Here is a 144,179-nt window from a genome sequence, read left to right as displayed (position 1 = left end):
TGGTCCATTCAGCTATGAGGCACATGTCATGGTCTGTTCTGTATGTTATGCTCTCTTTTTGTGGCTAATAAAAATAATTTTGACAAAAAAAAAAAATAATAATTTCACATGGAGAAACTCATTTGCCTACACCGATCTTGTGGAGGTGTTCCTCTCTCCTTACATCTCCACATATACTCCTGTCTTCGAAGTTTAGGTGGATACTTAAACATGTACAAGTGTGGGCATTTCTAAACTCCGACTCGACCCTTTCCCACCCTGGAAAAGGTCACCTTTGCACCTGGTTGAAGTATCTCCCCTTCCAGGGTGGGAATATATAACCCCTATATTGGGTGGGGTTGTAGAGAAGGGGCTTTCTCCATGGGGAAAAATGCTTTCGCTTCAGAGAAAAAATAATGTGCATTCGCACAGGTTATTACTCCTGTTTGCATCTCTCTGCTATGGGGAACTCCACTGGGAGGAAATAGAAGCTAGCTGAAAAAGTAATGAGACCTTCCCCCGGCTACTCCTGAAACCATGTTACTGATAGATACTTCTAATGGCAGATTCCTCACCTTAGAATATCCCCCCCGGTGCCAGACAGGTTCTGGAGATTGTTTCAGCAATGCGACGGACTGGAGCAGCATACAAGCGCCATCCCTGCATGATGATATCGGTTCGTTTAGTTTCACACCTTCATAGATGGAACAGGAGCTTTGCTCCTACTTTTCACAGTCTTTCGTCAACTCAAAATATCTTTTAAACAGTATGCTAATGAGCAAGATCCCCACTGAAAAGGACAAGATTCAAACCTTGCTGTAACTGCAGGAAGTACATGTCTTTCATGGACTCGCACGAGGTGTGTCTTTGTTTCCTGGGCCTGACTCAAAGTTATATGACAAATGCACTCAAAGGTGATTCAAGACCTAAAGGCGAAGCTGTACATTGCCGAACATAAGTAGTCACAGCCTTCACACAGGTCGGCTTCCACTCCAAGATGTGGGCCTGTTCCTGAGCATGGGGCTCTTCTAGTGACCACTGCACTTCATGCTTTAAATCTTTGAGTAAGTCGAAGCATAAGAAAGTTGGTCTTGATTCCACTCCACCACTCATATTCCAAAGAAATGTTGTGAGGACAAGAATATTTGAGCCACACTCCCTCGAGGTCACCAGCCACAGAACTGATTCCTCAACTGTTCCCAAGATGACCTCCTTGTGCCATCATCAACCCCTCAGCAAAATCAAAGCCTTCAAAAAGGTCAAGCAGCAAATCTTTAGTGTGCTTCTAGTTCCATTTGGTGTACCTTCAGGTATCATGGAACCTCAACGGCCACCTGTTGGATTGCCACCAGTGGACCCTCCGCAGATGTTATCTGTCCATGCTAGGCCCATTACCTGGCCCGTTCCCACTCTGGCACAGACTTCCACTTTGTCCACAAGTTTCACACCTGTCCCCATAGCACCGACGCTGATACTGACTCCACAGGTACTGATTGATGACCGATTCCCAACATCCATGTTGGATTCTGAGCCGACAATGGCCTTATCGTGACCAATGTTACTCTGGAAAATCACAAAAGTGCAACACTTGTAATGCAGCCTAACTAGCCCGGTGCCTCTACTGCAATGCAGCCATCAATGGAGGGTCCATTTTCCTTTTGGTTCTGACTCTGATCCTGTGCCAGAACAGAGTGCACCCCAGGATACTCACGATTATGGTGAGGGGAATAGCTTTCTTCCCGTTGTATACTGATGATGCCTTGTACCTTGATATAGAAAATAAGTGTGCTTGATACCTTCCCTTCAACAGAGCTTGACTCACCACCTGGGCCATCAACAGAAGAAAGTGCCTCATTCACAGTAGCAGTTCAGAGGCCAGCTGGGGTACTGTAGTAAACGTTTGCTCCTCGTAACATGGTCACCTGTGGTCAATAGACCTTTCTTTGTGTTTCCACCTCCCACAATACCTGTGTGCATTCTACATTCCTCTTGAGTGTTCTATTCTTGTCAGTTGATGGTCTGGTCAGCTGGTGAGGTGATGTGCTCTGCTGTGTCTTAATAAACCTATCTTGTAACTTAACTAGAAGTATCTTGTGATTAATTTACAACAGGTACTAGAGTTACAGCTGCTCTCCACTGAGACTAGGAGATGTCTTAATAGAGAATTCACTGAGCAGACCGGCAACATTGGAGCCCTTGCTTTCATTTGATGACTTAATCACGGATGCCTTGATGGCTTGGGGGTCGAAACCATGTTCTTCCCCACCTGTTAATCTGTTAGTGGTAAACTGATATAGGCCTACTCCTGTTGATCCATATTATCACACCAAGAACTCTACTCCAGAATGTTTCATTGTATAGGCTTCAACCAGTAATGTGAATATTAATCCCCAGGAAGGAGAATACAAAATGATTGATGCTTTTGACAAGCAAATATTGTCTTCTGTCAGCCTGGCACTGCTATCCATAAACGTCTGTCTGTTGGGTTGATATAACCATGCCCTATGGGACATGGCCAGCAAGACCTTGCCAGTGTTCCTGTTCGCCGGACCTGTTCTAGGCAACCACCGCTGTGGCAACTGTCAGGCCTGCCCCAATGCTATTACAGGAGATATTATTGACACCCCAGAACGTCAAATTAAATTATCCAACATGACGAATTGCCGTACTTCCAACATTGTATATCTGATTATGTGTCCATGTCGGATGATCTATGTTGGAGAAACGGGGCGAGAATGCAGAATCAGGATAGGGGAACATAAGTCGAACATCCGAAATGGAAAATTGTCAGCCCCCCTGGTCCAACATTGGCGGAACCTGAACCACTCTGTACAGGACCTTAAGTGGTCGATTCTAGAGAGAATCATGACCCCTCCGGGAAAAGACCCCACTCAGATTCGTAAAAAAAGAGAGGTTTTTTGGATCTACCTTTTGAATGCAGTGAACAAAGGACTCAACGAGCACTGCCCTTGGGAGAACGCTATTATCTAATTCTCCTTCAGTAGACCTCTTGAAACAACCTCTTCGGCCCAATCTGTCGGACCCTATCTCCAGAATGTCAATTCTTTAATAGATTCTTTTTTGTTTTCTTTATTCCTTATCCCCCCCGGTTCTTTTTTTAAAAAATATCCTTTGTTTATTTATTTTACTCATTTTTTCTATTTGGTTTTCCTTGAATTAGTTGTTTCTATGAGGTACTTCTAGACCGTTCTAAGATGGCCGCCGTGTTCGTTTTCCTCATTGTCCCTTTTCTATATCTAGCTTGTTCGCCACCTACCCCATCCTCCATCTGTGATTGGCTACCTGACTATTTACATCGACATAAAAGAAGGTGCCCTCTCCTTTGACATTTCCTTCCCCGGGAGCCGCCTATTCACTGTGCCTCCGTAGAGATCTGTGCCTCGAGCCCGTGTGGTCGTCTCCCAGTCGAGTGTAATTGGGTAAGTGTTCCTCTTTAGATGGAGACCTCTTCAGCCATACTTGCCTGCTGATAGGGAACTTAATATCGGTTTCCTTACATCATTCTAGGTGCTTCCATTCCCATCTCTCATCCACCCAAATTTTGTATCAGTTTACTTGGCCGAGGGACGCTTGGTACGCTCATCCAGTATCCCGTAATAGGATAACCTTCCCTCTTTACTCCTGGACGACTAAAATGACGGGTAGGTTACATTTCACATTTCCTTCCCTTTCATCTAGTTTTGCTAGCAACCAGTGTAGAAAAGTTTCTTTTGAGTCCTTCCTTTAACCCTTGCCTCCATAATTTTTTAGATTCTGAATCGCTTGAGGTTCCCTCCAGCCATTAGATACCCGCTATCTTTTTGACGATTTACCGTCACCGTTGGCTGCTGTTTAAAACTCTTGATTGCTAGTGCGTGGCTGAGTCCTCGACAAGGAAAACTACTGACCTTTAGGTATTGGTTGGTCTTCTCCTCCCCAAGGGGCATTGACGCTCTTTACCTTCCCTTTTCTTATTATCGCCTCTTGCCTCCTTGAGGGGATATAAGGTTGTCATTCTCGTTTAGATATGTGACTTGTCCTGGTTGGTGCATATTCTTTCCTATCACGATGCTTTTGCTAACTTTCCTACTTGGAGCACATTCAACTTTCTCTGTTTCGTCATTCTCGGGTCATTCTGATCCTTATTGATAAGAAGGGATATAGGACTATACCCCTCATGATCTACATCTTACTCACCCTTTATGTTTTGTTGGCTGAACACACATCTATTTTCTGTTTATTTAGATAGCTATTCTTCATTTCTTTATTCATTGAATACATGTTGAAACATTTGTATATATTGTTTACCTTTTCTCATTTTTAAAAAACTTATATTTTTAAATTAATGTTTGTTACCCATGCTGCACCTTATTCCAATTTTCCTATTTCATTTCTTGTAAATCTATAATTTTTTGCTTCGACCTGTGGCAAACCGCTTTGATGATTCCATATCCACCGGATTTAGATTATATTAATTATGCCAGGTTCAACCTCTGATTGAACTTTAATCAGATCTATAAATTGTATTCCTCATTCAATGCTGTAGCTTCTATCATGTTTACATTTGTAGCTACACAATTGTGTTTAGAATTTATGTTACTCTGAACTGTCTCATTTTTTGTCTATTGTTTACATATTTTGTTTGTTTATAGGTGTGCCTGTCCCACCATCTCTGCTCTCCTTCGCCCTGATGAAGGTGCAGCCCCCGTTGGGGCTTGTTCACCGAAACGCGCGTTGGCATTCTGTTACTGCACTCCCGGCTACCATAAACGTGCTCATTGGTGCCTTTTAGCCGCATGGACTGTTCTAAGTCCATTCCTTAAATCTCAGTTGTTAAACGACCATTTCAACCTGTTATGTGTTTTTACGAATATGTATTAATGTTACATGTCGTTTGATGTTGCTGTCGGATATGTGATAGTATGAATGATTGTCCGTTTGAAGGAGCATTTGTGGGACTGTTTAGTAATTCGTTACATTGAAATTGTATTTGTTGGATATTTTGTTTGATTACTTCCTCTGATTTATTCTGTCTAATTTTTTACTATCTTTATAAAACAAATGATTTTCATATCTACACAAACACTAATGATGAAATAAAATAAAAAAGACTTTTCTTTAAAAATACTCAAATTATTTTAGACTCTGTCTGTTTGTCTCTATTCCATTCTATCTTGGTTCGGTGTGCCTATTGGTTGTGGTCCCTTAGTATCTGGACCCTGATTTAGGGCCTTATTTTGATCAACCCGTGGCAGGTACTCTTTCCTTTCTTTTCTTTGTTACCAGTGTTCCTGGAAGACCTTAGAGCCTATTTGGCTCAACCATTTTATCAGGGCACAAGAAAATATGTCATCCTCACTGTCATAGATACCGCTCATTGCAATGGTATGGTATTAGGTACTAGTGTTGTGCTCCCCAGATGAGGTGAACTGGATTTTTTGGTGATGTATAGGCATCGCGGATGGATATACCCTTTGATGAGTCTCATCTCTTTAGAGAGAAGGCAGTCTCCAAATTAGAAAGGATGTAGGATAGTGAAGCCATAGTGCTTCCCTTGGGGCTGTTCCCCGTCAGATCTGCAAATTTGAAGGGCTACTCCAGACAGTGGCCTATAGGCAGTAACAGCCTTCCCAGCCAGTGATGCAGTAGGCAGCCAAGTCCTTCTGGGGCAGGGCATGCAGCACCGACAGACATAGCACTGTCCAGCAGGGGCACCCATCCTCCAATTCATCTTCCCCTGCTACGATGGCCAATAAACCAATTTAGTTCATGCTCAGTGGCTCATGCCTGACCGATCAGGGCAGGATTGGCAATCCTGATTTTCATTTGCTCCCCATTCATTATCCCTTCCTCATCAAAATGAATTTCAGGGGAGCATCTGTCCAGCCTGCTGCTGGAGATACATATCTTACTTCCCAAAGGTGTGACAGAACAGGTACCATATTCAGAAAAAGGTGTGTTGTTTTCATGGTACTTCCTCATGGCGAAAAAAATGGAGGGCCTCAGGCCTATCCCGGACCTTTGACCCCTGAACACCTTCCTCCAAAAGGATACATTGAAAATGCTCACATTGACTCACATTCTATCAACTCTGGGCATGGGAAAGTGGATGATGTCATTGGACTTGCACAGTGCATATTTTCACATACCATTCCTTGGACTTGCACAGTGCATATTTTCACATACCATTCCTGCAGTCTCACAGGCATCTGCAATTAAAGGTGGGCCAGGAACACTTCCAATTTGCTGTGCTTCCCTTTTGGTTCGCCTCCACCCCTTCAGTATTCACTTAAGTGATGGAAGCAATCGCTGACAGTTTCAGAGGCTACAAGTTCCTGTATTTCCATATCTTGATGATTAGTTGCTGAATGCAGGCTCTCAGCAGCCAGTTGTAGACCACCTTCAGATGATATCATTGGGGTTTTCCATAAGTGACCCAGAGTCCAACCTAATTCCCACACAGAGTTTTCCATTCATTGCACTGATTATGTATACAGTGAAGTAAAAACATTTTTCTCCTCCACAGAGAGTCCAGGACATTTGGGCTGTGATCCCTATATATCAGACTCAATCTTGGATCCTTATGAGGGTGGTTCAGAGTCTTCTGCTTTTAGCCTTATGTATCCTCCTTGTTACCTATGGCAAATGGCACATGCAGGCTATGCAACCAAACCAGAAATTCCAGTGGGCCCAGTATCAAGGCCACTTTTCCAATACCATCCAGGTCCTGTGGGAGGCAGCGTGTTAGAAATGGTGGACTCTAGTTGGCAGAGGTAGGTATCTTTGTCCAAGTAGGGACCCTTCTTCCTAGTCAGGGCAAGGGGGCTGCACTCCTAAAATAACCTCTGCTCACCCCCTTGGTAGCTTGGCACGAGCAGTCAGGCTTATCTCAGAGGCAATGTGTAAGACATTTGCACATAATCAACAGTAATACAGTGAAAACACTACACCAGTTTAGAAAAATATCCAAATATTTTTATATATCCAAAACAAGACTAAAAGGACAAAAATCCAACATACAATATTTTAAAAATATGCACTTTGCAAGAATACTTTAGTATTCAGTTCCTTGAAGTCAGTAGCTCTGTCCTGTGCTACCGTGGTGCTGTAAGCTACAGAATCCAACAGTTCTGTCTAACCGTGTCAGTCAGGGGTGTAGACAGACTCATAAACAGTACCTTTTGTGTTGGGGCCGACACGTTGGTGCGGGCCGGTCGTGGCAACTGTCGCGGTTCCGGTGCAAAATGTAGTGATGCAGCGTGCGGTACCCACAAGTCGCGGTGCAGGCAGTGGCTCACGGATTATCATCCAGCGGCGTCGGTACGACCAGGGCTGCGGTGGGGGCAAAGGCGGTGCTCGTTGCGGTGCTAACAGATCACGGGGCAGACTACAGAGCCGGTTGCGGGGAGCTGGCTTTGGTCAGCCTGGACTGCGGTGTGGGACAGGGCGGTGCATCATGAGACTTACGAGCGGTGCCCCCAATCCATGATGCGGTCACAGAAGTCGTGGTCAGCATGCAGCGACGGCCTCGTTGAGACCAAGATGGCAAAGTGAAGTGAGGCCGTGCTGAGTGCGATGCCCACAGGTCATGGTGCAAACAGTGGCTCGTTGGCGGTCGTCATCGTTGGTAAGACCAGGGTTGCGGTGCGAGATGCTGACAGTGCCCTCTGCGGTGCCAGAAGAACACAGAGCCAGCGACTGAGTCAGTTGCTTTCCCTCCTCTGTGGCAACTGAAATCACGGTTCCAGAGGTAGTACCCAGAGTTCGGTGAAGTGTTTGCGATCCCTGAGACTTCAGAACAGGAGGCAAGTTCTACTGCAAGCACTTGGAGATACTCAGAACACGTAAAGAAAGCGCACTCCAGTCCTTTCACTGCCCAAAGCTGAAGCAACAGCTGCAGGCCAAATCAGCAAAGCAGCAACACAGCAAAGGGGCAGTACTCTTCCTGGCAGTTCTTCCAGCTCTTCTTCTTGGCAGCTTCCTTGATTCCAGCGAGTTCTCTGAAGTCTTTTATCTCCATGAGACTTCCAACAGGAGGCAAGCTCTACTTCAAGCCCTTGAAGAAAACTCTTAACAGTAGGATTATGAAAGTACAGTCCAGTCCTTTCTCTGCCGAAGACAGAAGCAGTAAGCAGCAGGCCAACACAGCAGAGAACGCAGCAAAGAGGGAGTTCCTCCTGACAGCTTTTCTAGCCTATCTTCCTGGCAGGTTCCTTAGATAAGCAGTAATCTAAAGTTCTGGGGTCTGGGCCCCAATACTTATACTCAAAATTCCTTTGGTCTCTCAGGCAGAGAAGCTCTTTGTCCAGCCAAAACCAGTTCTGTCATCTCTGGTGCAGCTTTCTTGCAGGAGCTGGAGACAGCATTCTCCAAGGCAGACAGGGTTTATTCAGGTGCAAGGGAAATCTCCTCCCACCACTCTGAATGCAGACAAGGCCTATTCAGGTGCTAGTGAAAACTCCTCCCCCTGCTCTGGATGCAGCCCAGGTCACTTCAGCACAGCCCTGACTCATTCAAGAAAGACAGGACACACATCAACCTCCCCCAGTGGCCATATGAGATAATGCACATCCCCAGCCCCTGTCATTCCAAAGCCAGACAGTCAATATACAAACAAGCAGAGAAACACAGGATGGCTAAGCAAGAAATTACCCACTTTCTAAAAGTGGTATTTGCAAACACACATTATAAAAATCATCTTCACTAAAAGATGCATTTTTATATTTGAAGTTCAGGCTTACTAGACTCCAACTTTCTATTTTGTCCCAATGGGAAGTTATCTTTATAAGATGTTATAAGTAAACTCCCATTCTGTTCTATGGGACAGCTAGCCTTTCCATTGTGAAAAACGAAATACACTGTAATTCACTACCAGGACATGTCACACACAAAGTACACGTTCTACCTTTTACATACACTGCACCCTGCCCATTGGGGTACCATGGGCCTACCCTAGGGGTGTCTCACATGTAAGAAAAGGGAAGGTTAGGGCCTGGCAAGTGGGTGCACTTGCCAGGTCAGCATGGCAGCAACAAACTGCACACAGACAATGTAGTGGCGTGTCTGAGTCTAGAGGCTGCTCATGTAGGTGGCACAATCAGTGCTGCAGGCCCACTAGCAGCATTCGATTTACAGGCCCTGGGCACTCACAGTGCACTGTACTAGGGACTTACAAGTAAATCAAATATGCCAATCATGAAATCACCAATCCAAAACATAATTTACCTGGAGAGCATGTGCACTTTAGCACTGAATAGCAGTGGTAAAGTGCCCAGAGTCCTCAAACCAACGAAAACAGGGTCAAAAACAGGAGGCCAAAAAGCAAAAAGTCTGGGGGTAAACCCGCTGAAAAAGCTAAGTCTAACACAGCTCAAGATCTGAAGCGATGGCTGACCTATCACAATTTGTCCTGCAACAGGCCCCTCTCTCTTCCACCCAGAGCTGACAGTGGTGGCAGATGCATACCTACTGGCTTTGTCTTTCTGGAGGTAACTCGAGTAGCAGAACATCTTTCTGCTTTCCATCCACCTAGTAGGGTCCCTGAATGGAGGAGCAGATGAATTGAGCAGATTACAACTAGCAGACCACAAGTGGCATCTGCATCCTAAAGTAGTGCAGGGTATATATGGCCAGGAGAGAGAGCCCCAGCTCAATCTATTCGCCACTGTTGAGAATGTGTAGGTTGAGTGAAGCATGAGAGCACTGGTTGGGAAATGCCTCTGAGATGGATTGGGACAAGAGGCTCCTGTGTGCATTCCCACCTATACCTCTATCTCTATTACAGCTACTTAGCCTCCACATCTTTTTTTAAGGCACTATAATTACTATAATTACACTTCAAGTGCAAAGAGGAGTGTGTTTGTTGCTACCTCTTTCTTGAAGTAAATGGGTAGTAAATTGGGTGTGGTAAAATTGCGCCCAATTTTATTATCTCTTGTTGGTAAAATCTCCCACGGGCTGGCAAAATCAGATTATTACAAGTATATATATATATATATATTTTTTTTTTTAAATTCTTTTTATTTGCATTTTTAAACAATAAATAACAACTCAACTCACTGCTGTGAACACAGGTCATATTATCTACGATACAGCCCCCCACCAGCCCACAGCAAATTATAGGGTCAGCATTTTCCACTTCAGTATGCAGGTACAGCATTCGCCAGATCTAATCGCCGCAGCTTTGTCACCACCCATGCACCATCCAAATCCCCGATATACACCCACATGTCTCAACGTCTACCCACATCCCAGCTGCGTCCCGCATGTTCCCACAAGGAGCATTACATCACAGCGCCTGGAGCGTAGTTTGTGCCAGCCAGTGTATAAAAGGCTCCCATATGTCTTTCGGCCGTGAACGCACCGGCATGAGCTCCCAGTACAAAGCGAGCTGTGTTTGACAATATGCTGCACTTTTTACCCAGTGCCTTATACTAGGCGACGTAGCCACCCCCCAATGCATTGCAACTTGTCGCTTGGCCTGCAAAATTTGCATCGCAGGTAGCTTCCGGTGCCTGGGTTTGATCATATGTAGAATGCCTAGTAGTGCCACTGGCGGTGCACAAGGGATCAGCAGGCCAGTTATTGTGCATATGAGCTCTATCACCCTTGTCCAGAAGGACGCCAGTGTGGGACAGTCCCACGCCATATGCAAGAATGTAGCCCCGCGAGCTCCGCAGCGCCAGCAGGCATCTGTCTCTCTCAAGCCCATGCGGTGCAGCCGGCTAGGGGTGCGATACATCATATGGATATATTTGAAATGGATCAGGCGAAGCCTGTAGTTGGGGGATAGGATCTCAAGGAGCCCACAACACAGATCCCAGTGTGCATCAGAGATTTCGGCACCCAGTTCCGCGGCCCACCTGCCACGCGCCGCCGGGGTCACCACGGGATTGCTGTTCTGCAGACTCCGGTAAAGTCGGGATATGAGCTTGCGTCCCGATTCCACCGTCAGCACATTCTCCAGGGCAGGGAAATCCGGTGGCGGTGCCGGAAATGTAGGAAAGAGCTTTTTGCATGTGTGGCGGAGCTGGTAATAAAGGAGCGTGTCAAGCATCGTTGGGGCGTCCTCCCCGCATAACTGTTCCCGTGTGAGGAAGGTATCCCCCGGGAACAGATCCCCCCCTGTGTGAAGTCCCCGTGCCGCAGCCCGTTCCCCAGTTCGCATGTGTTGCAACGGGGGCCACATCGGATTCCCCTGTAGAAGCATCGATCCGGTGTATAGAAGGTCCAGCCCGGCCCTACGCTTCAGTCCATCCCAGGCCCACCGAATTGTATGCACTGGGTCGATTTCGGTGCATCTATGCTTGTGGGGTGCATAGACAGCCACGGCGAGCGGCAGTGGTGCCGCCCTATCCGTCTCAATCGCCACATGTGGCTGAAACGGCGTGGGGTGCACCCAGTAGTGCAGAAACTGTGCCTGTGCACAGTATGCATAGAGCGAGAAGTCCGGTGCCGCCAGGCCCCCCTGTCGTTGCGGGAGAGTGAGGGTCTCCCAGGACACCCTCGGTTGTTTTCCCCCCCACGCCAGTTCCACCATCAGCGAGCGCACTTGGCGCAAAAAGCTAGCACCCAGGGGCATCGGTATGTTGACAAATAAATATAAGAGCTTAGGTAAGATGACCATTTTGGCCACAGCAATTCTTCCCGCCAACGAAAGGGGAAGATGCTTCCAGCGGCCGACCCTCTCTTCCACCCAGCGCAACACCCGTCCATAATTTTCGGACCATAATTGCTGCATATCAGCGCTTATCCATATTCCCAGGTAGCTAACCGGACCGTCTGCCCACTTCAGCGGGCAGTCCGGGGTAAAGCGTGAGGTCCCGGCCGTCAGAGGCAGGATGACCGACTTTTCCCAATTTATGGTTACTCCCGACAGCCGGCCATACTCCAGCAGTTCATTTGTCATGGGGGAAAGATTTTACTGCGGGTCTATCATGTATAGAGTGATATCGTCCGCGTACATTGATACAGTTAGTGCCCTGGACGAAAAACCAATGCCTCTGTTTGCATGATGTTGTCTAATGCGGGCCGCCAAGGGCTCTGTGGCGATCGCAAACAGCAGGGGCGATAGCGGGCAGCCTTGCCTCGTACCTCTCCCAATGGCAAAGGGCTCAGAAATAAGCCCGTTTACTCTAACCCGAGCAGTGATGTCAGTGTACAGTAATTTAATATGGTTAATGAAAGCCTCACTTACACCCATACGCTGCAGCAAGGGGAACAAGAACCCCCACTCCAGGGAATCAAACGCTTTTGTGGCGTCCAGCAGCACCGCCACCGCCTTAACATGTGGGGCCAAATAGTGTAGTACTCCAAAGAGTGTTCGAAGATTATGAGAGGTCGAGCGGCCCGGCACAAAGCCCGATTGATCCGGGCGTATCATAAGCGGCAGCACCGGCTGTAGCCGCGTTGCGAGCATTTTTGCAAAGATCTTCGCATCAGTATTGATCAAAGACAGCGGTCTATAGGAATCGCAGTGCTTGGCGTCCTTTTCAGGTTTCAAGAGGGCAATAATTACAGCCTCCCTCATCGATGCTGGGAGCATGCCCCCCTCAACCGCCTCGGTATAGACTGCCAACAGTCTGGGGGCCAGGAGATCAGCATACTCCTTATAGAACTGTGTCGGTAGACCACCGGGCCCTGGCGCCTTCCCGGCCGGCCTATTGCTTCTCTAACATCCTCGACCGTGAAGGGGCGATCAAAATACCCTTTTTGGTACGCATTGAACCAAATTAACTGTATCGTATCCAAGTAACCAGCCAACTCCTCTATCGGAGGCACTCCCCGGGCACGGTACAGGTCTCTGTAAAAATTTCGAAAGGTGTCTAGGATCTCTGGAGGAGTATGCACCTGTCCACCTCCTTGTGTCTCCACTGAGGATATAAAGGGGGAAGGTCTTTGTGATCGCAGCAGGAGGGCGAGTGTTTTACCCGGGCGGTCTCCCTCCCCATACCTGCGGGCAACCGCGTGTTTAGTCAAAAATTTAACTTCCCTATCTGCTTCAGCCTGGTACTCCGTAAGTTTGGCTCGTGTCTCCGCCAATGTTGCCGCCGATAGATCCGAGCAATACCGCACCTCCAGATCATGTATGTTGTCTTCCAGCCGCTTTAGTCCACCCCGGATTGCCTTCAGGACTGCGGCCTGCCCCGCGATGCAATGACCCCTCACCACCACCTTAAATGCGTCCCACAGGATGCCCACCGATTGCACAGAACCTGTGTTCTGCTCAAAATATTCAGTTATGTGTTGGTATATTTCTTCCCTAAAGACCTGGTCCGTCAGGGCCTGTGCCGGTAATCGCCACGCGAAGGGCGTTATATATGGTTTTGGGACGTGCAACGTCAGCTCAACCGGGGAGTGGTCAGAAAGGGTACGCGCCCTGTGAGTAACTGCGGACACCCATGCATGTATGTGTGGGGTCAAGAGCCAAAAATCCAATCTGGACCAGGCCCCCCTGTGTGGGGTGAAACAGGTGCCCTCCCTGATCTCTGGATGTAACGCTCACCACGAGTCCAGTAGATGATAATCCGCCATGAGGCCCCGGATGAGATCTGACGCATGTGGGTGATGTATGCGATCAGCCCCTACCCTGTCTAACTCCTGCGAGAGCACTACATTAAAGTCCCCGCCCCATATACATGCCCCCCCACCTAGTGACTGTGCCTTGTGCCAGACATGCCGAAAGAAATCAGGGTCGACCATACGTGTTAATTAGTGTGATCTGCATGTGAAATAACTGCCCCATCGATATTACGTAGCGCCCATCAGTATCGGCATACACCTTGAAGGTGCGCCAGGGCAGGCCCCTTCGAATCAGAATTGCCACTCCCCTGGAGTAGCTGGAGCAACCTGAGGTGTGGATTTCTCCCCATCTTGTGTTCCTAAGTTTCTCCCCAGCAGTCTGTGTCAGGTGTGTCTCCTGTAGGAAACAGATGTCGATCTGGTGCCGCGCCAAATGTGCATGGGTCAGTCGTATTTTGCGATGATCATTTAGACCTCTAATATTCCAGGTAAGACAACGCAGCACAGTCATGTATGCGTATATGGGTGTGTCATACGCAGCCGTGTGATCATCCGTTGTATCCCGCTCTGGGCCTGCATGCAAACCTCCCGTACATCATGGACAGCAATCAATAACAACATGGCATCAGCCAGCGCCAGGGCTGCACCAGTAGACAGTGGTACAGTAAAATAGTGCAGTGGAAAAGAACTACCCAACAAGAACCAAACCCCCCCGCCACCCACTCCAACCCCCCAATCAGGTTGAGATTCATGTGCCCCCCACCACCCATCCCAAAAACAACAGTCTTGTAGTAGCATCCCGGGAATTATCCCTACGAGGGCATGGGGTCACCGGCATACTCCCCTATCGAGAAGCGATAGGGTGGCCGAACAAGTCCGCCTTATATGTACTCAGTCTGTCTGCTTACAGCGGGGCTAGCCCAGTTGCTCTCCCCCTTTATATCTCTGCCAAAGTTCAGAAACGGCCTCTGCAACAAGTCCGACTATCTCCCCACCTTTCCCCTGCACCGCCCCCGCCCCCAGCAGGCCTCAGGATCCCCCAAGGCATCAGCAAGTGGTATACTTAGCGCTCACGCTGACCGGTGCCCTGGCGCACCAGCGGTCGGGGAAACCAGCACAACTTTGTCCTCACTACTCAATGTCACTTAGCTGGCCCATCGGTGGAGTCTCCTGTCCTTCTCGCCGTCCCCGCTGCGACCTCTCCGCCTGTCTCGCGAACTTGAGCGCCTCCGCAGCCACCGCGAAGATCATTGGCTTCCCTTGATGGTGTATCCGCAACTTGGCAGGGTATAGCATGGCATATTTAGTCCCCACTTTCTGGAATATCTTTTTAGCCGGTATGAATTCGCGTCGCGCAGCCTGCACAGCTTGCGTGAAATCGGGAAATAAGGATATGTCCATGTTTTGAAATTTGAGCTCACCTCTTTCACGTGCCAGCCGCAATATTGTGTCTCTGTCTCGATAGTTTAGGACTCGGGCAAGGATCGGGCGCGGAGGCGCCCCCGGCACCGGGCGCGGCCCCATTGTACGGTGCGCCCGTTCGATCAGGAACATGGCCGACAGGGCCTCACCAAATAGGTCGCGGAACATGCCCTCAACAAAGTTCTCCATATTGCCAGTGTTCGTGGATTCCGCAATACCAATAATTCGTACGTTGTTCCTTCGGGAGCGGGCCTCCAAATCTTCATTGCGCCCCCGTATCACCTCCAGGACCTTATCCATGCGGAGCAGTTTCTCCTGGGTGTCCCCATGGCCCTCCTCGCATTCGGCAATTCGTGTTTCCATCGCCTCCAGCCTCTCCTCATGTTTATCAACCTTATGCGAAATTCCGTCCAGTCGCTGGGCCATGGAGTCCAGTTTGCCGTCAATCTCCTTGAGACAGCCCTTCAGGTCGCGAAACATACTCTTCACATCCTCGTCCTGCGTCGGTTCCAGTTGCATTTCAGGGACCACCGTCTGCGACACCGGGCCAGCGCCCGCACTCTGGGCCAACTGTCGCTCGAACTGGAGCTTCCGCTGCTTGGCATCTGTTTTCCCCATGGTGCAGGTATGTACTTCACTGTAGGAGGGGGAGGATCCCACAGAATCGCCACAGGCCCCCCGGGTCTCTGCCAAAGCCACGGGTAGCGAAGGCCTACAACCTCTCTGTCTCGTGGCCGTGTACCGTGGTGTGCGTCATGCCGATAATAAGGCCAGGCAATCTTCCAGCGCCCCCCGTTCGCGGGCCTGCGGCGGTCTCCACAGGAAAGCGCCCAACAGCCGTTCCGCAGTCGGGCTAGGCCACCCGGGTCTTGCACTCCTGCAGTCACCACATCCGGGCCAGGCCCAATCGGGCCACTCCGCGCAGGTCGCGGATCTTCGGCGCCCACCAGCTAGGCGCCCCTTACAGGTACGAGGTATGCGGGTCGCTCTCCCAGGGTGTCGCAGTCAGCAGCCTCGCCGACAGGAAAGCCGGGGAAGCAATCGGCGCCGAGCCGGCATCCGCAGCACCACAGGCACACAGGTCGCGCTGTCGTTATGCAGGCCGTCCCATGTCATCCGGGATCACCCTCCGGTCACTGAGGGCAGCGAGGGCAGGAGAGGCATCCCTCAGCTTTCAAACGCGGCGTCCCCACCGCGCGCGCCCGTCCGCGGCCTGCGACCGGGGACTCGCGTAGCAGCAGACGCCGTCAGGGGCGGCGCAGTCCGGCAGCAGGATCGAGACGGAGTCGCCGCTCCGGATAGCCGTAACCGATCTCGGTCAGAAAGGCATCATTCGATTGCTCTTCGGCCAGGCAGCTCCCGCCGCAGCTTAGCGGCGCAAATTATAAGGCATACTCCGGATGGGCTGACGGATTCGGCGTTCGGCCGGCAGAGCCCCGTTACACGGCGGCCATCTTGCAGCTCGGCTCGGCCACGCCCCCATGATTACAAGTATATTTGAGGCATTCTGAAAAGGATTTTGTCATGTTTGATTTGTCTGTGTGCAATTGTTCTGGCCAGTAAAACTAATCTATAAAAGTGTGTTGGAAATGGCCCTTTCTGCAGAGTCACCCCCAAAAATGTTACCTTCCTCCTCCCGTTTTTGCTGAATTAACTTTTGCTGGCTTTAAGACTCTGGGTACCTTACCATTGCTAACCAGTGCTAACGTGCATGGGCTCTCTGCTTAACACATTGTAACATTGGCTTATCCACAATTGACATACTTAATGTACTTCTAAGTCACTAGTAAAGTGCACTACATGAGCCCAGGTCCTAACATTAAATGCTACTAGTGGCCCTTTAAACATGCCTCAGGCCTCCCAATGCAGAGCCTGTCTGTGCAGTTCTAAACCGTAATGTCAACCTAGCAATGTAATTCTCTTGCCAGGCCCAACCGTTCCTTTTTAATATATGCCACTCCTAGGATAGGCCCTGGACAGCCCAATGCCAGAGTGCAGTGTGTTTAAAAAGTAGGACATGCACTTTTAAGTTTTACATGTTCTAGAAGTAAAAACCTCTGAAATTCATTTTTCACAACTGCAAGGCCTATCTCTACCTTAGGTTAAAATTGGGATGATGTTATTTCATCTTAAAAGTGTAATTTCTAATTGGGATGAGGTGGAACCCCCAAGTCTGGTGTCTCTGGAATCACAATTTAAAATCCCAACTTATGGTAAAGCTAGATTTTATATTGTCATTCTGAAAATGACACTTTTAAAAAGTTTTCATGTTCTTACTATAGCCATTTGGTGCCTTCTGCCTGTCTCTGAATACATGTCTGGGGTGGGTGACAGCGGGGCTTTGTGCATTCCCCCTAGACAGCCACACACAATGGGAGCTTAGGTGTGAGCGGGCAGAGCTGAGCACTGCCTCACTTACACTTGAATAGGCTATGTCATGTTGCCACACAAAGGGCTGCTGTAGTGAGTCTGGAACCAGGGCAGGAAAGGCAGGGACTTGTGTCCTTCCAAGCATGTCTTTGAAATCTCCCCCTGTTCAAAGGTCCAACTGGGTATAAGTACTGGACCTCTGACACCACCAACTCAGAACACATTTGGAACTGAGGACATTCTAACATGAAGATGGACAGCTGTGCTGCTGGTGGGACTGCAACTCTGCTGGACTGCTTTGCTGTGCCGGCCGGCTGCCCTCTTGCCTGGGAAAGAGAAAGACTGGTCCTGCACCTCTAGTTTCCAGAACCTAAGTATCTCCACGGTCTTGTTAGCTTGCCTTTTGTTCCAAAGTCTCAGGTATATCTAAAACGTCTCACCAACCTACAAGCAGCACCTGGACTTTTCTTGCTGCAAGTCTTGCTCTGCCAAGTGGTGCCAATCCAGTCCGGGAACCTTAGAAGTGAGTACAAAGTGCTGCATCTGCATGAACCCAAACATCACCGTCATCGCGCTAATTGGAGCCTACGCATCACTGCTGTTGCGGGAACCCGATCAATGCATCTCACTTAGAACCGCTGCATCACCTCTGGAACTGCTGCTTCAGAATCCACGTATCTCTGCAGCTGCATGGAGAAGATCGACGCATCGCCTCTACAGAGTGGAGAAACCCGGCGCATTACATTCAGAACTGCTGCTCCTCAGAACCGGAGCATTGCTCATGGAACAGACACATCATCACCATTGATTGGAGAAATTTGGAGCATCACCACAACTGCATGGGGATCACAGAGGCATCACTCAGCTGTACCCCACATTTCACTGTTTGCGACCAGGATCAAGGTACTCTTACTCAGCAAACCCTGCATGGACCTGAACTCTTGACTTTGTCCCGGTCCAGCATGACCAATTAACTCTTTATGCACTTACTGCTTCCAAGAGCTATTTTGCATTTAGTCTCTAAAAATTCATATCTTGACTTCTACTGATTGGATTTTTGTCTTTTTGGTCTCATTTTATTTATAAATGTATTCTCTATTATTCTAAACTGGCATGGAGTCTTGTTGTGGTGTTTTTACTTTGTTACTGTTTGATGTGTTGCACAAATACTTTACGCATTGCGGCTTAAGTTAAGCCTGCCTGCTCTGTGCCAAGCTACCAGAGGGTGAGCACATGATATTTTTGGGTGTTTTGTGACTTACCCTGACTAGGATTGAGGTTCCTGCTTGGACAGGGTGCATACCTCTGACAACCAGAAATCACATTTCTAGCATTGGTGATCAGTGGCGAGGATAGGACTTGGGTTTTTGCATAGCCATACAGGGACTTGGTGTACACTACTGTTCCACATCTAAAAGACCATTACTAGTTTTTCTCTTTTTTCTCTAATTTGGTCGTTTTTCTAAATGTGACACCTACTTCATCTCCATACACCTGGGACTCTTGTTTTTGCACCAGTGATACCTCGCCAGAATTTCATGGATCTCAACTGCCTGGCGTACTACATCATGAGGGAGCTGAAGGATTTCTGCAGAGATAGGCGGCTGTCTGGGAAGAGGAGGTCCACTGAGCGGGACCTGCAGAAAGCCCTGTATGCTTATAAGGAAGCATGCTGGATAAAGTAAGAAGAGGACCAGGAGGGTGATGCCTCTGGGGAGGACTCTGAGGAGGAGGACTCCTTTGCAACTCTAGGACTATAGAATGCACAGCCCTAGTTATCCCTGGACTCACCACCAGAGGCCCAAGAGGGCTGTGGCCATGAGAAAGAGGAAGAGAAGAAGATAAACGACCTGGCAAAGGCTTCAGAGGAGAGCAGGGAGCCCACAGAGAGAACATCCCTTGCTGGATCCAATGCAGGAAGTGGTGTCTCCTCCCAAACCCTGTCTTCTGAGGATTTAAAGGACAGACAGGCTGAGAGGGACCTGATTCTGCAGCTGGCCCAACTGGCTGCAGAGGAGAGAAGAGCTGAGGCTGAAAAAGCCTTAGCGGCGGAGAGGAGGGTTGAGGCTGAGAGAACCTTGTCCAGAGAAAAACATGCCATGGGAGCAGCTGAGTCTGCAAGAAACTTAGAAGGGAAACAGATCTTCCTGGCTCATAAACTGAATCTGAGGGAGCTGGACTTAAAGCCAAACATCTGGTAGAGTCTAGAAGGAATGGTGGCAGAAAATACAGTATCCTGTGGTGGAGCAAGGAGCCACACAACCATAAACTTGATGTCTGACTTCAAGGAGGGTTATGACATAGCCATGTGGTTTGTGGCATATGAGATTACTCTAGGGGTGCACAGGATACCTGAGGAGGATTGGGGAGCTAGCATAAGGAGGCGTATGCCTAATGATGGTAGGTGTGAGAAAGTGCCTCTTTTGACATGGTTATCCCTCCACTTTTTTGCCTTGAAATTGATGTGCTTTCGATTGAAGTGCACAGGGTCCCTGCAAACCAGGTTCCCTATGCCAGTGCTTCTCCCCTACAAATATATCCACAATCTGTACATCTTCTCCCTGTGAGCCCCTAGTAAATGGTACGCTGGGTCCCGAGGGCCTGGAAGCTGAAGTGGGTCCCCTAGGGCCCCCTCACTTGTAGCTTGCATGCCCTAGAGAGGTGAAAACCGAGAAATTCAACATGGCACCCTGCCTGGGTACCATGCCAGCCAGCACTGAAGATATACGTAAGTCACTCCTCTAGCAGGCCTAACAGCCCCAAGGCAGGGTGCACTATACCACAGGTGAAGGAATATCTGCATGAGTAGATATGCTCCTACAATACTTAATTCCATTCTTAAATATTGTAAGTGCCAGGAAAGCCATAGAGAGTACATAGGCTAGAAACTCAACAACTTGAGTTCCCCAGCGACATGATGGCTTCAATTAAACCAGGAGTGTTTGGCACCAAACAACTCCTTTTAATAAATCCATACTGATGTCCGTGTGAGATTTATTAAACCTTGTACTCAGATGGCACCTCAGAGTGGCCCCCTGAGGGCCTACAAACCCTAGTGTGGTCACTGACTGGCTTTAGACATCCTGCCACACACAGGCATGTTTCTGGACCACTGGGTCGAGAGCCCCCACTCTGCGGGACCAGAAACAATGCACATTCTGGGCAGAGGTGTCACACCTCCCCCAGGATGTGCATAGTGCTCGAATGGGAAGCTTCCAAGGCATGCCGCCTTTGTATTGCGGACCCCAGCCTCTGCTGCTACCAGCAGAAGGCAACCCCGAGCTTACATCCCCACTTTGGGCAGGAAAACTGTTGAGAAGATTTAGAAAGACTAGGAGATGTGCCCACCTTTGCCAACTCTACCCCTTAGGTGGAGGAGGCGAAGCTAAGCACACTTTTCAGTCCCCTTCATCGTAAGATGAGGGTACTCTTCAAATCAAGGCTACGACTATGCCCCCTCCCACAGGAAGGTGGCATAATATATAATGTAGACATGCCAGGTGAGCTGCCCATTGGCCATACCCATCACTCCCTCAAAATGCCCCCTAAATCTAGTATTTAGGAGGTTCCCTCAGACCCTGAAGCCAGCTCCTGCAGAACTAAAAAGAATGACATAGAAGACGCCATGCGGTGAAGCCTGAAGATGATGACTGACTTGGCCCCAGCCTTACCGGTCTGTCTCCCGCTTCCAAGAAACCTGCGGAATAAGACGATGCTTGTCTTGCAGCCAGTGACTTCCAGAACCTAAGGAAGACTGCCTGCTCCTTTGAAAAAGACCAGAACTACCATGGACTGCAGACCTGTCCTCAGGAAACCTCTACAAAGGACTCTAGTACCCTCCGGAACCACCAAGTCCTGACCACTCTGCACCCGATGCCTACGGCCCATGTCCAGGTGGCCCACCGATAAGGAAAGGTTCCACAACAATCCTGACCCACAAGTCCATAGTTAGCTGACCCCTCCTGGACTCCACAACAGCGCCTACAGCTTGAATCCAGAGGCTGCCCTGATCGTTACCGGCTCTAGTAAGAAGAAGCCGATGTGTAAAGGCACCTCTGACCCAAAGCCCTTGGGCCTTGGTGAGCTAAATCAATGATGCCCATAAGACCCCCTACATCTCTACCTATCTCAGCTGTCATAGGTCTGCCTCCTGAAATGTCTGGTGCGATGACTGCAGCCTGTTTGTCTGAGGCAAGTTCTCCATTGAAAAGCATTGGGCGCCCAACGCTGAATTTGCACCCTGCCGCCTGTATGTCTTGTGCTGCTTCGTGCATTGAGCCCTGCATACTTCTGGGGGAATTTCTGTACTCTGGGCAAGGTCTAACCATCTAGTGGTATACCATATACAGAGCCATTCTCCTACATTCATGGCAGCTGTGGAATACATGACTCAACATTTGTTGTATGACTTGAATGATAATTGATTTCACAAGAGGAAATCCGAAATTGTCTTTAGTTAGAATATTTTTATCGATTTTCAATTTTTTCCAAATGTATTAAACTATTGTTAGGGCCTTGGCGAAGTCCCCACTGCTTAGAAAATTAAAAAGTCTGTAAAGTAGTTAGACATTAGTAGTCCTATTTGCATTTTTTTGTAAGTCTTTAATAAGACCCCAACAATTTTTAAAACCATAACTGATACCCCTGGGTCCTCCCAGGAGATCAACCTGGGCCCCTATGCACACCTGAGAGTGACCCAACTCAAAGAACTGTACAAAGAACGGAAATTTACCGCGAGACCTAAAGCCACAAAAGCTCATCTCCAGCAGTTGCTGGCATAAAATGACAAGGTCATGGCAATTAAAACTTCACCCCAGTGGGGAAGAAGATGATGATTCCCACATAGTGGAGGAGGAGGAGGAGGACTCTGACACCATCACTACCCCTTCAGGCAGTAGCACCACTGGGAGCAACCCCACCAGTATCTCAGATGAGGTTGAAACTGAAGATCCAGATCTTCAGAAACTGGCCAAGAGGATAGCTCTAGTAGATAAATTCCTGGCCATAGAAAAAGAAAGAGCTAAAATGGGCCTCGGACCCATCTCCGGTTGCAGCAAAATAAAAAATATGGAGGTAGACTTTGTTGACTCCACAATCCCAAATCACTAAGGGGTTCATCACATTTGAGAGAGCCTGCGTTGGTAAACAGCTCCACAGAAAGCTGTGGAGTGCTATCTTGTAGGAAATGCTCTCAGGAAACTGCAAGAATAGACTCCTGACTTTTAATGAAAAAGATTCTACATCCTATGACCACATGAAGGGTGCCCTGATTGTGGGCTTTGAATTCAGCGCTGAGGAGTATAGGATCAGATTCAGGGAGGCTAAAAGAAATCAAAGCCAGACCTGGGTAGATTTTGTAGATTTCTCAGTGAAAACATGAGGAGGTTGGTTAGATGGCAACATTGAACATGATTTTGAAGGGTTGTGTAATTTGATAATGAAGGAGCACCTTTTAAGTAATTGTTACCAAGGGAAACTACATCACTACCTGTTGGACCTAGGTCTACTTTCTCCTCAAGAAATGGGGAAGAAGGCAGACCACTGGGTCAAGACAAGGGTGACCAACACTACCACTACCACCGCCACAACAAAGAGACCAAAAAGTCCCGCACTCCCCGGGAAAGAGGCTAACCTTAAGAATAACAAAGATTCTTCTTCAGACCCCCAAAAACCTGTACAGGAGGGTGGTCCCAGAATCTCCTCACAAGAAAAGGGTGGGTACCAGGGTAAGAAATGGGATGCCTAAAAGGCTTAGTGTCATGATTGTAGGGTTCTTAAACGCCAAACTAAAGACTCAAACTGTAAAAATGAACAAAATGGCTCTAGCCAACCTGCAGTAAAGGCAGTTGCTAATGTCCAGATAGGATCCCAAGGTTGGCCTGACCATGTCAGTGACCTCACTGAGGCAACTCTTGTCTTTGAGGGAGGGGTAGATTTAACCTGTGCTGCCTGGTCCACTAATTTCAGAAAATACACACAGCACCCCATGATTAATGGAGCTAGACTAGATGCCTTTAGAGATACTGGGGCTAGTTTCACCATGGTGACCTAGAAGCTGGTTCACTCAGATCAGTACCTGATTGGAAGGACCTGTCCAGTCACCGATGCTGGCAGTGTCACCACAGTCCATCCCTTGGCTATTGTATCTTTGGACTGGGGGGAAGTTGTTGGAAAGAAGGAAGTGGCCATGTCTCCAACCACCCCTGTAGCTTGTCTGCTTAGAAATGACCTGGAGACTTCCCCTTGATCTGAAGTCAAACTTAGAGCGCATGTCACCATGCTAGGACTCTCAAAATGGGGTGTTGTAACAACCAGAGCAGAGTTCAAAGTGAAAAAGAGGTGCTGGATCCTGAATGAGTAAACCAGCCTTCCAAGAGAAAGGGCAAGAAGACTGAGAGAATTGCTTCTAAACAGATCCCAAGTCAGAACCCCTCTTCCCAGGGAAAGGATTTTTTATCCTCAGAGGGAACAGAGTCTAAAGGTGTTGGGCCTTTCCAGGCAGATCTCTTGGGAATAGGGGTACCCTCTAGGATGGCTCTTTGCCAGGGACAAGAAACCTGTCCCACTCTTGAGAACCTGGGACAGGAAGCTGCTGCACAGGAAAGGGGTGATATCAGTGGCAAGCAATACAAAACAGTAGGTAGAGGGTCTAAGGGAAAAACGTTTTAAAGACCTGCGTAGATAGATTCGCCACAAACAACAATATATCAAACCAAGAATCTGCGGGTCTGCCGAGCTTAGAACAGCTCTAAAGCACAAACAGTACAAACATACGGCTCATACTTAGACATGGGAGGAGTACTTTTCAGAGGACGGAATCCCATCACCCACCGAGGTGGCATGCTTTATCATCTGGGATCTCCTCTTTGTTGCAATCCTTAGTGCAACCAAGTGCGACAACCCCCTCAATGTGAGGGAGGAGCTCAGGGATGTTTTAATTATCAATTGATCGGATCTCCTAAAATCCACTTGATGCAAAACGTAGAGAGTATTTCGGGTGATGTTTGCAAGGCAAAGGATAGTGATGGGAAAAGTGATCTTAAAATTGGCTACAAAGAGAGAAAATAATGTATTAGTTAACTCTTGGTGTCAAGGTTAAAAAACAGTGCAAGTGCAGTTTTAGGAAATATTGGCTGCACTAGTCCGAAAAGCAGTCTACATGTTTCAGCCAAAGTGGTCAATATCTGACCGTGGCCTTCCTCAGGACCTCGATAGTAATTGCTACTGCAAAAAAGTGATAAATGTGACAGTGATGTGGTTGGAATAAGTACAACCTACAAAAACCTTTAGTCTTGTTTGGGAAGACCGCACAAGAGTGTTGATGTCACCTGTGGAAGAAGAAACACAGTGACTTACAAATATGAACATTGGAAACAATTGTTAATAAAGCTTGTACTGTGTGTTGTGCTCCATGGCTGGGTCACTGCCCAGCGTGTAGTGCCTTATCATGTACCAAATACTTCATTGAGTATATTATAAGTTGTCAAGAAATTGTATGCCTACCCATAGGTGTATGGGCGAACACCTCACCTGGCAACAGCTCAGGACGTGAAGCACCCCTCTGTTGAAAAGGAAAACTAAAATTACAGATACCGCGAGCATTCTGTAAGCTAGTCAGCCTTAAAATTCAAGTAAATTCTATTGTATCATATATAACTATATCATGGGTTAAAATCAAACTATGTAAGGTATGAACAATATTATCATGGAGCACATGTTCGGGAGGGTAATCTTTGTTCATAGCGTTTTTAAAGAATACTAGAACAGGTGCTGTTCTTAAAAGCGATAACATGGCTTGCTGATTGGTATTTAGAGTATTTTAAAACTCCAAAAGTCATGAGTCACAAATCCCACTTGTCAGTTGATACAAGGCCGACGTATATAAAAGGGACCACTAAGATCCTGACTGTCTATAATCGACAATCCACACCCAGACATTCAGGAGACATCACATGGTAACTGCACGGAGTTACAAGGCAATGATGTTAGGCGTGCTCGGCAGACCCGCGGATTCTTGGTTTGATATGTTGTTGTTTGTGGGGAATCTATCCGCGCAGGTCTTTAAAAAAAATTCCCCTTTTACCCTGTACCTACTGTTTTGTATTGTTTGTTCTTGAGCAGCTATGGCTAAGGGTATTTTACCTACTACACCTCTAACTTACCAAGGTGTGTATTTAGCTCTATTGGTCAATTCTGTATTTATCATGACGGAACTAACAGATTTGGCATTTGATGATGCCACGTTTCAGGCCATTCTAACCACTCCCAGCATTATCAACACAGTGCAAGGTGCAGCTACCACTAGTGGAGATGACTGGACAACATTACTAGGTCTAAAAAAAATCACACTCACGCACATTGATCCATGGGGCGATAATGACTGAGTACCTCTGAGGAAATTGTGCCCCTACAGGCTTGATAGTCACAAACACACCAAGGCTTTTTCTCCAAGATAAAGCATTTCTTAAAGACTAGTCGCTCATTGCGTGGTGATGCACGCGCAATTGGCTTATTTTAATCATTAGCACGGCCAAGCGCGTGGTGGACACAATTGTAATTGAAATCCAGACATTGGAGGGACAGATCTAAAACAGAATATCTGCAAATATATACAAATATTTAGAGGAGTCTAATAAATCGAACAAAGCATTTAAAGACACGATCCTTGACAACCAAGATCGAGAAATTCAAAAAGGACCTGGCACGTTTTTCTCTGGAAAAGGTGTATCCGTACACCAGTGACACTTTTGTAGCACCTGAATTCAACAGAAAAGGCAAACGCTATGGCTCAAACTACTCCTCTTCTGGTACAGATTACTGGTCAAGTGACTCGGATTCTTCTAATCAAAGTGGACAACAGTACAGAGGTCGGGCCGGAATAACAAATCATGGTGGAGGAATGGTCCACAAGGCCCCCCATCAAGCACAATTGTGGCATTCTGCACCATGGGCCTTTCCCAACACACCCTTTCAACCAGAAATGCTGCCTTATCATCCACAACCTCAATTTTTTACAAACCAGTCTTTTTTAGGATCTGTCAGCGGACGTTCCAGAGAAAGGAGAAGAGGACAGCAGACACAGGTGCACTGGAGCCCCCCCCTTCACTGCGGAACACACGCAGCAAGAAGGAAGGCCCACAACAAGCAGGGACCAGCACCAACACAACAACTTAGGGGTATATTCACAAGAACGTGTGATAACTACCGCAAGGGTAGCGTAACGCAACTTTCAATAACGCAGCCTATCGCGGGAAAATAACCCTGTGACAACGTGGAATTCACAACAAGGCGGTAGCATGCGATAGTCTGCCGAAACTGCGGACAATGTCTGTCATAAAACCACTTTAAGAGAGATAAAAACACAAACCACAACACCAAAAAACCTGCGATGGGCCAAAGCGCGATGAGGAAATCAGCGATAAGCAGCGCCAGGCCTGCAACACACACCTGGCAGGTGGGAAAAATCTCTATAAAAGCAGAAAAAACACCCACATACAAACAAACTGACATACACCCAAGCACCATGGAGGCAGCCGGAGCAGGCGCAGAGGATGAATGCAACCCCACAAGCACCCCGGGCGACCAGCCTGGGACCTCGGGGACAGGGAAGGGCAAGGACAAGAAGACGAGGAAGATGAAGTTCAGTCCGCAGGCGAACAGGATCATAGTCACGGAGGTGATAGAACACCATCAACAACTCTTCGTCAGCTCCAACGTGTCACTGGGCACCAAAACTGCAATATGGCGGGACATCGTCGTCAAGGTGAATGCCTTTGGAGAGCACAAGAGGACAATGGACGAGGTCAAGAGGCGATGGAATGACATCAAGCGGAAGACCAAGGAGAAACTCTCCACCAACCAGGACTGGAGGTGAGGGCCCAGCGCCCCAGCTCGAGCTGGATGACATGGAGGAGCTGGTGTCGACAGTCATCAGTGAGAAGACTGTGGCCGGAGTCGGGTGAATGACCACCAGGAACTGGGGGGACGGGTGGAGATGGGCACAATGGCACACATGCACAATCAAGCAGAGCACAGTGCACACCCACAATGACTCTGGGTCATCGCCCAGATCTACAGACTGTCCCAATGTACAATGCCATGCTGTCTGAATGTCAACCTGTGCCATGCACCAACACACTTGTGGACACATTGTAATACAGCATCTCCCCTTCACATCGCAGGGGCACCGTCAATACCTCCTGCAGAGCAGTCCAGCCACTCTTCACAGATGACAAGGAGGACAACGCCAGCATCGACGCCCAAACCATCCAAGACATCATTGATCTCATCCGCCACTCACCTCCAGGCTCAGGGCAGCCCAGCTACATCAATGAGACCCCACCCACCACCCAAGCCACCCAGCAGGAGGCACCCACAGCCTCGGCACCCTCCCAAGACCTCCAGGAACAACACATGGCCTTCCAACACCGTGTACTGGAGTGCCAGATGGAGACGGCTGAGCAGGTGCGGGTGGGCATCGGCATCATGGCTGCCAAACTGGACGCCATCCTTGGGTGTCTATGTCCACCCCATGGTCTCCAACGAGCCCTGACTGACATCGCTGGAGTCATGAAGCAGAGAGAAGAACACCTGTCCTCTCAGATTGGCTCCAGCGATGCCAGCCGTGAGCTTGCACACATACTGAGGCTCATGGAGGACATGGTGTGGATGGAGGCGGAAAGGATGGCAGCCACCGCTGCACATCATCGAAATGTAGCTGGGATCTATCATGCCCAACAGACCTCCACCATGGCATTGCCGCCACAAGGGGTGGTGCTGATTAATGCTGCTGTGCCCACACCATCCACATCCCCGCCCCCTGGTGTGTCAGTGCCTCCCAGTGCGGCAGCCGGATCCACTCAGGACCCTGATGTGTCAGTGGCACACAGTGAGGCAGCCGGATCCACTCAGGCCCCTGATGTGTCAGTGGCACACAGTGCGGCAGCAAGTTCTGCAACACCCACAGGTGGGGCAGGGCACACACCTGGGGACAAGGACGTGGATGGGATTGTGGTCAGAAGGACCAGGCACTAGCATTCATCACTGCCACCTGGCCTGCGTCTGCTTGGTCCCGCACATGGTCTCATGACCTTCCACTGACCCACGATACACTCCGATGCACTCACCTTGGACAGCGACATGGACTGCCACTTCCGGATTGATGCCCACGGTGACCAGGCTGCGGACTGTACCCTTCCCTTCAGCAGGACTTGTCATCCCCGGATAGACTCTGGCTGGCCCTCCACGGGCCCATATTGTGTAGTTTGCTGGCCATTGCCCTGAACCGCTCCAGCTGCATAACTGCACTGGATGTGCAATAAACATCCATTGACGCACTGCTGTGTCATGTCTATCATCAGTCATGTATGCATGTGTGGATGAATATAGGGACAGTGATTTCCCTTGCCTCAATGATGCGCATCCTGTGGGATGCCAGTCAGAGGGTGCTACATTGCATTTTGTGTACCGGGTCCCGTTGATACTACAACTGGGACACACGCATCACTCACTTCCTTGTCCGGACATGGACTGAACCACTCCCAGAGCCGACGTGTCATTGTGGCAAGCCCTGCGCTGGTCCAGTGTACGGCAGGCTAGACCACTACGCTTACGCTCCGAGGGGGGGCCCTCATTGCTACCTGTCGCTGGTGGTGTGCATGTCACTGGTCTAGTTGTCAGCATGTCACAGCCACTCCCTGAGGAAAAGTTTGCACGTACACCACACCCATCCGGCACAGGCGTCACAGGCCATGTGACTAGGGGTGGGCGGAATTTGCGAAAATGACTTTCGCAAATTATTGCGAAAATGTTAAAAATATCCGCAAACACGCAGAAATATCGCAAAGATGCGGAAGTTTTTTTCCCGCCCTTTCGCGGTATTTCCTGCGTGGTCGCGGCTCGCCAACTTACCCATGCGGTTGCTCGCGGGCGCGGCCATCTTGTTTTCACTCTTCTCGCCGTGCATGATCGCGAGAAGAAAGACGTGATCGCGCATACAATGACATTACTGCGGGCGCGAACTGTCGCGAGACAGCGCAAATGGCTACCAACAATCCAACATCTTGTGGAGAATGCGACCGGATCAGGAAAACTTGTCGGCGAACGCGGGGATTCAGGTAAGGCGCACGCGCGAGAATGTATTATTTTACAGCGCGAGCAAGAAACAAATTATCGCTAAGCTGCGGAATGCGGAAATTTTGACATTTTCGCGCTCTCCGCAGAACGCGAAAATGTCAAATTATCGCAATTTCCGCGAGCGGAACGGAAATTTAGCCCAGGCCTACATGTGACTACCCCAACATAAGGGGCCGACAACGTCACATTCTCCTCTGCCCGTGGTTACTGGATGACGGATGCCACGGTTCCCAATCATAATGGGCACAAGAGTTTTATTGCGCACAGGGTTAGTGGGATCCCAGGCATGCGTACGGTACAGTCCGACCACCACGTTGTGGCGCTGACTGAGATTGCACAGGGTTAGTAGCAACGCAGGTCTGCATACGGCATGGGCTGACCACCACTTGGCGCTGACTGGGGTTGCACAGGGTTAATCGCACCCGGCGCATTGCAGCAGGCACAGGCACCCCGCCACGGGACGGAAACTTTGGGTGCACTGAGTCAGTGGCACCTTAAGCTACTGAGCGGGTGGGCACCCTGCAATGATGCCCCGTCCTGGCGGTCTAGGCAACTCAGGTTTTGTGTGCCCTGCTTGACCGCAGTGTAGGCCAGAGCCAGCGGGCAGCGCGGGCCTACCACCACGTGGCCTCGCTTCCGGGTCACAGACTTAGTGGCACCCATTGGGCTGATTGGGTGTGCAAAAGACACCCAATTGATGTACGTAAGGCAGAACAAAGCAAAACTGAGCGGGTGTGCAGCCTAAGATGTCGCCGGGTGCACTGGTATGTCCTCAGCCATGGAGTATTCAAGACCCAGCAACACACGTGAGACCTGCTGGCCTGCGGAGCATGGCTGCATGGTGTGGAGGGTGCCATGTCCACGTGCCCTGGGCTTGTGGCTTGCAGCTGCACGTGTTGAGACATCCAGTCTACATGCCGGTGGCGGAAGGTGAGCAGTAAGGCCAGGGTGTGCATGGGCGGGCAATGATCAGTGGGCGGTGGGTGCCTTTGTGATGCCTCTGCCTGGGTGTGCATGGACAGGCAGGCGCTGTTGTCTTGTGCGAGTGTGTGTACTGTGCCAGGCATGTATCTGGACTCTGTTTCAGATGACGGCTCTGACTCAGATGTGTGACCTAATGGACTGCACTACATGCCGGCAAGTGGTTGGAAACACATCGGTGGCATCAGCTGAGCTGTGTGGCCTGGGTACGCAGGGGTGGCTCTCTCTCTTCTTCTCTCCCTCTCTCTCCCCCTCTCGACTTCTCTCTCTCTCTCCATCTCTTCTTCTCTCTCGCCCCTATCTTCTTCTCTCTCTCTCGCCCCCTCTTCTTCTCTCTCCCCCTCTCTTCTTCTCTCTCTCTCTCTCTCTCACCCTCTCTTCTTTCCTCTCTCTCACCCCTCTCTTCTTCTCTCTTTCTCCCCCTCTCTTCTTCTCTCTCTCCCCCTCTCTTCTTCTCTCTCTGTCTCTCACCCCCTCCCTTCTTCTCTCTCTCGCTCTCCCCCTCTCTTCTTCTCTCTCTCTCGCCCCCTCTGCTTCTCTCGCTCTCCCCCTCTCTTCTTCTCTCTCTCTCCCCCTCTCTTCTTCTCTCTCACTCTCTCCCCTCTCTTCTTCTCTCTCTTTCTCTCCCCCCTCTTCGTCTCTCTCTCTCTCCCCCTCTCTCTTCTTCTCTCTCTCTCTCCCCCTCTCTTCTTCTCTCTCTCTCTCCCCCTCTCTTCTTCTCTCTCTCTCTCTCCCCCTCTCTTCTTCTCTCTCTCTCACCCCTCTTCTTCTCTCTCTCTCCCCCTCTCTTCTTCTCTCTCTCTCCCCCTCTCTTCTTCTCTCTCTCTCTCCCCCTCTCTTCTTCTCTCTCTCTCTCCCCCTCTCTTCTTCTCTCTCTTTCTCTCCCCCTCTTCTTCTCCCTCTCTCTCTCCCCTCTCTCTTCTTCTCTCTCTCTCTCCCCCTCTCTTCTTCTCTCTCTCTCTTTCCCCCTCTCCTCTTTTCTCTCTCTCTCTCCCTCTCTCTCTCCCCCTCTCTTCTTCTTTCTCTCTCTCCCCTCTCTTCTTCTCTTTCTCCCCCCTCACTTCTTCTCTCTCCCTCTCCCCCTCTCTTCCTCTCTCTCTCTCTCCCTTCTTCTCTCTCTCTCTCCCTCTCCCCCTCTTCTTATCTCGCTCTCCCCCTCTCTTCTTCTCTCTCTCTCTCTCTCTCTCTCTCTCTCCCCCTCTATTCTTCTCTCTCTTACTCTCTCCCCCTCTCTTCTCTTCTCTCTCTCTCTCTCTCTCTCCCTCTCTTCTTCTCTCTCTGCCCCTCTCTTCTTGTTTCTCTCTCTCCCCCTCTCTTCTTCTCTCTCTCTCCCCCCTCTCTTCTTCTCTCTCTCTCCCCCTCTCTTCTTCTTTCTCTCTCCCTCCCTTCTTCTCTCTCTCTCTCTCCCCCTCTTCTTCTCTCTCTGTCCCCCTTTCTTCTTCTCTCTGTCTCTCTCCCCTCTCTCCTTCTCTCGCTCTCTCTCTCTCTCCTTCACTCTCTCTCTGTCCTTTGATGTGGCAGGACACACCTTCTCATCATGTTTTTTGTCTTGCAGTCTGTGACCTACGGAATGTCTCGCGGGGAGCCGCCATGTGTCTTCATTTCATTTTGGTGTTCATTTTAATAAAGAAAATGAATGTGTGATGCTCATTTCTGTGTCGATACATGCATTTCAACTGTTGTGATTGTGCAACATCATGCAGAATAATGTGTACATGTTTTTGTGTAGCTGATGTGGCATGTCTTTGTTGGGGGGGTGCCAGGGAGAGGTGGTCCGGGGGGTGGTGTCGGTGGGTGTTGTGGCCCTCTTGGGTGTTCGGGCCGCACGATGTGTGGCTCCATGGCATCTGTTGCACTTCCGATGTGGCCCTGGTCTGGTCTCTCATTTGTGGTGCTGGCTGCCGTCCGACTGAACACCAGGTCAGAGCAGGTGTAGATTTCCTGGTGCTAATGCACTTTATCACCGGTTTTGTGTTCTTATCGCCGATGTGTCTGGTCGTTGCGAATGTTGAGGTGTGGTGTTGTTGCGGGTTTTGGCACGGGAACGCCTACTCTGCATCTCATTAGCGATAGTTGCAGGGATCCTCTGTGGCGATGATTTTTGTGGCTGCTATCGCAGGTGAACTGGTGCTGTGGGCTGTTAGCACCAGTTTGTGAATGGGGAGGTACATTTATCACAATTTGGCTGCGATAAAGTGCTGTTAATTCGGCGATAGCTCCTTGTGAATATGGCCCTTAGTTGTTAATCTGAGTGACCGCACACTCACTGTGGATGAACAAGCAGTATTGGACACGGGACTAGGATTCGTCCCTACATACAGTGGTGACCCTTTTCAGATTCAGTGTGAGCTGGCCCAGTTTTTTAGGAAATCCGGGTCGATTTCTTATTTAAAGATAAAGAAAAAGATAACCTCATCACTGACACCGAACCTACGAACAGTGGTCTGAAAACACGATCCACTTTTAATCCTCCATCACATCTTATACCAGACCAGGTACTAACCTTCGAAAAGGCAGTGACCAAAGATGTCTCTACATTATGCGTCACTAAGAACCGCTATTTCCACAATCTGCCATCTAACGAGAGAAAGGCTCTGTAAACTCTAGCTAACGATGCCTCCATAACATTCAAGCCAGCTGACAAAGGAGGTGCCATAGTCATCATGGGCACCTCCGCATATCGAACTGAGTGTTTGGGACAGCTGACCGATAGATGATTCTATCACCCACTCAAGATAGATCCAACACCAAGGATAACTAAAGAAATTTCTGACCTTTTGGAAGAAGCCAAAACTGAAGGGTGGATCACCCCCCAAAAGGCAAGCTTTCTTACTACTACACATACGGCCATGCTGTATTTTTATGTATTACCAAAAATACATAAATCTCAAAGACCGCCTCCAGGTCGGCCGGTTATTTCAGGCATAGGTTCCTTATTGGAACGTTTGTCAACTTTTGTGGATCACTTTTTATGACCCATGGTGAAGAAGATGTCAACCTATCTCCAAGACACCAAAGACATCTTGAGGATACTACCGGATACAGAGTTCGACGTCGGGACTGACTTTTTAGTCTCTTTCGACGTTGAGTCTCTGTACACATGTATTCCCCAGGATGACACTCTGGATGCAATACGGTTGCTTCTGGACCAGAGAGTTCTGGACACAATAATACCTGTACACTTCATAATGGAGTGTGCGGGGATAGCTATGAAAGAGAACTTTTTCAAATTCGAGGAAACCATTTATCTTCAGATGTCAGGAACATCCCTGAGCATCATTTTTGCGCCCAGCCTAGCTAACCTCTACGTCCATCCCTTTGATCAAGAGCATGTACTCACCAACAATCCTTTCAATTAACAGATTGTTGTGTGGAAAATATACATTGATGATATCTTTGTCCTTTGGAGAGGAGATGCCACTGCCATTCTTGAATTTCATACTTGGCTGAACTCCTGAAACAACTTTCTCAAATTCACAGTCGAATACTGTAAAGAGAGCTTGCCTTTTCCCAACCTTCGCATCTTTCCATCAGCCACAGGATGGAGAGTGAACTATACAAGAAACCTATGACTAGGAATTCATTACTGGCATTTAATAGCTACCATCCCAAGTGGCTTTGCGACAATTTGCCATATGGGCAATTCCTTCGCATCCGAAGGAATTGCTCCGTGAAGGAGAAATATAATGTCACGGCAACTACATGATAGGTGTGATCCAAAAAACCTTATTCGGTGCTCTTACAAGCGGGCTTCCAATAACAATCGAGAGGCCCTGCTGGAACCATTAGCACTGAAACCACCCATGACGAGACTTACGTGTGTCAACACCTTCAGCACATTGTCCAATGGAATACAGAAGAGTGTGCGAAAACATTGGTGTATCCTCAATGTAGGAAATTAAGAAATACCCTTGCCATTGTTTTCATTCAAAAGAAGCTCAAATCTGCGTGATAACTTAGTCCTCACCAGACCTAAAGTGAAGTCACCTAATAAACATGAGACGTTATGAAACATGCCAGCGGTCCAAGGACATTATCCCTGCGGCTCGTGTGCGGCCTGTCCACAAACCGAAAACACAACTACAATAGACATAGGCACCGAGAGACCATGGATACAGAAGACGCAAACAAACTGTAACAGCGACAGGGTCATTTATTTAATAACATGTCCCTGCCAGCTCCGCTATGTTGGAATGACCACCCGCTAGGTGAAACTACGGATACACGAACACAAGAGAACCATCCGGTGCAATAAACAAGCTACCAGACTCACCAACCACTTTCTAACCATGAAACACAAAGCAGAAGAATTAAAATGGGCGGTTTTTGAACAACCTTTTGTCCCCCCACATGTCACAGACAATACAAAATGTTTGTTCTTGAAAGAACAGAGATGGGATTTCAAATTGAAGAGTGACACCCAGGGCCTTAATGGTAACATTACGTGGACCCTGTTATAGCCCCACGTGACTGTCTCCTGCTGTAGATCTTTTTCTGGTTGCCTCATGAAAATCAATGAGCCTCTCGCAATTTGCAACCCCATTGGGAATGACAGGCCTGCCCAGGTATGGTGGCCTGCTGGGCTCAGCAGACCACCACGTCTGGGACTGCTTTTAAATAAAGCAGTTTTTTTTTAATACAGCCCGTTTTCTTTAAAGGAAAACAGGATGCATTTAAAAAAGAATATTTGAAACCTTTTGTCCCTGGAACCACTGCCTGCCCTTAAAAAATATTTCCCCCTGCATTTACAAAGGGGAAGGGGTCCCTTGGGGCCCCTTCCCTTTTGCAAAAGCATTACCACCGTCTTGAAGAGGGTGGTAATTTGCAAAGTGTTTTGCACCCGCGATTGCGGACGCAAAACAGTCTTAAAAAGGGTTGCACTTGCTATTAGGAAGGGAACGCCCCTTCCTAATAGCGAGTCACAAAACCCTATTTTGCAAGTCGCAAAAAAATGAAACTCGCAAAATAAGGTTTGTACATTCCCTATGCTGTTTTTGCATGCACAAACGGGTTCGCAACATCAGGTCGTAGATTAGGCCCATAGTGGACTATGTGCTTGGCCTTCATTCCAGGATGGCTTAATAGATTGAGAAAGCAAGCCAAAACATTTTCTATGTCCTGTGCCGGCCTAGTGTTGTTTACTCTATGTTAGCTCTCTACTTTGAGCACGTTACTATACAAACGTATTTTGCTTTGTGCCACACTGTTCTTTCACAAAGAACCTGCTGCTGTTTTCACATTCTGTTATTTCCTGGGATTTAGTGTGCACACTGTGGACAAGGTCAAATAACAATGCCCCTTGTTATTCTGTTCTGGTTAGCACCTAGACAAAACACACAAATGCAGCTGTTGTTTGGTAGGTATGTATGAATAGGTAACATCACACTTGGAGAGGGATCTTTCTAAGGAAGAGAATGTGACAGCACCTGAAATGTAGACATTTCATCTGAGTATGCTAAGGTACAGGATCTGCTGCCAAAACCCAGAGATCTTCTGATATAGAAGCATGTTTTCTTCTGGAGAAGGGGAGGGAGGTTAGGTTACTCTGTTTTATACAATGACAACTCCTTTCATGATTTATGGACTACTTACTATGCTGACTGTATTCGTGGTAGGCATTTTCTTACTTATTGTGGCACATATACTGCATAATAGAGCACAATAGTTCAAATAAACATTCTAAACTTTTCTTGTGTCTCTGTCAGAACTTACTGTGGACTAGTATGAGTGTAAGTGAGACAGGGTATGTCCCACAACTAATCACTGGTGCCTCTGTGCGTGAGTAGGAGGGCAAGTGAGACACAATAGCTAGTCAGACTGAGGCTCATGGGTACTCAGGTGGTGGGATGACTCAGTCCTTGCCTACTAAGGTTCTTTGATCCCAAGCATAGTTATGTGACTCTGCAGAATCCCTGCAGCAAACCTTCAGGCCAGCCAAGAGCTTCAAAAGCAGTGACATGGCCAAAAGGCTTCCACAGTATAATTGAATCCAGGGCAGAAGGTATGGGTATTGGAGCCTGTGGCCCTTAGTCTCCTCTAAGATAAGTGGAGGGGGGCCTACCATGTCCTTCAAAGAAAAGGGGAGGTCACCTATCATGTGGACCTTGGTAGTTGCAAACATCTCAAAAGGCTTATACATGTCAACCGCCTGATGCCCTATTATGACAGGGCATGATGTGGCCATGCACATGGTTACAGATGAGGGGCAGGAAACTGAGAGTGAACCTCTCCCTAATCTCATCTCCAGACACCCCAAAGATGGGTCTCTTGAAGGAGTGGTCTTATCAGACACCCTCATTGACCAACAGCATGCTGACTGCATGCAAGTCCTACATCAGTATACTGAGCTTTTCTCTCGGACCCCTGGTCATACTAGCTGGTGTACCCATGATGTAGACACTGCTGACAGCCTACCTGTCAAAACAAAATTTACAGGCAGTCAGGCATGTCAGGGAGAGCATCCAAGCTGAAGTAAGCATGATGCTGGGATTGGGTGTCATCATCCCCTCAGTGAGACCCTGGGCCAGCCCAATTGTCTTAGTCAACAGATCTTCCTGCCTGGGTACCATGCCAGGCAGCACTCCCTGAAGATATAGGTACGTCACCCCTCTAGCAGGCCTTACAGTCCTAAGGCAGGGTGCACTATACCACAGACGAGGGCATATCTGCATGAGTAGATATTCCCCAAAATACTTAAGTACATTCTTAAATATTGTAAGTGCCATGGAAGCCATAGAGAGTACATGGGCTGGAAACTCGGCAACCCGAGTTCCCCAGTACCATGATGGCTTCACTGGAACCAGGAGTGTTTGGTACCAATCAACTCCTTTTAATAAATCCACACTCATGCCAGTGTGAGATTTATTAAACAATGTACTCAGAGGGCACTTCAGAGGGGCCCCCTAAAAACCTTTCGAACCTGGTGTGGTCACTGACTGGCTTTAGGCATCCTGCCACACACAAACATGTTTCTGGACCCCTGGGTCAAGAGCCTCCGCTCTCTGGGACCAGAAACAATGCAAATCCTGGACAGAGGTGTCACACCTCCTCCCCCAGGATGGGCACAGTGCTCAAAGTGGAAGTTTCAAAGGCCTGTTGCCTTTGTAATGAGATCCCCAGCCTCTGCTGCTAGCAGCAGATGACAGCCACTTGTATACACCATCACTTTGGGCAGGAAAACTGGCAGGAAAACTTAGAAAGACTAGGAGATGTGCCCACCATTGCCAACTCCACCCCTCAGGTGGAGTAGGCTAAGCTAAGCACACTTTTCAGTCCTCTCCATCTTTAAGATGAGGGGACTCTTCCAATCATGGCTAGGACTATGCCCCCTCTCACAGGAGGGTGGCATAATAGAGAGTGTAGACACCCAGGTGACGTGGCCATTGGCCCTGCCTGTCACTCCCTTAAAACACTCCCTAAATCTAGTATTTAGGGGGCTCCCTCAGACCCTGAAACAAGTTCCTGCTTACCTAGGAAGAAGGACGAAGAATACTCTGTACAGTGAAGCCTGATGATGATGATGACTGATTTGTCCCCAGCCCTACCAGCCTGTCTTCAGCTTTCAAGAAACCTGCAGAAAAGACGGCACTTGTCCGGCAGCCAGCGACTTCCTGCACCTGAAGAAGACTGCCTGATCCTTTGCAAAAGACCAGAACAACCATGGACAGCGGACCTGTTGCCAAGAAACCTCTGCAAAGGACTCTGGAGCCGTCCGGAACTGTGAGCCCTGACCATTTTGCACCATACGCCTATGACCCATGTCCAGGTGGCCCCCGATCCAGAACAGGTTCCCCAGCAATCCTGATCTCAAGTCCAGCATTGGCTAATCCATCCTGGACTCCACGATGACTCCTACAGCCTGTATCAAGTGGCTGCCCATGACAGCGACCGGCTTTGGGAAGAAGAATCTGACGTCTAAAGGCATCCCTGCATCAGAAGACTCTGGGCCTCAGTGAGCTGAATAAACAGTGCCCCTATGAACCCCTATATCTCTACTTACCTCTGCTGTTGTTGGTTTCCCTCCTGCAACCTCCAGTGCCACGCTTGGAGCCTGTTTGCCTTAAGCAAGCTCGCCCCTGAAAAGCATTGGGGGCCCAACACTGAATTTGCACCCGGCCACCCCTCTGCCGCTGGTGGGGTATGTTTGGTGCTGCTTTGTGGCCCCCGTCCTTGCTCTAACCTCCAAAGCTTGGCCCCTGCAACCAATTAACCTACCTGAAGGCAGTATGGCTTTGAGCACCCCCAGTCTCCACTAAAACGCAATGGGCTGAACTTAAATTTTGACCTCTGCACCCGGCTGGCCCTGTGCCGCTGGTGTGGTACTCACCTGATCCTTGCCCTTTGCTGACCTTTGGTCCAGAAGACTCAAACTGTAAGTTGCGTACATATCTGTACAATTACATTATTGTTTTACTCAATGGGATAACATTGAACTGTTCAGAAATTGCACTGTGTCTACTTTTGAAACTGAAAGGAATTTTTAGTTAAAAACATACTTACTTTATTGCGAAGATCTTGGTCTTAAAATAAAACACAAACAGAGCTTGCTTTTATAAAATTGGTGTGGATCTACTGTTTAGGTTGTGTGTAAGTTATTGGTCATGTTTGTGCAATAAATGTCTTACACTTTTCTTTGCTAGGCCAAAGGCTGCTCGACCACTCTACCACTAATAGAGCATCTTGGGTTTGCAGTGAGCCCTGTACACTTTTGGGGGAATCTCTGGACTCTGGACGAGGTATAACTAACAAGTGGCATACCATATACAGAGACAGCTTCCTACAGTAGGGAAGCCATAATAGCCCCAGAAAAGAGGCACAGGCTGTGGTAGCTCACCATGAAGGAGACCTTTGTCAAGCGATATTGATTCAACCCGGAAGAGTGCAGGTTGGGATTCAGCAGCGGTCATAAATTGTCTCACCAGTCCTTGAGGGATTTGGTGGGGTACTTCTGCAAGGAATTGGATGGTTGGGTGAAGGGTAGGCAGGTAGGCAGGTAGGACTTTTCAGGGGCTAAACAATTTGATTGCTAGAGAGCACATGTTCAGCCATTGTTTTCCTGAGCTACGCCAACACCTGTTGGACTCCATGCACTGCCATAGGGACAGAGGGCTGGGGATACAAGACTCTTGCATGAGAAACATCAAGTGTGTCTCCATTGAGGGGTTAGTGGTACTCCCCTGGAAGTCCTGGCTTGCCAGGCACATGTTCAGCCTAAGAGTACAGAACCTAGGTTGAAGGACAGGTTCAGGATACACCCCTGAACTGGTGAGAGGTGGAGTGGAAAAAAGGGTGCAAGGCACCTGGGGCTACTGCTCCCCTGGATGGCCTGGGGCCTTGCTCAACATTTTGTCCTACTCCTCCCCTTTTTGCTGACTTCATTTTTGCTGGCTTTAGGACGGCTAACCAGTGCTAAAGTGCATGTGATCTCGGCTTAAAACAAAGTAACACTGGCTTATCCACAATTTGCATATGTTATTTACTTATAAGTCCCTTGGAAAGTGCACTGCATGTACTCAGGGCCTGTAAATGAAATGCTATTAGTGGGCCTACAGCACTAATTATGCCACCCACTTCAGTAGCCCTTCAAACACGTCTCAGGCCTCCCATTGCAGTGCCTGTGTATGCAGTTCTAAACTGCAATGTCGGTCTGGAAAGCTAACCCTCTCGCCAGGCCCAAACCTTCCTTTTGAATCAATATAAGTCACAAGATAGGCCCTGGACAGTCCAAGAGTGGGGTGCAGTGTGTGTAAAAAGGAGGACATGTACTTTTAAATTTTACATGTCCTAGAAATGAAAAACTCTTAAATTTCTTTTTCACTACTGCAAGGCCTATCACTTCCATAGGTCAACATTGAGATTAGCTTATTACGTCTTATAAGTGTGATTTCCTATTTTGGTAGAGGTAGGACACACAAGTTCACAATTTAAATACCAACTCACGGTGAAGTTAGATTTTAAATTGTAATTCTTTTTAGAAAGTTGGCATTTTCTAACTTTAGCCATTTTATGCCTTCTGCCTGTCTTTGAATACACACCTGGGGTGGGTGAAAGCTAAGCTTTGTGTATTCCCCCTGGACAACCACACACAATTGTAGAGTAGGTGTAAATTTTAGCCAGCTTGATGGTGGGATGGAGCTGAGCACTGCTTCACTTACACCTGAATAGGCTGTGTCCTGTCTCCACACAAAGGGCTGCATACCCCCCTGTAGTGACTCTGGAGCCAGGGCAGGAATGGCAGGGACTTGTGCACTTCAACGGCATCTCTTTGAAGTCTCCCCCACTTCAAAGGCCCAAATGGTTATAAGTACTGAACTTCTGACAACATCAACTCAGAACACTTCTGGAACGGAGGACATTCTAACATGCTTTTAAAGGGATTGCCACTCTGCTGGACTGCTTTGTTGTGCTGGGTTGCTGCCTGCTGCCCTCTTGCCTGAGAGTGAGACGGACTAGACCTGCATCTCTACTTCCCAGGAACAAATGATCTCCAAGGGCTTGTTGACTTGCCTCCTGTTCTAAAGACTAAGGGATATCAAAGACTTTTGGCCAACCTACAAACTCCACCCGAACCTTGCTTGTGGCAAGTCTTGCTCTGCCAAGTGGTGTTAACCCAGTCCTGGGACCTTGGAAGTGCTGCATCTGCCAGAATCCATGATCAAACACCTTTGCGCCAATCAGAACTGACGCATCACTGCAGGAACCAGATCAATGCATCACACTTGGAACCACCGCATCGCCTCCAGAACTGCTGCTTTGGAATCTGCACATATCCGCCACTGCATGGTGAAGATCGATGCATCGCATCTATAGTGTGGAAAAACTCATTCGGAGCCTCTGCATCTCAGGACTGGCGCATCACTTACAGAACTGACACATCACCGTCATTGCGTGGAGAAATCTGGCGCATCAACAAAATTGCTTTGGGATCACCGACTCATTGCTCGGCTGCGCCTCGCATCTCATTGTTTGCAACCAGGATCAAGGTACTTTCGCTCAGCGGGCCCTCCGTGGGTCATGTATCCAGCCCACGCTCCATCACGATCAGCCTGAACTCTTGACTTTGTCGCAGTCCATTGTGACCAATTGACTCTTTATGCGCATACTGATTCTATGCGCTATTTTTTATATTTAATCATTAAAAATCCCTGACATTTTGGTTGCGTTCTATTTATAAAATTGTTTACTTATTTTTCTAAACTGGTGTGGAGTCTTTTTGTGGTGTTTTCACTGTGTTATTTTATGATATGTTGCACAAATTCTTTAGACACTGCCTCTTAAGTTAAGCCTGACTGCTCTTTGTCAAGCTACCAAGGGGGAGAGCAATGGATAATTTAAGGTGTGTTGTAACTTACCCTGACTAGGATTGTGGTTCCTGCTTGGACAGGGTTCAAACCTCCACCAACCAGAAACCCAACTGCTAACAAAGTGCATGCACAGAAAGGCTGGGGCAACAAAAAAATGCATCACCAAACAGGAAACCTTTCATCAAAGAGTGCCAAAACGACATTGGGGAGTACTTTCTGTTTTGGATTGATTTGTATGTAGCAACTTGCTCCATCTGTTACTTCTGGACTATATTTTCAAAACAAAGTTCTAGTCGCATCCATTTTGCATAATTTCATTCCACTTTAATGTGGGAGAAGAATTTACCCTCCATCTCTCTTCCTATTTGCACTCCAGACCATGGCTCTTGCACATATAAGAAAGTACAAACTCAGCGAGTTTGAATTGCATATTTTCACAGAAGTGTGACAGAAGAAACCCAGCTGTTGAACTGCACAAACCTGGTGCTAATACTCGAGGGAAAATCTGGAAGCAGAAAACAGCTAGCAGTAATACAGACTCCACACACCAATGAACTGTGAAAGTCTGCAGGAAATGCCTCCAGGATTTGAAGTGTTGTGACGCGCTTACAAAAAAACACAGAGAGCCTGGAAACTGGACAAAGACTACCCCCCAGAACTCGAACTCACTCTTTGGGGTGATCAAGGACCATCCATTATCATCAAGCAGTTAGGGCATTGAATATGGAACAGAAGCTGGAGAAGTACAGGACCCTGGTAAGTTTTATAGTCATATAACCTACATCTAAATTAAAAGAATACAAATATGAGGTTAGGATAAAGCAATAATCACATGGCATTAAAAGAGTGGCAACATTTTATAATTGTTATAAAAAACCTTTCCTTGCATAATATTACATACTTTATCTTGCAAAGAAATATTTCAATATATAATTTTATAATTGCATTCACTATTAACATCACAAGGGGGACAGTAATGAAGGAGGCTCAACAAGCTATGCTCCATCAGCAGCAGCAGCAAGATCTCACAAAGCATGATCAAGAAACCAGCGCTGATTCCCAGATCACACCCACTAATTAAATTACAGAGAACTGCCTCTGTTGTCCCATCTTTAACAATACTTCAGGCAGCAGTTACATCAACTACTCTACCTCCAACTACCAGGCCTGGCTGTGGTTCAGTGACTACTGCAGACACTACAACTTTAGTTACTGTAGTGAGGGAAGGGAGTAGTCGAGCACAACCATCAATACCTGAATACAAAGTTTCAACAAGAGCAACTACTTAACCATCTCCCTTGTTGGCAACACCACAAATATCTATACCTCTGCCATACATTGTTGAAGTAGCAGAAGAAGAAGAAAAGGTAATGTACCTTAGACAAGAACAGGGGGCTGATGTAGAAAATGGAGTCCTGCGTCAGAGAATCCACTACACCCAGTGCTGCCTCAGGGCATTCTGTCTAAATACCAGTAGTATTGTTATGCAGACTCCAGAAAATATTGCAGAAGGGAGGCAGTGATGGAATCGATCAATGTAGCTCTACAGTCACAGCCAAGAGACTGTATAAATGCTGTTAAAAACTGGAATCAAATTTGCAACAAGTCGCAGAACCCATAGGGAATCTGGTGAGAGTTTAACAAGATGTCTGGTGAGATGTCTAACAAGATGTCTCTTGTTAGACATCATATACAGCTAACAGATATAGAGTCTGTGCAAAGACAGTGTCAGGCCAATCTTCAAGAGCATAGGGCAAGTAGGAGGTTCACCCTTTCCTTGATATAAGCAGTCCAAGATTTGACCACCATGTTTTAGAAAAGACAAATATTCTTATCAATAGCTGGCTCAGCACGTTACTTTCAGCAAAGATTTTTATTAAGACTACAATTTAGCCGACCTCTCAGTCTATGAAGCCCTCATTCCCTTCCACTTACAAGTAATTCTACCTCATATCAGCAAGTGTCTCCAGTATACCCAAGAAGGATGTCTGTACATACTGTTCAACTTGGTCACCCTACTGCTCCCTTGTTAAAAAAAGTACACTACAGATGGTCACTGCCTTATATATATATATATATATATATTCACTGACAAAACCATAGGTTTCATGCACGTTATAGTTAGGAATTGGCATTCAAAAAACCTTAGAAATTCACTGAAAAAAACATAGGTTTCATGCACGTTATAGTTAGGAATTGACATTTAAAAAACCTTAGAAATTCACTGAAAAAACCATAGGTTGCAGGGGCGTTATAGTTAGCTGGACATTTCCCTCGTACAAAACCCTAGAAATTCCCCCGTTAAAGTTAGTTCAGCTAACTATAACTCGCGCCCCGCAATGCACTGCTGATGACGGCACATATTACATCACTCATGACATGGTCAGTGACATCACTGATGACATCTCAAATGACATCACTGATAACGTCATGGTTTTTTCAGTGAATTTGCAAGGTTTTTTAAATGCTAATTCCTAACTATATCGTGTGTGAAACCTATGGTTTTTTCAGTGAATTTGCAAGGTTTTTTAAATGCTAATTCCTAACTATAACGTGTGTGAAACCTATGTTTTTTTTAGTGAATTTGCAATGTTTTTTAATGCTAATTTATCATTCTTTTATTATATTTTTTATTTATTTATTTTACAATATGGTACCTATGTATATAATTATATATTTACTGTATCCTGCAATATGGAATGGCTCAGCTTTTTTTTTAAATTTTAGATATAGTTGAACAGCATAGTTAATATCTTCTATAAATCTCTAAACATTTTTTTTTTAAAGGGTTTTTACTGTGCGCGCACCGTTCGCGTACACGTACGGTGCGCGCACGTGGCTTGCATGCGTACGTGCTCCGTGTGCGCATGTGTACGTGTTTTACGTGCGCATGCGTACTTCGTTCATCATGCGTACGCGCGTGCACCGTACGCACATGCGCGCGTGTTCTTTTTGCGTGTGCGCACGCTCTCCGTACGCGCATGCTCCGTATGCGCATGCGCGCATGCTCCGAATGCGCGCGTGCGTCGTACGCGCATGCTCCGTACGCACATGCACGCATCTTACGTACGCGCATGCTTACTTGGACCGTGCACGCACCGTAAGCGTACGGTGCGCGCGCGGTAAGTCATGTGATCAAGAAACAACACTTTTCATTGGTTTATAGTAGTTTCAGTTCCAGAAACTTCCAACACCACACCCACTCCCCTCATTATTTCTTCTGATTCCCTGGGAGAAGGAGCTGAACTGTTTTTGTGATACAATGGCAGAGCAGCAGTCATCTTCTGGGAGTGATCAGGGGACTCTTGTGAGACAGAGACAGAGGAAACAGAAAGATTCTTTTATCTGGCAATATTTCACATTTCCAGAGGGGCAGAAGAAGGTGAATGCTCCCAAAGTCACCTGCACTCTTTGTGGTCGTGTCTTATCAAGAGGAGATCCTAAAAAGAAGTACTCTTTTAGTATCTTCACTATGATCAGGCACGTTAGGGATGTACATCCTGTGGCTTATGCTCGAGCTACTAGAGAAGACCCTCCTGCAGCTCAGCCGAGCACATCCGCAGCAGCTCAGCCGAGTACATCATCGGCAGCTCAGCCGAGCACTTTATCTGCGGTGGCAGCTGCACCTTCTTCAGCTCCTCTTGACATACACCCTCTGTTTGAGAGGGTGCATATTAGGTGCAATACGTGTAATGCTCTTCTAGCTTTGTCGGAGACCAGCATTCCCCTAATAGACATCAAGATACAGCAGCACACGTGCGACACCCTATAATTTTTGCCATTCTTTCCTTCCTCTGTCCCTCAATTAACACAACGGCTCTTTTTAGAGCCACCTAACATCTAAACACTTTTTTTTAAATCATTTTATTTTTTTCCCCGACGTGCGCATACTATGCATGCATGGTACGCGCACCTCTCGATTTTTTTAAATAAAATTAAGTTTTTTTCACCCCTCATGGTCCTTCAGGGACCTCCTGTCAAAAGGTAGGGGGTCAGGAACTCTGTACCTTGCTCCCTTTTCACATTCTCCACGTTTATTTTTAAATGGAAACACACATTTCTTTTTTTTGCATATTTTAACCCGTTCTAAATGATTTCTACCCCCAACATGACTTTTGCCTGCTAGTATAGCATTAGATCATGTAACACTTGTGTGTGCAGAGACGTCAGAAGTTCATCACGTAATGTTTCTAATCCAAAGAGCAAGAGTACATTTCACAGATGAAGGGAACAGAGTCTTCTTTTTGATCTTTAGACTCTGCATCGATACTTACTTATAGGTACCAAAAAACACTCAATTAACACAATGGCTCTTTTTAGAGCCAACCAACATCCAAACACTTAAACTTTTTTAATATTTTTTTTTTTTAACGATTTTTTTTGTCGCATCTCTATGCTTCCCCTGCACAGGTGTACAAACTGCAGCCATGCGCAGGCTCCCTTGCACCATGGTACAAGGATGCCTGCGTGGTGGGGAGATTGTTCTTGTGCAGGAAGGGACACCTTCCTGCACAAAAACAATCACAAGAGGCTTTTTCCTCTCTCAATGTGTGCTGTAGAATGGAGGACACACTAAAAGAGGAAAAAACGAGGAGAAATAAAAACATTTCTCCTCGTTGTGCCTCGCAACACCACCTCTAGGGTGGCGTAGCATTCACACGCATCTCCAGAGTTACGATTTCTCGGAAACCAGGAGATGTGTCTAGTTCTTTGTGTGTTGCGTGGGAACACCCACAACAACACCCATGGAACGCCCCTTCAACACACAGTGCTGCGTGTGAAGTGGCTGTATTTATGTGGAGAGGAAAAGTGGCTTTTCCTCTCCTTGTAAATATGAAGGAGCTCCCTGCACCACCACTACGTTATGAAAAGTGACGTAGTGGTGGCGCAGAGGCCTTGTTAATCTGCTCCAGAGATGTTAAGGAAATTAAGGGTAAGACAGACAAAGGGAGAGAGACAGAAACAGAGACAGAGAGCAAGGAACTGAGAAGGAGTAAGGCAGTTAGAATGACTGAGACACATGGAGACAGGGAGAGATACATGGTTGAAAAAGTAGTGATGGAGGCAGTAAACCTAGGGGAGTAGTATAGAAGGAGTAAGGGAGTTACGAAAGAGCAGTAAAGGAAGAAGACAGAGAAAAGGGGAATGAGAAAAGCACAGTGAGGAGAACTGAAGAAAAGGGAGCATGAAAGTGAAGGGGTGAGAAATACAGATATTTCAAACTTACCTGACCAACAAAATAACTTAATTATAAATAAATGTTTTTTTTTTAATTGCTAGAAAAAAGGATTACATTTCCTACATTTTCTTTCTCGATCTGAAAAAAAAGAAAAAAAGTATTAATATTTAAGAATACATTTTAGAATACAGTACACATATTTTCATATTTAACAAAGTAATATTTTGCCCTTTTTTTGCTGTTTTCAGAATATATTGAATTTCACTGCAAATTGTGAAATCAATTGCATTCATCACTTAACAGCGGGCAAAAAAATTAACAATCTGAAAGATTGTTTAAAAAAAGCCCTGAATCTCTTCTCAGTAAAACATACCTTGATAGAAATGTAACATATATATGAAAAATATCATCTAAGAACAATAACTATTTGCAATAAATAACATCTGTAAATCTTGTTGCTTAAGCTCATACACCAAAATAATATCTGTCAAAGAAGTCCACAATAGAAATTTTTACCTTTCCATGAGGCCAAATGGTAATTTTAAAATTCTTTTTTGTTGAAATATCCAATGTTAATCCTATAAAATCGAAATAATGGTTTCTTCCAATACTGCAATTTGTATCTAAAATTTTGGTTTTAGAAAAATTAAGTAGGAATTTGGTAAATCTGCAGGCAAACGTTGCTTGAAAATCAATTTAGAATCATTACACAGTGTCCAGCCTCTTTCACATTTTAGATAAACTGTGTAATGACCAGAAGTTATAGAAGGTCCATCATGGAAAATTATTGCAACTGCAACAAAAGTTTTTCATGATATTGATAATTGATGTCCTGTAAACTTCTTTATTAAAGTGTCCAATTTTGATCCATCAGCTCTACAACGTTGCATCATTAAAATTACATACTGTCCATATTTCTTTAAAAATAACGTTGATAACATGTCTGATTTACATTGAGAACATTCCATGTTGTGATTTGCATCTTTAACTAATTTACTAAAAGTCACTGATTTACTCTCTGGTAATGTTAAATATATGAACGTTTCAGAATCAACATTAGAGCTGCATGTGTCCAAACAGTTTTCACAACTATGTTCCCATTTATATGAGAGACCAAACATATTTTCTATTTCTACCCCTTCATCTTCCAGTACCATAAGCATATACATTAAGAATTCCTGTGCATCTTGCTGGACATTTTGAGTAAACTGTGTACATCCTGAAAATACATCTAAAAGATTTCTAACATCAGAAGCACTTTCTATTTTAGTTTTATCATTACTCAGCTTCTCATAAAGAAAACTCAGCAGAGAACAGAATCTTTTTTCATGATTTAGTATTATCTGCTCTTGCAAACTTTCAAGATAAAATACAACATTCAGCACTACATTAGCGTTGCATTTGACACCAGAGCTATTTTCAAAATGACAACCAACAACCTCTTCAACATTGTCCTTTTTCTTTTTGCTTGGAATCCCATCACTCTCCTTTTGTTTTCTCTTCTGTACATCCTCATTACAGATATTCTCAATTCTCCTTTTCTGACAAACAACACGTTTTTCAAACACAGGATACTGACCTAAATGAGGAGCACAGCTTCTTCTTAATCTATTATATTCCTTTATATCATTTGCATCAGCACTAACTTTTGACTCATCAAAGTCTATCATGAATAAACCAGATATTTTTTTCACGCGTGACAAAGCAACATATGCCATACCTTCTTTAAACACAGTAGATCCAATGTTTACAAAAGCACTATCTACAGTTAATCCTTGTGATTTGTGAATAGTTACAGCATATGCTAGAGAAAACAGAAACTGCTTCCTACGTACATATAAGTCTTTAACAAGCAAGAAACGAACTGAACAACGACTAATGTCTTTAAACTCTTCAATCTGATCAAATTTTATTTTTAAAAATTCAATTCCAACTTTTTTCTGGTAATTACCAAAACCCACAACTTTACCCATAGCTCCATTCACTAAACCTTTTTCTACATCCAAATTAAGTCTTAAAATTACTCGACAGTTCATACATACATAAAGATTCTTTTCTAAACCAGCTGTTTTCGAGATGTTTTTCTCTAGAGAATCCAATTTAGTTGTCAATTTTCTTGTCAATATAATAGTTATTCCTTCATGTTGTATTTGATCCACAGCTTCCAGTTTTACAATCTCTTCATTTTCCAATTTCAAAAGTTCTTGATTGAATATAGAGCATTCATGTGGTGTTGGCAATAAGCAGATTACAGTATTTGTTCCAGCAATTTTCTTGTATATTTTCTCTGGAACTATTTGTTCTGTTGGAAACAAATTACATAGCAATCGACTCTGTAAAGCTTTTCTGCCATGTTCTGTGAGTAGTCCAATTCTGATATCTTTGAGAATACATGCATAATCATCATCATTTGCTTGCCGCATATTGGTAATGAGTTCTTTGTACTCAAAGTATGTCCAAATATTCACATTACCTATACTTCCTAATGACTTTTTCGTGTCTTCATGTGTAAGAGTATGAAATACTGGTTGTCCTTTAACTGGAGTGAGCTGCAGTAGATCCCCAAAAACTATAACATGTTTTCCTCCAAATAGCACGTCATAGTTTGTCTTTAGAATTTGCTGCATTCTTAAATGCACAAAGGCAAGCATTAAGTTTGATACCATGCTTACCTCATCAATAATGAGAAGTTTCATTTTTTTCAATACTCTTGAAACTTCAAAACATGCTTCTCCTGTTAGCTTGTGGTATTGTATTTTGTTCTCATGCTTTACTGGTAACATTAGCAAACAATGAAGGGTAATTCCTTTTATGTTATATGCTGCTAACCCAGTTGGAGCAGTAACAACACAAGACAAAGTTGAATCAGTTTTTTTCTGTAGGTAGCTTCTAATTACTTTAATCAAGAAACTTTTTCCAGTTCCAGCTTGTCCACTCACATACATTCTGATTGGTTCAAATGCTGTGCATGAGCACTCTTTATTTTCATGTAGTAATCCATGATCAATTAGTTGTGTGACTTCCTCATAAATTTGTTGTTGTTCATCATTCAGTTGCTGTTCCAAATTTGGTAAGTTTATTAAATCTTCCTGAGCTTGATTCATAGCTGTTTCCACTTCAGTCATGGCTATTGCAGCTTCATTTTCTACGATTGGTTGTCCTAGGGGATCTTGACTGAGCGTCCCAGAGCTTTGACTGTCTTGAGAACTGTCTCTAGCTACTTCAGCAGCAATTGTTGCTTCTTGTTCAATTTCTTCATTTAACATTTGTACATAAGTTGTGAAAGTACTGCATTCAATGGTATCTTTGCATGCATTAAAGGAATCTTCATAGCTTTGAAATTGTCCAAGTAATTCATCCTCTGAGCGCCATGGTTTAAACAACTGTAAAAGTGCGAAGTGGTAAAATTCCTTCTTGTCAGTAGTGTCGCAACTCAGCTTCCTGTGATTAATCAAACTTCCTTTTGTTTGTTTTACCAAACATCCTTCTTCACCAATGACTTTATATTTTCCATTGTTGATGTCTTCTGTGGCATTCCGTTTATAAATGTAGTTCTGCAGCACTTCATAGAGACACATGTTCTCAAGATGATGACTTCTCTTTGGGTAAGATGTGTCCAACATGTTTGTTCTTAAAATGTCTGTACTTTCAGGTTCGTACTGTGCTAAATATTCAATTTCTGGAATAGATTTCAGTATCCGATTTCGCATTCCTGCAAGGCCTAAACTTACCCAAATTATTCTTCTGGATTTGGAGTACAGACTTGCAGATGATAACCTATCTGAGCATTCGTAAGAGCCAATTTCTCGATGCGATAACATCTTTAAACTGAAACTGTATAGCTTTTTACTGACAGTCTTCTCGTGAGAAATCTCTTCCCACATTTCTTTCAATTCCGTTTTCTCAGATTTTGTGATGTAAGATGTGACATACCGAGCAACAGCATTAGAATTGTCAACTACATACTGAATATCCATGTTAGCATTACACATGGGTAAAATGACTGGGTTGTAGTCATTTATATATTTTGACTCTTCTTTTCTTCTTAGGTTGTAGGTATTCTTAGGTGATTTTCTTGTAATAGTATGTCGCACAGCTGACATAAAACTGTTTACTCTTCCTTTTGAAAGAACAGGTCGTGGAAATCCAAATCGACATTTTGTGTAGAATTTATCTTTACTCTTGTACTTTCGTCGGCAGTATTTTCCACACCGATGACTTTGGAAACGTAAAACTTGCTCTTTTAAGTTTTTTTCTTCTGTGCTTTTAGGTATAGCACATGTTGCATATTCTTCAATGAAAGATTAAACTTCATCATCAGAATCTGTTCCAAATTTTGGGGCATCCTTGATCCACAACAGCATATGAATATGAGGAGCACCTCTTGCTTGGTACTCTTTTCTCCAAGAGAAATCCACAACTTCTCCAAGAGGTGGATTTTTTTTATTGCAGATGAAGGACATTATAGCCTCAAATCTATAATTGAAATATCTGCAAACATTAACTGGATCCAATGAGCACTATTCTCCTGCTGTCTTGTATTGGATGTTTTCAATATTTGAATTTGCCTCTCGAAGAAAATCCAGTAAATCATCCCAAGCGTACTCTGCACAGCTTAGGGTAAGGAACCATGTAGGAGTTCCTAAATTCCGTAACATACATTTCAATTCTCCATGGCATCGGTACCAATATTCATTAGTCCCACGCTGACAAGCCATTAGATTAATCAATTGAGATTCCAAATGATCATCTCGCTGTTGCACTTTGTTCATAAAATCCTCTGCAGACACATTATGTAGATGTACTCCAGTTTTCAAAATGTGATTTACTGCATAAGATAGTGCTGATAAGTCACTTTCAAATAAAAGATAGAACAAATAAGGAATACTTTGACGAAATCTTGGATCTTCTGCATATAATCTTGTAGTCCGATACTCAGAAGCAGGAATCTGTACTGGACGTTCATCATATCGTCCACCTTTTCCTGTAGGAAACAGCTGGGGAAAACAACGAGCTTCCAAGCTCTTCTCCCATACACTCACGGGAGTTCCTTTTGCTTTTTTCATCTGAAAGAGATCAATAGTGTTTCCCATAACTTCTTTAGAATGAAGAGGATGTATGCTGAAATGTTCATAAATTTCTTCTTCTTTTGACTTATCCACTTTTTCAATTTGCCCAGTTGGTATTCCTGTGTCTGCTAGTAAATCTTCTTCATCTTCTTCCATATAAACTGTTTCATACCATTTATTATTTCTTTTCAAATATAAATTTGCTCTTTGTACTTTTCGTACATCTACCAGCTCCTGCCAAATTTTCATATTCTTCGTAGGTACACCATTAACCAGAAAAACAAATCTAATGGCAAATAGACAACTCTTCCTTTTAAACCTCTTTGTAAATCTGTAGGAGGTAATTTGCCTGTTTTGGGCTCCATAAGAACTATAGTCTGAAACGGATGGACACATTGAATGAGTATAGACTCATACGTATTTAAATCACTAAGTTCTGCAAGAATATCAACCAATTCTAAATTATTATGTACAGCCCTAGCAGGCATTTTATTTTCTTCTAACTTGTTATAACAGTATTTACAAATACGGTGATCTTCACCCAAATCAAAACAATTTTCCAGAAATAAATATGTAGCAAAATCCATCCACTTAGAATTATTTTCTTTTTCACTTTTTTTATCGAGATCAACATTCCTTGTTTGATTTTTGTAATGGCTTCTCCGGCAACAAATACAAGTAATATTTGGTCTTTCATTAGAGATGATAGTACATTTTGTCATTTGATCTTCAAATGTTTTACTAACAGTGAGTTCTACATTCTCTTCCACATTTTCTTCAATAACTGTGTCATTTCCTGCACTTTCTTGCTCTGGACCAAAGTAACAAAACTCAATATCCTCACAAACCTTCTTCACATCTGTTACAGATCCACGGAACAAAGCACTATTCAACTCATGTAACTTTAGTGCTGGACTTTTAGCAAAATACAATCTTCTCACAAACTTTCTCATTTCAGTATGATGAACAGCCAGCATCCTAAAATGGTGAAAAACACTTTGACAAACTTTCCTAGAAAGACAAGCCAGAGAATGTCCTTGCAAACCAGTATTCTCTCTCACTCTGCATGGATCTAGTCTTTGAAGCACCTTAATCTTCTGTTTAACACTTTTTTTACTATATTCTCATAGAAAGTCACGACATTTATCAATAGATTCCTGTCGTACAGTACAAATACTACTACAATTCCAAGTGTACACTGGGGCTTTAGGACGTCTCCCCATAACCTCATCAGCTAACACTTCTTCCTCATTTCTTGGAACCATTTTCTCCTCTTCCATTACACAAACATCCTTAACTTCATAAGCTCGACCACTGGTGTCAACTGCATGCGGCAAACTATTACTTTGAAGATAACTCTCTTCATTAAAAAATGGTTCAGTACTTGAACTATGCTTCCATTCTCCTAAGAACACTTTACAAAAGTTTTTTTTTCACTTCTCTTTTTCTTTTGCTTTTTGACTTCATTACATTCACTAATTTATCTAATGTACGGATCCTGTTCAAAATTAAAATGAATAGTTTTCTTTTCAATTCCAAAGCCTTTGCAACAATTGATTCAATATGTTTTTTTTTCTTAAAAAATTTGGCTTTCTTCCTCTATTTTTTCACATCCTTAACAAATTGAACATCACTCTTCTCTCAAACATTTTTCTACGAATGTTTTTAAAATCTATTTTTCTTTTTAATTCATTCTTTCTTACTTCTGTTTGTACATTAGCATTTAGTATATTCTGTCGATTCTCTTGTTGTTTTCTACTTGAAACACTATTTCCAGTGGATATATTTTTTACATTTTTTCTTGGCTTGAGGATATTTTAAAAAAAAATCCTTAGTCTGCTTACCAGAAGGCTTTTTCTTTTTTCCAACATGAGGTTCTTCAACTATTTTGTTTTGTCCAGTTGTCTTCAAATATACATGTTGTTGCTGTTCTTTTCTCTTTCTTGATTTTATAGGCATCTTTAATTTATTTCAATCTTGTTCAGCAATACCTGAAAGAAACTAAAAATAAAAAAATACCTTTATGTAATTTATATATATTACTATATTTGTTATGACCTTTTCAAAACATATCATATGAGCTATCCCTTTCCTACGACTGCAAGTCTTACACAATGAAATCTACACAAATTAAATCTCTGACAACAATTCCTGTGTGCACACAGACTCATGGTGTGATTCTAGGCAGAAAACGATTTTTCATTGGCAATTTCAAAGCACATTTACCGCTGTGGTTTTGCAAGTGATAATTACTGTAAGAGCCTGACACATTTTCCTTATAGTTTAGAGAGGTAGAAAACAGCACATGTCCTAACAGCTACTTGAGAGCATGAGCATGTGGAACCTGAGTGAGTGATTAGACTAGAGCAAAGGAAATGAGCCTTGGTGACATTGAATGTGTTAGCGTTACACACTACTATCTGAAATACCATACAGTGCTGAATACTTAGCATGGGAGTGCAGGAGAAGCAACTGCCTGTGTGCTAAGAGCGTGCTTCTGGAGACTCTATATTGTCAGGTGCAAGAGAGATCTGCATGGACGCTTGCAGAACTGCATGAAAACTGCACAGATGTATGTAAGAGTACATGTGGGGTAAGGGTTAATTGCAGTTTTGAACATGTAGGATCTACCTCACCCATGGCAGGACTGGAAGGAAAATCTACCCTGTTGTTTTCAAATGTGTTAGCATTTGCCTCTCATTTGTGAGATAGTGATTTCTGCTGAATGCAAACCATCACAGTTCAAGAAAACAAGCTGCCCCTTTCCTACGAATGCAAGTCTTACAGAACCAGACCAACACAAATTAAATCTCTGACAACAAATTCCTGTGTGCACACAGACTCATGGTGTGATTCTAGGCAGAAAAGTTTTTTTCATTGGCAATTTGAAAACACTTTTACCACTGTGGTTTTGCAAGTGATAAATACTGTAAGAGCCTGACACATTTTCCTTATAGTTTATAGAGGCAGAAAATAGCACATGTCCTAACAGCTACTTGAGACCATGAGCATGTGGAACCTGAGTGAGTGATTAGACTAGAGCAAAGGAAATGAGCCTTGGTGATGTTGAATGTGTCAGCGTTACACACTACTATCTAAAATACCACACAGCGCTGAATACTTTGCATGGGAGTGCAGGAGAAGCAACTGTCTGTGTGCTAAGAGCGTGCTTCTGGAGACTGTGTATTGTCAGGTGCAAGAGAGATCTGCATGGACGCTTGCAGAACTGCATGAAGACTGCACAGATGTATGCAAGAGCACATGTGGGGTAAGGGTTAATTTCAGTTTTGAACATGTAGGATCTACCTCACCCATGGCAGCAGTGGAAGGAAAATCTACCCTGTTGTTTTCAAATGTGTTAGCATTTGCCTCTCATTTGTGAGATAGTGATTTCTGCTGAATACAAACCATCACAGTTCAAGAAAACAAGCTGCCCCTTTCCTACGAATGCAAGTCTTACAGAACCTGACCAACACTAATTAAATCTCTGACAACAAATTCCTGTGTGCACACAGACTCATGGTGTGATTCTAGGCAGACAACGATTTTTCATTGGCAATTTCAAAGCACATTTACCGCTGGGGTTTTGCATGTGATAATTACTGTAAGAGCCTGACACATTTTCCTTATAGTTTAGAGAGACAGAAAAGAGCACGTGGAACCTGAGTGAGTGATTAGACTAGAGCAAAGGAAATGAGCCTTGGTGACATTGAATGTGTTAGCGTTACACGCTACTATCTAAAATACCACACAGTGCTGAATACTTTGCATGGGAGTGCAGGAGAAGCAACTGTCTGTGTGCTAAGAGCGTGCTTCTGGAGACTGTGTATTGTCAGGCGCAAGAGAGATCTGCATGGAGGCTTGCAGAACTGCATGAAGACTGCACAGATGTATGTAAGAGTACATGTGGGGTAAGGGTTAATTGCAGTTTTGAACATGTGGGATCTACCTCACCCATGGCAGGACTGGAAGGAAAATCTACCCTGTTGTTTTCAAATGTGTTAGCATTTTCCTCTCATTTGTGAGATAGTGATTTCTGCTGAATGCAAACCATCACAGTTCAAGAAAACAAGCTGCCCCTTTCCTACGAATGCAAGTCTTACAGAACCTGACCAACACTAATTAAATCTCTGACAACAAATTCCTGTGTGCACACAGACTCATGGTGTGATTCTAGGCAGAAAACGATTTTTCATTGGCAATTTCAAAGCACATTTACCGCTGGGGTTTTGCAAGTGATAATTACTGTAAGAGCCGGACACATTTTCCTTATAGTTTAGAGAGGTAGAAAACAGCACATGTCCTAACAGCTACTTGAGAGCATGAGCATGTGGAACCTGAGTGAGTGATTAGACTAGAGCAAAGGAAATGAGCCTTGGTGACATTGAATGTGTTAGCGTTACACACTACTATCTAAAATACCACACAGTGCTGAATACTTTGCATGGGGGTGCAGGAGAAGCAACTGTCTGTGTGCTAAGAGCGTGCTTCTGGAGACTGTGATTTGTCAGGTGCAAGAGAGATCTGCATGGAGGCTTGCAGAACTGCATGAAGACTGCACAGATGTATGTAAGAGTACATGTGGGGTAAGGGTTAATTGCAGTTTTGAACATGTAGGATCTACCTCACCCATGGCAGGAGTGGAAGGAAAATCTACCCTGTTGTTTTCAAATGTGTTAGCATTTGCCTCTCTTTTGTGAGATATTGATTTGTGCTGAATGCTAACCATCACACTTCAACAAAACAAGCTGCCCCTTTCCTACGAATGCAAGTCTTAGAGAACCAGACCACCACAAATTAAATCTCTGACAACAATTCCTTTGTGCACACAGACTCATGGTGTGATTCTAGGCAGAAAACAATATTCCTGGCTGTTACCAGTACACCTTTGCTTATGGTGAAGACATACTCCATAATATCTGACAAGTTCAAGGCAGTTAAATATCTTCCAAAACATAAAATGTAAAACACAACTTTAAAACAAGAATCTCATTTACATAATTTTTATCAATATGCACCACATACATCCCCTCCCAAATTCATAACTCACCTTTAAAAGTAGTTAGTTGAGAAAGAAATGTGGCACTCACACAGCAGATTATAAGAGCCAGAATCTCTGAACTGTACACCTCTCAGCAGAACCAGTAAATGGCAATGTTTCCCTCTCTTTTTTCACACATATACATGTTAACTTCAAATCACAGTGCTTCCCACATTTTTTCAAATGGAAACACACATTTCTATTGGTTGCAAATTTCAACCCTTTCCAAATGATCCCTACCCCCAACATGACTTCTGCCTTCCTCCATAGCAACAGGTCATGGGACACTGGTGTGAGCAGAGAGGTCAGAAGTTCAGCACACAATGTTTCTAATCCAAAGAGCAAGAGTGCTTGACTTTTCAAACCTAACAGCAAATCTAAAGTAATGTTCTGTGGGTACACATTTTTCTGAACCAATACAAAACATGCTTTTAAAAATTTAAACTTACAGCCTAGTTTTTAGTGTAGAATGGTGTGAAACAGCCAATGAGTTCTTTTTATTATAAAAAAAGTATGTAAGCCTCCATTTTACAACTATCTTTCTTTTCATATTGCCATTCTACTGAAAGACACCTTCTGAGTGCATCCAGATCTCCTTGAAAGATGTTCACAGTGTGGATTGTAGGTCATGGCTATGTCTTCTGGAGTGAAAAGTATGCAGAAAAAAGAGGTATTTTCAAAGACCTTGCTTTACCAAATGTAGACATTAAATGGATTGGTCAGAGAGGGTTAAAGTGGCACCAATTAATGCCTTTGGTGAAATCCTTTGTACATCTTCCACAGCCTGACCTTATAATTGTGCACTGTGGTGGAAATGACCTAGGCACTTTAACTTGGGTAGGTCTGGAAATGCTTGTTAAGGACACCTTTGTGCAATTGATGTCACTTTTTCCACAAACTACCTTTGTATATTCTAATATATGCCAAAGGCAAAAGTGGAACTGGTCCAACCAATATTGTCCGCAGATTGACAAAGCAAGAAAGCACGTCAATAAGTCTGTTTCTGCTTTCCTCAGAGACTATGGTATGGGTTCTATATACCACAACAACTTGCGTTACAACATGCAAGGCATTTATAGAGGAGACTGTGTTCATTTCACAGATGAAGGCAACAGAGTCTTCCTCTTGAACTTTAGACTCTGCATTGGTACTTACTTGTAGGTAACAAAAAACACTCAATAAACACAACGGCTCTTTTTAGAGCCAACCAACATCTAAACACTTAAACTTGATATTTTAATCTATTTTTTATGGGTTTTTTTGCCACCGTGCGCGCACCCCGCGATATTTTTTACATTTTTTTTTTTTTAGACCTCAGAGGTCTTTCATGGTCCCCATGAGAAGGCCTAGGGGGTCAGGGACTCTCTACCCTGCCCCCTTTTCATGTTCTCCACTTGTGTTTTTAGCTCTCTTCTACCTCTAAAACTCAAAATGGCGGCTGGGGGTGCACGCACCATGCGCGCACCCTGCGATTTTTAAAAAAAAAATTAAAATGTTTTTTTTCACCCTTCGGGGTCCTTCAGGGACCCCCTGACAAAGGCTCGGGGGTCAGGAACTCTCTACCCTGCCCCCTTTTCACATTCTCCACCTTTCTTTTTCCCTGTCACACACACAACACACAAAATGGCGTCCGACACTTCCTGATTTCGACCGATTCGAATGTTGGCTGTCATGAATCCACCAATCAGAATTACGCTCGCGCACGTTAGGGTGCGCGCACCGTGTGCGTACAGTGCGCGTACGGTGCGTGCCTATAGATATGTATGTGCTTTTAAATGCAATTTTCTCAGGAACTACTGAACAGATTGACACCATATATGCAAAAGGCACATGCCTTACCTGAGGACTGCCTCTTTGCCAAATTTCAAGTAATTCTGTTCAGCCGTTCGGACTGTACCTTCGACTAATAAAGGTCCTATGGGAAAATGCATGGGGAAAACGCGTTTTGGGACCCCCCTTTTTTCTCGGCCCCCGCTTGACGAATCCCCCCGAGACTGTCAGGGTAGGAGCTGAGCGGAGCGCCCCATTAGTTTTGAAAATTTCACGAGGATTCGTCAACCGGCGCCAAAGTTATTCAAAATAGAATTTTGAGATTTCCTATGGAAACACGGTCCTAACTATAACTATCTACTGGCGACCGCCAGTAGATAATATATATATATATATATATATATATATATATATATATATATATATATATATATATATATATATATATATATATATATATTGTCGCTTCTTGGTTGCCCTGCATGAGGAAGCACTCTGAAACTGTTCGTAGGTCAAAAACCCATTTATTGGTACAGGGGTGGCAAAGATATCGAACGCTTGAACAGTTCAGCCCAATCCAAAAGCCTGACGCATTTCGAAGTATAAAGAAACTTCTTCCTCAGAGGCGAGGACCTGCTGAAAGTATACGCCCCGTGAACCAGCTCGTTAAATTGCTGAATGGTCCGCCCTAAATGGGCCACTCCCCTCGATCAAAGCAAGGATGCTGGGTCATGAATATTTCCAGACACCCGGCCCAGATTGGCCGCTTGTCACACTGGGAGTGAGGAATGCTGGGCCTTGTGGTTCTCGGATTCCCGCATGATGAACTGCCGCAATTTTCAGCCCGTTGATGGGCCTCGATGTCTGTATCACTCCTTAAATCCAGCACAGTCTCCCCAAAAGAGGTCAGATAGTTATCCATCCTCCTGGCCCCCGATGATGATACTTCGAAACGCGTCAGGCTTTTGGACTGGCTGAACTGTTCAAGCGTTCGATATCTTTGCCACCCCTGTACCAATAAATGGGTTTTTGTCCTACGAACAGTTTCAGAGTGCTTCCTCATGCAGGGCAACCAAGAAGCGACAATTTAGTGACGGCGGGTCCAGCCGTCGGGAATGTACCACCCCATTATCGGGGGCCAGGAGGACGGATAACTATCTGACCTCTTTTGGGGAGACAGTGCTGGATTTAAGGAGTGATACAGACATCGAGGCCCATCAACGGGCTGAAAATTGCGGCAGTTCATCATGCGGGAATCCGAGAACCACAAGGCCCAGCATTCCTCACTCCCAGTGTGACAAGCGGCCAATCTGGGCCGGGTGTCTGGAAATATTCATGACCCAGCATCCTTGCTTGGATCAAGGGGAGTGGCCCATTCAGGGCGGACCATTCAGCAATTTAACGAGCTGGTTCACGGGGCGTATACTTTCAGCAGGTCCTCGCCTCTGAGGAAGAAGTTTCTTTATACTTCGAAACGCTTCAGGCTTTTGGACTGGGCTGAACTGTTCAAGCGTTCGATATCTTTGCCACCCCTGTACCCATAAATGGGGTTTTGACCTACGAACAGTTTCAGAGTGCTTCCTCATGCAGGGCAACCAAGAAGCGACAATTTAGTGACGGCGGGTCCAGCCGTCGGGGATGCACCACCCCATTATCGGGGGCCAGGAGGACGGATAACTATCTGACCTCTTTTGGGGAGACTGTGCTGGATTTAAGGAGTGATACAGACGTCGAGGCCCATCAACGGGCTGAAAATTGCGGCAGTTCATCATGCAGGAATCCGAGAACCACAAGGCCCAGCATTCCTCACTCCCAGTGTGACAAACGGCCAATCTGGGCCGGGTGTCTGGAAATATTCATGACCCAGCATCCTTGCTTGGATCGAGGGGAGTGGCCCATTCAGGGCGGACCATTCAGCAATTTAACGAGCTGGTTCACGGGGCGTATACTTTCAGCAGGTCCTCGCCTCTGAGGAAGAAGTTTCTTTATACTTCGAAACGCGTCAGGCTTTTGGACTGGGCTGAACTGTTCAAGCATTCGATATCTTTGCCACCCCTGTACCAATAAATGGGTTTTTGACCTACGAACAGTTTCAGAGTGCTTCCTCATGCAGGGCAACCAAGAAGCGACAATTTAGTGACGGCGGGTCCAGCCGTCGGGAATGCACCACCCCATTATCGGGGGCCAGGAGGACGGATAACTATCTGACCTCTTTTGGGGAGACTGTGCTGGATTTAAGGAGTGATACAGACATCGAGGCCCATCAACGGGCTGAAAATTGCGGCAGTTCATCATGCGGGAATCCGAGAACCACAAGGCCCAGCATTCCTCACTCCCAGTGTGACAAGCGGCCAATCTGGGCCGGGTGTCTGGAAATATTCATGACCCAGCATCCTTGCTTGGATCGAGGGGAGTGGCCCATTCAGGGCGGACCATTCAGCAATTTAACGAGCTGGTTCACGGGGCGTATACTTTCAGCAGGTCCTCGCCTCTGAGGAAGAAGTTTCTTTATACTTCGAAACGCGTCAGGCTTTTGGACTGGGCTGAACTGCTCAAGCGTTCGATATCTTTGCCACCCCTGTACCAATAAATGGGTTTTTGACCTACGAACAGTTTCAGAGTGCTTCCTCATGCAGGGCAACCAAGAAGCGACAATATATATATATATATATATATATATATATATATATATATATATCTTACTCAAAGATGAAGTACACGGCACACCTCTTGATGATTTTAGAATTATTTATTCAGTTCGTGACTGTCTCCTACGCGTTTCGAACCGTAGTTCCTGATCACGGTAGAGTGTTATTCTAGTCCTTTTTTAATTTCCACTTATATACACTGTGATTCTAACTAGTGCATTATGGGTTGGGTAGTTTGTACACACATATGTTTTTTTACCTTTTTACATTTTTCAACAAACTTTATTGTTCGTTGCGCTACTCATTCTTCTATCTACATGGCGAGTTTGAGCACCAGAAAACACAGTAATTTGGATGAGGTTTTGTCACATGACCTCCATGTGCTGATGGGGCAAGGTCGCTAGCAGTAGCGGACGTGCCGTTATTGGTGATTTAACCAATTTGTTTTGTGCAATTGCACATGGGGTAGATTTAAACTGAGTGTTCGCAGGGTTCAAAGAACATGATGCATATAATCATCAAATACGCTAAGAAAGACGTAGATGAATTACAACAAAAAATATCAGAACTTGAAACCCAAATCACAGCATCAAATGAAAATAGTGAGACAATCAAAAAACTACGAGCTGACATGGATCGCAATCTTGACAAACATGAAGAAGAAGTACAGGAGAGGAAACAACGTAAGTTCCGCAGAGATGAAGACGACTATGAATTTGGAACCATCTTCACATTTGCGAGAAAATTCGAAATTTATAAACAACAATGGGATACACAACCTAATGTAGACACTGGTGCTGGCTACACAACAAGTGGCTCTGAATCAGATCCAGGCGAAGGAGAACAAAGACAGACAGGCCTACGCAAATTCTTTTTTAGAGGAGATGAAACTGCTCTATCAAGAACAACAGACACCCAGAGACAAAACAAGAGGACGAGGATCAGGGAGAACCAGGGCAAGGGGAAGGGGATTCTCTCACTCAAGAGACCAAGGAAAACAAGAAGAAGCAAGCGGCCCAAGCGGAAGATACAATCTAAGGAACCGCGCGGTAGTGAGGAAATAAAATGCAAGAATCATGCAATCCCAAATCTGGTTATCAATCTATCCAGATATACCTTATCTGAATCGGAAACAACACTTCTCAATAAAGGTTTATCATTCTGCCCAGAGAAACATCAGGACCCCCTGGAAACCAAAATAGACATATATAAATATGTAAGGAAATTAAAACTAAAAAAATACTTTGCCAGGCACTCGCCCAAAGCGAACTTAGATCAAATCCGAATGCCTGATCCTGCAAATCCAGAAATCTACAGTATCTCTGATGCACCACATCTGCGACTAGCCTACGAATTAGCAAATGAGACTGATGCTTCTGAACTTACAGACACCCAAATCTTGGGGGAAATGGGGCTACAATTGAACAAACGCATGCCAACCACATTTAAGAAAAAATCCAAATTTTGCCCAGCGCTGCATCCAGGGAACAAAATCGACATTTTTTATGATCTGATATTGGGAGAAATAGATACTATTCAAAACGTCAACTCAAAGAAAAAACGGGAAAACCTAACCAAAAAAGAACGAGAGGCCATACAATCTTTGAAGAACAACAATGAAATCGAAATCAAACCGGCCGATAAGGGCGGAAACATCGTAGTGCTTGACAAACAGCACTACATAGAAGAAGCACTTCGCCAACTAAATGAAACAAAAAACTACAAAATTCTGGTAAAGGACCCAATAGCTTTACTAATATCAGATCTACAAAGAAAACTAAATATGTGGCAAGAGAAAGGCCTGCTGACTGAAAACGAAAAAGGATTTTTAATGGTTGAATACCCAATCATGCCAACCATCTATTTCCTCCCAAAGGTGCACAAAACACTTAACAAACCACCAGGTCGTCCAATCATCTCAAGCTGTGGAAGCCTGTACGAAAACATATCAACATATGTAGACTTCTATTTAGCACCCCTTGTAACAACTCTGAGTTCCTATATAAAGGACACTGGGGACTTTCTGCGAATACTCATGAACACTGAATGGCAACCAACCTACCTACTGGTAACCATCGACGTGGTGTCACTTTACACCTCAATTGATCATCAAAAGGGCCTTAATGCGATCCAATATTTCCTAAAACAGAGGCCTATGAATGAATTAGAGCATTCCAAGATGCTGATTGAAATGATCACCTTGTGCCTGTACAATAATGTTTTTTTATTTAACAAAAAAATCTATGCCCAGTGCTGCGGTACCGCCATGGGAGTTTCTTTCTCTCCAAGCTATGCGAATCTCATGATGGGATGGTGGGAGAAGAACATAGCTTGGAGAGAGGAAAACGACCATCACATGTCAAACGTAGCCCTTTGGCTACGATTTATTGACGATCTATTCATTTTGTGGAAAGGAACTGAGAAACAATTTCAAGACTTCTTCGAGGAGCTCAATGAGAATGATGTAGGTTTAAAATTCACTTACAACATAAGCCCAAAAGAAGTCGAATTCCTGGACACAAAGGTATACGTCAAGGACAACCAACTGCACACCACAGTCTACCGCAAAAAAACAGCAACAAACAGTCTGCTCCATGGCCTAAGTTTTCATCCCCAAGCACTGAAAAAAAGCATACCTTACGGTGAACTGCTGCGGATGAAAAGAAACTGCTCGGAAGAGCAGGAAATGGAAGACAAGTTTGAAGAAACAAAAGAACGCTTCAAGCAACGTGGATACAAATATGCAGACATAAGACGTGGCGAAATGAAAGCAAGACAAAAAACTAGAGCGGACACACTACTACCCAAAAAAGTACAAAGGAGTGATGAAGAAAACAGCACAGACACAGAGAACAATCCAGACAGCCAAAAGAGTATTACAAAACCGAACAACAATCAACCACGGCTTATACTCACCTACAGCAAAGAAAGCTATGAAATTCAAAAAAGAGTAACTAAATACTGGAATGTACTCAAAAAAGATCCAGACATAGGAAACTCTATTGGAGAACGGCCCTTGATATCATATAGGAGGGCGCCAAATCTTAATGACCACCTGATCAGAAGCCACTTTGAAATTAAAAAACCGGAAACTTGGCTACAGAAGAGATCCAAAGGGTTCACCAAGTGTACATCCTGCAAGGCATGCAAAATCGGCAAAAATCTGAAGAATTTGAGTGATCCAACGGGCAAAATCTTTGAAATAAGGGAAACCATCACATGTGAATCCACACATGTGGTATACATTCTCCAATGTGATTGTGGAAAACAATACATAGGTAGCACGATCTGTCCCCTTAAGAAAAGGATATTAGAACACATCCGAGCGATACAAAACAAGGACAACACATACGCCATCGCGAAACACATGACCATGCATAAGGACAAAACTTGGCTAGATATCAAGTACTCAGGATTAATAACAGTTCCAATAAATGAACGTGGAGGGAACAGAGTTCAAAAACTACGCCGCCTAGAGTCCAGCATGATCATGAGATTCAGGACAAAACAACCGCTGGATCTCAACGGGGATGAGGAGATGTATGTTCACCTCTGATTTTGATTGGAAAAAGATAAAAATCAAGAAACAAAAACCCGACGAATCTGCTCTGTCAAGTGAACTCTCATTAACATACTTGCAGTAGAACTATATAGACACAACCGAACTGTGTGGAAAAAGACAACAACAACCAGACAGCAAATGCACTAACAACAATGATGCTCGCACACTCTTTATCTAACTGGCGACATGAGTAATCAAAAACACAGTAAGGGGCACTCAGCCCTCTACCCTGCGAACACTCAGTTTAAATCTACCCCATGTGCAATCGCACAAAACGAATTGGTTAAATCACCAATAACGGCACGTCCGCTACTGCTAGCGACCTTGCCCCATCAGCACATGGAGGTCATGTGACAAAACCTCATCCAAATTACTGTGTTTTCTGGTGCTCAAACTCGCCATGTAGATAGAAGAATGAGTAGCGCAACGAACAATAAAGTTTGTTGAAAAATGTAAAAAGGTAAAAAAACATATGTGTGTACAAACTACCCAACCCATAATGCACTAGTTAGAATCACAGTGTATATAAGTGGAAATTAAAAAAGGACTAGAATAACACTCTACCGTGATCAGGAACTACGGTTCGAAACGCGTAGGAGACAGTCACGAACTGAATAAACAATTCTAAAATCATCAAGAGGTGTGCCGTGTACTTCATCTTTGAGTAAGATTTCGTACGAGACCCTGTCCTGGTCTCGACGCGGGCACCAGCTGATTAAGGAGCTCCCACTGTCAAATGGACACTTTTGCTCAGTGATATATATATATATATATATATATATATATAGATATATATGAGTACGAACTTCGTCGGCTTGCGCAAACTTCTCAGATCAACGCAGCACAGACCACAGAGTAATGCAGCAAAATGATTTTCTTTATTCCCAAATGACCTCTACAGCCATGACGTGTTTCAGCCCGGATGGGCCTTGATCACATGACCTGTGAATATATATATATTTACCTACTGGCGATCGCCAGTAGGTAGTTATAGTTAGGACCTATTTTCCATAGGAAATCCGCAACATTCTATTCCCAATAAGTCTGGCGCCGGTTGACGAATCTTCGCGAAATTTGCCAAACTTCTGGCCAGCTCTGGTCCGCTCCTATTCTGAAAGTTTCGTGGTGATTCATCAATCAGGGCCGAGAAAAAAGGGGGTCCCAAAACGCATTTTCCCCATGCAATTTTCCATAGGACGTGTTGACGCAGCTACAGTCCGAACTGCTGAACGGAAATACACCAAATTTGGCAAAGAGGTAGTCCTTAGTTCAGACTCGCGCCTTTTGCATAGATGGTGTAAATTTGTTCAGTAGTTCCTGAGAAAATTAGACTAAAAAAGATAGATATATCTATGGCCTCGGAGGATCCGCGCACCCTCCCCACACCCTAAGCGCTCCCTCACCGTACCGAGCGCGCACCCTCCCGATCACGCGCTGAATGCTAATTGGCTGTCAAGTGCCTGTCTACATTCGAAACCAGGAACTGTTGTCAGCCATTTTGTGCCTCGGTAGAAGCGAGGCTGAAGAAGTAAGGGGAATAAGTGTTTAAAACATATAAAGGGGGCAGGGTAGAAATACTCTGACCCTCTTGTGTTGCTTAGGGGGTCTCAGAAGGACCCCCTGGGGCCCCCCCTTTTTTTTTTTTAAATCGTCGAAATGCGCGCAGGGTGCACGGATCCAGCCGGAAAAAAAACCCCGAAGCGCGCGCTCTTCGTTATTAATCAGCCCCCGGGTGGGCCAAACGCCGGGGGCAAAATGTTGGTAAATTAATAGGTTGGAGGGGGGCTGCGTGGCCCCCCTCCTGGAGCCCTCGAGGGCCCTGGGGACCACCACCCCCCAGGGCCGGCTCCTACAGAGTCCTGGGGTGCCCACCCCCAGGACACTGTTGTTTGCTATGAGAGGGCGGGAGTCTCCCGCCCTCCCATAGCAAACTTCGTTAGGATTTTGAAAAGAGAGAGCAGGAAAACCTGCTCTCTCTTTCAAAATCCAAACGATATTGCTTTTCCACACAGGGAGCTGCATGTCAGCAGCTCCCCATGTGGAAAAGCAATGCTGGCTCCCGTAGAACGCGGGGAGCCGGCTGGGACCGTGGGGGCACTGGGGCTCCCCCCACGGTCTCCAATGTTTTTTTATAAGCCCCGGGGAATGGGCTCCCCGGGGATAATAAAAACTAGTGATAGGGGCTATTTTTTTTTTTTACAGTAAAATCTAACGGTAATCTACGCATCCTAACGCGTTGGGTGCACGGTATCTCTCTCGTTGGGTGCGCGGTTTCTATTGCGTTGGGTGCGCGGATCCAAGGAAAAAAAACTGAAATTTTTGGGAGACAAACATCAAGCTCAAGTGTTTTGGTCTTGAGTGGCTCTAAAAAGAGCCGTTGTATTCATTGAGAGTTTTTGGTACTTATAAGTAAGTACCTATACAGAGTCTAAAGTTGTTGAGGAATACTCTGTTTCCTTCATCAGTAAAGTATACTCCATCTCTCCTATACATCTCTTGCATGTGAAAGCGCAGATTGTTATTGTAAATGGACCCCATTCTATAGTCTCAGAGAAAAGCAGAAACAGATTTATTCACATGTTTCCTAGCTTTCTCAATTTGTGGACAAAAATGATTGGACCAGTTCCATTTCTGCCTTTGGCATATGTTAGAATACACAAAGGTAGTTTTGGGAAAAAGTGAAATCAATTCTGCAAAGGTGTCCTTCATAAGCATTTCCAGACCTACCCCAGTCAAAGTGCCTAGGTCAATGCCACCACAGTGCACTATTATGAGGTCAGGGTGTGGGATATGCATAAAGGATTTTACCAATTGGCATCAATTGGTGCCACTTTAACCCTCTCCAATCCATGTAATGTCTACAATTGGCAAACCTAGGTCTTTGTGGATGCCTTTGTTTTCTGCATACCTTTGGCTCCAGATAATATAGCTGTGTCCCACAATCCACACTCTAAGCATCTTGAAGGGAGGTCTGGATGCACTCAGATGGTCTCTGTAAATGAAACAGCAGTTTGAAAAGTAAGATTTTTCTAAAATGGTGGCTAAGATGCAGTTTTGAAAAAAGACAAGAAATCATTGGTTGTTTGACAACCTTCTACACTGAAAGGTAGGGTGCATGTTTCTGTTTTTTAAACGCATGATTCTTATTGGTTAACAAAAAGTGAGTGAAAGGAACATTATATATGATAAGCTGATATGTTGAAAAGTCAAGCACACTTGCTGTTTTGATTAGCAACATTGTGTGCTGAACTTGTGACCTGTGTGCTCAGTTCAGTGTTCCATGACCTGTTCCTATGGTAACAGGCAGAAGGCAGATTGGGGGTAGGGTTCAAATTTATGTCATTTGGAAAGGGTTGAAATGTTTAACCAATAGAAATGTGTGTTTGCTTTTGAATTTATGTGGGAAGGAATGTGATTTGATGTTTACATGTATATGTGTGGAAAATGAGAGGGAAACTTTGCCATTCTTTGGTTTTGCTGACAGGTGCACAGTGCAGAGATTCTGTATAAGAAAATCTGGTGTGTGACTGATATACTTCTTAATCTACAAAACAACTTGAAAGGTGAGTTATTTAATTGTGAGGGGATGTATGTGCTGTATTTTGATTTTAATCAGACTAATGTATTTGTCCTGGGAAAGTGCAGGGAGTACTTTTTTTTGTCTACAATCCTATTGACAGTGTGTGTGCATGTACAAATAATTCTGTGATAAGCATTTGTGTTTTTCATGTGTTTGCAGATAGATAAATGTGCTGTTTTTATATTTTGGTACAATTAGAAATCAGTCATTGTTTATAAATTTGCAAAATGAGTCATGGTTCTAAACTAAAATGTAGTATTCGTAGATTAAGAAATGTGTTTTGGTATAGTGCAAGGGATAGTGTTGTTTGTTTAGGATCACACAGTGAGTCTGTGTGCATTTAGGAGTCATTGAGAGAAACATTTTGGCACTAATCTGTAGTAGTAGATTTTCTGCAATGTGTGTAGTCACCTTAGATCTTGTAGACTAGTAAATGTGTTTTGTACAAGGGCTAGTTGTCTGTCTACAATCACACTGTGAGTCTGTGTGTATTTGGGTAAGCATTGTGAGAAAAGCATTTGGTAAAATGATGTATTTACTGACAGATAACTGTTTAAAAACCTATCATGTTGTCAAGTTTAAGTAGCATTAGAAGCCAGTCTTTCCTTATGCATTGATAAAATGAGTCAGGTTTCACACTAAAGTGCAGTACTTTAATATGTAGATTGTGTGCAGTACTGTTACCCCTTTCAGACTAGTGAATGAGTGTTGGTAAACTCCTAGGATAGTGTTACTTGTCTAAAATCACACTGTGAGTTTGTGTTCCTTTCGGGTAAGGATTGTGAGAGAAGCAATTGGTAACATTGTGTATTTGCTGACAGATAACTGTTTTAAAACCTGTCATGTTGTCAAGTTTTAGTAGCATTAGAAGCCAGTCTTTGCTTATGCATTGATAAAATGACTCAGGCTTTGACACTAAAGTGCAGTACTGAAATATGTAGATTGTGTGCAGTCCCCTTACCCCTTGCACAGTAGTGAATGAGTTTTGGTAAACTCCTAGGGATAGTGTTGCTTGTCTAGAATCACACTGTGAGTCTGTGTGCATTTGGGAACCACTGTGAGAGAAGCATTTGATAACATCATGTATTTGCTGACAGATAACTGTTTTAAAATCTCTCATTTTGTCAAGTTTTAGTAGCATTAGAAGCCATTCTTTGCTTATGCATTGATAAAATGAGCTAGGTTTCTCACTAAAGTGCAGTACTTTAATATGTAGATTGTGTGCAGTACCGTTACCCCTTTCAGACTAGTGAATGAGTTTTGATAAACTCCTAGGATAGTGTTACTTGTCTAAAATCACACTGTGAGTTTGTGTTCCTTTCGGGTAAGGATTGTGAGAGAAAAATTTGATAACATCATGTATGTGCTGACAGAACTGTTTTAAAATCTCTCATTTTGTCAAGTTTTAGTAGCATAAGAAGCCAGTCTTTGCTTATGCATTGATAAAATGAGTCAGGTTTCACACTAAAGTGCAGTACTTTAATATGTAGATTGTGTGCAGTACCGTTACCCCTTTCAGACTAGTGAATGAGTTTTGGTAAACTCCTAGGATAGTGTTACTTGTCTAAAATCACACTGTGAGTTTGTGTTCCTTTCGGGTAAGGATTGTGAGCAGTGCTTAATTTGTAAAATATTAAGTGCAGGTGCTAAACTTTTTGTAGGAGGCCACACCCACTTCCCCAGCTCCACCCACTTCTTACACTGGCTCCACCCACTTACTATATTGGCTCCACATCTGTCCTCAACTGGTACTGCTGAGGACATGCGAGGCAGACAGGCATGCATCCGAACAGGAGGCGTTGGAAGGGGCAGGTAGGTATATTACTTGGCCATTCACAAGGGATATAAATTCAATAGCCCTGGCCCTGTCAAGTAAGTGCCGATGCTTAGCACCGGAAACCACCTGCACAAATTGAGCACTGTTCAAAAATGCTGAAAGGCCTGAAGTCTTTCTTTTTTCTCTAAGTATACAGCTTGCACTCTCCATAAAGCACTGACCTGTGATCTCTTACTCTGCTCAGCATTCAATTCCATCATTTTAGCTCTTCTGTCCCATTACTGAAAGCAGATGACCCGATCCGAGGCAGCCTCCAAGAAGCAGTCCATCTTGACTTGTTGGCACATTATCTCGGCATAGGAAGGCAAGCGACCCCAGATGCTATGCCTTGTACGCCTTGATACAGAGACCCCGAGACATCTAACGAGTGACTAACTGAATTACTGCAGCCGGCGCTTCTAAGCACTCGAGGGCAGATTTACAAACCCCTTGCGCCACTTTTGCGTCACTTTTCCCCATGTTAAAAGTGACGCAAAAGTGGCGCAAGGGGCTTGTAAATCTGCCTCTCGGACTCTCCATTAGTGGCATTCCATGCCGTTGTTTTTGAGCTCGGTTGTGCTGCTGCCCACCAGTCTTGACCCAACCCCTAAACAAATGAACAATTTCATAAACGGCAGTAGGGCCGCAGTATTCATAGTAGGATGAAGGGAAGGAAAGCTGGATCTTCTGTCCTTGACGGTCCCGAGCACCTCTGAAATTCCAAGAGCCGTGAGCACTAGGACAGGACAAAGTTATGAAAATGGACTGAACTAATAAATGGAGTATCTTTCAAACTCCGCCTTGCTTGTCAATGTCACACATTTGGGAAAGTTTGTTTTCAAAATGACTGCGCAGACAAGTGTTACACCAACCTGTTGTTGCTGGACATATTTCCCATAAAAATTGATTTGTAGGAACACTCATCCACAGCAAAGTGACAATGTATAGTTTGTTCCCCTCACGCCAGCGCAGTCACCACTACACACCACTACACCCTTCTAGGCACAGGCACTTAAAAGCAGCGTTGGTTTTTATGGCAACTAGGCAATGAGTAAAACTGTGTGATCCCCGTGCACTCTAAAGTATGTGGACGGTTTAACAATATAGTTTCGGCGCACCTTGTGAAACACGAAGTCCCGGCGTGTCTTTATCAATGCATATATGTTGTAAGAAAGAACATCTTCTCACTGACAAGGGCACACTTAATATACGATGAAACACGCTGGTTTCTTCATCAGTTTTCTTTTATTATTCAAGATTTTTTTAACTCCAAATAATAAGTTTCAAAACTTTGTCAGTTCATATTGGCTATCATATTCATCGTTCATTTCCAATCAGGTGAAAATAAATTTTCATGACAACCTTAGATGTCCACCCAATGCATTTCGGGTCAAAAGAAGTCTGACCCTTCTTCAGGGGTCTAAAAGTAAATGAGACAGGACCATTAGCTTCACTCAAGCATACAGTCTAATACATATAAATTAATCATGAATTTTAAATGCATATAACCACAAATTAAATTACATTACACATGATCGTTAACTCTTAAGGTCAAACCACTGAAAGAAGTATAGCAGCTTAAAAAAATATAATAAAGAATGCCTAGTGGCTGCAAAAAATATAAATGAAAGAAAACAGGCGACATTGGTAGTGCAACAACCTACATCTAGTAAGAAAACATCAGCGAAAATGGTGGTGTCAACTATACTCAACGAAATTATGACTGACAAAGTGTAGGGCAAGGAAACAAAATCTAAAAAACTAGAGACGATCACTAAATAAACTTACTCGGGACACAGAAGGTCTCTGCGGCTGTTGGAATTACACACTCGGCGTGTAGCGTTCATGCCGAAATAAGTGGCTAGTTAAATTGTACAGGATAGGTCTATTTATATCACATGGTGCGGAGATAAAAGTTACGCTGTCATTGGCTCACAAGTGAACCAGTGAGAATAGGAGGCTGTGTATAAACCAATGGTTACTCGCACAAAATGTAAAGCTGTCATTGGCTCACTAATGAACCAATGAAAATGAAAGGCTGTGAGTGAACCAATAGTTACGCGCACATAAGGTAAAGTTGAAACAATGGTAGAAAAAATAAACTGGGAATTCTGTGCTTACACAAAAAGTGTGTATGTGAAAAGTGTACAATAAAGTGGAACATACGAAAAAGTAAACATTCAATAATACATATCGAACAGAGTTAACAGATCCATGTCAGTAAAAAACATAATGTAAGGACCAAAGGGTGCCCATTACCAATGCTGAATAATGAAAATTCAAATTATAAAAAACACGTATATTCAATACGATCGTTAATCCCAAAAGGATGGGAACAATTCAATTTCTTAATCCAAAAATATTCAGCTCGTAGTCTTTGTTTAGTGGGATCCATGTCGCGGCGTTGTGGAATCGTTTCAAGTATAGTGAAGCGTAGTTGTGATATTTGGTGACCCGCTTCCATCCAATGATTTGCTACAGATGATTTTAAATTCTTCATCCTGATATTGCTCTTATGTTCGGTAATGCGAACTTTCACTTTACGCTCAGTTTGTCCAACGTATACTTTGCCACACGGGCATTTAATGGCGTAAACGCAATTCACTGTGTCGCAAGTGCTTGTGTGATTGAGGGCTATGGGGTAACCCTTAGTAGGATGGGTAAATTCTTTACCAATAATGACATTCCCACAATGAGTACAGTTTTGGCATTGAAGCATGCCACGCCAATTCTGTGTTGATTTCTTAGGAACATTCAACAGTTCTTTAAGATTTTTAGAGCGTTGAAAAGCGAAAGTGATTTTATCATCATATAGATTATTTAGGTCTGGTTCCATTTGTATGATTCTCCAGTGTTTGGTGATGGCTTTCTGTATTTTATGTGACTCAGTGGAGTATTTTAATACACATACTGTTTTATTCGTTTCTTTAGAATTGGCGATGCGTTGTTGAAGAAGGTCATCTCTTGATTGCAGCGATATTTTGTCAAGGGATGTTAGTAAAACACTTTCAGGGTAACCTCTCATTCCGTGTTTCATCGTATATTAAGTGCGCCCTTGTCAGTGAGAAGATGTTCTTTCTTACAACTAGGCAATGAGGGCATATTGGTATGGCTAGTAGCAGCTACTCGTACAGTACAGTACTACTACTAAAGTAAGTTAGTACTTAACTTACCGTTACCTGTGGTGAGCCGACCCGCTGGGACTCTCTCGGCGACAGTAGGAGGCGAGGGGCACACTCACACCGGCTACACGTGCATGCACGGCCTTATCTTTACTGATTATAGGCCTGCCTGGTGCTGCTTAATAATATTAATTACTACCAGACACTGGTCCTGCACAGAACTCTAGTCTGGTGGACCGATGTAGCTGATCGATGCCCACCTCAACGCCACACTGGGTCGTCGTCGGGTCGGGCGTGGCAGGCCGACTTGACGTGATGATACTCTTGTGGTGAGCTGCCTGCTGCGGCGGTTATGCTGTGGCGTGGCAGCAATGTGAAAAAAATCTTCGCACATTTTCGCACAGCCCGCCCCTAACCTACCAAAATCCAGCCCAAACCAGTTTCCTCCAGTGTCCTTCGGCACGCCTACCACAGGCAAATAGCTAAGGCTGCCGCGGGGCGCAGTGCCTTGCCGCCATTAACAGATCATGTGAATCTCCACTTTCTGGGGAAGGGGCTCAGGGCAGGTTAAGTGTCCCACACGGCAGCACTGTTAACCGCCGGCACCGGCTGACTCACTCGGGACTAGAGATGTGAAACACAGGATGCGGCTGTACGATCCTCGAGGAGTTAAGTAGTAGTACAGCAAGTGTACAGTACGTTAAATTGAAAAATGTAACATGCACGATGTGCCTCGTGCGCGCAGCACAGCAAATGCATGTAGAATCAGAGTCAGACGGTAAGTCAAGTAAGTGCCGGTGCCAAGCACCGGAAAGCACCGGCACAAATTAAGCCCTGATTGTGAGAGAAACAATTGGTAACATTGTGTATTTGCTGACAGATAACTGTTTTAAAACCTGTCATGTTGTCAAGTTTTAGTAGCATTAGAAGCCAGTCTTTGCTTATGCATTGATAAAATGAGTCAGGCTTTGACACTAAAGTGCAGTACTGAAATATGTAGATTGCGTACAGTCCACTTGCCCCTTGCACAGTAGTGAATGAGTTTTGGTAAACTCCTAGAGATAGTGTTGCTTGTGTAGAATCACACTGTGAGTATGTGTGCATTTGGGAACCACTGTGAGAGAAGCATTTGGTAAAATTAGGTATTTGCTGACAGACAATTGTTTTAAAACCTGTCATGTTGTCAAGTTTTAGTAGCATTAGAAGCCAGTCTTTGCTTATGCATTGATAAAATAAGTCAGGCTTTGACACTAAAGTGCAGTACTTAAATATGTAGATTGTGTGCAGTTCCCTTACCCCTTACATAGCAGTGAATGAGTTTTGGTAAACTCCTAGTGATAGTGTTGTTTGTCTAGAATCACACTGTGAGTCTGTGTGCATTTGGGAACCACTGTGAGAGAAGCATTTGGTAACATCATCTATTTGCTGACAGATAACTGTTTTAAAATCTCTCATTTTGTCAAGTTTTAGTAGCATTAGAAGCCAGTCTTTGCTTATGCATTGATAAAATGAGTCAGGTTTCACACTAAAGTGCAGTACTTTAATATGTAGATTGTGTGCAGTACCGTTACCCCTTTCAGACTAGTGAATGAGTTTTGGTAAACTCCTAGGATAGTGTTGCTTGTCTAAAATCACACTGTGAGTCTGTGTGCATTTGGGTAAGGATTGTGAGAGAAGCATTTGGTAACATTGTGTATTTGCTGACAGACAACTGTTTTCAAACCTGTCATGTTGTCAAGTTTTAGTAGCATTAGAAGCCAGTCATTGCTTATGCATTGATAAAATGAGTCAGGCATTGACAGTAAAGTGCAGTACTGAAATATGTAGATTGTGTGCAGTCCCCTTACCCCTTCCACAGTAGTGAATGAGTTTTGGTAAACTCCTAGGGATAGTGTTGCTCGTCTAGAATCACACTGTGAGTCTGTGTGCATTTGTGAACCACTGTGAGAGAAGCATTTGGTAACATCATGTATTTGCTGACAGATAACTGTTTTAAAAGCTGTCATGTTGTCCAGTTTTAGTAGCATTAGAAGCCAGTCATTACTTATGCATTGATAAAATGAGTCAGGCATTGACAGTAAAGTGCAGTACTGAAATATGTAGATTGTGTGCAGTCCCCTTACCCCTTCCGCAGTAGTGAATGAGTTTTGGTAAACTCCTAGGGATAGTGTTGCTCGTCTAGAATCACACTGTGAGTCTATGTGCATTTGGGAACCACTGTGAGAGAAGCATTTAGGTACTTCATATCTTTGAATACGCATAACTGCTTCTTAAAAACTTTCCTGTTCTCAAGTTTTGATAGAATTAGAAGGCAGTCATTGCTTATGTATTAACCCAGGAACTGTCCTTGCAATACTGTAAACATTCAGTTAATATTCAAGTAGTAACGGAGTGAGGCAGGACTTAGCACATGCATTGATTCAAATGCTTACCAATTATGCATACAGTTCTCTAACCATCTACACAGTTCTCTTTCACACCTTTAATTCCACAGTCAGTATTCATACACTTCTAGCAAACACCCTGTCACTCCCCATGCAGTCCTCTAGTGACCCATTCAGCACCATGGACTAATCCATTCACTGTGCCAAAACCCAAACACTTATAAATTCACCCAGGCACTCTCCTTGCAGTACTCTAATCATTCAGTCAGTATCCAAGTAGTATTGGACTGAGACAGAACTTAACATATGGATGGATTCAAACATGTGTCCACTAAGCATGTAGGTCTCTAATCACCTACACACTTGTCTTTCACACCATCAATATCCATGTCAGTATTCATACACTTCTAGGAAACACCCTGTCACTCACCCAGTGTGTCTCCTTATAGTATTGTAATCATTCAGTCAGTCAAAACAAATGCTCATTCAAAGGAGACAAAGAATGCTAAAAGAAGGCAAAATGAGTATAAGGAATTACGCAAAAAATATTTTACAAGAGAGTAGTACATAATTTGTTGAAAGTTGTGAAGAAATATAAAAAGAGAGCTCTATTTTATAAAAAGAAGAAACATATTGAAAACATTGTTGAAAAGGCTTTTGAAGTAAAAAGGAAACTATTCTTTTTAGTATTAAACAGAATTCGATCACCAGATAAACCAATCAATTTAATGAAGGCCAAAAGTAGGAGGAAAAGAGTAATTAATAGAAAAAAATGTTGTGACGTTTTTTTGGGAGAATTGAAACACAGTTCCAGTTCAGAGCCTTTCTTTAATGAAGAGAGTTATTTACAGAGCAAAAAATTACTGTTTGCAATTGACACCAGTGGTAGAGATTATGAAGTTAGAGATGGTTGTCCAATTGAGAAAGAGAAAATGCTTGAAAGAAATGCAGAAGAAGTAATAGCTGATGAAGTTCGAGGGAGACGTCCTAAACACCCTGTGTATACTTGGGATTGCATTAGTATTTGTAGTGTACGACAGGAATCTATTGATAAATTATGTAGTTTTTTACGAGCATATAGTAAAAAAGGTGTTAAACATAAGATAAAGGTGTTGCAAGGACTAGACCCTTGCACAGTGAGAAAAAATACTGGTTTGCAAGGTCATTCTCTGGGTTGTCTTCCTCGGAAAGTTTGTCAAAGTGTTTTTCACCATTTCAGGATGCTGGCAGTACATCATACTCAAATGCGGAGGTTAGTGAGAAGATTGTATTATGCGAAAAGTCCAGCACTAAAGTTAAATGAGTTGAACAGTGCTATTTTGCGTGGCTCAGTATCAGATGTGAAGAAGGTTTGTGATGCTGTTATGGATCAAGGACGCCCCCAAATTTGGAAAAGATTCAGATGAAACTGTTTTGTCCTTCATTGAAGATAATGCCACATTTGCTGAACCCAATAGCAAAGAACATAAAAACTTAAAACAACAAGTCTTACGATTCCAAAGTAATCGATGTGGAAAATACTGTCGTCGAAAGTACAAGTCTAAGGATAAGTTCTATACCAAATGTCGTTTTGGATTTCCACGTCCTGTATTATCCAAAGGAAGAGTGAACAGTTTTATGTCAGCTGTGCGACATACTATCACAAGAAAGTCTCCGAAAAATACCTACAACTTAAAAAGAAGAATCAAAATACATAAATGACTACAATCCAGTTATTTTATCCATGTGGAATGCTAACATGAATATTCAGTATGTTGCGGACAGTTCCATTGCTGTCGCTCGGTATGTAACGTCCTACATTACTAAATCAGAAAAGACGGAATTGAAAGAAATGTGGGAAGAGATTTCTCACGAGAAGACTCTAAGTAAGAAATTATACAGTTTCAGTTTGAAGATGTTATCGCATCGTGAAATTGGAGCATATGAATGTTCAGATCGGTTATCATCTGCAAGTCTATATTCAAAAAGTAGAAGAATCATTTGGGTGAGTCTAGGTCTTGCAGGAATGCGAAATCGGGTACTGAATTCTGTTCAAGAAGTTGAATATTTAGCAGAAAAAGAACCAGAAAGTACAGATATTTTGAAAACGAATATGTTGGACACATATTACCCGAACAGAAGTCATCATCTTGAGAGCATGTGTCTCTATGAAGTGCTGCAAAACTACACTTTTAAATGGAATACTACAGAGAACATCAATGATGGAAAGTATGCAGTTATTGGTTCTGAAGGATGTCTGGTGAAACAGAGGAAAGGAAATTTAATTAATCACAGGAAACTGAGTTGCGACACTGCTGATAAAAGGGAATTTTACTATTTAGCCCTTTTGCAAATGTTCAAACCATGGCGTTCAGAACTGGAATTACTTGGAGATTTTCAGGGCTATGAAGATTCATTTAATGCTTGTAAAGATAACATACAATGCAGTGCTTTTGCAAATTATGTGAAAATGTTGAATGATGAAATTGATCAAGAAGCTACAATTGCAGCTGAGATTGCTAGAGACAGTTCTCAAGACAGTCAAAGTTCTGCTGCACTGAGTCAAGATCCACTAGGACAACCAATTGTTGAAAATGAAGCAGCAACTGCCATGAATGAGGTGGAAACAGCAATGTATCAAGCTCAAGAAGATGTAATACAGTTAGGAAACTTGGAAGAAGAACTAAATGTTGAACAGAAACAAATATATCAACAAGTGAAAGAGCAGATTGACCATGGATTACTTCATGAAAAGAAAGGGTGCTCATGTACATCATTTCAACCTGTCCGAATGTATGTGAGTGGTCAAGCTGGTACAGGAAAAAGTTTCTTAATTAAAGTAATTAAAAGTTATCTGCAAAAAACAACTGAGTCACATTTGTCTTGTGTTGTCACTGCTCCAACTGGGTTGGCAGCACATAACATTAAAGGAATTACTTTACATCATTTACTAATGCTACCAGTAGAGCATGAGAACAAATTGGAATACCACAAGAAATCTGGAGAAGCTTGTTGTGAAGTTTCAAGAGTCTTGAAGAAAATGAAACTTCTCATTATTGATGAGGTGAGCATGGTCTCTAACTTGATGCTTGCCTTTGTGCATTTAAGAATGCAACAAATTCTTAAAACAGACTATGATGTGTTTTTTGGAGGAAAACATGTCATAGTTTTTGGAGATCTATTGCAAAATACTCTGGTAAAAGGACAACCGGTATTTAAAACACTTGCACATGAAGATACCAGAAAGTCTCTTGGTAGTGTTGGTAATGTGAACATTTGGACTAATTTTGAATACAAAGAACTGACAACAAATATGCGACAGGCAAATGATGCTGAATATGGAACTATTCTTCAAGATATAAGAATAGGAATTCTTACAAAACATGGCAAACAAGCTTTGGAAAGTCGATTACTTTGCAATGTCTTTCCAAATGAAAATGTACTTCCTGCAAAAGTGTACATGAAAATTGCTGAAAATAAATCAGTGATCTGTTTAATGCCAATACTGCGAGACTGTTCCATATTCAACGAAGAACTATTGAAATTGAAAAATGAAGAAATTATTAAAATGGAAGCCATCGATAAAATAGAGCATGAAGGAATTACTATTATTTTGACGGGAAAGTTAAAAACAAAACGGGATTCTTTAGAAAAAAAAATATCTAAAACAGCTGGTTTAGAAAAGACACTGTATGCGTGTGTAAACTGTCGGGTAATTTTAAGGTGACATTTGGATGTAGAAAAAGGGTTAGTTAATGGCGCAATGGGTAAAGTGGTAGATTTTGTTAATTATCAGAAAAAAGAAGGAGTTGAATTTTTAAAAATTAAATTTGATCAGATTGAAGAAGTTAAAGAAATTAGTCGTTGTTCAGTTCGTTTTTTTCTTGTTAAAGATTTATATGACCATAGGAACCATTTCCATTTTTCTGGCATATGCAGTGACTATTCATAAATCTCAAGGATTAAGTGTAGACAGTGCATTGGTGAACATTGGATCTACTGTATTTAAAGAGGGTATGGCATATGTTGCTTTGTCGCGAGTCAAAACATTATCTGGTTTGTTTGTGATTGATTTTGATGAGACAAAGGTTACTGCAGATGCAAACTGTGTAAAAGAGTATATTAGGTTAAGAAGGGTGTATGCTCCAAATTTAGGTCAATATCCTGTATTTGAAAAGCGTGTGGTTGGTCGAAAAAGGAGGTTTGACAGTATCTGTTCTAAAGGTGTTGACAAGGGAATAGCACAAGATAATGTTGTGATTGCAAGTAAAAAGAAATTGGACACTGTTGAAGAGGTTGTTGGATATCAGTTTGAAAATAGTTCAGGTGTCAATTGCTATGCTAATGTAGTGGTCAATGTTGTTTTTTATCTTGAAGGTTTGCAAGAACACATTATGCAGAATCGGCAACAAAGATTTTGTTCTCTGTTGCATTCTGTTTTTGAAAAATTGACAACAGACACAAGTAAAATAAAATCTGTTTCAGATGTTCGTAATCTTTTGGATGTGTGTTCTGGTTCTACACAATTTTCACAAAATATCCAACAAGATGCTCTGAAATTTTTAATGTATATGCTTACAATTTTTGAAAATGAAGGTGTAGAAATAGAAAATATTTTTGGCCTTTCTTACAAATGGGAAGATTATTGTGAAAATTGCATGTATACATGTAGCTCCAATGTAGACACTGAGAGATTTCTGTATTTAACATTACCAGACTGTAAATCAGTGTCTTTTAATAAATTAGTTAAAGGTGCAAATCAAAACATGGAGTGCAGCCACTGTAAATCAGAAATGTTATCCACATTATTTTTAACAAAATATGGCAAATACATAATTTTAATGATGCAACGTTGTACAGCTGATGGAAGAAAATAGGATACTTTAATAAAGCAATTTGTAGCAGCACAACTATCAATATCAGGAAGGACTTTTGTAGCAATTGCTATAATTTTCCATGATGGTCCTTCCACCACATCTGGACATTACACTGCCTATCTAAAATGTGACAAAGGCTGGACACTTTGTAATGATGCCCAGTTGGTTTTCAAACAACGTTTGCCTAGTGAAGTACCAAATTCCTACCTAATATTTTTAAAGCCAAAGATTTAGGAAGATAATTCACTCTCTGAGAAATTTATTTTTATAATTTAATAGGACTACCATTGGACAATTTACATAAAAAAGGAGTGCAAAAATATCAATTGGCCTCAAGAAAAGGTATATGTTTGAATTATGGACTTTTTGGTGGTCATTATTTTAAAGCGGTAACATTTACAGTTTTTATAAGTTAAAGTTATATAATTTTGTTAGCCGTAAGCATTTCATATATGTGTGATTTGTATTTTCTGGTATTTCACTGAGAATAGCATGTTGTTTTTTTTCCCACTGTTAAGTGATGAGTTGTGGTACTGTAAAAATCGGAACCGTGTAGGTGGCATGGTCCCACCATGACAAGTTTGGTATCAGCGAACCGCAAATGAGCAACGCGGTATGTATGAGTATTTTCGTCATGTTTCACTGATGAATTCACCGTATATACGATACTACATATTGTATCCATGGGTTCCATTTTACAGTAGTAGCCATTTTGTGGTTGCCCTCACATAGGCTGCGCACTAAGGCCATGCCTAGGCTTAAAGGACACGTACACCTTCCATGGCTTCTCTCTGACCTGTGCAAGCTGACTCTGCTGCCCGAGGTCAATCCTGTCCGGCCGGTTCCTTTCTCGTGGCCTAATGTGATTAGCATCAGGGCTCGACCCATCATAAAGCCCCTGTTCGCACACGATCCCTGACTAAGCTGTTTTCACACCTGACTCTGTTTCCTACTTTATGGCTTGTTTTACGAGCAGGAGGTGCCCGTTTTATTGGGGTCTGCTGTTATCTGATGAGGGTTCTGAGCCTCGCTGGGTACAATAACTGCATGCTTAACAAACTGAAATGTGGGATTGTCATTTTGGCTCTGCTATTCCTTTGAAACTAAAATATGTGAATGACCACTTGTAAAACAGAAGCGGTGTTTCCCCCAAAGCGTAATTTTGTGTATATAAGTAAAGACTGGTTTTTGGTTCGGGAGCAGTCTCCTGAGAACATACATCGTGTTGTACTTCTCGGATATCTGTGATTGGTCTGCAGCCAATAAAGAAGTTCTTTGAATTCACCTAGAAGACTCTGTGTTTCTGTGGGTCTGAAACAGGAAGAATCCGAAGTCTTAGGGTGTGTTCCCCTGCACCTCTGGGTTCTAAAAACCCGGTACTTTAGTTGGCACCCAACGTAGGGCGATTTCAGTGGTACCGGTCCAAGCCAGAGGTTCGCGAGGAGCTTCGTGTGGAAATTCTGGAGGAAGGCCGCCACTTCATCGACCCCTGCATGTCGACGTGGTCCGAAAGTCTTTTCTGCGAGGTTGTCCGCGTCCCGACGGCTACTAAGGACTGCTGCCCTGATTAATCGCCCTGTTTTGGACCCTTGACGATTTGGTAGAGCGAAAAAATTGAGAGAGTCTTCTGGTGAAGTCATCGATAGCTCAGTTAAGTATAAGTGGAGCGTCTCCCAGTTTGTTTGGTATCCTTTGGGATTTTGGTATCCTTCGGGATCACTTTGATTTGGGTCTTGCAAGTGCCAAAGCCAGAGGACTCGTGTATTCACGAGACTATCGTATTCGATAATCCTTTGAAGTTTGAAACTAGACTAGTGAGCAAAGATGCCTGGTTCTAGTATATTTGGAAATTTGTTTTGTTTTGGTTGTAAAAGGGACTCCCGATTGGAGGATTCGTGTCCGGTTCCTCCAATTGGAACTCCAACTTATGAGCTTTATGTAAAACATGGCGTGGGCCCCATTACGTATAATGAAGTATGGGTCCGATACACCAGAAAGGATGGTGTTTTAAAATGGCCCCAAAATGGTAGTTTTGACACAGAGATCTTAGATAATTTAGAAGTTAAATTGTTCAAGAAGAAAGCCCGGCCGGTGATGTTTGATTCCTTCCGCCTATGGCGAAAGGAAGCCAAACAAAAAGAAATTAAATTAGCAAAGAAACATAAAAGAGAGAGAGGTATGTCGATCGTGCAAGCAGCTTTGCAGTTCAAGGATAATGAAGAGGACCGAATGGATGAGCAGTTGCATAGGCAACGCAAACTAGTCATTGATAAATGTTACCCAGTTTTGCCACCCCTTCAACAAGATGAGTTAAAAGAGAAAGAGAAAGATTCCCTAATGTCCCATTTACTAAGTTCGCCACCCCCTTATGCGCAAAATGCTACAGCGCCTCCACAGCCCGTAAATGTGCAGCCTCCAGCTAATGCGCAGCAAGCTTTCCCGCAGCCGCCAGCTCCTCCTCAGCCGGCTCCTGTCCCAGTAGCACAGCCTTCCCAAGGGCCGCCGATTTTGCTACCTACCACTTCTGCGCCCCTTACGACTTTTCCTAGCACATCAGCTGGCTCTCTTGGTGCCCTACCTACTGCTACCCCTGTATCTGTACCTACACCTGTTTTCCTTCGCTCTGTTTTTCCCCTGGCTCTTGCCTCGACTTCTCCTTCTAAACGACAGCGAATAGCTAGTGCAGTCACTAGTCTTATATCACCCCTCTTTGGGTCGTCTACTACGACCCCTGGTCCACAGCGTAAGCAGTTACGTAGTCAAATACCCGGTTCTTGAGAGAAAGAAGAACTGGACCGCATGGCACGTAGATTGATTTGTTTATCCTTCTAGATATGATGTAGAATCTGTTGTTAATGTTTTTCATCAGTGGGAAGCGCCACAACAGCGGTACGTTTTTGAGAAAATGTGTGAAGTTCTATGTGAGGAATTGGAAGATAATGATGTAGACTCCAGTCCGCAAGAGTTGTGTCAAGTGTGATTTGAATTTGGAAAAGGTACGATTGTGGGTTCTGATGTTGGGAAGGCAGTTGCGACACTGCTGTCTTTCAGGAATGGGGATTGTCAGCAATCGTTGTTTGGACAGGAATTCCCTGAAGGGAAACAAGTAAAAGCGCGACAATATCCGATGCGTGAGGTTCCTCCAGTTTGGAGACCTGGTGATGCGAATGCTAATCCACCTGTTCTGGCACATTTTCAGCGTGTTTGGGTACATGTTCCCTGGAAACGATCTGAAGTTTTAGCCCTTAAGCAGACATTGCCTGACCCCCGTAAGAATCCTGCAGGATATTATAAGGAGTTATCGCAGACTGCAGAATCATGTGTCATGAACCTGGCAGACATAGATATGTTGTTCGGGAATGTTGTTCCACAGCCTTTGTGGGGATTGATTCGCAATGCAGATCATGCTGGAGACCTAGGTGACACATGGGCTAATATTATTAATGCAGACAATAGACAGGTTGGTGGTGCCAAGCCTGATCCCGTGGTAGCAGAACTCCCTGGTAGAATAATTAATTACATGAAAACTTTAATGCCCGCAATTGGGATAAATTATCCGCATGCAAACAGAAGAAAGATGAAACAGTGTCCGATTTCTTCACTAGGTTTGAAGAAACATTTATCGACCACAGTGGTCAGGACATGAGTACAGAACGTGGCCAACGGTTATTTGTTGATAAATTTGTGCATAATTTGCTTCCAGAGTTGTGTAAGAAATTAAAAGATTTGGAGAGTTCTTGGGCCGTTTCCTCTTCAGCACAAATACTGGCTACTGCACAGTATTATGAAAATAGGGATAAGATGAGAAGAATAGAACAGACAAGAAAACGAAAGAGTTGAAAACGAAGGTTCTTTTACAGCAGGCTTATCCGCCACGTGCAGGTCAGAATAATTATAGGGTATCTATCAGCAACCCCAACAGTTTCAGAATAATCCGCAAATGTATGGGTATTATCAACCGCGTGTCCCTATCGGTCCCAATCAATGTTCGTATTGCAAGGAGGAGGGTCACTTTAAAAATAATTGTCTCAGATTGTTGCAACACACAAATAATGCTTATGGCGCAAGAGGTAGAGGTGGCCAGCAAGCCCCAAGAGGTAGAGGGCATGGGAATGTTCCCCAGAACGCGCGTCCTCTTCCGCCTCAAAATACGATGAATAGTTTTGATCAGCAAGCCAATGCGACCGGCAAGACAGCGCAGTACTATAATAATGACTAGTATGCAGAAGATGATGATACGGAAGGGAATGATTACTAGGACAGCCGTAGACAGAGAGAGGGAGTTGTTTCAGTGCCAGTGGAGCAGAGCGGGCCGTATGTTAAGGTGACTACAGTGGGTATAACAGAGCCCTTTCTGCTGGACACTGGTGCTGCAAAGAGTTCTATTATGCGCTCCAAACTCCCTGGCGCGCCTTTGTCTGGCGAAGTGAATGTTTCCGTAGGTTTTTCTGGCGCCCCGGTTAGGAACCCGATCTCAAGTCCTATGGCCCTTTCTGTTGGACCTTGTGAGCTGAAAGCACCCCTCATCCTAACGACAGGATGTAATGAAAACTTGTTAGGATTAGACCTGTTGAAGAGATTACATGCAACATTATATTGTTCTCCCTTGGGAGTACAACTTACGCTGGGTAAGGAAGTGATTTCTCCCATGTATTTGTCAAAGACCGAACTACCAGCTGAATTGTCGTCTCTTCCTGATGCTCTTTGGGCCACTGGCCCTAATGATGTGGGCCTTTTGGAAATACCGCCTTATGTTGTCACTTTAAAAGCCAATGTTAAATTGCCCCGCATTCCCCAGTACAAGATCTCTAAGGAAGGTGAAAAAGCGTTGTTAGCAATTATCTATGATTTAATTGAGAAGGATGTAATTGAAGAGACGAGAGGCAACGTTTGCAATAGTCCGGTTCTGCCTGTTTTGAAACGTACTGACCCTTCGCAGCCACCTGTTTACAGATTTGTGATCGATCTTAGAGAGGTCAATAAGGTTGTTGTGCCACAGTTTCCAGTGGTCCCTGATATAACCGCCTTGTTGACCATGATCCCAGCTTCCGCTGCTTGGTTCTCAGTAATTGATTTAAAGAATGCTTTCTTTAGTATCCCGATTGCAGAGGAGAGCAGAGATATTTTTGGCTTTTGTTTAGGAGGTCGAAGCTTCCGCTTTAAACGTGCTCCACAGGGCTACTGTGAAAGCCCATCAATATACAGTCAGGCTTTAAAAGCACAGCTTGATGCCCTTGTTTTACCTAAAGGTGCTACCCTTATCCAATATGTTGACGATTTACTAATCGCCGCAGATACTGAGGAAATTTGTAAACGAGCTACATCATCATTGTTGCGTCATTTGTCTACCTCCCATCACAAAGTGTCTCTCTCTAAGCTGCAATATTGTCGACAAGAGGTGACCTATTTAGGTCATCTCTTCTCGAAGGAGGGAAGGAAGCTGACCCCAGAAAGAATCCAAGCCATTGCACAATTAAGCGTGCCAAAGACAAAGAGAGAAGTGCGTGCTTTCTTGGGCATCACTTCATATTGTAGGCACTGGATCCCGAGTTTTTCTTTATTGGCAAAACCATTGCTAGCATTAACATGTAAAGATATACCAAATCCTGTCCCATGGTCTGAAGAGTGTCAGAAAAGTTTAGTGGAATTACGAGAGGCATTATGTTCAGCTCCTGTGTTGGGTACCCCCGACTATAGTAAGCCTTTTACCCTGTATGTTTATGAAAGGGACGGTTGTGCATTGTCAGTACTGACACAGCCTTTTGGAGACAGACCGCGCCCATGCGCGTATTTTTCATCGACTTTGGACCCTGTAGCGAGGGCATTGCCAAGTTGTTTAAGAGCTACAGCGGCAGCAGCTGCGTCTATTCGACAGTCTGCTGGACTAGTGATGAATAACACATTGATTGTAATGGTTCCTCATGCAGTGGACACATTGTTAAATAGGACCAAGACACAGCATTTAACTAATGCTCGATTGTCAAGTTACGAGTTGACACTGCTAGCAAGTCATGTACACATAAAGAGGTGCAATACTCTGAATCCAGCCACATTACTGCCAATCTCAGAATACACAGATGAGGTTGAAAACATGATTGTCTGTTCAGAACAGAAGAAGAAACAAAAGGGAGAGTGGATCTTAAAGATACTCCCCTGGTTGAATGTGATGGTACCTTATGGGTGGATGGTTCATGCTTCAAGCTTCCGAATGGTGATACGACTGCTGCGTATGCTGTCACGACTCTGCACACGATTGTTGAAACTGCACGCATCCCTCATAATTCGGCTCAAGCAGCAGAATTAATTGCACTCACAAGAGCATGCGTGTTGTCGAAAGGAATGAAAGTGAACATATATACTGACAGTCAGTACGCTTTTGGTGTGGCCCATAGTTTTGGGCGTTTGTGGAAAGAACGTGGGTTCCTGACTTCGCATGGAGCTAAGATTCAGAATGGTGAGTTAGTGAATGATCTCCTTGAGTCACTAACCTTGCCATTACAAGTTGCGATTGTGAAATGCAGCGCACACAAGAAAGTTACCGATGATGTTGGGCGTGGTAATGCATTTGCTGAGGAGACCGCGAAAGAAACAGCAAAAGATGTGACAACCCAAATGTATGTTGCAGGCCCTGCAAGATGGATTGGTGATGTTGGAATGTGTGAAGACACGATAGAGAGTGTAAAGTGCCTTCAAGCTGAAGCCACAGAGAAAGAATTAAGTATGTGGAAAGAGTGTAAGGGTAAATTAGATGAAAACGGTTGTTGGATTGATTTGTCAGAACACCGGCGTTGGTTGTTACCTGATGCGTATGTGCTTCCAGTGGTTACGATGGCGCATGGAATGGCACAAATCAGTGTGAAAGGGATTTGTAAGTTGTTGGCTCCAGTATGGCAGAATGCTGGAATCCCTAAATGTGCAGAGAATGTAGTCAAAAATTGCATGGTATGTCTGAAATACAATCCTGGTAGGGGAACCCCAACTCCACCTGGTCATTTTGCGCCTCCATCATATCCTTTTGAAGTTAATCAACTAGATTTCATCCACATGGAAAGATGCAACAATTTGAAATATGTACTGGTTGTTGTGTGGAAATATGGATTTTTCTGGTCAGTTATGTCCCCTATCTTGGACCCCAACGGTTCTATATGCATGTTACAAGTACATGTATGTTCCCTCCAGTTCCAGTTATGAAGACGCAAACACATGTGCGTCCACCGTTAACATGTCCTCTTTCAGATCCACCATGAATAGGCCGGATATTCCATTCCTAAGTATGAAAGGCCACCGCCTTTATATGGTCCACTTATGCCATTTTTACAGTTCAGACGAGTAGGCCCTGATTCTGTCATCAAGCTTTTCTTGCTTTCTGCCTCTGAAGCTCCAGTCTGAGCCTGCATCTGTGACCATGAACTTTGTCTCATTCCCTGCGCGGCTCACGAAGCCTGACATCAGCTTGCTGCCTGCCAAGAACTGTATTTCACCTTCGAAATTATCTGCTCCGCCCCCTGCCCAATGCATTCCTGTCTAGTAGTTTCAGTAAACATTCTTCCAGCTACCGAGCAAAGGCCCGGTTTCTCTGTCTTTATGCAAGTAATTCATAGCCCTGTTACTATGGAAGATTCCTGCCCTCGCATCTAGTGTAGACACTTAGACGCCTGTACACGCACTAACAGTCAGTATAGTCAGTATAGAATAAGATTCTACTCTAAGAGACCTCTCTTCTGGATAACATAGTTCTTTAAACATAGGATGTTAGATATGATTTGAGATTAGGTTGACTTGACCCTCCAGACTTCTGTCGCCACATGTAGAGCTAAATGTCAAGTCCCCTTCACCCCCTAGTTGCACGTCAATCACACGTCATACTGCTGCGCGCGCATCTCTGCCAAGTATTTCTGCTGACATTGCGAAATTATTTCATAGGTCCACCCATATGTGACATCACAACCAATGACGTTTCTTTGTTACTCCCAGTTCCACCTACTTTTGCTACGTATGTATGTCTTATCTACACTATCAATTGTTACGCCTCTTGCATTTACTTCACTGTAATGCCTATTGTATAAAAGTGAATAATTATCAATAATGTATGTACTTCACTTCCTGAACCTCCGTGGTGATGGAACTTGGAGGCCACGATTTCGAAATCGTCCATTGGAATAAAGCCCATTCCGAACCTCTAATACCACGGATTCTGCCTCTTATTTACTGAGCTATGTTTATTATGATCTGTATCAAATTAAGTCCCGATAATTAAATTATTTACCACATAAATGGCGCCCGAACAGGGACACTTTCTCATCTCACGCGCCGGCGGTGCGTTGCAGGCCCGGTCTCCTGCCACAGCTGGACGGACAACAACGCGTACCAGCAGGATTTCCTGTATCTCCCTCCGGTCAAGCGGGGGCGACTGAGGCTGCGATCAACACCCAGACGAGGCGGTGAGAAGTGCGAAGTATCCCGACCAGAGCCTAGCTGAGAGAGCAAGATCCGAGGTATACAGAGGCCCACCAGGTTTCCGATGTCCTGACGTGTCCGAAGTTTTCGAGTCGAGTCGAGTCCAGTCCGGTCCAGTTCAGTTCAGTTCCGTTCCGAGGCCTTCCGTTCCGAGCTACCCGGTGAGTACCATTACTGGGGAGGCGTTCTGGCGTGCACATAAGTTGTGCCGGTCCAGACGGGTTTGGGTACACAAATCCGGTCTGCACTGTTTAGCAGTGTATCTGTACTGTTTAGCAGTATATCTAGTATATCAAGTATATAAATCCAGAATAATTTCCGTTAAATGTCGAGAATTATGTTTTATGATTAAGTTTTCTTAGATCGTCATAATTCAGAATAATTTCCGTTAATGTCGAGAATTATGTTTTATGATTAAGTTTCCTTAGATCGTTATCATCATTGTTTGCCCATTTAAATGTTAAATGTTAAATGTGTTAATACGTTCTGCATATTGTGGTATGAATGACTGTTCATTATCGTGTTTTATTGTATTAAGTTTTGTCCAAAATCAAGTATCAGATCAGTTCTCAATATGCCGCTCTTTTCGAAATTAAGACAGATCACAACTAGAAAAGGGGTACTCGAAGAAGCTGTTCCTATTCCTCCTAGGGACACTCCAGGGTACTTCATGTATCATAAACATGGCCTAGACGCTATATTATTTCTTGATTTATGGGTAGACTACACTAAGGAATTACCAGAAAGTCAGAGGTGGCCCGCAGCTGGGACCTGGGATGCAGAGTGCATCGTGAAAGTAGAGGAAGAATTATGGAAAAGGAAAGCTAGACAATCACAGAAAGACGCCATTGAATTATGGCGTAAAGAATCGTATAGACGTACAGAAAAAGCACGTAGACAGGAAGGTGAGAGTAAAGAGAATTCAAATGAAGTCCGAGAAAATCTATTAATTGAAGAAGGTACACGAGTGAAATCAGAACAAGTAGACAGACAAAGACATGCCCTTATGAAGGGTATGTATCCCCTTCTGGCCGAAGGATTACCTAAGGCTACTGCGGGGATACCAAAAGACTTGCCACCCCCATTATTTCCAATAAAGGTACATCCCAAGGGGCATCCTAGAACCGCAGAAGATGTTTTTCTTTCCTCATATTTAGATGACGCAGCTCCCGAGTATGCTAACCCCGCCCCACATAGACCGTTGGCCGGGGAGGTTCAACGCCAAGATCCTGTATCTGTATCTCGGCAGCACCAAATCCTGACACAAGTTCCGGCAAGCACATCTGTTTCCTCATCTGTTCCTACAGCTACTTCTATAGCTGTGTCCACACCTATAGTTGCTGTATCGCGTTCAACGAATCCTTTCACGCCCGATACCCCAGACGGGGCTACGGGAGGTGCTACCAATATTTTTTCTACGCCACCCAGAATAAATAAACTTACTTTTCAAGAGTCAGCACATCCACGTACCCCCAAACTCATAAATGCACGTACGCTTAAGGAACTTCTTATAGATTGTAGATATGACCCTGTGCCCGGCAAAGAGGACGAAATGATCCTGGCATCATTACGTATCAGACGAGCCGCGGTGTATTTAGGGAAGTTACCAGGAATGACTATGCATCTAGATAATATATATCATTTTGTCCAAACAGGGCGAGATTCTGAATGTATTAACAGAGCTATGGAATACCAGAAAGTGGAAATACAGGGGGAACTGTTACGTTTCCTCATAAATTGTGTGATCAGAAATCAAGACCGACCGGGGGTAGACCCGGAAGCAATGCAAATTCTTACCAGATGGAGCCAGAATATATCAGAAGGGAGACATGATAAGCAAAACTGTATAATAGCCATGTGCCGAAAGATCCGTAAAGAAATAGAACGCCTACACGAAGAGAGATTAGCGGTAGACCAGTTCGAACAAAGCGAGGAGGAAGGATCAGGACTGTCCACAGGACAGTCAGAAACCATAGCCTATGTAGGTAGAGGAAGATCTTGTAATAGTACTAGATGTCTTACTGACCCGATACGCCCGATATGTCTAGAAAATAACAGGAATTTCCAAACACCTATAATAAATATAAGGTCCCCCGAGCATTCGTTCCAAGCCGCTGACAAATTACTCCGAGAACGAAGGGGTTATCATTTTCTCGATTCTATGGATGAACAAGAATTAGCCAGGTCAGCCGTTCATTGGGTTGACAGTCCCGGAAAGTATGATGATGATACAGTAGCACACACATTTTTGAATCTCACCCCAGATGAACAGCGTTTAGCTGGGATTTATATGATTCAACAACTTCTTATACTATATAAAAGCCAACATTCAGATCCTGGTCCTTTACCTGATATATTGACTGAATTACTCACGAATAGATGGAGAGGTTCAGGTACTAAGCTAATTAAAGAAATACTAGAATCAAGAAAGCAGTACATTCTTTTTGTATGTCCAGAACATGTCTCACTGCCCATCAAGGAAAGACCGATGTATTACATGGACAGACAGAATCCCTTACGAGAAGTACACCCAATAAAGGGCGAGGACAATCAGTTTAAACGTGTATATGTATATACGCCCATATCAAAAATAGAATTGTTGGAAATGAAGAAAGTGGTACCCAGTCATGACAAAGACCCAGCGGGTTTCCACCGAGAAATTAAAGACATGTTACTCATGGGAGAGTATACCTATCCCGACATTATGACAATATTAAAGGTATTGATGCCTGCTGGCATTTATGAAAAACTCAAAGAAAAAGAGTGGGAGGTGGGAGACCAAAAGATAGATTGGACAGCATTAGAAAATGAAGAAAAGGCTCCGAGGTCCAGGTTCGGGGCTTGGGGACAAAACTAAAGCACTACCAGGTTTACTAGTTCAGGTACTGCCACGTTTATTAACCACGAAAAAGGAAGACTGGGGTGCAATTTCAGCCTGTAAACAAAAGCAAGATGAAGACACTAGTGATTTCTATGCACGATTTGAAAAATGTTTTGGTATAAATAGTGGCATAAAAGCAAGTAGCGAATCATACCCACATCTGTTTGTGACAAAATTAGTTGAAAATTCCTTGCCCCAAGTGAAGAATAGAGTATTGAAATTCGAGAGTACCTGGCAAGGTAACACCCCATCACAAATGTTACAAATGTTACAGTATCATCACAATAGAATTAGAGAGGAACAAGATCATGAACAAAGACGCATGAAAGACACGAAAATGAAAATGCTAGTCTCCTAGACAGTTCCAGCTGAGGGACATAAAAAGGGTACAACACATTCCGGTGAATCAGCAGGACCTGTAAAAGGGACATGCAACTACTGTAAACAACCAGGTCATTATATACACGATTGTCCAGTCCTGAAGCGTAATATCGCCACAGGTATTACAAAAGAAAGACCACGGCCACCTAGACAGGATCAGAATGAACAAGGAGCACCGCAGCATGCACAGGCCATGCCAGCTCCACAACAGTCTATACAGTTTGTGCCGGCCGCACCAGCGTTGCCTGCTGCTGCCACACAAACCACGACACGACAGCTGTACCAGACCGCACAGTACGACTACCCTGATTATCAACGATACGCATGAACCAGCCTAGAGAGGGAAGTTGACTTACCCCTTATCGAGGTCCCTGTAGACCAAGAAGGACCTTATGTACATAGTGAATTATTAGGTCAAGACAGAAAATTTTTACTCGATACAGGGGCAAGTCGAACAACCATAAAACGTAGTGAAGTTCCAGGGGCACCCCTCTCAGGCTCACAGAATATTTCCCTTGGTTTTTCAGGAAAACCTATTGTTAATGAAGTATCACAGCCTCTTCCACTTACGATAGGACCCTTGACCAGAACTACAGATTTATTGCTTACTAAATCATGTCCAGAAAACTTGTTAGGTATAAAAACACTGAAAGCTCTAGGAGCTATAATATGTTGTTCTCCGGAAGGAGTAAGATTGTTTTTACGTGATTTCAAAGGTCATTATGTGTCTCGAGACATGGATCCCCGACTGCAGACTTTACCTACACATCTATGGGCACAAGGCCCTACTGACGTTGGTTGCATGAATATTACACCATATCGAGTCACACTAAAGGCAGGAGTGGTACTACCACGAATGCGACAATACAAGTTACCACCAGATGCTGTAGTGGCTTTACTACAAATCATTGACGAGCTCATTGCCCAAGGAGTGGTTGTAGAAACAGACTCCAATGTATGTAATTCACCGATAATTCCGATTCTTAAACGAACAGATCCGAAGGCCCCGCCAGTATATCGATTGGTTATTGATCTGCGCGAATTGAACAAATGCATTGTGCCACAATTCCCTGTGGTCCCAGATATCTCGTCATTACTGACAGCTATTGATTCTGAAGCAACATTCTTTACTGTAATTGATCTCAAGAATGCCTTTTTCAGCGTCCCTATAGATCCGGAAAGCCAATACTTGTTCGGATTTAGTTTAAATGGACGTAGCTTTAAATTCTCACGCGCACCTCAAGGATTTACAGAAAGCCCCAGCATCTATAGCCAAGCACTGAAACGAGAACTCGACAGTATCCACATGCCAGTCAACACTGCTCTGCTTCAATATGTCGATGATCTGCTGATCACCGCTAGAAGCGAACCTGAATGTGAGAAAGCATCACTGACAGTTTTACAATTTCTAGCCGAAAAGGGGCACAAGGTGTCCCCTTCTAAGCTGCAATTCTGTGTCCAGCGAGTTGTTTATCTTGGACACTCGCTGTCCAAGGAGGGAAGGCAGCTTACACCCGACCGCATTCAGTTAATAGCTAACATGCCAATACCCAAGACACAAAAGGAGGTGCGGGCTTTTATAGGCCTCACTTCATATTGTAGGCAGTGGATCCCTCAGTATGCATTTCTAGCAAAACCACTCATTCAGTTGACAACACAGGAGGCAGCCACATCGACTGTTCTCCCTTGGACTCAGGAACATGCACAAGCTTTTGAAAGCTTAAAGAAAGCTTTATGTCAAGCACCTGTCCTAGCAACACCATGTTACAATAAACAGTTTACACTTTTTGTTACAGAACGCGAAGGTACTGCCTTGTCAGTACTCACACAGGAACAAGCAGGATCACACAAACCGTGTGCTTATTTTTCTAGTACATTAGATCCCGTAGCTCAGGCTTTGCCTGCGTGCCTAAAATCAGTGGCAGCGACAGCTTTAGCAATCAGACAAAGCGATGCCATAGTGTTAGGACATCCATTGACAGTTCAAGTACCACATGCAGTAGAGGTTCTCTTGAACCGCACACAGACACAACATTTAACTATAGCGCGACTTACAGGGTATGAATTAACGTTGTTCCAACCACATATAGAAATCAGACGTTGTAACACATTGAATCCTGCCACACTGTTACCAGTAAACGGAACAGACCCACTAGCTCATGACTGTATTGACGTTATTACAATCACGACGAAACCCAGACAAGACTTGACAGATGTCCCATTGTCAGACCCAGACCTGACGTTGTATGTAGATGGTTCATGTATGAGAACAAGTACAGGAGAGTTAGTGGCCGCTTACGCAGTCACAACAGACACTGAAATCATTGAAACAAATTGTATAAATACCTTGTCCGCTCAAGCAGCAGAGCTCGTCGCTCTGACACAAGCCTGTATTCAAGCCGCAAATAAAAAAGTCAACATATACACTGATTCACGTTATGCATCTGGAGTTGTACATGACTTCGGCGTGCTGTGGCGAGAGAGAGGTTATTTAACTTCTCACGGTGCCCACATTCAGCACGGACCCCTCATTCATGCCTTATTAGATGCAATACATCTACCCACTGCAATATCAATTATGAAATGTAAAGCTCATACGAAAGTTACTGATATCATTTCTCAAGGCAATGATCTAGCTGACAGAACAGCTAAACAGACTGCTCAAACTCAAACATCCGACATGACAAAGACAATAGTCCCGACACCAACACATTGTATGACAATTAAAGATCCCGCTCTTGACGTAATTGACATACAGACACATGCTACACCAGACGAAATAAAGAAATGGACTGAATTAGGAGGGATTCAAACGGACCAAGGATGGATGACGAAGGAAAAATCTGTATGGTTCCTTCCTGATTCAATGGTCCAAGTTATTATTAACACTATACATAGTCCAGCACATCTAGGAGAAAAAGCTATGCTAGACAGCATCCAACACATTTGGTTCAATAAACATTTACGAGCAGCAGCGAAACAAAAAGTTCGTACCTGTATGATCTGTTGTCAGTTCAACCCAGGAAAAAGCGTTCCCGTAGAACAGGGTGGATTTCAGCCTCCTGATCACCCTTTTGAAATCCTTCAGATGGATTATATCCAGATGGAACGATGTCGAGGATTCAAATATGTTCTCGTAGTTGTCTGTGCTCTGTCCCGTTGGACAGAGGCATACCCGGTTTCAGATTACACTGCCCCGACTACTGCCAAACAGTTAGTTCGAGAATTCTTCCCACGATACGGTTTACCACGTGCTGTCTACTCAGATAACGGCCAGCCGTTCTCATCCGAACTCATGAAACACGTTTCACTTTTGTTAGGCTATCAGTGGAAATTCCACTGTGTCCGACACCCCGAGGCAGCAGGTCTCGTAGAAAGACATAATCAGATCCTGAAAATCAGATTGTCCAAAATATGCAGAGAGAAAGGTGTCGACTGGGTAGTAGCATTACCAGTTGCACTCTTTTACATGAGAATGGTAGCGCACTCTCGAACAGGGCTATCCCCTTATGAGGTGGTCTTTGGTAGACCACCAAATATGTGGGGGACGCCTATACCACGTAAAATAACTGATATTGACTGTAATATGCTGACAGATTATTTGGTTCCTTGATGTCTGCACTACAATCTTGTCATTCACAGGTAGCTGCAGCCTTTCCTGACAACACTGAGGTGAAACCCCATGACGTAATTCCAGGGGATCTCGTTTTAGTAAGGAACTTTGATCGAAAGACTCAGCTGGATCCTAGGTGGAAGTCACCGAAATTGGTCTTGCTCACCACGAGGACAGCCGTGAAGATCGAGGGCAGAAAAGGCTGGATTCATTCAAGTCATATCAAGAAATTTCATGGACTACCAGCGGATGTGAATACCACACCTCGTGTGTCTTCACCCATTGACTCAAAACTTCCTTTTGTTGAAAAGAGTAATTCCGAACTTTATAAACTAAAACTCAGGTCCAATCAGTCAAGCAATTTGATTGTTTAAGTCCTCTCCGAGGTGAAGCGGTTGAATTGTCTCTGACATGTATCCCTTGGACCTGAATAGAGAATGCACCCGAAAAATGTTGAAACGACAGGCGTACTGTAAATCACTGCGTAGTCATTGTACCGTGACGTTATTAATTTTGTTTTCCTTAAGTCTTTTTATAATTATTGCAAGTATATTGTTGCACATATATTATCCTATTTCTAGACATGTTTATAATGTTACTGCTGAACATTCTTTTAGTGAATTACCTCCGCATGAATTATCGTATAGATTTGCGCTGCGCAATAACACTTTTATTAGTATGTTACATCATTCCCATCAGGTTAGCAATGCTACAAATTGTTGGATATGTGGCCGACTCCCTCCCTATCAGAATTATAAAGGAATTCTACCTCTTTTTCCATACTCATTCACACACAACGGCTCCTGTGGAGCATGGTTTAGTTTAATTAATTCCCTAGATTCAAATTCTGCAGTTTATCAAGACAACTGGGTATGGGGAAATTTGAACTTAGTTTTACTTAAAGTCTGCTACCCTAACAAGGAGGGACTTCCCAAGAGAACAGGAACTGATCTAGAAAATGAAGTATATGGATTAGGTAATTTTACGCTTAATCTTATGATCCTAAATGTCGAATCCGAAGCTACTCCAATTTTGCCCACCATGTCAGTATTTCCAGTAAAAGGTGAATTATGTGTAAGAAAGAATGGTTCCATACATATGGGCCATAGTAAATGCACCACTGTAATAGAATTCAGTGATCAAGGCAAGTCGACATTTAGAGCTTCCCGCCATTCCTATTTTATATGTGGTCAGACGGCATACGTACGTTTGCCTCTAGATTGGGATGGTACCTGCTACATTGGATTTCTTTTGCCACCTGTTTTTCTAGCTCCTCCTGATTATCACAGAAATACTCATTTAGTACACAATAGAGAAAGGAGAGATCTCCCAATAGTCGATTACACTGAAACAGCATGGGAAAAATACACAGATTTCAATAAAGGTCTCTTTCCCTATATAGGCACCGTTACTAATAGTAAGCTGATACGTAGATTAACTAGAACCCTTGAAGCAGTAGTGAACGAAACTATTTCCGCCTTAGGCAATTTAACAGAAGAGCAGTCTGCTATGCGGATTGTTGTGCTTCAAAATCGTCTTGTCCTTGACGTCATCCTGGCCGATAGGGGCGGAGCTTGTAGGGTCATCGGATCAAGCTGTTGCATTTTCATACCAGAAAATTCGCCATCTGTATATAAAGCTATAACCCGCCTTCATAAGATTGTAAGCCAGATACACCAGAATCCAGGCACCTGGACTTGGTCCGGTTGGTTTTGGAGCGTGTTATCAGCCTGGGGATGGAGAGTTCTATCCTTCCTAGGTATTGGCCTTCTCATACTATTCAGTTGCTGTCTATGCCTGCAATGTGGACCAGCGATTTGTGGTCTGTGTGCCACATCGTGTATTCCACATCAAGATTTTCGTTCAAAATCCCGGAAGAAGAAGGAAGAACAAATGATGCTATATGAAAAGATCAATGGATTAATGAAGATTGATATCTCTTGACGGGCAAGTAGGGGACAAGGAGGGGATGTGGAAATATGGATTTTTCTGGTCAGTTATGTCCCCTATCTTGGACCCCAACGGTTCTATATGCATGTTACAAGTACATGTATGTTCCCTCCAGTTCCAGTTATGAAGACGCAAACACATGTGCGTCCACCGTTAACATGTCCTCTTTCAGATCCGCCATGAATAGGCCGGATATTCCATTCCTAAGTATGAAAGGCCACCGCCTTTATATGGTCCACTTATGCCATTTTTACAGTTCAGACGAGTAGGCCCTGATTCTGTCATCAAGCTTTTCTTGCTTTCTGCCTCTGAAGCTCCAGTCTGAGCCTGCATCTGTGACCATGAACTTTGTCTCATTCCCTGCGCGGCTCACGAAGCCTGACATCAGCTTGCTGCCTGCCAAGAACTGTATTTCACCTTCGAAATTATCTGCTCCGCCCCCTGCCCAATGCATTCCTGTCTAGTAGTTTCAGTAAACATTCTTCCAGCTACCGAGCAAAGGCCCGGTTTCTCTGTCTTTATGCAAGTAATTCATAGCCCTGTTACTATGGAAGATTCCTGCCCTCGCATCTAGTGTAGACACTTAGACGCCTGTACACGCACTAACAGTCAGTATAGTCAGTATAGAATAAGATTCTACTCTAAGAGACCTCTCTTCTGGATAACATAGTTCTTTAAACATAGGATGTTAGATATGATTTGAGATTAGGTTGACTTGACCCTCCAGACTTCTGTCGCCACATGTAGAGCTAAATGTCAAGTCCCCTTCACCCCCTAGTTGCACGTCAATCACACGTCATACTGCTGCGCGCGCATCTCTGCCAAGTATTTCTGCTGACATTGCGAAATTATTTCATAGGTCCACCCATATGTGACATCACAACCAATGACGTTTCTTTGTTACTCCCAGTTCCACCTACTTTTGCTACGTATGTATGTCTTATCTACACTATCAATTGTTACGCCTCTTGCATTTACTTCACTGTAATGCCTATTGTATAAAAGTGAATAATTATCAATAATGTATGTACTTCACTTCCTGAACCTCCGTGGTGATGGAACTTGGAGGCCACGATTTCGAAATCGTCCATTGGAATAAAGCCCATTCCGAACCTCTAATACCACGGATTCTGCCTCTTATTTACTGAGCTATGTTTATTATGATCTGTATCAAATTAAGTCCCGGTAATTAAATTATTTACCACAGTTGTTTGTGCCTTTTCAAAATGGATAGAAGCATATCCCCTAAAAGACAATACTGCCTTATCCACAGCTAAAGCCTAGTCAAAGAATTTTTTCCTAGGTTCGGAATGCCAAGGATGGTATGGAGTGATAACGGGAGTGAATTTGTAGGCCGAGTGAGGAAGAGTGTGTGTGAGGGACTAGGCATTAGGCTAAAGTTTCACGCTGCAAATCACCCCCAATCAGCTGGACTAGTAGAGTGCTACAATGGCACCTTGAAGCTTAAGTTGGCCAAAATTCAGACGAGCTCCGGTCTTAAATGGCCTGATGCTCTGCCCTTAGCACTCCTGTCAACAAGAATGACTGTACATTCGCGAGTGGGACTTAGTCCATATGAGATAGTGTTTGGCCGTCCGGCCAATGTGTGGGGAGTGCCAAGGCCGACAAAGTTCAGTGAAATCGAATATCCAGTACTGCTTGATTACCTGTATGAATTGACGGCTAAATTGCGTGTCTTACACCAACAGGTTCACGATACTCTGCCCCAGGCCTCTGAAGCTCCAGGACACCCTATTAATCCTGGAACGTGGGTGCTAGTTAAAAATTTTCAACGTGCAAAGAATGATGAGCCCCGTTGGATCGGCCCCTACCTAGTACTGCTATCGACAAGATCAGCAGTTCGAGTGAAAGGGAAAAAGAATTGGATTCACGGCATACACTGTAAGAGGATCCCTTTACTCCTACCGTACGACCGGTGGGTCAAGGAGGGGATCGCTGACTCCTTGGCTGAGACTGTGCCTCGTTTTGTGCCTTTTAGCGATGCACGTGTAAAGGGGACAAACACAGAGCGAGAAAGTGACGACATTCTGCAGGAAGCTATATCGCCATCAATTCGATTGGATACCACAGAGCCTGAACTCTTGTTTCAAGACCAGACAGTGCCTGGTGGAAATAGGTATAATTTCAGGCCAAGAACTATGGACAAATAAAAATTATTTTCCTTTGATATTTTCAAAAGTGCAGCTCTCTCATCTGAGAAACTTTTTGACTTTTTGTTTTTCGAACCACCATCCGGGTTCAGCTGCAGGGTCGCGGTGCCAAGACTTTGGGGTACAAGCCGAAGACGTTAGGTCAACGGTTCTGGTTGGTCTAGGGCGTTCCCTGAACTGACAGGTGTACTCCTTAGCAGAAGATACTCATCCGCCGCGAGCAGCACGATTAGAGGATGCAGTTTTTCAGGATGAAGAAGCCCACCGAGGAAATTAATTTCAAGAGCAGAATATGTAAAATAATGAATAGCAAATGTTTTGTAGTATTATGTCTGTTTGTACTCTCCAGCATAATGATGTTTTCTGTAGGTTGCGTATTATTGTCTTTCCAAGTGTCATTTGCACCCACTGTACAGCCCACACCTCTTCCTACTGTTTCCCAACACTCTTTCCACCCTCTGCCAGAACACGAACAAGCTAGACGTGCTGAATTTGTAAACAATTCGTTCATTCAACTCCTGCACCAGCACCAACTAGTTATGAATACAACGAACTGCTGGGTGTGTGGTTTGATGCCGCACACCATTAATAAGGGCATCCCATATCTAGTACTGCCATTCAGCTATAATGGTTCATCATGGGCATTCCAGACCATGTTTCTTTTTGCGCTTGAAACCTATTCCCAGCGACCACCGCACTCCATTAGACCTAACTCGAATAATAAAGCCTTGATGAAAGGAGTTGCAGATATGAGTAGAGATATCAATGCATATACATCTATTCCCAAGGATGAGTTGCGAGCTTATGTAGGTTGGAACGCGACTGGGTATAGCATCAGTTTTGGGTGAAAAACAGTGCAAAAGTTCATCTCCGATTTGGGTCGCACCCCACATAGGTCGGTTCTGTCTATAAGGTAATGGTCAGAATCCAAGAGCTCAACTAGGGAAGAGTAACTGTACTGAAACATACACTTTTCCATCACAGTTTTCCCCTGCGTTTTTGGCTGCCAAGGGCACATACTTTGTCTGCAATGATCGAGCATATACATGGTTGCCCCCTGATTTCTCGGGCACATGCTATGTTGCGAATTTGCTACCGCCAACATTTACTACCGCCTCTGATTATCACAAGACCAGAGTTGTGAGAGGCGTCGTTAGTAAGGAAGATACTGCCGGTCAGGAAGCGGGAGACTTTTTCCTGGGTTTCCTGCCATTTTGGGGGCCAATGGTCAATAGTCGGAACCTGAGACAACTGACCCGTGTAGTTGAATCCACTGTTAATGTAACTGCCGGTGCCCTTGGTAACTTGACAGCTGAGCTTCAAGCGGATCGCCTGATGACGATGCAGAACCGTATGGTTCTAGACGTCATACTTGCAGACCGTGGTGGGGTATGCAAGGTCATCCAATCAAGCTGTTGTATTTTCATACCGGATAACGCTCAGACAGTCTACCAGGCCATTTCCAAACTGCATAAGATTTCCGAATACATTCACGTAGATAAAGGAGATTGGTCGCTGATGGGGTGGTTCTGGGGACTGATATCAGCTTGGGGATGGAAGATTTTAATAGTCATTGGGATGATTTTAGCCATCCTTTTTCTGTTCTGTTTATGTATACAGTGTGCCCCTGTAATGTGTAGCCTCTGTGTTACATCATGTGTAAGGAAACCTATATCGAAGGACGAGCTAAGCAATAGGATGATGCTACAGCAACATCTCCATGACTTCATGAATGTAGACTTGGACTCAGATTAGTATAGTTCTTGCCTATGTAAGGGCAAAAGGAGGGTCTGTGGTACTGTAAAAATCGGAACCGTGTAGGTGGCATGGTCCCACCATGACAAGTTTGGTATCAGCGAACCGCAAATGAGCAACGCGGTATGTATGAGTGTTTTCGTCATGTTTCACTGATGAATTCACCGTATATACGATACTACATATTTTATCCATGGGTTCCATTTTACAGTAGTAGCCATTTTGTGGTTGCCCTCACATAGGCTGCGCACTAAGGCCATGCCTAGGCTTAAAGGACACGTACACCTTTCGTGACTTCTCTCTGACCTGTGCAAGCTGACTCCGCTGCCTGAGGTCAATCCTGTCCGGCCGGTTCCTTTCTCGTGGCCTAATGTGATTAGCATCAGGGCTCGACCCATCATAAAGCCCCTGTTCGCACACGATCCCTGACTAAGCTGTTTTCACACCTGACTCTACTTTATGGCTTGTTTTACGAGCAGGAGGTGCCCGTTTTATTGGGGTCTGCTGTTATCTGATGAGGGTTCTGAGCCTCGCTGGGTACAATAACTGCGTGCTTAACAAACTGAAATGTGGGATTGTCATTTTGGCTCTGCTATTCCTTTGAAACTAAAATATGTGAATGACCACTTGTAAAACAGGGGCGGTGTTGCCCCCAAAGCGTAATTTTGTGTATATAAGTAAAGACTGGTTTTTGGGTCAGGAGCAGTCTCCTGAGAACATACATCGTGTTGTACTTCTCGGATATCTGTGATTGGTCTGCAGCCAATAAAGAAGTTCTTTGAATTCACCTAGAAGACTCTGTGTTCCTGTGGGTCTGAAACAGGAAGAATCCGAAGTCTTAGGGTGTGTTCCCCTGCACCGCTGGGTTCTAAAAACCCGGTACTTCAGAGTACGATTGAAATCTAGTCAAATTCAATATATTCTGAGAACAGCAAAAAAGGCAAACAAATTACTTTGTAGAAATTATGCTTTGTTGTAAAAAATGTATTATTACATGCTATAACAATTTTTTTCTGTTCTTTCACAGATCCTAATTTTAAAATAAGCAATTTACATCAATTTAGATTGCAAAGAAAATCTGAAAAAAATGTATACCATTTTTTATTTCTATTAGTGTGAAGGTAAGTTTAACTAAGTATCAATATGCAGACTGGAGAGATTTGCAAGAAGCAACAAACTTTAAACACGTTTTTAAAAACACTCTGTTTAAATCTATGTAGTTTTGAAATCTGGCCGTAGTCGGATATCATGTGACCTGCAAAAAAAGAGATTTGAGGGGTTCATAATATTTCCCATTGTACCTATTGAAGGACCGCAATCATTTCAATCATTCTTCTTTGAACATCTTTGCAGACAAAACTCTGTGCTTACCTTCTATCATTCGCAAGCAATTTTAAAAACAGAAATATGTCACTTTTTGTAACATAGTTATTGCGCAAGACACTCTTTCATATTTACAAAGAGAGTAAAAGGCCCTCTGTGCACTTTTCCTACTCCATGTAAACACAACCTCATCATTAAGGGTGGGCGTAGTTCGCGAAGTAGCACTTCACGAAGCTACGCAAAGTGAAGTTCGCACTACGCGAGCTACGCGTAGCACTTCGCGAACTGCGTAGTAACATGTTCGCACTGTGCAAGATGTTGTTTTCAATGATTGCACAGTGCGGACAAGCAACCGGCACTATGCAATCATTGAAAATGGCATCTTGCACAGTGCGAGCTGTAGTTTTCTGCTGCTCGAGTAGATTTTTACTCGAGCTGCAGCTTTCTCAACGCGAACTGGTAGTTTCTCATCGCGAGCGGTCGCGAGCATACGCGACCCCTCGCAATGAGAAACCTGACCTCCTCGCGTTGGGAATCTCGCCGGGAGGTTTATTTTCCATGCTCGCGATCGCGAACAAGGAAAAAGTCTCGCCAGGATGTCATTTTGCTTGCGCGCGGTCGCCAACTTGACGTTGAGGACCGCGAGCAAGCAAAAAATGACCGCAGCACTACGCAACACTACGCTACGCGTGTTCGCACTGTGCTACGTGCAGTTCGCGTAGTGCGAAGTAGCGCGAACTTCGCAAACTACGCAAGCGTAGCGTAGTGCTTCGCCCAGGCCTACTCATCATACACACCACTTTGCGTTGAAAGGGTGTTCTATAAGTGTTGTTGTGCATGATTGCACGGAATACTCATAGAACAAGACACATCTCTAGATTTATCAGAAATCATGAATCTCGATATGTGTGTGAATGCTGCACCATTCTAAAATTGGTGTAGGAAAGCACAACAAGGAGAATTGTTTTTATTTCTCCACATTTTTATATCTTCAATGCATGCTACAATGCTCAGAATACATTGAAGGAGAAAAATGCCTTTACTGATTGTTTTTGTGCAGGAAGGTGTGTCTTCCTGCACAAAAACAAACAGCACATGACACAGATATCCTTGCACTATGGTGCAAGGGTGCCTGTGTCACCACATGGCTGCAGTTTAAGCAGCTGTGCAGAGAGAAGCATAGATTTGCAACATATTTATGTACATATGTTGCATCCCTGTGCTTCGGAGGTACTACAGCACACTGCAGTTAAAGAGGTTACTGTGTGATGCTGCAACACTTCCTCATAGTTCTGCACTTATACATTTACCATACGCTACTAATGCATTCATTCAGTCAATTACGTACTACACATACATTCATCTAAACTTTCACACATAAACAAACAAATATAACTCTTTTTTTAAGCCAGGAAAGTTAGTTCTTACAAGAACTTTTTTTTTTTCTTTCTTCTTTTATAAATTTTTTGGGGGGTTTCTGAACAATTTTTAATTTGTTTTGGTGTTTCTGCAACAAAAAAAAAAGGAAAAAACAAAACAGGAGGAAAAAAACAATGAACTTCAGGGGAAAAAAAAACTAGCAACGGTGACTTTCTTGCCGACGGCAGATCAGATCTATAGACTGCTCTCCGTAGCATAATATCGCGTTGCATTTAGTGCAGAGCACTTTCAAAAATTGAAATTGTGGACGTATGTCCAAATTTTGTGCTGATGGATGCACTCTTGAAGTGCTCGGCTGCGATGAGTCGGAAGGAGCAGCAGCAACTCTCATCCTCCGGCATTCCTCCCGAGAAAGATTTACCGGATGAAGGGACCGCAGGTGCTTCATCATACTGGCTGTCCCGCAAGAGTATTTCTTGTTAGGATCCCCTCGAGACAGCACTCTTTTGCAGATCTTGCACGTCACCAAGGTGGCATTGGTTTTAGTTTGCCCCTCAGGATACGTAAAAAATTTCCACACCACAGATGTGGTGTGGGTGGTGGCTCTTCCACAAAATCATCCTCAGATGTATGAGGAGATGCAGGAGATGCCTGCTGCCCTGAAGCCATTATCTGGTCTGAAAAAAAAGTTTGAGCTAAGTAAAAACTTAGTCAAAAAAGCTTCTTCTCTGCAAGGAGATGCTCTTCCAAAGAAGGTCAAAGAAGAATGATTGAAATGGGTGGGGTCTTTCAATAGTTAGAACAGGAAGTGTAATGAACCAATCAAATTTCTTTTTTTGCAGGTCACATGGGATCCGCGCACCCTGTGCTTACGCAGCACGCACCCAGCGCGCATCCGCGAAATTGAATTTAAAAGGAATATAGGTTAGATGTATAAATATATTACTTTTAAGAGTAGTTTAGAGTTTCTCTTCAATTAATATTCACATGAAATATATATATATATGTTTTTTTAAATGTTCAATATTTCGCGGGATCCGCGCACCCACCGCGTCATACACGCATGTGACGCATCACGGAAGCACGGAAGCGTCGCATAACGTAACCGTACGTGTCGCGTATAGGCTTGGAGTCGTGTACCGGTAGCATTGCAATCGCGCATCAAACACGTACCCAACGAATACCGTCCGCAGATGCTTTCGCATAGGGATCGAGAACGGTGTGCATAGGGTGCGCGGATCCCAAAGAAATGGAAAAAAAAACCATTTGAAAATATTGTTTAAAAAATATTTTTAAAAATATTTTAAAAAACCCAATAAAAACGAATATTTTTTAATTTTTAAAAAAATTAATTGAAAAAATACGTTTAAAAAATGGTGATAAAAAAGTATTTTAAAAAAATAATTAATGAATTTGACACACTGAAATTGAAAAATATAGAAATCCAATGAAAATCATTAAACATGATATCTTTAGAGATAAGTTATAGATAGGAATTAGCATTTCCAAAACCTTTGAAATTCACTGAAAAAACTATAGGTTTCATGCACGTTATAGTTAGGAATTGGCATTTAAAAAACCTTTGAAATTCACTGAAAAAACCATAGGTTTCAGGGGCGTTATAGTTAGGAATTGGCATTTAAAAAACCTTAGAAATTTACTGAAAAAACCATAGGTTTCAGGGGCGTTATAGTTAGCTGGACATTTCCCTCGTACAAAACCCTAGAAATTCCCACGTTATAGTTAGTTCAGCTAACTAAAACTCGCGCCCCCGCAATGCACTGCTGATGACGTCACATATTGCCTCACTCATGACATGGTCAGTGACATCACATTGATTAGTTGGGTGAGTATTTGTATGGGACACTGAGTTTGTGTGTGGTTGGATGGGGTGTGTGTAACTCTATGAATAGATGTGTGAATGGTTGATTGACTAGGTGTATAGGTTTAAGAGTGCATGTGGAAACAGTTGTTTGGGTGACTGAGTGTATTTATTTGTGTGTTGGTGAGCGAATATTTGTTTTAGTTGTACATCTTCAACAAAGTAAAAAAATAAAAGGCATTGTATGTGAGAGTTGGTGTATATAAATAAGTATGTGTAAGAGTCAGTGATTGTGAGAGTAACTATATGAATGAGTATATAATTGTAATGGTAATTCTTAACATATTAACTGTGAGTTACTATGTGTTTGAATAAATGAGGTGTTGTTGGATAATTGTGTAAGTGATTAAATGTAAGTGTGATTAATTTTTTTCATGAGTGAGTAGGATGACTGCATAACTGACTTAGATGACTGCTGATGTGTCAATGTCTATATATGTGTACAAGTGCATTTGATAGTGTTCTATTAATTAGGGACTGCATGTATAAATGATTATGTTGTTGAATGGGTAGTTGTGTGTGTAGACTTAGGAATCACTGAGTGAGTACGTAGTAACTGGTATTGGTGTGTCAATGGTTTCAAATATGGTACTCTGTATTTTACAGAGAGTGATGAAAGGTTATACTAGTGTATGATGAGGTGTATCAGATTGTCACGTGGATGATGTCATCAGTGATGTCATCAGTATAGTAATTTGAGATGTCATCAGTGATTTCACTGGCTATGTCATGAATGATGCAATATGTGACATCATCAGCAGTGCATTGAGGGTGCGAGACTTATAGTTAGCAGAGCTAACTATAACGGAGGAATTTCTATGGTTTTGTACGAGTGAAATGGCCAGCTAACTATAACACCCCTGAAACCTATAGTTTTTTCTGTGAATTTTTATTTTAATATATTTACATTATTTCCTTTTTAAAAAAATATTTCACATTTTTTTCGGAGTCGCGCACTCAAAGCGTACACATCCCGGTGCCATATACGTGCTGGGGCGCACTGGGTGCGCGACTCCCGCAAAAAAAATGTATGTTCCAAAATGATATGTATGTGTCTTTAATGTACATATTAGGGCAAGAGATTATGGAAGATATTCATAAAAATAATATATTTGTACTTATAATAAACTTATATTATTCGCAACGTCGGGTGCATGCATCGTGAGTGCAGAGAACCAGGTCAGCAGAGCTGCTGTAGAGCCAGAGAAACCAGGTCAGCAGAGCCGTTGTAGAGCCAGAGAACCAGGTCAGCAGAGCTGCTCTAGAGCCTAAGAAGCAGGTCAGCAGAGCTGCTCTAGAACCAGAGACCCAGGTCAGCAGAGCTGCTCTAGAGCCAGAGACCCAGGTCAGCAGAGCTGCTCTAGAGGCCGAGAACCAGGTCAGCAGAGCTGCTGTAGAGCCAGAGAAAACAGGTCAGAAGAGCTGCTTTAGAGGGAGAGAACCAGGTCAGCAGAACTGCTTTAGAGCCAGAGAACGAGGTCAGCAGAGCTGCTCTACAGCCAGAGAACCAGGTCAGCAGAGCTGCTTTAGAGCCATAGAACCAGGTCAGCAGAGCTGCTCTAGAGGCAGAGAACCAGGTCAGCGGAACTGCCTTAGAGCCAGAGAGAACCAGGTCAGCAGAGCTCTTTAGCGGGACAGAACCAGGTCAGCAGAGATGCTTTAGAGTCAGAGAACCAGGTCAGCAGAGCTGCTCTGGAGCCAGAGAACCAGGTCAGAAGAGCTGCTTTAGAGCCATAGAACCAGGTCAGCAGAGCTGCTTTAGAGCCAGAGAACCAGGTCAGCAGAGCTGCTGTTCTAGAGGCAGAGAACCAGGTCAGCAGAGCTGCTTTAGAGCCAGAGAACAAGGTCAGCAGAGCTGCTCTAGAGGCAGAGAACCAGGTCAGCAGAGCTGCTTTAGAGGGAGAGAACCAGGTCAGCAGAGCTGCTTTAGAGTCAGAGAACCAGGTCAGCAGAGCTGCTCTAGAGCCAGAGTAACCAGGTCAGCAGGGCTGCTTTAGAGGGATAGAACCAGGTAAGCAGAGCTTGCTTAGAGCTAGAGAACCAGGTCAGCATAGCTGCTCTAGAGCCAGAGAACCAGGTCAGCAGAGCTGCTTTAGAGCCATAGAACCAGGTCAGCAGAGCTGCTCTAGAGGCAGAGAACCAGGTCAGCAGATCTGATTTAGAGTGAGAGAACCAGGTCTGCAGAGCTGCTTTAGAGCCAGAGAACCAGGTCAGCAGAGCTGCTCTAGAGCCTAAGAACCAGGTCATCAGAGCTGCTCGAGAGCCAGAGAACCAGGTCAGCAGAGCTGCTGTAGAGCCAGAGAAACCAGGTCATTAGAACTGCTTTAGAGCGAGAGAACCAGGTCAGCAGAGCTGCTTTAGAGGGAGAGAACCAGGTCAGCAGAGCTGCTTTAGAGCCAAGGGACCAGGTCAGCAGAGCTGCTCTAGAGCCAGAGAACCAGGTCAGCAGAACTGCTTTAGAGCCATAGAACCGGGTCAGCCGAGCTGCTGTAGAGCCAGAGAAACCAGGTCAGCAGAGCTGCTTTAGAGGGAGAGAACCAGGTCAGCAGAGCTGCTTTAGAGCCAGAGAACCAGGTCAGCAGAGCTGCTGTAGCTGACACTGACTGAATGACACTGACTGACTGACACTGACTGACACTGATTGACTGACACTGACACTGACTACCACTGACACTGATTGACTGACACTGACTGACTGACAGTGATTGACTGACACTGACTGACTGACACTGAATGACTGACTGACACTGATTTACTGACAGTGACTGACTGACACTGACTGGCACTGATTGACTGACACTGACTGACACTGATTGACTGACACTGACTGACTGACTGACACTGACTGACTGACACTGACTGACTGACACTGACTGACACTGACAGACTACTCTCTACTACTCTACTACTCACTCTCTATTACTTTCTACTACTCTCTCTCTACTACTCACTCTCTACTACTCACTCTCTACTACTCTCTACTACCCACTCTCTACTACTCTCTACTACTCTCTACTACTCACTCTCTACTACTCTACAACTCTCTGCTACTCACTCTCTTCTACTCACTTTCTACTACTGTCTCTCTACTACTCACTCTACTACTCACTCTCTACTACTCACTCTCTACTATTCACTCTCTACTACTCTCTCTCTACTACTCACTCTCTACTACTCTCTACTATTCACTCTCTACTACTCTCTCTCTACTACTCACTCTCTACTACTCGCTCTCTACTACTCGCTCTCTACTACTCTCTCCTACTCACTCTCTACTATTCACTCTCTACTACTCTACTACTCTCTACTACTCTCTCTCTACTACTCACTCTCTACTACTCGCTCACTACTACTCTCTCCTACTCACTCTCTACTATTCACTCTCTACTACTCTACTACTCTCTACTACTCTCTACTATTCACTCTCTACTACTCACTCTTTACTACTCTCTACTATTCTCTCTCTACTTCTCTCTCTCTACTACTCTCTCTCTACTGCTCACACTCTACTACTCACTCTCTACTACTCTCTACTACTCACTCTCCACTACTCACTCTCTACTACTCGCTCTCTATTACTCGCTCTCTACTACTCTCTCCTGCTCACTCTCTACTACTCACTCTCTACTACTCTACTACTCACTCTCTAATACTCTCTACTACTCACTCTACTACTCACTCTCTACTACTCTACTACTCTCTCCTACTCACTCTCTACTACTCACTTTCTACTACTCTCTCTCGACTACTCTCTCTCTACTACTCACTCTCTACTACTCTCTACTACTCACTCTCTACTACTTACTCTCTACTACTCTCCACTACTCACTCTCTACTACTTTACTACTCTCTCCTACTCACTCTTTACTACTCCCTTTCTACTACTCTCTCTGTACTACTCACTCTACGACTCACTCTCTACTACTCACTCGCTACTAATCTCTACTACTCTCTCTCTACTACTCACTCTCTACTGCTCTCTACTATTCATTCTCTACTACTCTCTCTCTACTACTCACTCTCTACTACTCGCTCTCTACTTCCCTACTACTCTCTAGTACTCTCTACTATTCACTCTCTACTATTCACTCTCTACTACTCTACTACTCTCTACCACTCTCTACTACTCACACTCTACTACTCTCTACTACTCACCCTCTACTACTCACTCTCTACTACTCACTCTCCACTACTCACTCTCTACAACTCGCTCTCTACTACTCTCTCCTACTTACTCTCTACTACTCACTCTCCACTACTCTACTACTCTCTACTACGCTCTACTATTCACTCTCTACTGCTCACTCTCTACTAATCTCTACTACTCTCTCTCTATTACTCGCTCTCTACTACTCAGTCGTGACTACTCTCTACTACTCATTCTCTACTACTCACTCTCAACTACTCTCTACTACTCTCTACTACTACTCTCTACTGCTCACTCCCTACTACTCACTCTCTACTACTCACTCTTTACTACTCACTCTACTACTCGCTACTACTCACTCTCTACTACTCTACTACTCATTCTCTTCTACTCTGTGCTACTCTCTCTCTACTACTCACTCTCTACTACTCTCTACTATTCACTCTCTACTACTCTCTCTCTACTACTCACTCTCTACTTCTCACTCTCTACTACTCGCTCTCTACTACTCACTCTCCACTACTCACTCTCTACTTCTCGCTCTCTACTACTCGCTCTCTACTACTCGCTCTCTACTACTCTCTCCTACTCACTCTCTGCTACTCACTCTCTACTACTCTACTACTTTCTCCTACTCTCTCTACTACTCACTCTCTACTACTCACTCTCTATTACTCTACTACTCTCTACTACTCTCTCTACTACTTACTCTCTACTACTCACTCTACTACTCTACTACTCTCTCTACTACTCACTCTCTACTACTCTACTACTCTCTACTACTCACTCTCTATTACTTTCTCTCTACCACTCGCTCTCTACTACTCTCTACTGCTCACTCTCCACTACTCACCCTCTACTACTCACTCTCAACTACTCCCTACTACGCACTCTACTACTCACTCTCTACTACTCTCTCTACTTCTCACTCTCTACTACTTGCTCTCTACTACTTGCTGTCTACTACTCACTCTACTACTCATTCTCTACTACTCTCTATTACTCACTCTACTACTCACTCTCTACTACCCTCTACTACTCACTCTCTACTAATCCACTACCCTCTACTACTCACTCTCTACCACTCACTCTCTACTACTCTACTACTCTCTCTCTACTACTCACTCTCTGCTACTCACTCTCTACTACTCACTCTCTACTACTCTCTACTACTCACTCTCTACTATTCTCTCTCTACTACTGTCTACTACTCACTCTCTTCTACTCTCTACTACTCACTCTCTTTACTACTCTCTCTCTACTACTCTGTACTAATCTCTACTACTCACTCTCTACTAATCACTCTACTATTCACTCTACTACCCACTCTCTACTACTCACTCTCTACTACTCTCTTTTACTCATTCTCTACTACTCTCTCTCTACTAATCACTCTACTACTCACTCTCTACTACTCTCTACTACGCTCTCTCTGCTACTCACTCTCTACTACTCACTCTCTACTACTCACTCTCTACTACTCACTCTCTACTACTCTCTACTACTTGCGTTACTACTCACTCTCTAGTACGCTCTACTACCCTCTACTACTCACTCTAAACTACTCACTCTCTACTACTCTCTACTACTCACTCTCTAATACTCATTCTACTACTCTCTACAACTCACTCTCTGCTACTCTCTCTATTAATCTCTACTACTTACTCTCTACTCTCTATTACTCACTCTCTACTCTCTACCTCTCTAGCTCTCTCTCTACTACTCTCTACCTCTCAACCTCTCTACCTCTCTACCTCTCTACCTCTACACCTCTACCTCTACACCTCTACCTCTACACCTCTACCTCTACACCTCTCTCTACCTATCTCTACATGCACATATATATATATGCATATATATGCATATGCATTTATATATATGTATGTGTATATATATATATACACACATAAACATATATAATCTGCATATCTATATAAATACAAATATAAATGCATGCATACATATACATATACGCATACATATTCATGTTATGTACATGAAAGTTTGAAAAACACTAATACAAGCAAAGCTAAAAAGCCACCTAACTACAAACAGAATTGCTTTATCTTAAACGAGCGCGAGACCTATTGCATTTTCAATGCTTGTTTACTTTGGCTCCATCAAGCAGGCATTCAGATGTGTCACACATTTGCCATAAATTTTGAATGGTAGCACTCTAGTTGCTCATTAGATCACTGTAGTAAAGCTACTGCTCACCAGGGAAGTCTGCTGCTGGTATTCAAAGTGCATGTTTCAGTCTGCATGTCAGAATTTCTTAATGAAATAGAAGAGGATTTGAGAAGTCAAAATGTGCCCTAATGTTTCTTTCTGCAGCACTAATCATAATTTCTACGGCAAAATGAACCCCCTCACTTTGTTCCTTTGCAAATTAAATGTTTTAAGTGTTACCACTTTATTCCAATCAAGATGGCTTCAGGTATGCCATACTTTTGTCATAAGTAAAACTGTTAGCGCTCTAGTTGTTCTTTAGAACACTCTGGGTCATTCTGTCATTGGGCTATACTTGGTCTACATCTGGGCGATATAGATTTATACATAGATAGATTTATGTATATATATATATACACATTATATATATATATATATATATATATATATATATATATATACACACACACACACACATATATAAGCACAATGTCAGCTGACACGCTAAAGGGAAGTGAGGCGGCGGATATGTTCAATGACAACATAGTCCTGAATCAGGACTCAGTCTACCAACATGCATCAGTGGGGCCACACAGTGTAAAAGAAAAAATCAAACAGCTACAAAAATTGATGAAATCCAAACAAAATAAGTGGTGGGAGGCCAAATCCCTTCAACGTTACCTAGATGTGGGAAGAGTACCACGGGGGTTAAGAATTTTAACAGCCCCAAGTTATAAGAACCCGGACCGTGATATGATGAAGGAGAGGGCGGAAACAAATTTGGAATCATCCAGGTGGCTAATTGTTATCTTAGTTAAGTTACCACAAAAAGATCGGATGAAGCTGCAAGAAAAAATTGATATACTTAATGCAGAATTAGGAACAATGGGATGCAATGATGAAATAATAAAACTTAATGATGAAATGAATAAAAGACTTAAAAAAGAGCAAGACAACATTCGTGAACGAAAGGTTTACAAATTCCGCCATGATCGCACAGACTACAAAACTGGGCACATATTCACCTTTGCCAAGAAATATGATGCCCTAAAAGTGTCAAAATATGGTGAGTAAATTATCGCAATCAGGCCACCAAACAAATACCGGCCAAGATTTCACAAGCAGAGGAGGTGGATTTTTTAGTATACGAAAGGCGCAACACATTGCGCCCAAGAACTCAATTGAACAGACAACAAAAAGTAGATCCATCAAGCGCCGCGAAAGGCGAAAAGCAAATTCACGAAGAACCAAAGAAACAACAAACACGTAAAACCAGACGCAATTGGAGTCGTCAATAGAGAAAATCTATAATAGCAGTCAAACTGTCATCAATCTTACAGATATCGATCTTAATAAAGCAGAGGAACAGCTGTTAGCATTGGGGCTTTCCTACTGCCCTGTAAGCTAATTCGACTATGCTACAACCAGACTTGACATTTTCAAAAGTATAAGAAAACTGAAATTAAAGAAACATTTTCTTCAAAACAGGAAAACATCGACAGAGGGAACAACACAACAGCCTGAACCTCCAACAACAAGTCCTCCTTTTTTCAATCTGACAACATCAGACTTGCCACTTCTGAATGACTTGCAGGACTTGGCAAACGAAAACAGTGATTCAGGCAAGACCCTTTGTTCTGAAAATACAACAGATAACATGGTACCAAAGACAACTGAAACTACCACTCCTTTCAAACCTAGGTCCACATTCAATTCAATTAGACTGAGGGATTCAATTGATATCTTTCAGGAACAGGTAGTAATGGGGATTAAACGACATAATCATAAAGTGCAAAGAGCAATGAGACACAAAACAAACAAGAAAGAACTTCAAAATCATCTACTAATGGAGAAATTGAACCAAAGACAACTGAAACTACCACTCCTTTCAAACCTAGGTCCAAATTCTACCCAATTACTCCGAGGGACTCAATTGATATCTTTCAGGAACAGGTAGTAATGGGGATTAAGCGACTTAATCATAAAGTGCAAAGAGCAATTAGACACAAAATAAACAAGAAATAACTTCAATATCATCTACTAATGGAGAAATTAAAACCAAATACCACAGAAGTGACCACCTGGCACTGTGAGTCACGTACAATGCTTACAATATGAAATTGGTAGCATGGAAAAATGCAGGACTCTTACCCCCCCCCCCCCCCCCCCCCCAGGAGTACAAATATTTGAAAAATGAAAATCCGGTCACACCGATTTTGGACTTTATCCCGAAAATACATAAAGATGCACTCAAACCTCCAGGAAGGCCAATAATTTTGGTACGAAACAGTCCCCTGGAGAAAACTTCCCAATATGTAGATTTTTATTTAAAGGAGTATGTGCAACAGCTGCCATCTTACATCAGGGATACAGGGGACTTTCTTTCTAAAACACAGAACATTGACTGGCATCAAGACATTTTGCTTATTGCAATGGATGTGAACGCGTTATATACGTCCAATAACCACCAAGATGGACTTCGGGCGCTTCAACACTATTGGTCCAAAACGACTCGCGAATTTGCACAGCACAACAAGATGCTTTTAAATATGGTTGAGTTCTGTCTAAATAATAATATATTTTTATTCCAGAATGTTTTATATTAACAACAACGGGGTGTAGCTATGGGTGCCAGTTCTCCCCCAGCTATGCCTGTCTGCACATGGGTTGGTGGGAGGAGCTGGCACTAATGAAGGAACACACTACTACAGTCACAAACAAAATCAAATGTTGGTTACGATTTATAGATGATCTGTTTTTAATATGGCAAGGAACTACAGAGGAAGCTGAGCAATTCATTAGAGAGTTAAACATGAATAGTTTCAACCTGCACTTCACAGCCTCCATTAGTGCAACATCTATTAATTTTTTAGACGTTGAAATCTATATTAAAAACAGTTGTCTTGAGACAAAATTGCACAGGAAGCCAACCGCTGGCAACTCGGTACTACATGCAGGCAGATTTCATCCACAGCACTTGATTCAGAGCATCCCCTATGGGGAGATGCTGCGACTCAAACAAATTTGCAGCTGTGAGGATGATCTAATAATAGCTCAACAAGCCTGCACCACCGGATTTCTAGAAAGGGGCTATTCAAATAAATGTATCGCACAGACTACAAAACTGGGCGCATATTCACCTTTGCCAAGAAATATGATGCCCTAAAAGTGTCAAAATATGGTGAAATGGGAGCTGGCAGAGCAAACTTGGCAAGTAACAAAGCGGGACCCAGCACATCCTCCAATTCGGAATTCAGTTCAGCAATGGAAAGTGAAACCGAAGTAAATGATCGCAATCAGGCCTCCAAAACAATACCGGCCAAAATTTCACTAGCAGAGGAGGTGGATTTTTTAGTCTACGAAAGGCGCAACACATTGCGCCCAAGAACTCAATTGAACAGACAACAAAAAGTAGATCCATCAAGCGCCGCGAAAGGCGAAAAGCGAATTCACGAAGAACCAAAGAAACAACAAACACGTAAAACCAGACGCAATTGGAGTCGTCAATAGAGAAAATCCATAATAGCAGTCAAACTGTCATCAATCTTACAGATATCAATCTTAATAAAGCAGAGGAACAGCTGTTAGCATTGGGGCTTTCCTACTGCCCTGTAAGCTAATTCGACTATGCTACAACCAGACTTGACATTTTCAAAAGTATAAGAAAACTGAAATTAAAGAAACATTTACTTCAAAACAGGAAAACATCGACAGAGGGAACAACACAACAGCCTGAACCTCCAACAACAAGTCCTCCTTTTTTAATCTGACAGCATCAGACTTGCCACTTATGAATGACTTGCAGGGCTTGGCAAACGAAAACAGTGATTCAGGCAAGACCCTTTGTTCTGAAAATACAACAGATAACATGGTACCAAAGACAACTGAAAATACCACTCCTTTCAAACCTAGGCCCAAATTCAATTCCATTACACTGAGGGATTCAATTGATATCTTTCAGGAACAGGTAGTAATGATGATTAAGCAACTTAATCATAAAGTGCAAAGAGCAATGAGACACAAAACAAACAAGAAAGAACTTCAATATCATCTACTAATGGAGAAATTGTACCAAAGACAACTGAAACTACCACTCCTTTCAAACCTAGGTCCAAATTCTACCCAATTACCCCGAGGGACTCAATTGATATCTTTCAGGAACAGGTAGTAATGGGGATTAAGCGACTTAATCATAAAGTGCAAAGAGCAATTAGACAGAAAACAAACAAGAAATAACTTCAATATCATCCATTAATGGAGAAATTAAAACCAAATACCACAGAAGTGACCACCTGGCACTGAGAGTCACGTACAATGCTGACAATATGAAATTGGTAGCATGGAAAAATGCAGGACTCTTTTCCCCCCAGGAGTACAAATATTTGAAAAATGAAAATCCGGTCACACCGATTTTGTACTTTATCCCGAAAATACATAAAGATGCACTCAAACCTCCAGGAAGGCCAATAATTTCGGTACAAAACAGTCCCCTGGAGAAAACTTCCCAATATGTAGATTTTTATTTAAAGGAGTATGTGCAACAGCTGCCATCTTACATCAGGGATACAGGGGACTTTCTTTCTAAAACACAGAACATTGACTGGCATCAAGACTTTTTGCTTATTGCAATGGATGTGAACGCGTTATATACGTCCAATAACCACCAACAAGGACTTCGGGCGCTTCAACACTATTGGTGCAAATCGACTCCCGAATTTGCACAGCACAACAAGATGCTTTTAAATATGGTTGAGTTCTGTCTAAATAATAATATCTTTTTATTCCAGAATGTTTTATATTAACAACAACTGGGTGTAGCTATGGGTGCCAGCTTCTCCCCCAGCTATGCCCGTCTGCATATGGGTTGGTGGGAGGAGCTGGTGCTAATGAAGGAACACACTACTACAGTCACAAACAAAATCAAATGTTGGTTACGATTTATAGACGATCTGTTTTTAATATGGCAAGGAACTACAGAGGAAGCTGAGCAATTCATTAGAGAGTTAAACATGAATAGTTTCAACCTGCACTTCACAGCCTCCATTAGTGCAACGTCTATAAATTTTTTAGACGTTGAAATCTATATTAAAAACAGTCGTCTTGAGGCAAAATTGCACAGGAAGCCAACCGCTGGCAACTCGGTACTACATGCAGGCAGATTTCATCCACAGCACTTGATTCAGAGCATCCCCTATGGGGAGATGCTGCGACTCAAACGAATTTGCAGCTGTGAGGATGATCTAATAATAGCTCAACAAGCCTGCACCACCGGATTTCTAGAAAGGGGCTATTCAAATAAATGTATTAAACAGGCCATCAAGAAAAGTAATGCAGTCACAAGGGAGAGTTTAATCAACAAAAACCTTGAGTTGGAGGGTTGCCAGATACAAAAATCCTCTACCTTTAGATTTATCTTAAAATACAGCAAACAAGATAATGCAATTAGAAAAATTATCAGAAAAAACTGGCCCCTCATCCTAGATGATCCTATTATCGGACATATCCTCCCAAGAAATGCTGCCATTACTTACACAAGGACGACATCTATGAAAGACGTTCTAGTTCAGAATGACCCCTTTACTCAAACCAAAAGTCCATGGCTGTCTCAAAGAAAGGGATTCCATCGCTGCAAAGCCTGCAAGGCATGTCAATTTGGAATTAATAAAACATCCTATGACACTCCATTCAGTGACTGAGAGAAGCCAATAGGGAAGGCTTTAACCTGCAAATCTGACCATGTAGTCTATGTGCTTGAGTGTCCATGTGCCCTACGATATGTAGGTAGTACTATACAACAGGGCCCAAGAGGATACTCCAGCACATTAGAGCAATCAAAAACAAAGACACTTACCCCGTAGTGCGTCACTTTGGAGAAGCACACAATACAAACCCCAAAGATCTCAAGTACTTCATAATTGATGCTATTCCACCACAGAAAAGAGAAGGGGGACAGGGAAAAGGCCCTCAGACATTTAGAAACTAGATATATTCTAGACCTCGATACAAAATCCCCGGGAGGCCTCAACATTACTGAGGAATTATACACCTGCCTCTAGTATCCCTAAGTGGTCCAAAGCTGCATATTGATAAAAGACTTTAGGACACCATGATTCCTCTTATTAAATTAAATGAATTCACTTTGCCGCCCAAATCCCACTTTTTAACGATTTTACACATTTTTGTACACTGTTTCAGATGGGTTTTAGATTTTTATACACCTTAAATATAATTAGCTGATTTTGCACGGGTTTTAGATATGAATCAATGTTTTGATTGCAAGGTTTGCACAAAAGCACCTTCGACAGTACTGTAATTTGCATTAGCCCTTTATGAGACTTTTTGCTCAGACATATAACTGTGAAGGACATGAACTTTGTTTCTCTAAACCAAAACCAAGCAGTTAGCAAAGAGGTCATGTTGAAATCCTGAACACGCAAGATAATTAGGTGGTAGGACATTGACATTTACAGTATCTGTTAAAGAATGGTTTGATAAACTATATAAATGCACAGATTTGTAAGTGCTATATTCATTTGTAAAAATGTTTGGACATGTATTTAAACCAGGATGCACCAACAGCAATGAATTAAATGTGCATATTCTGAATGGGTATTTAAACATGAATGTACAAATCTTGACAGCAGTTACAAACCACAAGCTTTGTACACAACAAGAGACCTGTTCACAAGGTGATATCAATACTCAAATCCCTCATACATTTGTTGTCATCCATTTAGACAATCTATAAAACCAGCAGTTATACCATCTGTACTACTAAGGAATGGATCACCAAAATATAGAAAAGGTTTAAAATCTGTCTGTAAAGAGAGTGACCTGTGTCTCAAACTACCCTTAGTGTAGTGAACTCAAAAGAGAAGAGGTGGAAAAAATGTGAAAAAGGATTGGTGGTGCCTCACGGTAGTAACACCAAGGGGGTAAAGCAGGAAGGTACTCGCCTGCTACCTCAAGATCTCATCATCAGCTACCACCGTTCCAAAGCAGAAAACTGTATAGAGAAGTAAGAAAGACCCATAAAGACAAGGTGCTAGGGTGTGTAAACAAAGATTGTCTGTGCACCAACTCGTGCAACAGAATCAACCCCACAATTGAGATTTAGGAGTCAAACTATTGTTCCCCTAGTCCCAATCTAAAACTGAGCTAAATCACAGTTGCTAACAATCTTTATTCAATGCTGTGTGTCTGCTCATTAAAAAGCCGACATGTTTCATTGCCACAGGAGAAAAACTCACGGCAATTTCTTCAGGGCGTGGGTCAGTCACTCCACTCTGCACCAAAACTTGTCTATTTTAAAATTCCTGCAAGAGACACAAGGAAACACAAGAAAACAGACAAACATGCAAAACATAACATAATTAGTTGGCATCTGGTCACATTTAAAAAAGTAATTCAATATGAAGAACCTCCCACGCATTTTTGTCACAGGATTTACCGGGATGTTGCCCAGCCTGGGCATACCTTTACCCTCAAGCACTTGTGTGTATGTATTCAATCACTCTTTCACTGGCTTTCCCAGTCACTTCCACTCGTCTATCTGTAAAACATGGCAAAATATCGTAAGACAATGAATGCTGGCAAAACATGATTTCAATAACGTTTCATGCACTCCCCTATTATGCCATTAATCTCATATAGCAGCGGCAGCACATGCGTAAATGTCTTGGTTACATTTAACCTCCTGTCTCAAACATCTACTCTCACTGTAGTATTTAGAGAACAGAGAGGTGAGATCTATCCCTTTCTAAGCCAATACACAACGTGATGAATTTGCCACTACTGTCAGAGTCGTTTCCCCCGGCCTTGCATATATTCAAAGAGCCTTATCCAAACAAGCTTACCGTGACCATAACAGTGTCAGGTATCGACTCAGCACCGCCTCGGCCCGAGTTGAGCTCCCAGTTGGTATTAACGGGCTTCGGCGCGGTACGTCATCGCGCCCATTTGGCCCACAAACCACGAGATGACAATAGGTCTTCTATTTCTATGCTTTGCCTTGCACATAGGGTACTTGTCACTTTAAGAATGGAAAGAGAAAAAATATTTTTTTTTTAAAAACTTGTATACAAACTTACCATGCACCGTTAAGCGCGTCATGTGATCAAGGCTCCTCGGAGCCGAAACACGTCATGCTGCTAGTGCTTGTTTGAACAAATAAAATTGAAATCTGCACCTACTTGTGGTCCGTGCTCCTGTGCCTGTTTTTGGGAGATCGAAGATCGAAGAAAGGTTGGAGTGTTGCAGTCTTTCCCCCCAACCACCGCGCTCCGACCGCCGGCATTGTATTTCAGCAGTCAGCCCATGGCCCTGCATGTCGTACACACTGCCACCAACGGACTGTTGGGGTGGTCTGTATGACATTGTAATCGGGCCTATAGACGGGACCAAAGTATTTTATTTTTTTTTCTATTAACGTGATCGAAATGAATCTGCAAAGTTGGATCTGCGGGTTCAATGAAAACTTTTAAAATCATTTAATATATGTGCCTCCCTTCTATGATCATCAATGTGATCGATGTGAACATATTTACAAGTTTATATATGGCCGCCTATATCTGTTTTACAAGAAAGTAAGAGAGTCTTGCAAGCCCACAAATGTACAGACCGAATTCGCAAATTCGTCCGATGACACACCCAAATCTTGCCTTTTGATTGGGGATCTTATGACCCCCACCCATGTACATGTAAAACTACACCCCAAAAAATCTTCTGTCCAGAATGAACATCGAGAATCCGTTGATGGAGGAAAATACACCACTCCAAGAAAACAAAGTGATGTCTGGAAGTATTTTACAACACTCTAGGAGAAAAGAGGGTAAGAGCTTAGATATGTGCAATGCAGTGTTTATGGGAAGCAGTTATCCAGTGGCACTGCCAAGAAGTATTCATATGGGACAAGTTTCATGTAGAAGCATTTAAAAATAATTCATGCAAAGGTCTACAACCGGATGATGCAGGAGAAAGCAGGTGCAGCAGCACAGTCCACCTTTAGAGCTTCCTTGGGAGGACATTCATCAGCTGCAGTCATTACAATAGCAGCTGCCTGTGAAGAATTGAGTGAGGTGGTTACCCACTGTGCAAAATGCCACATGCTAGTCACTGTAAAAATGGCTTCTGTTGGTGCATTCTTGGATATAGTTAAGAATCACTGTTATTTATTTATTTATTCTTTGCTTCTAGTTACCACTAAATGTTTTTTTGACTACTGAAGCAATCAATCAATCAATCACGAAATTTGTATAGCGCGCTACTCACCCGGAGGGTCTCAAGGTGCTTGGGGAGGGGGGTCTGCTACTGCTCGAAAAGCCAGGTCTTGAGTTGCTTCCTGATGGAGAAGTGGTCTTGGGTCTGACGGAGGTGGATGGGGAGGGAGTTCCACATCATGGCTGCCAGGTAGGAGAAGGATCTTCCTCCCATGGTGGCTCTTCGGATGCGTGGAACGGCGGCGAGGGCATGGCTGGTCGATTGTAGCTGGCGGGTGGGAGTGTAGAATGTCAGGCGGTCGTTGAGGTACCTGGGGCCCAGGTCGTGGAGAGCCTTGTGTGCATGGGTGAGGAGTCGGAACGTGATTCTCTTGTTGACGGGGAGCCAGTGCAGGTCTCTCAGGTGCCCGGAGATGTGGCTGTGATGGGGGATGTCCAGGATGAGTCATGCGGAGGCGTTCTGGATGCGTTTGAGTCTTTTCTGTAGTTTGGCTGTGGTTCCGGTGTAGAGGGTGTTTCCGTAGTCCAGTCGGCTGGTGACGAGTGCCTGGGTGACCGTCTTCCTGGTTTCGCTGGGGATCCATCGGAAGATCTTTCGGAGCATGCGTAGGATGTTGAAACATGATGATGAGATGGCGTTGACTTGTCTGGTCATCGAGAGGGAGGAGTCCAGGATGAGGCCCAGGTTGCGTGCGTGGTCCGTTGGTTTGGGTGCGTTGCCCAGGGCCGGGGGCCACCAGGAGTCATTCCAGGCAGTGGGTGATGATCCAAGGATGAGGACTTCCGTCTTGTCTGAGTTCAGTTTCAGGCGGCTGTTCATCATCCACTCGGCTACGTCTTTCATCCCTTCATGTAGGTTGGTTCTGGCGGTGGCTGGGTCGTTGGTGTGGGAGATGAGCAGCTGGGTGTCGTCGGCATAGGAGATGATGTTGAGGTTGTGTTGGCGTGCGATGGCCGCAAGGGGGCTCATGTAGATGTTGAAGAGGGTGGGGCTGAGTGATGATATTTGCGGAACGCCGCAGATGACTTCGGTAGCTTTGGATCTGAACGGGGGGAGGCGGAGTCTCTGGGTTCTTCCTGCTAGGAACGAGATGATCCATTCTAGTGCCTTCTCTTGGATTCCGATGTTGCTTAGGCGCTGCATTAGGGTGCGGTGGCAGACAGTGTCGAATGCAGCGGAGAGGTCCAGAAGGATGAGGGCCGCTGTTTCCCCGTTGTCGAGCAGGGCTCGGATGTCATCAGTGGCTGCGATGAGGGCGGTCTCGGTGCTGTGGTTGGCTCGGAAGCCAGACTGCGAGTGGTCGAGGGATCCGTTCGTCTCGAGGAAGGCGGCAAGCTGTCTGTTGACGGTCTTCTCGATGACTTTGGCGGGAAAAGGGAGGAGCGAGATGGGGCTGTAATTCTTGAGGTCGGTGGGGTCTGCTGATGGTTTCTTCAGGAGGGCGCTGAGTTCCGCATGCTTCCAGCTCTCCGGGAAGGTGGCGGTGTTGAGGGAGAAGTTGATGACGTCTCGGAGTTGGGGTGCGATGATGGAGTCGGCCTTGGTGAAGATGTGATGGGGGCATGGGTCAGTTGGTGACCCGGAGTGGATGGTGTTCATCGTGTGGATTTTGTCTTCGGTGCTGACCGGGGTCCAGGCGCGGAGGGTGGTGGTGGGGGGCGTCGGTTCAGTGGTTGGGTGTGTGGTCTGCGCGCCGAAGCTGTTGTGTATGTCCATACAAATGAGCGCCCTAACACTGGAGCATAATTTAAGAGCTGTAAATGGCAGGACACGCTCTGATTTGAGTGGGGCCAACACATACAATAGGCCCAGTTGTCCGTCAAGGATCGACTACATCCTGCTGGATACACGGCTCTGGTGCGATCTATTGGGTATGGAAGTTAAATCGTCCCAGGATAGTGACCACAATCCGCTATGCATGCAATTGAGTAAGAACTGGGCTGTTTCTAGGTCCCTTAATGTAGCGAGAATGTTAACAAAAGAAGTGGTGCCCTCTAATTGCAACCGCCGCCTCAAATGGCACAAGGTCTCACAGGAGGAGGATAAACTGTGCAATATAAGAGAGCTCATAGAGCAGAAGTCTACAGAGCTTGAACTGCTCAGTGAGACCTTTGAGGGAGCACAGAACTCTTCCCTTCCTAATTTCTATCAAGAAACGATAGAAAAGTTGGGAACGTTGTTTACCATCATGGAGTCTAGTACGCATAAAAAAAATCCTAGGCCATCTAACTTGTGGTACTCAAGTGCATGTAGGGAAAAGAGACGCACGCTATCCGTGGCCCTACAAAGTAACAATTCCTCCTCAGTTAGAACAGCCAGGAAAGAGTATGCCAGGGCCATTGAGCAGGCCAAGCAAATCTCGGAAGAAGCTCATTGGCAGGATCTTAAATCCGCCTCCCATCTGAAAGATGCCACAGTGTTCTGGGGACTTATTGATAGAGGTAGTCGGAAGGGTGCTGATCCGATGCCTAATCATATCACGGACCAGCAATGGTATGCACATTTTCTCGCCCTGTATAGTGACGCTGATAGTATTATAACTCCTTATAGTGAGAAGCTCCCATTACCTTCGGAGGGCCCCACATTAAATGAGATGCTTGAGGATTTTAGACCATCTGATCTTTTCACGATCAATGAGGTCTCCTTTGCCATTACTGGGTTAGCTTCAGGTAAGGCGGCGGGCCCTGATGGCATCCCTGGTGATCTTCTTTTGGATGAATCTAAATTATGGGCTGATTTCATCTTGCTTTTAATGAATTTAATTGCTAGAGGCCACCCTGTTCCGGATCCTGGAAGTGTGCCGAAGTGGTAGCCATATACAAAAAGGGGAATAGGGAGGATCCTGCCAATTACAGGCTGATTCGTTTAATTGACGTAATACAGAAGGGTGGTTGGCAGGGTCCTCCTTATGAGGATAAGGTCGTGGATGGATGATGGCAGTGTGCTTTCGCACTTTCAGGCAGGCTTCAGACAGAAGGTAGGCACGATGGATCAAGTCTTTAGTTTTTATATGATTCACTGGAAAGTAGTGGTCATTGGGAAAGGTAGTCTATATTTGGCCTTTATTGATCTCAAGACTGCGTTTGAGTTGGTCCCTCGTGCCAAGCTTTGACAGGTGCTGTCCGATTTAGGCATCCCACCTTTGATTCTTGATTTTACTAAGCGCCTCCATGAGGGGAATTACGCTAGAATCAGGTGGGGTAATCAGGGACAGTTGACAGAAAGGTTGGCGGTGAACAGGGGGGTACGCCAGGGTTGTGTGCTGGCTCCAACTTTGTTCTCCCTCTTTATAAATGGGATGGTTGACCATTTGAGAGAGGACCCAACGGATGCCCCAAACCTGGCAGGGGAGAAATCCCCTACCCTCCTTTTCGCCGATGACACCCTTTTGATGTCAAAAAGTCCAAGTGGCCTACAAAAGCTGCTAGATAGGTTCAGTCAGTTTTGCGATGCACGGAGTCTAGTGATTAATACCACCAAAACAAAACTGATGACATTATACCCATCCAAACGCTTTAGGAATGGCATCACACTTAATGGCATCCCACTAGATATTGTGGAATCCTTCGACTACTTGGATCAATAATTCGATGAAATGGAACAGCCATTTAGCTAAAATGCTCCTTAACCATAAGAGGGTGGCAGGGGCAATCCTAAGAGAGCAGCGGCTTTCCATCAGTAGACCAGTAGTCCCGGCCCTCGTGGTCTACGATGGGAAAGCTCTACCTTCAGCACTCTACGGGTTGGAATTATGGGGGTTTGAGAACATCAGTGACCTGGAGAAATCCGAGAATCATTTCCATAGAGGTCTGGTTTCTCTCCCACCTTCCACCCCCCTGATACCACTTCGTAAGGACCTGGGAAAGCGTTCTATTAAAGATATTGCAAGATTGCGCCCGTTGCTCTTCTAGGTTCGCTCGAGACGCATCCCGGAATTGGCCAGCTATGCCGCTGCACTGAATGAGATCATTAATTTAGACATAGGCAACAAGATCAAATGGATTTGTAAATTAAAGTAGTTGGTCACAGAAATTGGCTATGGGGAGGCATGGTCTAACCAGATTCCACCTGCAAAGCAAATTATCAAAAGAGCATACTGGGACTGGGTGAAGGGAGAGGAAGCTCGAAAACCCAACCGAGGGACCCTCACTGAACAGTTTTTGGAGCATAAGCTTGATGACAAACCAGAGCAGTATCTCGACTTCATACAATCTCCACGAGATAGAATGCTCTATTTGAAGCTCAGGTTAGGTACCCTCCCGCTTAACGTCTTGGTAGCAGGCCGGAAAAAACAGAGCGTAACATCCGCCAACTGTCCTGGGTGCCAGGCCCCCAATGAATCCATCCCCCACTTCCTCTTTGCATGCCCGGTCTATAGGGTGGCAAGGAGGAAATGGCTTAGACCAATTTGTAGAAATCTGGGTTTTATGGATTATAGGGTGGCGTTACGTACTTTTATAACCGATGCCTCTTCCCTCACCGTGGTCTGTGGGGTAGCCGAATTTCTGGGGTGCGCTTGGTCGACGTGTACCAAACTGATAAGGCACAGTAAGAGTTAGGCCATTTGCTCCCTCTTACACCTGCCTTTTCATGGGCTGGTTCGAGAGGGAGTTTGCCTGGAGCAAATGTGCCTCCCCCTGGACAAATTACATCGTGTACTGGGGGAGGTACATTGATGACATCATTTGTCTTTGGTCTGGTACCAGAGAGCAGTTACAACAGTACTTTCTATATTTGAATTCTAATGATTTCAATGTTAGATTCACTATGGAATGTAATACAGAGAGGATAAACTTCTTGGACGTTCAATTTTATGTTCAAGATCAAGTAGTAGAGAGCACTATATACAGGAAAGAGACGGCCTGCAACGGAGTTCTCCATGCAACTAGTACCCATTCACGTTCGGTCATTAGTAATATCCCCTTCGGGGAAATGACCAGATTCCGCAGAAATTGTAGCCAGGATGATGCATATCATAAGAATCTTGAGGATTGTGAGCAAAGATTCCTCAAAAGGGGCTATACACGGAGCATTCTGTCTAAGGCCCTTCATAAGGCCAACAACCTCACGAGAGAGGAAACTTTGAAAGAGAAGCCATCAAAAAGAAAGGAACCTGTATTGGACCGGCCAGTCAGTCTGGTCACGCAATACAATATGAGCAGTGGCAAGGTCAGAAATATCTTAAAAAAGAATTGGGATTTACTTCTAGAGGTACCTGGCCTTAGAAATAGCATCACAAATACCCCAACACTAACATATCGGAAGGGCAGGACATTACGTGAAACGTTATGCCCTAGCTATGTAACCAACAAGCAGACATTGACCACTTGGATGCCACCAAAACCTACTGGCTTTTACACTTGCGGTTCATGCAATATGTGCCCCTAAAACAAGCTCCTTTTCATATAACAATCCCAAATCTTATAAGATCAACCAGTTTATAGACTGCAATACCACTCATGTAGTATATGTTCTCGGATGCGACTGTGGCGTCATCTATGTGGGTAGCACTGTACGACCCTTAAAGGTTCGGCTACAGGAACATCGGAGAGCTATAATCAATAAAGACAGCCGCTATCCCCTTACTGACCACTACAGGGATATGCATCCCAATGATAACGGTTTTTGGTTTCATGGAATTGACCACGTTCTTCGTGGTGAAAGGGGTGGAAATCGGGAGCTCTTGGTAAGGCAACGAGAGGCCAAATGGATATGTCGGCTTCAGGCGACTTTAAGGGGACACAATACCGATAGGGAACTACATTATTTTTTGGAGACTTCATCAAAGGGTTCCCTATGTAAGAATATTCTTTGTGTCCACTATCTATAAAATGAAAAATGAAAAAGGTAATCTATATGGAGTCCCTACTATAGGTTTCTATTCTAACTGCTAGTGACGCGGTGACTATGGGGAATGATTTGCAGGATAAAATACTTTTGCAAATGCCTACATAATCATCTTCTTATTTATGTCAAACAATGTTTATAGGTTTTTTCTGTCCCCTACCATACCTGTATCATTGTTATTGTGGTTGTTTGGTGTTTCTTGATAATGAGGGACTTTGTCTGATTATTTTTGTTACATCTGTTACCTTTCCCTATAAACCGGAGGTAGTAACCTGCACCTCTTTTTAGATTATGCTTTGTGCTATTATGCTTTCTCCTTCTTGATATGTAAGGAGTATTTCTCTTTCCTATGTTCCTCTTTCGTTAATAGGCTGCTTTCTTTTTGCTATGGGTCTTTCTGTTCTTATTCTTTATTTTTCTTATCACCTTTTCTTAATCATACACTTTTTCTCTTTTCGGAAAATTGGTCGGTTTTATTATAGTTTGACTTGTCTTGGTAAAATATATATAATCAGAACATACATATAGATACTAGTTAATAAAGTGACGATCCTTTTTATTTTACGCTGTGACATTACATCTTATCCTAATGAATATCGACATTACAATATGGCCGCTATATGTGTGGTTTTTGCTCGTCTCAAACACTTGGGGGAGCAACTTGGTTGATATCGATGTTGACATTCTTTACTTTTATTTATACGTATAGTGCTGGCTGTTTTCATTGGAATAAGATTCATTTGGATAAAGTTTATAATTACATCGACATAAATATGAGCTTTCACCCCATCTTGACTTTTCGTCTGGAAACATTCCACTTTAATGATGTTTGCCACGACAATATGGCTGCCACACTTGGCTTTCGTCCGTTTTCAGTCTTTTAGGGAATCCCTTTGATACGTGACATCACGTGATCGACGTGATGTCAGAACGCGTTATGTTTGTTTGGGGCTTTATATGGAGACCGTTTGCGCGTTGCATGGTTGATACTCTACGGCTACCATGCTGAGACGAGACGCTCCCTTTGAAGGTAGGAATACCATATGCGCTCCCGGTTCACATATCTATTAGTATTTTCCTTGTGACTTATTGAGTCTGAGTTTTTCTGGCCACGTGATTATAAGTGAACAGACGTTAGGGATGTTATGCTTATATGCGCTCCCGGTCTATGCATTTACTAGTACTTTCTCTTTGGGAAATATCGTTTTTAAGTCTTTCTGTTCACCTTATTATAAGTGAACAGACGCCATGGATGTTATGTCGATATGTGTTCCCGGTTTCCGCATTTACCAATATTTTTCTTGGGTAACATCGTTTTTAAGTGTATTTGGGCACCTTACCACAAAGGTTTTTTACGCCAGGGATGCAATGTTGGTTTTCTCACCTGATTCCAGCCCTTACATCCTTTCCCATGCTATGATGCATGTATACATTATTGCTCTATGTCCTCAGTCTGCATTATGCCCCCTGCACTATGTACCTATTTTGGAATTGCTTTTGGAATTAGTCATTGGGGGATTATATTTGTTAGCTGGATATATATATTATGTCATCCAAGGAGGGTCTTTAAACATTTGTATGAATACTATTTTCTTTTGTGCACTCAAAATTAGATGTGTCTCTACCACGTTTCTCTTTTTTTGTTTAAATAATTTGCAATTTATCGCTTTTTCTATTTTTTATTATTTATTTTGTTATTTTCTTTTCTTCAATTATATTTTTCTTGGTATTTTAATTCTGTATTATTCCCATACAGGATAATTTTTGCCTTCCCTTGCTCATTTCGCCATCTCTTATATGTACCATCTTTGTGACTATATGAGGGTCCGCCTTGTACATACATCTCTACATAATTAGTAATACGCAAGGTGAGCTTTTTGACTTATTTGTCACTAAATTATTACTCATATTGTTCTTACTGTATGACGTTTGGTCTAATTAATTAGTCTATATTGGCTTAGGGAGGATATCCTTTGGGTGTGATCTTTAGAAGTACAATTATAATACTTTTAAATATGGTGTTATCTCCTGGTTTTTCTTCTTTTCTTATTTTTTGATTCATAATTCTATTTAGGATTAAGATTTCCTTGTTGATTTATAAATTACTTTGGTTCAATTTAATATAGGGATTTAAGAATTTTTTCCTATGGCCCTCTCTCTCTTTACAGACGAACAAAGATCGCAAGGATCATATTTACCACTCTTGGATACTTTATTTGCCTCTGAAATAGGTGAGAAGTTAGTAGTTGTCACCTCTGTCGCCTCTGTGGACATTCTCTGTGGTCATATGGAACATTGCGCTGCTCTTGGAGTGCTGATTTAGGTTAAATTAATAAGTTTCTGTTGTTTCTAATAACAGATCAGCGTGATGTGTGTTTTCTTTTCCTGTCCTTTATCATGAAATTAGTATAATTATACAACTACGCTATAATACTTGATCGGATCAGACTGTATAATATTACACGGGGCCTCTTCCCACGGTAGGAAGCATTGTATATTCGTACTCTCCATGCATGTTTCATGCATCTCATTGTCTTTCTCTTTTCCTTTATATTTTTCTCTCATTTTCTAGCCTTCTTCTTCTTTTTTATTATCTTCTCTTTCCTCTTATTGATCGATCCATTTGAACCTTGCTTCATTTTCATGAATACTGTTTATCAATATGGAGCTTTGTTTAACAGCTTATATTGCGTTTTAAAATTATGTGTTTATGTTTTATGTGAATTGTTTTTATATGTATATATCCATATTTCAAAAATGTTTTTATATGTGTGTTTTTCTCGTGCCATTCTCCTCTCAAGATTGAGTAGCTATATATTACATGTTTGTGCTTTGAATGTTATATATATATATATATATATATGTTTGTGAATGTTGTTTATGTTTGTGATTATTGCAGCCCTGACGAAGTTCCTGCATGGAACGAAACGCGTTGGCTGTGCACTGTTCGTGTTATAATCATCAGAATTAAAAGAAAGAAACATCACATTAATTGGACTATTTGATTTAATGTGTTTAATCTCCATGAGTGCACCTTCCACCTTTCGATTTATGTTTTGACTCGCTTTGCATCTTTGGACGATGGATGTAGGAAGTGTTTTTGCACCAAACTCTTTGATTATCAACAATACATGTGTTCTGGTTGAGCTGAACCTTGGTCGGTCGTTCAGTTTTCGTTCGTTAATCCTTTTAGAGATCAATGTTGTATTTGTTCTGCTTCAATAGGAAGTGTTTTATATGGTTTTTATTTGTAAATATATATATAATTATATTTTTTAACCCTTTCGATGCGCATGACGGAGCGGTTCCGTCATGCGCATCGGTCGCGCTGTGCGTATGACGGAACCGCTCCGTCACGGCCCCGCCGCGCAACGAACGTTCAGCACGTCACGGTAATCCGCGCTGCGCTGAAGGGGTTAATGCATATTTCTACATTGCCACTTGTTGTATATAATGATGTTTTTTTTATCGATGAATCAAATATGTTTGTACTTTTATGATATTTTATATCGAATAAAGTATATATATACACATATCAGTGCGTGCCTTGGTGTGTCAGTATCTATAACAATGTGCGCCTGGGTATGTTAGCATCTGTATTAGTGTGTGACTGGATGTGTCAGAGGCTGTATCAATATGGTATGGGCGATTGAGAGGCTGTATCAATGTTTGGCTGAATGTGTAAATGGCTGTATTCATATGTGACTGGGTGTGTCATTGGCTGTATGAGTATGTGCTGGGTGTGTCAGTTGCTGTATCAGAGTGTGGCTTGTTGTGTCAGAAGTTTTATCAGTGGGTGTCTAGGTATGTCAGTGGTTGTTTTAGTGTGTCCCAGGGTGTGTCAGTGGTTGTATCAGTGTTAGCCCTGTTCTGTCAATGGCTGTATCAGAGAGTGCCTTGGTGTGTTAGTGACTGTATTGGTCTGTGCATGGATGTGTCAGTCTCTGTGTGGCTTTAACAGTGTATGGGTGTGTGTGTGAGTAGCTGTATTTGTATTGGTGTGCGGGTATGCCAGTTTGATGTATCAGTGTAAGTAGCTTGGTGGTGTGAATGACTGTATGGGTGTATGAGTCTATATGTGTTTGCACGTGTAAATGGATGTGTGACAGACTATGGGATTTCGAGTGGGTGTGTGGGCATCTCACTACGTTTGTGAATGACTGTATAGGTATGTGAGTTCTTGTATGAGTACCTGTATAGGTATGTTTATGACTCATAAGTTAACCTAGTGATATACATTCGGTATAATTTTCCAAATACATTTTATTAACACATCACATTACAATTTAAACCAAACAATAAGCAAATAAGAATAACACAACTCATTTAACTATTTACAAATACACTTTGGTGTACACGTTCTCAAATACATGCAAATATATCTTTAGACCAGCAAGGACAAAACAAAGTGATGTCTGGAAGCATTTTGCAATACATTCAGGGGAAAAGTAGGTTGCAGCTAAATATGTGCAGTGCAATAATTGAGGCAAGCTGTTATCCAGGGGTATTGCCAAGAAATATTCACATAGGACAAGTTCCATGTGAAAGCACTTGAAAACAATTAATTAAATTAACAACCGGATGATGAGGGAGAAAGCAGGTGCAGCAGGAGAGTCCACCTCTACAGCACCCTTGGGAGAACAATCATCAGCTGCAGTAATTAAAATACCAGTTGCCTGCGAAGGTTTGAGTGAGATGGTTACTCACTGTGCAAAATGCCACATTCTTTTCGCTGTAGAAATGTCCTCTGTAGGTGAATTTTCCCTTTTTACAGGGTCTATACTCGTAAACCATAAATAATGTGATGTGGAAAGAATCATCATTGATTAGTGGGGAAAAACAATGATGACATTGTAGAAAACAAATCCCAAAACTACAGACTATGTGTATGTAAGCAGGTGTAAATGGGTGTGTGACTGTGTAGGATTTTGAGCGGGTGTGTGAGTATATGTGTGGATGCATCAGTACCTGTGTGAATGATTCTTTAGGTGTGTGAGTTCATGCATGAGTACCTGTATGGGTGTGTTTGTGATCCATAAGTAATATATGTTTTTATAACATTATAAATACATTTTATTAACATATTACAATGCATTTTAATCCTGACAATTAACAAATAAACATAACATAACTTATTTAACTACTTACAAACACAGAAACACACCCTAAGCTGAACTTCTGATTTACTACACTAGGACACCACACATGTACTTGCAGTGCTGCCGTCTATTTCCTTTACCTCTCCAAACTTGTTAAATTTGATGGTATGCCAACATGGGACCAATGAGTATTGGTATCGTCGTCATGGTGAGCTCAACTGCATGTTGCAAAATTTAGGAACACCAACTTTCTAAACCTCAGTTGTGCAGAATATCCATGAGATTACTTACATGAGTTATTTAGAGAACCAAACTCTAACAATAAAGGCATCAAATTCAAGACACCAGGAGAACGTAAAGAAAGAGCTGTGTATTTGCCAAGTTTGTGCAGTGTAACATCTGTAGCAAGCAATTATCAAGAGAGACTGGTAAAAAGCATTCTTATGGCACAAGTTACATGTGAAAACCTATTTAAACCATTCATGAAAGTACATACAATAAATTCATGAGGAAGAAGGCAACTGGAAGAAAAGCACACTCACCATCTACAGTAGTCTTGGGGGAACCTTCAATTGTTCAGCAAACAGTACCAGCATACTGCAGTAAGTTATCTGAGATGGTAACGTTATACAATTTAAACCATACAATAAACAAATAAACATAACATAACTTTTTACAAGTACACTTTTGTGCATAAATACTTCAGATAGATGCAGATATGTCTTTAGACGAGCAAGGACAACCTGACCCTGTACTACATGAGCAGGAAGAGACGCCTCATCCAAAAAAGGAGAGTAATAGTTGGAAACATTTAAATATTCCTTCGGGAGAGAAAAAGGTGAGAGCCAAGTTTGTCCTGCTCAATTTCTGCAGCAAGCAATTGTCAAGACACACTGGGAAGAAGTATTCCAATGAGACAAGTTCCACGTGGAAGTACATCAAAACTATGCATCAATGCATGTGCTATTGTATAATGCAGGAGAAGATAGGTGCAGCTGAAGGCCAATCATTATCTGCATTAGCCTTAGGGGAATCATTGTCTCAGACGATCATATTTATTCCAGCTGTCGCTGATAACCTATCTGAGATAGTAACTCACTGTATCAAATTTCAGATGCCCATAGCTCTAAAGATGTAGTCCATGGCTGCATGCCTGGAGACAGTGAAGAATCAATGACGCTAATAATTTTTTTGTACCCTACTGAACCTTCATGTTTTTCACAGACTGAAGCCAGTTGCTTCTTCCCACTTGCCTTCCATTACCCATTTTAATACCTTGTTTATTTTCTTCCTAAAAAAGAATTTGTAAACTATAAAACTGTCATTGCTGCAGGATCAATGCTAACATTTAATTTACAGGCCATGGACACACATAGTGCACTCTAGTAGAGATTTACATATCAATTCAATTACCTAGTTATGGTTAAGTCAATCAAACCATGTTTAGGGCAGAAGCACATTTACTTTACTACTATCTAGCAGTGGTAAACTGATCACATTCCTGAGGGGAACTGGGTGTCTCAGTAGATAACTTGATATCTTAGTGACTGTTTGGGCTTTCAAATGGGTATGTAAGTGACTTAATGGATTGGTAACTGACTGTGTTAGTGCGTGGTTTGGCATGTAACTGTGTGTTCAAGTAGCTCTATTAGTAGTGGATACATAAGTACTGTGTGAGTGTGTAAATAGATGTGCAAGTGATTCTGTCACTGAGTACATGTGACAGTGGCTGTATGGTTTTCCTAAATAGGTATGTTTGTGGCTAGAGAGCTGGGTGACTGGCTCTATAACTGGGTGTATGGGCCTGTAAGTGTGTGTGTGAGTGGCTGGAACTTAAAAGTACATGTATTACCATTTGACTACAGAGCACCCTGCCCATTGGGCTACTTAGGTTGTACCATAGGGGTGACCTATATTTAGCAGCGGGGGAGTTTAATGATTGGCAAGGGGTTTTAAATAACAAGTTAACATAGCAGTAAAACTCAACACACGGGCTCTGTAGGAGCACGCCTGAGACGTGTTTAAAGGGCTGCTTGTCTGGATGGGTAACTAGGAGTGTAAGTACTTGAGAAAATGTCTGAGTGACTCTATCAGATCCTCTGGGGTGTGTCACTGGATGTGTAAGTAATAATATCGCTGTATGACTGGCTCTCTAAGTAAGTCTTTGAGTCTGTCAATGTATAAGTAAGTGGCAGTATGGATTGCTTACTGTATGTCTTAGTGAGTGTTGGGGTATGTAACTCTGTGTGCAACTGGTGCTGTTACTGCTCCATACAAAAGTGTTATGTGTTTGTGTGAGTAAATGTGTAACTGCCTCTGTCGTTGTCTGACTGGGTGTATTAGTGGCTCCATGCTGGTGTACATAGGTATGTGAGTCAAAGTATTGGTAAGAGACTGGATGTATAACTGGGTGTATGGGTCTCTAAGTGCTCATGTACCCCACTGGAACTTCTAGTTCTGGTGCACTACTAGTAGAGGGATGAAGTCCCCTTGTCTACTAAGGGTCGTTGAGGCCAACTAGCCCTCCTGCTACCTCCAATAAGACTCACACAACTGGATTGCTGAGAGGTCATCAGAGGCCACACCCCATTTCTCCACCAATGTGCAAACATGCTTACTGGCCACTACTGATTAGGGGAAGAAGTGAACTTTAGCCCAGCTATCTGGGAGTTACTGGAGGTAACAGAAGGGGTTCCTGGACCCCGTGGACCCTCCACATCATAGGGGACTCCAGCCCCCAACCTCCACTGCCCCAAGAGGCATGTGTGGAGAGTGGTGGTGAAGGGGCGTGGCCTCCGGAGACTTGTTTGAAATTAAAACAAATGTAATACAATCTTGGATATGCTTTTAATTGTAAACAGTCACCCAGTTGAGTTGGAAAGTAATGTGCTTCTTCTATTATGTGTTGTGAAATTCTGTTCGACTGGTTCATGAGGGTGCTCTAAAGGGGGTTGCTATGATAACTGTGCTAAGAGGGTGTGGGGGTAAGGGCATTAAACAATTGAACGGCGGTGGATTAAACCCAGATCAGTTGACTGGGGGTGCTTGCAATGTTCAACACTCTGTCCATCATTTCCTTTGGTTTTGCTTTGTTCGCCATAAGTTGGCAGGGTATGCTCAGACGTGAGTCCCTTGCTCACTTTGCCCCTGGATTCAAGCAAGCCTGGCTGAAGACGGCTGAAATGCCAGAAACCGGTCCTAGGAAGCTTGTTTCCGGTCCAGGGAAGACATGGCTTGGCAGTTCGGGCTGGACTGTTCCCATGAGGCACAGGGTCAGACTGATTTGCATATGGCCATGTCTGAACTGGGGTGGCAGAGTGGGCTAAAGAACGGTGGTGGATTAAACCCAGATCAGTTGACTGGGGGTGAGTGCTTGCAATGTTCAACACTCCGTCCATCATTTCCTTTGGTTTTGCTTTGTTCGCCATAAGTTGGCAGGGTATGCTCAGACGTGAGTCCCTTGCTCACTTTGTCACTGGATTCAAGCAAGCCTGGCTGAAGACGGCTGAAATGCCAGAAACCGGTCCTAGGAAGCTTGTTTCGGGTCCAGGGAAGACATGGCTTGGCAGTTCGGGCTGGACTGTTCCCATGAGGCACAGGGTCAGACTGATTTGCATATGGCCATGTCTGAACTGGGGTGGCAGAGTGGGCTAAAGAACGGTGGTGGATTAAACCCAGATCAGTTGACTGGGGGTGAGTGCTTGCAATGTTCAACACTCCGTCCATCATTTCCTTTGGTTTTGCTTTGTTCGCCATAATTTGGCAGGGTATGCTCAGACGTGAGTCCCTTGTTCACTTTGCCACTGGATTCAAGCAAGCCTGGCTGAAGACGGCTGAAATTCCAGAAACCGGTCCTAGGAAGCTTGTTTCCGGTCCAGGGAAGACATGGCTTGGCAGTTCGGGCTGGACTGTTCCCATGAGGCACAGGGTCAGACTGATTTGCATATGGCCATGTCTGAACTGGGGTGGCAGAGTGGGCTAAAGAACGGTGGTGGATTAAACCCAGATCAGTTGACTGGGGGTGAGTGCTTGCAATGTTCAACACTCTGTCCATCATTTCCTTTGGTTTTGCATTAAACAATTGCAGCCTGTTTCAAAGCTAAATATATTTTTGGTCTCTCGTATATATTCAAAAATGTGTTGCGAAGTTACAAGGGAGGGGCATGCTGCGGTTCATGACTAATTCATGAATACTCCCAAAAACACTAAGCATTGGGCTTCTTTACTGGAGTGCAAAAAAGGGTTAAGAAACACTGATCATTTAAAAGTGGGTAAAGAAAACTGAAATATGAAACAACTCTGATTTGCTACCATCGACAGTATCACTGAAAGCAAAGTTAAAAAAGTTGCCTTTAATGGTTGCTTTGTATGAGAGTTTTGTGCCATTCCTATGCTTAGGGGCAGATTTACAAGCCCCTTGCACCACTTTTGCATCATTTTTCCCCTGTTAACAGTGTTGCAAAAGTGGCGCTTGTAAATCTGCCCCTTAGTTTCAACATTTACACTGAGCCTACAATCTAACTGAGAGCATCCAAAAATAAAACCTGATCAACCAACTGGATTAACAGGCATGTGAATTACAGTGTGTTTAAAAAAAGATATGATTTTAAAGGTATTTGTATAGAATAGGATAATAATAGTCTGTGTGAAAGATTCAAACGTTTTGTGAGGGTAATAAACTTATATAATAAGTTACCACAATTAACTAAAATAAAAACATTGTGCTTCTGTGCTTGACCCATCCTCATCGCCACTTGACAAGAAGTACTCTTACACTTGTCTGGTCCAAGTAATTTATTGCATGTACCTACAGCCAGTACAATCACACCCTCCAATTACAAATCTCTCCTTGACTTTCCTGCTAGAATCCATGATGCGCAAGATTCCACCTGATGATATCACAAGATTAGTAAGCTAGGAAAATACAGGACATAACACATTCTATATTTGTGAGTAGTAGTAACAACAACAATTCATTTTTTTTTACTTTGGCTTCATGTATTATATCCTTTGATGCTGTACCTGCACATAAGGGATAATGGTTTGTGCGAATGTTAGTGTAACGCCATGACGCATTATGTGACGAAAGTGGCAGAAACAATAGCGTCAATTAACTTTCAGGCACAAAAATAAACTTCACGCTCAAATTTGACATGAGCTCAGCACAAAAAATGCACTGCCCTGCCTAGAGCAACATGCCTAAAAATTCATACAAAGGGGGTGTGAAAGGGGCATAAACAGCAAAAACACTCATAGGCCTCACCACAAACCCTCAACATCAACATTTTTTACCTGCAATGTATTTGTAAAAATAACATATTATGGAATGAATGCTTGGTGAGTCATGTGAGCAGTTTATTTTCAAATTAATGTATTGAGCATGAAAATGATGGCAAATATAGCCAGATACCCATAATGCATTTGCACCAGAGCACAGCCGGGATATCACACCCAGGAAATACTAGAGTCTTCAGGGTTTGACAGTAGGTTTAGGTAGGTTCTTTGCCCGTCAGCCCCAGCTCATTTTCAACACTTACAGGCAAACCCTACAATACTTTTGGCTTCTTCAAAGAAGACATTCTAAATGGAGCCCATCAAGATTAAAATTACAGCAGATACTGTACACCTATTTTTTCCAAACAATATTCACAAATCCTGGGAAATGATGTGGTTGAAAAATAAAAGAAAGTAACACACACTAAGCAAACTCATGAATCAACTATCCCATCAAAATTCAAGCTTGCATCAGGGTTAACTGAAAAGCTCAACTGTTCACAATTAGATTATTAATTTACTTATTGTTTTGTCCATGATGAAACATGGAAAGAGTTTTAAATTGTGAGGTCTGATTACAATGAATCCCTACGATATAGATTAGGGGAGATCAGATTTTTCTTTTGATGTTTAGAACCCTCTTGCGCTTGACTTATTTTTATGCTTCATTGAGAGGACTGAATTAAATAAATCCTTGTGGTAAGAAGAACAACATAGGGGATTTCAGAAACTTAAAAAATACTGAATGATATGAAACCGTGCAAAATTCTTCCCATCACTTACGGTTGATTATATGAACTTTAATTGTTTGACAGTTCCTCACCTAAAAAAGAGAAGAATTAATTATATAAACCCTTGTATCAAAATAAAAAACATATGGGGTACTAGTAATTGTCAGCGAGTTGGAATGGCATGATACCCTGCAGTGTTCCTTCTATTAGGTATTTCAGAGTACATAAACTGTGAGTTTGTCTTAAATATGTTTGATTTAATTTTGACAATGTTCAGTTGATGCTCAGTTCTTAAGAAGGACTGTGTATATATGTTAATAAACAACAGACCATCTTTCAAAAGTTCATCATTTACTAATTAAAACGGATTTTATTCACACTAAACATCTTTCCCTCTTGGTCATGGTTCTGTTGCATACATTATTACCCCTGCCCCTGAAACACTAACATCCTTCTCTGAAACTGGTCCTTAAAATACTGTACAAATACTTGTCAAAGCACTCTCATTCTCCTCCTAATTACTATCTTCACTCAACCCATCAGAGACCACTATTGACATACAGTCTGCCATATTATATTTTACATAGGGAATATATTATACCTAAACAGTGTACTCATCTAAACCTATCACAAAGTTCCCATCCAAGGGGAAACAACAACCAACCCCCTCTTCATTAAATTTTCACATGTAGGTTTTTGTGTCCCCGCAAGAAATTCTTGAATTTACTGACTGCCCAATTAGCAGTCAACAGCACCTTTTCAGTGATACAATAGTTTAGCGCTTAACCTCTTAAATCCCGCTAGGAAAAGGCAATGATGTACTCCAATCATCAGCAACCTGTGCCAACACTGTTGCCAGACGCTTTGAACTAGCATTGGTAATCAAGGTACAGTCCATTCCAGGTATGACCTCCTGAAAATTGGGGCTGCCTTAAAATCTTTCTTTAGTAAGCAAAATTTCTCATCACAATTTTCATCCATCCAAAATTTTGCATTTTGATAGAATAACATCTCATTTATCCCATTTTCTCAGACACCTTCTCCACAAACTTACTTTAAAATTAGACCATTTCTAAATAGGAAAACATCTCCTCTGTACTTTGTGGTACCTCCAATGTCTCTATCGTTTCTGCAGTGTAGTCCCTCTAAACCTATACTTTCCCTCTCAAAGTCAACCTAAACTCTCCAAATTTCTCCAGGACCTTATCGGCCCCCTCAGTTTGTTCTTACCTTGTGTTTACATATATCAGAACATCAACCTGATAAATCGTGACCCCATCATGTCTCTGAATGTTCACATCATCATTCTCCCGAAAAATTATGTTGCTGAAATTAGGCCAAAAGGCACATGTAGAAACTTAGAGGATCCATAGGAGTAATGGTCGAATCCTGTGACTCTTCGTGAAGCCTGAAGTGTCAAAAGCTCAGTAATGTTTGAAAGTGAAAATTACCCACTGCCACCAATTTATGGAGTGCACTGAGACTGACATCGAGCCAGATTACAACACTAGCCTTCTGTGCCGGATCTATTGAGGTCACCCACTGTGGTCTCTACAGTTTACAATCACTTCCAACCTGAAAAGGTTCTTCAATTCTTCCTTTCCTGCATCACATACAGCCACTGGTACACTTTTAACTTTAGACACCACAGTCTTGACACCTTTCTTTAACTTTATTTTATGATCCTATGTTCTCCCACATCCCAGGTCTATACTAAATACTGCTGGGAACTGTTGCTCAAACTCGCACAACCACGTACAACCTGCTGCACCTGTATCTGCGGCTTGGCTTTGGGGTCCAGAAGAATACCGAAATCTTTCTGGTATGGAGAATCCAAAATGTCATGTCCTTTAATAGACACATATATGTAACAAAATATGCTCTTATTATAGTCTCTTGACCCCCATGTCCTTAGTGTACTATGTCTATTCTGGGCAGTCTGACATTGTTCAGAAAAAAATGATTAGATACCCTTTCTGATATTATTGTCAACCTTGAACAGGAATCTGACATCATCAGGATATCTACTCCATCCATTTCCATCTAATCTGATATACATCCTTTTTCTTTACTACCCAATTATAATATAATCTCATCACAAAAGTCCCTCATTTACATTTACTTCTTCACCAGAGCAGATCCCTGATAACGCTTTATGCATCTTTCTTCCACACTTATTACAAACAGCCTTCAATGCTGGACACTTCTGCCATGTGCAATATGAAACCACATCAGAAATACTGACCTTTAAACCACATATCTTTACTCAGTCTGCCTTCAAATATTTGCACCATTACTCACTCACTACTATTTTCTTCTCATTATTTTGTTTAAAACCATAAACACATTTCATCATATATTCTGCTCTCTTTGTCACTCTGAGTGGCTCATTTTTTATTCACAGCTTTTCTCTCACTTTCTCACACTTACAGTGTAACAAAAAGTGATCTCATATCCTTTCATCCTTCAGGGTTCCAAATTTACAGGTTACCTCCGGTTTCCTAAGCGTTGCAACATACTTCTCCACAGTCTCTCTTTCCTCTTTGAAAGAATATAGCATGCCACAACGTATGCAAATACATCGCGTTCCGTAATACAACGACTGCGTTGTTACAACGCGATGCCATTACTACGCAAGGCATTACATCAAATTGCAGTAGATGGTGCTGTAACATTAGGAATGTATAATTTACTACATCTTCATGGGTATCTGAAAAGACACCTTTAATCCTTCTTGCTTTGATCTTGACTAAGTTTAAAATAAGGCAGTTTTTTAATGGAACATGCTTTTTACATTTCATTGTAGTGATGCTTTATTTGATTTGCTAAATTGACTTACCTCACTACTAAATATTGATTGAGATGTTAAACCTTAAGGATGACACTTGGAAAATAATATTTAAATAAAATAATTAATAACGTTGGGCCAGATGTATGACCGTTTGCTTTTGCGACTTGCAAATTGCGAAACAAAGCAAGTCGCAATTTGTGAGACACAAAAGCAAATGTGCAACAGTGTCAGAGACACTGTTAGCGATTCCCAATGGGGTCGCAAAATGTGAGGCTCATAAATATTAATGAGCCACTTGCAATTTGCGACCCCATTTGGAATGGCTGGCCCTTTCAGGGATAGTGGCCTGCTGGGCTCAGCTGACCTCCATGTCTGGGACTGCTTTTCAATAAAGCTGGTTTATTTTTTTTAATGCAGCCCATTTTCCTTAAAGGAAAACGGGATGCATTTAAAAAAAATAATTAAACGTTTTTGATTCCTTTTTTAAGGGCAGGCAGTGGTCCCTGGGACCACTGCCTGCCCTTAACAAATATTTTAACATGCATTCCCAAAGGAGAAAGAGTCCCCTTGTAGTAGGTGGTAAATTGCGACTGTTTTGCGACCGCAATTGCAGTAGCAAAACAGTCATACATAGGGCTCGCTATTAGGAAGGCACGCCCTTGAAACGGTCCTTCCTAATAGCAAGTCCCAAATCCTAATTAGCGAGTTGCTAATAAATTGCGACTCGCTAATTAGGGTTTTTACATGTCCCTTGCGTATTTTTGCATGCGCAAACGGGTCGGAAACCCATTTGCGCATGCAAAAATACTTCGTACATCTGGCCCTAAATGATTTGAAAATAAAAACATATAGCTCACATATAACTCTCTTTATTGACTGACCTAAAGTAATGATGATTGATAATGTTTAAAAAGGACTTCTGCTCCTTACATCTCTTTCGACAACAAAGATCCCTCGACCATGGTGATGAATAAGTGACAAGGGAATCCTGTTCTCCAATAGGATCTACAATGCTACTTTTACCAGGAGAATGTCTTTTACAGGGTGCTGTCTCTGTCAGCAGGCATCGAATTTTAACACTCAAGTGTAATAAACATTTACAGCAGAGTATCTACATAATGCATGGACATCTGCAATACACATTTAAGAACTTGTCTCTTGTTATAATTTAGATGTATCATCACTAGTCGCCTGGAATTCAAAAAATGGTATAGCAACTCTACTGCAATGAGTTTTTACAGTCAAAATGTGACAACATAGGGCCTGCAAAACTGAACCAACAGTGTAAAAGTCGAGGCACTGAGCATTATTGCAACTGATGTTTTTACAGTAGATGGGAGACCTAGCCTTTAAACTTTTCTAGGCTATGTCTGCCTGCAGATGAAGAATCATTAACACAAAGGGGACATTTATGGCAGTATTTACATTTTTAAACTGCTTGAGTTCTTCCACTTTTTTGTAAAAGGGTATACATTTAACTGCATGTGGTATCGTTTTGCCATGCATTGCTAACTGCGTATAGGTTCTTTTTGCTCTATAGATTTCTCATTTATTCTAGAGGTCTGTAACCATACCATGCCTTCACATGAAAGAACAAGGGACCAATGGCTTAACCTTTTTGGGGGGACGGGAATGATGTCACCATATATTCTAATGAATAAATACCCTTTGCTGTATGTTAAAAAGATATTGTAAGTCACCTGCCAGTTGCGTGACTCTATAAAACAAATTCAACCTTGGCCTCGATCATCTACGTCAGCGGGTCATAACCTATTGACTTCAGATGACCATCACTGAATAACTATTGGAAGGAGGGGACCCAGCTAAGCAACTTCCACCATTTAATATTCAAATCAATATATAAAAATAAAGAAAAAATTATATAGCATACACATACAAAAAGTATGGAATATTTTAGTTCATTCATGAACACAAAATCAAACTTTTATTGGGATGGTTGACGCTTTTCAAAATGTAGACCCAAAGCCAAGCAGGGAAAAAGTCTCTAATAATCACACAGATCAGACCTCAAAGCATATGTGGTCCCTTCCCCTTAGCACTCACAAATCTATAAAACACAAACAGACTATGTCTCAGGTCTCCGAGGATGAAGTAAAACTATACTCTATTTAGGTTATCAAAAGTAATTTCCCATAATTTCCTAGACACAAGACCACTGGTTGATTAAAGTATCTCAATTTTTTTTACAAGAAAAGAAAGGGGGTAACACATGTTTCGCAACATAAAAGTTGTTTCATCAGGACCAATACATTGTCTAAATATAGCTGAACATTCCAATCTCACAGTATTGACGCTACAAAAGAGTATTACACAAATACAATGTGCTGCGGTATAACAACAACAGCCTACT

The sequence above is a fragment of the Triturus cristatus genome, chromosome 5_2 (assembly GCF_964204655.1).
Source record: "Triturus cristatus chromosome 5_2, aTriCri1.1, whole genome shotgun sequence".
Lineage (NCBI taxonomy): Eukaryota > Metazoa > Chordata > Amphibia > Caudata > Salamandridae > Triturus > Triturus cristatus.
Note: the sequence above shows the minus strand (reverse complement) of the source record.